The sequence below is a fragment of the Pinus tabuliformis genome, chromosome X (genome assembly GCF_031772625.1).
Source record: "Pinus tabuliformis cultivar Carrire ecotype Pingquan chromosome X, CPIR1, whole genome shotgun sequence".
NCBI classification, from domain to species: domain Eukaryota; kingdom Viridiplantae; phylum Streptophyta; class Pinopsida; order Pinales; family Pinaceae; genus Pinus; species Pinus tabuliformis.
The window spans coordinates 1,166,030,417-1,166,174,595 of NC_142308.1; the positions used below are offsets into that span (position 1 = coordinate 1,166,030,417).

Consider the following 144,179-nt stretch of genomic DNA (forward strand, 5'->3'; position numbering starts at 1 on the left):
GACTTTCACTTTTCTTTTATTATAAAAGTGAAATTACAAGATAGAATTATTTTGCACTTTTCCTAAGTAGTCACTAAAAAAATGTCTCAAACTACTTCCTGCATGTTCACATTGAACATGTGCAAGAAGTTCCTGCTCGAGCTACGTTTCTCAACAGGTATGTATAGATCTCCATAGACTCCATTGATCCTCCTAATCAACGTACCCTATTGGGTCTGCTGCCCCTTGCAAAAATACTATTGCATCCTAGCTGTCCTCGAGCAAACTCCAAGCGCTTCAACAGTTATCCAACTCATCCCATGCTATTTTGGGCTTGATGCCCACCTTTAGGTTGCACAATGCTTCTCTACTCAAGTAGGGTCTTCTCCAAGAAAGTGAGCGCTTCATGTGGCCACAACTAAGGGCATCCACTAAACTATCAAGAGAACTCCAACACCCAAGGGAAGAATACCAAGCCAGCACCTAACTGAGGTCAAGCAATCATTGAGCAAGTTGTCTCCACTGTGCAAATTCATCATGGACCATCTTCCATGTGCCAATACATCTCGAACCATCCAGGGGCTGAACATAGACCATGTAACCCTAACTTCGTAAAGCATCCCAAACATGATGTAAACACTTTTGGAATATCCCAAATTCTGTACTACTCATCTGGATTTGACTGCCTTCTGTCAGTGCGCTGGTCTCATAGAAAAGCTGGATTGGCTTTCAGTGATTTGTTTTTGAGGCATATCATCCTTGGGTCGCTCTTCATTGTGTCTTCTACTTGGCCCCCATTAAATGTCAAACCCCCTATTTCTCTTTTCTAAGTTTACTCCTTTCTTGATGTGGTTGTCCTCACAATGTAGTAGGACATGCTGCTTGCTGCTCACCTCTCCCCTTTTGCATACCCAACACGTCCTCTCAATTCTTCTTTTGGTTCTTACCATCACTGACCCTTTCTGAATGTCAACCCCCAATGGCTCTTTTCTAAGATTGCTTCCTTTCTTGATGCCATTGTCCTCACAATTTATTAGGCAATGTTACTTGGTCTCCACCTCTCCCTTTCTACATACTCAAAATGCCCTTTTCATTTCTTCTTTTGGTTCTTCCTATTGTCTTGTTTCACACCTTAGCCTGTGCCAGTTGGTTCTTATTTGAGCCAAAACCTCTTCTCTTCATGGGATGTTTAATTTCAAGTAGTCCTGCAATCTGATTACCCATTCTGGTTGAGTTATCCATACAGTGCTGTTGCTTCCTTACCATTTGCCTCCTCTGTAGCATTCACATATGTGGTTTTTCAGTTCCTTCCTATCTTCTAGGCAGCTTTCTTCTATTATGTCTCAGGTGCTGAGTCACTTCTTACATTGCAGGTCCCATGAGAGAGATTCGTACTGGAAGATCCTAAATTTGCATGCTGCAGGTCACATTTCCAGCATTTCCCATAACATTTATGAATAGAGCTATTTCATGGATTTTAGCAAAATGAAGTTTCTATTTACTAAGCAGAGGATATTTTTTTTGTCAAACCTGGTATTGAGCATTAACATGGAAAAGGTAAATCCCAAGAATGAACTCTACTGTATTGTAACTAAAGATCTTGATGTGGGTTAAAATATGGTTGCCTGTTTTGTCTACATTTAGATTCTGAAATTTAATATTGTTTTCTTAGAGACAAGATTATAAACTAAGTTTCTTCAATCCTCTGGATTTAAATGTTGTTTCCTTGCATTATACTCATGATGAATTAGTGAAAATTTATGCAACAGCCATTTGGGCTTGTGGTCTAGTGGTTGAAAGGCAGTTTTTAGTATGCTAATGACCCTGATTTAACCCGTGGTAGGTGTGGAGCCCTGGATTATAAAGTTAGCCGAGTTTGATGGGTTTCATATGAAGCATTAATTCAATAATATATATATATATATATATATATATATATATGCAACTACCTGAAATGAGGAAGCAAAGGTTAATCTTAGTAACCGTGCTTCAAGATTCTGCCCTGAGACAAATCTATGGAAATGTACTCAATGAAATGCACAGTTTCTTTGGAACTTGCATACGATATATTTGGAGAGACTGTTTTCCAGGCAATGGCGTGAGATAGGAAATGCTATGTAATGTGTTTAAGAACATCTTGCATGCATTACTGATTAAAATGTTCTGTTGCTTCTGTTTCTTTACTCAAGAAGTTGTTGTTGGCATAATTTTTCTTCAACTTATAAATTCCCTTTTGGTTGTTATCATACTGAAACGGAGAACTTTTGCTTTAAGTTTAATTCTGAGAATTTACTCCATTCATTTTGATTCTCCGTCTAGAACTGCTTATAGAACGTAGATTGACTTGAATTATCTTTTGAAGCAATTGCTTTCAATCTGTCTTGATTGAGTTACTAACATTAACAATTTTATGTACTATGAACTTTTGGTCCAGCCATCTCCAATAGAGCCACTTGATAACCAGTTTACTCTGGCTGACCTAGAGACTGTGAGTGTCATTGGAAAAGGAAGTGGTGGTGTTGTTCAACTGGTTCGTCATAAATGGACAGGGCAGTTTTTTGCTTTAAAGGTCAGTGTTGACTATACACAGTGAATTCTAATTTGGTGCTTTTTATGTATTATGATTTTTTCTGCTGTCAGTGATTGCACAATCAAGATCGCAGCTTGAACTAAACCCATGTAAATGATCCTTTAACATGCTACAAATGAAAAAATTTTGTTGGACATTCTAAAAGTAGGAAAATCACTGGAAAATATGGAATAAAGAAAGAAATGCACTATATTGATGCTTACATATGACGAAAAGTGGTATGTCGGCCTGAGAAGTACAACATGCCTCTCCAAGAGAATTGCAATATTTTAAAGAAAATATATAGCAAAGTGTGATGCAGCTATGAAGAATCAAAGTAGCAGTGGAATGGGTGCATTAGCTGTTATACACCTATTGGAAGAGTAATGGATATTATTCAAAATTATTTAAAAATTATGCAAAATACAAACAGCACTGGTACTCATACCCATAGCTGCTTCTCCAAGAGTTCTACTAGAATGATTTAAAGTTGTTTTGAAAGCTGTGGACACTAGAAACTGTAATGATCTTGGGTTTTCTATCGAACTGAAGTTCCAGAGCATTTACCATAGAAACATAGAGGACACTTGTGAGCTTATATCAAGAAGGGGTCAAAATACATTATGATTCTCCATCTAACAATCACCCATTCCCGATCTGTAGAAACTTGGTGTAATTTTGTCACTAAATGCTGAATCTGGGATTGCTCTTGCTGCAGTGCTCTTATTAAAAATTATGCAAAAATACAAACAGCACTAGTACTCAAATCCATAGCTACTTCTCCAAAAGTTCTACAAAGTTCAACTAGAATGATTTAAAGTTTTTTTTTGAAAGCCTTGAACATCAGGAACTGTAATGATCTTGGATTTTCTGTCGGAACTGAAGTTCCAGAGCGTTTACCATAGAAACATAGAGGACAATTGCAAGCTTATATCAAGAAGGGGTCAAAATACATTACGGTTCTCCATCTAGCACTCACCCATTCCTCGTCTGTAGAAACTTGATCTAATTTTATTGCTACATGATGAATCTGAAATTGCTTTTTGCTGCAGCGCTCTTATTATAATTTTCTTTACCATATTCTTTGCTATGTTTTTTTTGCTGCTCAATGCTGTGCATGCATGGGAACCTTCATAACCTGCATAGTGCATTTTGTTGACCCACACTCAATTAAATGCCTGCTAGATGTAGTAGTATGCAATAAAGGCATCTGTAGGAATTTATGTATACATTTTTGTACATATAATTATGACAAATCCAGATAAAAGTATATCACTTGGAATTGCTAAACTTGTACTAAATTCTAATAGCTTTATAATCGTAAATCTAACTAGTTTCATATTATCATGCAATGTTGTAACTTGCCACCATAACTTTATAACATTAACAAATAATGTAACAATATTAAAATCATGGTTATTGTTTCCCATTGCAATCGACAACAGAGTCAACAACTATTCAAATATTAGAACTTGTTAAGACTTAGGGTACAAATTTGTAGAAACCCTAACCATTGTTGACATTATTCAAATTGCAACGGATATTTGCTGCAAAACATTAGTATCTCTCTCTATTATAAAAATATTTACAACTATTTCCACAAAATATGAGTGGGGGCACTTGCACACCCATGGTTGGAATCAATGTTATCAGAACTGAACCACTGATCGAGCTGAAAAACCTTGTGGACCGGGAACTGGTAAAAAACTGGAAAAAAAATCAGTTTACCAAAAGCACAAAATATTCATATTTTAAAGAAAAACACACACACACACACACACACACATATATATATATATATGTGCATCCATATGAATCCAAACCATTTATACACAAATATGCAAAAGTTCTCATTTATATAGCATATAAGGGTGCACATAACCAAAATAGCATTGAGTGCAATCCATCCCTAAACCGAAAATACATCAACAAATAGGCTCTAGATGGCCTCTAGCATCCAAAAAAATTATGCTACAACAAATACCTACATATCATCAAAATCATTGCCTATATTGGGATCTTTGTCATCAATATAACCTTCTAAGCATTAAAATAAGATAGAAAAAATGTAGCATGTCAAGTCAAGATTTTGTTTGAGTGATGGGTACATTTTTAGTAGAGTCATGATTAGAGGAGTTTGACAACCAATGCCACTAACATCGAAGTGCATAGAGGGATTGGTGATCTTTATTAAATACTAGTTCCTTACCTTTGTACATGACAAAATCCCATGGAAATGTTGCAATCCCAACCCTGAAATCCTGAAAAATTGTTAAGTTTGCTGGATTTTGAGTGAAATCTAAAATTCTACTTTCTCCATATGAAATCCAATGAGGTTGGAACCACTCTCAAACATCTTGAGTCATTTCATGGTAATGTTAAAAATTTAAGTAAAATGATGGAAATGAAAGATTAAGGAGAATGTCACTTTTACTTTTAACATTACCATGAAATGCATAGCAGTACTAGGAACATAGGCTTGAATATTAGGTGGAGGGCCATAGGCTTGAATATTAGGTTGGCCTAGGGGAGAATTAGAAGTGGGCCAACCAAATGAAAAAACCAAAAAATAAAAAGAAGGCAAATTTTTTACGCTGCACGGGAAGGTACATTCTACAAAGTTCAAACTACATGGAACCAGCCCTGAACTGGCCTATTCTAGTTCGGTTGAGGATTAATGATTTTAAAAGCATCATTCTCAAGGTGAACACACTTCAAGACTTTTGTCACCAACAATTGAAGGAGAATCATTAAGGAGGAGCTAAAATAAATTATCCTCCTCTTGTCGAAGCACTTCTTTATCATCTTCTACTTTTTTTCTTTCCAAGGAAAACCTCGCATTATCTCCTTCTCTTCCATGGAATATCTGGATGGAGGGCAACCCAACTGCCAACCACAGTAGTGGTAGGAAGCTTCAAGGGACTCTTACCTGATTTTAACCTGTGGCCTATGGCCTTCATGCTAGCAACATGCCTTCGGTGTATGGTTCAACTAATTAATCTAACCCTTGGAGTTTATTATCTTCTACTTATTCGTGAGTGTCTTCAACTTCTCGTTCATAGTCTTCTCATCATCTTATTTTTTCATGAGTTTCTTCATCTTTTCCTTCTTTTTTTTCCTTTGTTGACTCTCTTTCTCCCCTTTTCTAATGCCTTTCGTTTCTATTGTATCACATTGTGTTTTTCCACACCCCTATATGGTTTTTCAAGAATCCTCCTTGATACATCTTGTTTTCCAATATGATTAGGAGTTTTCTGCCCAAATCCATAATGTTATATTTTTATGACTAAACTATTTGGCTGCAATTATATAAATCATGCTACAAAAAGTCCAAAATTTTACATGTCCAAAAAGATCACTATTGGTAGCTTTGAAAAGAAAAGGCTTCACCCAATCTGTATCATATGAGATGTTAGTAAAAATGCATACAACATTGGTAGAGAGTTTACACTAGGAAAATGAGAGAGAAAACCATTCAAATAGATTTGCATTAGTTCTCATTTTTTTTAGTATAAATAGATGTCTATTTGTACTCCAGTTAATTAGGAAAGAATTACAAGAATCATCCCTAGATATAAATGTCGAGCATCTACCACCTATCAAGAGATGGGATATGTCAAATTGTGTGGCTAACATCACTTTTGGCCTAACCTAGCAGCTATGACAACCCTGCTCTTTTCACAAGAAGAAACATACCACATTTTTGGGGGGGAATATCACCACCCACTCTTGCCAATAATTCAAGCCGCTAGTGGTTATTAAACATAATTACATGATATTTGAATGTCTAAGCTAATATAAGGTAATAACACATGGACTTTATTTTGACATGTACTTTCTAACTTAACTAACTGTTGTCACTTTGGTCTTTCCAAAGCACCCTTTGTTCCTTATCTCTTGCTTCATGTCTGATCCAAGTCTTGGACAACAAAAATTCTCCCTTTTTAACTAACAAATCTGGTTAAGTCTAAAATATGCTATAAGTTTAAAACTTAAATATAATGCAAACCCAATATAATACACTAGATTTTATAAAGTGCGAAAATCATAAAAAAATAATTTCTTTCTTCTCAAATAGAGCCCACATTAATATTGGCCCGGTCTGGGATAGTCTGGTGCTTTACAACTTGCAATGTCCACCCTAGTCTGGGGTAATTTGGGGTTCGAATGACTTTGTGACTTGCGAATTCAAAAAGTGCTAGATGCCCGGATTGGGTCCCAACTGAAAGGCCTCCACAATTTAGTTAATTCGCTGGTCCGAGGGTCTAAAAGGTCCATAATGGAAAAGCGTTATAAAACCTGGTTTTACCAATCTTCAGCTTAAGTCGTGACTTAATAATTCTTCGGCACTTACACTATATTTCAAAGGTTTTCTCGACTCTGTCAATAAACTAAGCTATGCTGTAATTGAAGCAAACGACTGGCCAACCCAACGAATTGACTTTAAAATCGATTTGAGACGGATCCTCGCTTTGTAATAATGATTTTAATCTACAACCATGACTAAGCCCAACAAATAAGATAAGATAATTTTATTAATGTCCTCGGGTGACCACAAGAATAGGTCAATGGGACTAAAAGATACATTTGGTGTAAATACAAGACATGTGGAGTGCAAATGCGACTCAATTGTAACTCCAAAGCTAAAAGACAAAAATATGACTAAAAATAAAACTAGAATGAGATAAAGGTACAATTAGAGAACGTATAAAATCGCATGAAATGATAAAAAATGAGAAACACAAAGTATGTCTGCTATTGGATTGTGTAACTCCAAAGAAGCAAAGGGGAGCTGAAGATGAGGTCAATGAGGTCAACATCTCAGATTTGATGACCGTTGGTGAAGGAGCCGAGCAAGACAATCTCTCCCTGCCTGGGTCCTCTGGGTGTTGAAATTTGGGTAGCTTGGAAGGTATTTCCAAGTGGAGAAAACCCACCAAAAGTAAGTTGGTTGGGCAAGTTACCCAAGTGGTTGGGGTTTTGACCCAAAGTTGTGGGTTTGGGACCTAAGTTAACTAATTTTATATTCTAATTATTTGTTAAATGGTTGAGTGGGTAAAACCCTAAAGGACCAAGGGTTCCCTAAATAACCTAAAGGAAAAATACACACTTGAGATGGACTTCATGTGTGGAGAACATTGTGCAAGTGATCATTCATGAAAGCTATTCATGAGTGAGAGAGAGATCTGTTTGAGATAGCTGTTGCAAGCAAGATCGTGGAAGGTCAGGCCATGTATGGTAGACCTAGGGTCGAATCCCTAAGAAGAAGCCAAAGAATTCGCCGTTACAGGAATTCGCAATGCGATTGCATGAATTCACAACGCGATTGCAGGAAAGCGTGATTATAGATTTGAGGAGTGCCGAGGAGATTTGGCCATAGAGGATCATATCTGTGAAGAAGAGGGTAAGATATTTGAGCTGAGGAGCAAATCTAACAGATCTATGAAGTCTATTTGGTAAAGGAGTTCTAAATAGCAAGGAGATTTGATTGCTGAAGTGATTGCAGAAGGATTGGTTGCAAAGGACTGCAAACAATCCAAGGATGATGGAGAGAGACAAACCTTCAAATGGAAATGAAGCTACTACCTTCTTTGCTCATGCTAAGAGAAAAAATAATGCTGGTCCAAGTAGACAAGGTCAAGGATTCAAGCAAGGATTGAAAGAAGGAAGGAAAGGAAGGTGCTACGGTTGTAACAGGTTTGGCCACTATGCTAGAGAGTGTCCTCACAAGAATAATTCTCCATGGGATGATGACAACAACAACAACAACAACTTCAAAGGCAATGACAATCAAAGGAACAACAAGTTCAACAATAAAGGAAAAAGAATGTTCTCGCTGCTCGATATGGAAATGGTCGACCTCCCAAAAGATCAAGAAATTCCAAGTATGAGGAAAGTAATGTTGTAGAAAAACAAAAGGAGTTTTATATTATTTCCGCTCTATCTACTGCCTCTCCTCCGGATACTTTGGATCATTGGTTGATTGATAGTGGAGCCTCAAGGCACTTCACTAGGTACAAAGAGGCCCTCTCAAATTTGATTGAAAAGAAGACTAATTTGGAGATCATACTTGGAGATAATGCCACCTACCCGTGAAAGGGATAGGTACTGTCACTCTTCACTTAAATCAAGGTCAAATCATTCATCTACAAGAAGTATTGTATGTGCCCGATTTGAAGAAGAACTTGGTGTCTATTTCTACGATGGAAGATAAAGGCTTCAAGGTAGCATTCATTGATGGAAAGGTATGTATTTGGCAAAGAAACCCTAAAGATGCATTCACACTTGGATTTAGGGTTGATGGTCTCTATCAAGTTGGAGGAAGTCCTTTGGGAGCCTTGACTTGCGATGCTTCACTTCAATTTGAGCTATGGCACCAAAGGTTCACCCACTTACATTGCAAAGCCTTACTTGGGGTAAGGAAGATGGTCACAGGTATGCCCGATTTCAACATGAATCATGAAGGAGTTTGTCTGCGTTGTGCAACTGGGAAACTTACAATGGGACCATTCCCTTCAAGTGAAAGCCAAACTACCGATATTCTTCAATTGGTCCATTTTGACTTGTCTGGTATGTTGCCCATAACATCATTACGAGGATACTTATACTATGCAATTTTTTTGGATGACTTCTCTCACAAAACATGGATCTATTTCTTGAAGAATTAGGATGAAGTGTTGAAATGGTTCCGTTCTTTCAAAGCCTTGGTGGAGAATCAAACAAGGAAGAAGATCAAAATATTGAAGACCGACAATGGAACTGAATATGAATCAAATGAATTCAATGACTTTTGCAGAGAGGTTGGCATTAAGGGGGAGACAATCGTTCCATACACTCCTGAGCAAAATGGAGTTGCTGAAAGGAAGAATCGGACAATTATGGAAGCCACCGATGCCATGCTCCATGATCAAGGTCTACCAAAGTTCTTATGGGGAGAAATTGCCAACACTGCTTTCATGTTCGAAATAGGAGCCTGCATCAAGCACTAGATTTCAAAACACCTGAATAAGTTTTCTCTGGTAAGAAACCCGATGTTTTTCATTTTAGAATTTTTGGTTGTCCTGTGTATTTTCATGTGCCTAAAGAGAAAAGAAACAAGTTGGAAGAATCTGGGAAGAAAGGTATATTTGTGGGATACAGTGAAAATTCAAAAGCATATAAAATCTATGTGCCTGGTCAAAGAGACGTGGAAATAAGCCATGATGTCACCTTCGATGAAGACACTGCCCTTGGGAAAGCCAGAGATCTCCCCATTCCAAGAAAGGATAATGATGATGTTGCAGAAAAATAGGATGAACCTCTAACAAATGAGCCTATGCTCGATGTTGAAGGCCTGATGGATCCCATTGATCCACCTCCTGGTGATCCCTCTACCTCAAGGAAAAGACCTTTGTGGCTCAAAGATACTTTGAAGATGCTGAAAGACATATTGCTCCAAGAGGGACATTTCGTGAAAGTAAGAAGCCGAACATGTATCAAGGGTACTTAGCTGCTATGAGTATTATTGTTCAAACTGAGCCATGTACATTTGAAGAAGCCGTAAAGCACCAAGTCTGGAAGGATGTGATGAATGAGGAATATGAATCTATCATGAAAAATGATGTCTGGGATGTGGTGCCTAGACCGAAGGACAAGTCCATAGTCACCTCAAAATGGCTATACAAAATCAAACATGGAGCAGATGGGAGTGCTGAGAAATACAAGGCTAGGTTCATTGCTCGAGGCTTCTCTCAAAAGGAAGGAGTGGACTATGACGAGATATTTGCACCGGTTGCCCGATATACCACTATCTGATCTATTATTGCTCTTGCTGCCACTCAAGGATGGAGCCTACATCAAATGGACGTTAAGACTGCTTTCTTGCATGGATCACTTAAGGAGGAAGTCTACTTGGAACAACCTCAGGGGTTCGAAGTACAAGATCGAAAGACACACGTATGCAAGTTGAAGAAATCCCTCTATGGGTTGAAGTAAGCCCCAAGGACTTAGTATGAGAGGATTGATAGCTATCTTATGAAGCTGAGATTTACGAGGAGCGATGCTGATCCTAATCTATACTTCAAGGTTGAAAAGGACGTGCTTCTCCTTTTGGTCCTTTATGTAGATGATCTCTTTCCTATAGGTACATACCCTGTCATTTATCAATGCAAGAGGGAGTTGGCTTCGGAGTTCGAGATGAAGGACCTAAGACTGATGCATTACTTCTAGGCCTGTAGGTCTGGCAAAAGCCAGGTGAGATTTTCCTTTCTTAAGGAAAATGCATTGTGAAACTACTCGAGAGATGTGGGATGGTGGATTGCAAGTCTGTGTCTAGTCCGATGAACTCAACTTCAAGAAGCTATGTGGTAGTGCAACTAGGCCCGAATTGTCAAACCCTTATGAATAGAGACAACTTGTGGGGGCCCTAATGTTCTTGGTAAACTCTTGTCTGAACATATGCTTCGTTGTGAATACGTTGAGTCAATTTATGGTCGAGCCTCATCACATACATTAGGTTGTTGTTAAGAATCTCTTGAGATATCTCCGTGGCACAATCAATTATGGACTGAGATACATTGTCGGGAATTTGAGGCTACATGGATATACTGATGTTGACTGCGCTGACAGTATGGTGGATCGAAAGATCACATCAGGATGTTGCTTCTCATCGGGGTCTGCTTCAATTTCGTGGATGGGCAGGAAGCAAAAATCAGTTGCTTTAAGCACTGCCAAGGCCGAATACATTGCAGCTAGTATGGCCTGTTGTGAAGTTGTTTGGTTGAGGAAGATCTTCAGTGAGCTATTTGAGCACGTGATGGAAACCACCATGATCTTTTGTGACAACCAGAGTAGGATTCACCTTTCAAAGAATCCTGTGTTCCTTGATTGCTCCAATCACATTGATATCAGGTACCACTTTGTCTGGGATATGGTACAACAGGGAGCAATAAGGCTCCAACACATTAGAACTAATGAGTAGGTCGCAAACATCCTCACGAAGCCCTTAGGGAAGGTCAAATTCTTAGCCTTCTGAGAGAGACTTGGAGTCGTGGAAAGACCCTCCCATGAGGGTCCCACTTGAGTTGGACATTGAGCTCTGGGAGCTCCTGGGGGCTTGGGGTACTTCTTGGAGCTATGAGCGACCATAGGGTGAGTGGTTCACCTTCCCCTATTGGTGTGCTGTGTACAAGGTGAGTGGTTCACCTTCCCCTGTGATACCCCATGATGGTTGACATGTGTGTAGGGTGAGTGGTTCACCTTCCCCTATGATTGATGACATGTGTGTAGGGTGAGTGGTTCACCTTCCCCTACGATTGACATATGCATAGGATGAGTGGTTCACCTTCTCCTATAGCATATGAGCATGATGAGTGGTTCATCTTCTCCTGTTTATGCCCCAACATACATCCTACCCATGTAATCTGGGACTCATGGGAAGTACCTCTCATCTAGCCAATGAGTTGGGAAAAGTGGATAGGGACCATAACACTACTGATGGACGCATTGTGTACTACCGTACTCCCTATGTCTAGGATGCATGGTGTTCAACAACTTGATCTGGGATCAAGTTTGATTGAGGTTCTACCTCTGGATTGACTTTTGTTAGTGGAGAGTGGTAAGGTCTTGTGACTCACTCTTGATCAATTCTTCTTCATTATTCATATCAATGTTCAACAAAGCAAAGATGAGATGAGATACAAAGATGGTACATGACGATAGGATGGCATGATGATCGATGATGATGGATGGATTGGCAGGTGGAATTCTCCCTACTTGAGAGGGAGTGTTAAAATTGACAACTAGGGCCAAATTCCAGTTTAGACAACTCATTTGATGGTGATGATGATTGCATTAAATTCCTCTTTTTGAGAGGGGACCAAAATCGACCTAAAATCATCAAATTTGGATAAGCAGAAATGTGTTTTTGAATTTATGCCCACACGTGTAAATTTTTCAGGTCGGCCACATCATCATGTAGGCTCATGAAGCCCAATAGACATGTCACTTCAACCTCAATGACTTGTATAAATACAAGTGACCTCTCGCCTCATTGGGCATCATCTCTCGTATTCTTTTCTCCTTCTCTCATTGGTTCGTACAAGTATTGGGCATTCTCTCTCTCACACGTGTGGCACAGGGAGGTCGAATTTCTGGACAAAATTGCAAGGTTGAAAATTTTAGGAGTTGACCAAGTTTGACCAGCGTTGACTAGGGACTCTTTGACCAATTTTGACTGTGATTTTTGGTGGATTATTTCTGTTTCTCTAGGCCGCATTATTGGGCACAAAAATTGAGACAATCTGGGCACTTTGACTGATGTTGACTTCAGGGTTGACTGCAACGTTGATTGCAGAAAATTACAATAGAATTTCTCTCTCTTCTGATTAAATTTGACTGGGTTTTACCGAGCTCTAAGTGGACTGTTTGACTGTTGCATTGACCATCTTTGACTTTCTGGTTAGGGCTAAGTTTGACTGTAGATTTGATAGGGTTGTTTTGAATTTATTTTGGCAAGTCAATTTTGACTTTTTGTATTGTCTCTCTGCTGAACATTTGATATAATAATAAGAAGAATTGATCAAAGGGTTTTTCCTTGGCATCTGCCAAATTTGGCGTCCTCTTGCCTTGGCTTGTCTTCTGCATTTTATTTTATGTTCTATCTACAATTACTGTCATTGTGATTTATGGTTAATGTGATTGTTGTTGGAAAACTAAATTGGAAATTGTCATTGGGCTGCTAAAATTACATTGAAGTAATTGTGCTAGGCATAAAACATACCATTGTTAACTAAAATTAACAAGATCTGTTGTAACAAGTGTCCTATTGTAGCTACAGACAGATTTAGGGCATTGAAGGAGGCCATAGCTTGTTTCCTAAGGTCCTATTGGATAGTGGCCTATTCTTGTGACAGGAAATAAGGCTTGCTACAAGTTTCCTCTTGGCAATGAGGTATGATGAAGAGGGTTCGGGAGGCAGCAAAAGCCTAGACTAGTGCAACAACAACACCAAGACAATCTCAGGTACTAGAATAGTGTAGATTTGTAGGAGTAGGTTGTACAAAGGATTGAAGATAGAGGCAAGGTCAGAGTTAGGGTATTAAAGCAATGGGTTTGGTTGATGTGATAACCCTTGTTGTGTTGGAGGATTGTGGATCTAAACTATATACTATACTGTTGCATTGGTTTCACGGGCATGAATTGTTGAATACATGATTATTCAATTTTATTGCATTTTGATATTGTCTCCGATTGTCAAATTGAAGGATATTATTGGAATACAAACTTGTCTAGTGCTCTTTCCTAACCCTAAGGGCAATTTTAACCTAAGGGATATTACAAAGATAAGCATGTAGACATGGAATATAGAGACCCTAGTAAGATACATTGCATTCATTAACCATAAAAGTTATTGAACAAGAAAAGTACTCACAAGATATCAACGAACAATCCTTCCTTATCCTAAAATGATGTCTCCACAAGGACAAGTCTCGAATAGTAAAAATCCACAAGATCACATCTCCACAAGAGTAGCGAGGTACAAGAGCTATGTTGAAATTCTCTAAGAAGCTAAAATAATCCATAAGTGATGATGAATGAATATGTGAGGTGGAATTTTATTTATATGAGGTCTACCTCACCTAATTTTAACTGAGAAGCCTCTAAACAAGTTTGATAATGAGTAAACACTAGTAAACCTTAGGTCACAGGCCAATCCACTAGCTCAAACATGAAATAATGCCAAAATAGACCCACACGTGTCAGCTGTAAGCCTCTAATATGATGACATCATGCACTTTTCAGTGCCAAATACTAAGTCACGGTTAAAGGAAGGCTAAAAGTGTCCAAGCATCATGATTATCCATCATTTGAGGAGCAATCCTCAAATCAACTCAAAGTAGCTCCATGGGTCTCTAATGGTCAATGTAATGCTTCTCTCTAGTGTTAGGGCTCCATCAGGTGCAACAAGCCCTCCTTAGTCATCTTATCAAAGATCATCCTCATCTGGGTTTTGAATCATGGCTTGCCCATTAGGTAGTGTCAAGGCTAGCTTGGGGGCATGCTAGGTTCAGTGGTGCAATCATCAAGAATTCTCTGTGCTAGACAAAAGAAGATCAATGTCCTAGGCCCCGAGGGTACTTTTGGATTTGTATCAGTTGCTCAAGTCATCATACTGCCCAATGCTTTGATACAAGTGGGAAGCACTACATTTGCTAAGTCATCAATCTCTTTGTAGGGCCTGGGTACCTATGGAGTGGGTGCTCTCAAGGCTTGTGCTATTGTGGGCAACCTAGCAAGACCAACTTCAACTCAAGTGAAAGCAACCATTTATTAGAGACTAAGATCATAAAGCATCTAAGTGCGCCAAACTTGTATGTTAAGGGCATACTAATACTTCAAATTGGGATCACCTTCCAATATCTAACTAGACCAAGTCCTGTAAAGGTGTTCCCTACCTTGGTAGGGGTGGCTAATAATCAACCCTATTAGGTGCTTCCAACCCTTAAGGGGAGGTGGCATTTCCAAGGTTAACCCTTCAATCAATAGGTGTTGGTGTAAATGAGTGGCAATGAAGGGGAAAGACTCCATGGCCAAGTGCCATTGTCAGGGGCTGGCTAATTGGAGTCCACACCTTGAGTGTATAGCTATAATGGAGGGAGAAAACATGGCGGCATGAGTTACCTTGCTTGGCCTGCTTTTTCCACCCCTCTAGTGTACCTTTTACTTATTTTTGATAATGCTTTGTATTATAGTGCATAAATCACGAATCAAAGCTTGCTCTTTACGATATAACATTTAATTTTACCCCTTAAGGTGAGGCGGTTTATCGCTCATCAGGGTTGGGACATGCAAGGGTTCCTTTTGGTGAGATAGAGCATCAAGTGCTCAGGAACCAGGTGATGGCTAATGAGGAAGGTAGAGCTCATGCTAGGCTTTTTCCCACGTGCTAACTTATGTCTCGACCATCTTTTGCATTTTAATTTTCTTTTTCTTTCACTGTGGCCACATTATGTTTTTCCATTCTTTTAGCTGCATCAACCTCCAGGGAAATGTTTTCCAATCCTATTCAAGGTGCCAAATCACAATGAACCAATGACAAGTTATACCCAAAGAATGGAAATGGTATATAGGGCTTATAATGTGACATGGAAAGTGTTAAGTATGGTGAAAGGGAGAATGAACATGCTACTTCAATCTAGGTTTTCGAAGTAGTGCCCCTTCTATAACCCCAAGGCCTCAAGGAGGTCCCATTGAACTAGGCTAAGGGTAACCCCCTTGCTATGGTGAGAGAACAAGATTATAGACAAGATTGGTCAATTATCTAGATCACCCCTTTATCTGTAATAAATGCCCAAAACATTAAGTATATGCACCTGATTGCAAAATGATCAAAGTACTTGTTAAGTAGCAGTGCACCTTCATCTAGGAGGAATGTCGGATGGTGAGAGGTGCATGGTTGAGGCAGATGGCAGATGCATATGAGGTGCATGGTTGACGCAGATGGTGGATGCATATGGCATATCATCATCAAGATGTGAATGTCAGGGGTTGCTGGTTAGCTAACTGTCAAATGTAGGAGAAATTTTTTCTCCTACGGGGTTATCCATTTAGGTGGGTAACAAGCCTTATTCCTTGAATTGCATCTGTGATTTCTATTTCTTCAAATGCATTTTGAGTTCTTCCTTCACTTTGGTTTTCTTCCACCAATCTTGTCTGTTATAGGTGTGTTAGGCCTTTCTTTCTTTTATGAATCCTTTGTGTTTTCTATTCAATAGACACATTTGCAATCGAGTCTATATATGGTCCTATCTTGTTAGGCTAGGCATGATTGTGTTCCTTGTCTTCATGTGTCTATTTGTGGTTTCAAGGTTCAAGCATAACCTCTCTTATGCATTGCATTGAGCTTGGTTTTTCCCTTGTAGGTTATTTCTTTTTTATGTAATTGTCCTTATGGGCTTATATTCTTTTTGAGCCGACAAACTTGATTCTTTCTCATTGATCATTTAGATGAACTCTTTTCTTAATGTTTATTATTAAAAACACGAGGTTGATATGGCTTTGATACCATGTTGAAGAATGGACTCCCAACATGCATAATATGTAGAATGTATGCTTTCTTTATTTTGGAATCAATTAATAGAACATGGTTGATCTCCTTTTATTTTAGGTGGTTTGCTACCTTATGAATGTAACTTCCTTTTAACTAATGGCATTAATCATTAGGGGAATGTTGAGGTTAAAACTGGGCTTTAAAACAAAAATTGTAATACAAAAATAAACTCTAAAAGAACCAATAGAATTTAAGATGATGATGCCAACCATAAAGGTAAATATTTTTGGAGGGAAAAGAAGAAAAGTTAAAACTATTTTTTTAATCATATTTTCAATTTATCTTCTTATAGGCTTACTCAAATTTTAAGTGTAGGCATTTGTTGGATGTGGAATTTGATGCAAGAAACATGTTTTTTCCATGTATTTCTAGTTTATCTGGTGATGGGTGTATAAAAAATATGCAGTGTACTTGTTGGATGCAGAATTTAATTTCGCGTCCAACGATTGCCTACACTCGAAGGAGATAAGTCAAAAATATGAATAAAAAATGTAAATTTCTTTCTTTTCCTTGAAAAGTCATCACTTTTTTTTATTAATTTCCTTAAGAGGCCCTTTTTAGACCTCAAATTTCCTCTAATGGAGTTAATTCCATTCTGTTAAAGTCACCATTACATTTATTAGCCTTGAGTTATTTTGGAGTGTGTTAAATCCCCTCTTAAGTCCCAACAATGATGGACTTCTTGTCGTCCCACTTTGAAGAAGGCCTGAAACCATTCTAATTTTTTTCCAATAAACTCTTGGCATACTTTGTTTGTGATACATACTATTGTTAGTTTGCTAAATTTGTCACCTAGGTAGTGATGAAAGAAGCCTAGATCAAACATGTCAAAGAACGAAAAAAATCAGATTGCACCCTTTAAATTGGATTTGCATTGTCTTTAATTGTTGTGATGATTATAAAGTAGTGTTGCATACATTTTGACTGACCAAAAATGATTGGGGGTCATGAACTCGGGCCATTGAATCAAAATTGACAAACTTTAAAGTGACAAAACATATTATTTTTTTAGAAATCAGCACATGGAAAATCTCAATTTATTGCTTTGGAGTACACATTGCAAAAATATTGTGACATTGCTAATAACTCGATGATGTTTGCGACACTGACATAAACCACTTCAATTACCCAATCACTACCTGTGCTTTAGACATAGATATATGAATCAAAGAGACTTCTGAACTAGACCCTGTAAGAAATTTGTCAAAAATTGTGTACAAAATTTTGGAGCCTATTTCAAACTATAACCATCTTTAATCAGCCCACACACCCAATGCTCCTTACTTGCAACCTAGAACCCTTGTGGTTAATACATAAGCACGTCCTCCTCCACATCATCATCATGGATTGTGCTCCTTACATTCATTTGGTAAATTTTCTAGCCAAAGAAGGTTGCCATAATTGTGACCAACCTATGTTGCGGGGGAGCGCCCCTTCGATCCCGCTCCCAATCTGCGCTCCGGGCGGGAGCGCGCTCTCTAAAAAAAATTTCGCTCCCTGCCTTTTCGGGAGCGTTTTTCCTTTTTTGCAATTTTTTTTTTGTAGTAATGTTTGAAATGCATTTTTTTTTTAAAGAAACAAATAATTTTTGAGTGGGGCAGCTTAATGATCAAGTCTAGGCCCTAGTATTGATATGCTATTCATGGTAATGTTAAATTCTTAAAGTAAAAGTAACATTCTCCTTAATATTCATTTTCATCCTTTTACTTAAATTTTTAACATTACCATGAAATGACTCAGGATGTTTGAGAGTGGTTCCGGCCTCATTGGATTTCATATGGAGAAAGTAGAATTTTAGATTTCATTCAAAATCCAGCAGACTTATCAGTTTTTCAGGATTGGGGGATTGCAATGTTTCCATTGAATTTTGTCATGTATTAGGGTATGGAACTCGTATTTAATCAAGAGCACCAATCCCTCTATGTACCTTGATGTTAGTGACATTGGTTGTCGAACTCCTCTATCATGACCCTCCTAAAAATGTACGCATCACTCAAACAAAATCTTGACTTGACATGCTATGCTTGTTCTATCTTATGTTAATGCTTAGAGGGTGATATTAATGACAAAGATCCCTATACAGATACAGAGGTAATGACAAAGATACCTCTGGATATTAATGCTTAGAGGGTGATATTAATGACAAAGATCCTGATTTTCCAACAAGACTAAAAAATTAGACATTTCTTGTGGTGGCAAGAGGCCCAAGCATAAGAAATAGATAATAGATTTACTTCTCTTTTCTAGTTTCTAGTAGCTTTTATAACTATTGTCTCTTTCATATTTATTATGATATTTTTTTAAACAATATATGACAATTTAAGTTTGAAGTTGGCAATTATAACTCATTAGTAATGAATTATGAATATGATGCTTCATGAAAGTTGAAAGTTGTTTCATTTCATTTCATTTTATAACATTTCATTTCATGTTAGATATTATTTGTTGTAATGGTTACGCTTAGCTTACAAGTACAACTTTGGTGATCAATGATGATAAATGTTATATATTGAATTTTGAAAGCTTGAAACTTTAATATTGATGAATCATGAGACTCAATATATTGTATGTTACTATGTTACTAACTTGTGGACGTTGTTGATGAAGATTATAACTTCTAGATGATTGTTGTTGTATGGTTCAATCTATGTTTTTTTATGTTTTTTATATCTAATTCATTATTCTACATGTTTTTGTTGACATATATGTATCAAAATATAAAAAATATATATATATATTATATAAAAAACGCTCTGGGATTCGCTCCCAAACTGGGAGCTTCTGAAAATGTCGCTCCCGCTCCCTGCTTTCGCTCCCGCTCCCAAGTAACATTGTGACCAACCTTGCCAAGTTGCGAATTTGCTAAGTCTGCCAGGCGAGTGCTTTTCATCACTTTCTAACTAGACTAGCTAAAGTAGTAGTTATGGCCATTACATGTACTTTATCACCCTCCTTTAATGGTGATTCTAGAGATTACCCCAGGCTTTCTCTAAAATACACAAACAGAGTTGCACTGATAGGCCTACCAAGTATATCTGCAGTCTCCCTCGAGTTGCTCAATATGAACTTTATTTTTTCATTCTCCATCAACTGTAAAATAAATTGACATTGCACTTCCACATGTTTTGTTCAATATTTGCCAACTTTAGGAAACCTTGATTATCATAGTGAAGTCTACAATTATTAACTTGTATGACATGTAAGTCAACAATTATCCTTCTCAACCAAATTGCATTAAAAGATGCAATCCCTGTTGTCCTATACTTTGGTTCATTGGAGCAAAGTGGCACTACATTCGACTGCTTACATACTCTTGAAATCGTACTTGTATCAACGTTGAAAAATTACATTAGAGTAAATTTCAGCCTAAAAGTGGTCTCCAAAGGAAAAATAATAAAATAATAGAAAAATAATAAAATAAAAATTATGAATTTTGGAGGGAAAAGAGTAAAACTACTTTTTTAATTGTATTTTTGGCTTATTTTTTTATAGGCTTACTCAAATTTCAAGTGTAGACACTCGTTGGATGCAGAATTAAATTTCTCATCCAACAAGTACTGATTATGCATACTTTTGAGAAGATCCACATTGATAAAAATTGAAGATATATTAAAAAAACATGCTCAACACGTTTTTAATGTATCTTCAATTTTGATCAATGTGGATCTTCTCAAAAGTTTGCATAATGGGTACTCATTGGATGTGAAATTTAATTCTGCATCCAACGAGTGTCTACCAATGTTGCACTAATCGTTATTGGGATTAATTCGGCGCGGGGAAAAAATCGTAACATGCAAAAATATTCATTTTTTTTCAATTTTTTTAATATCTAAAGTATCTACAACATAAAATAAATACATTGACACATAAATATGATAAAAGAACTAATATATAAGATGTTTAATATCATTTCTAGTGCCACATCACACATAACAGTGAATCATGTCCTGAATAGTAAGTCCTGACTCATGACTCCCAATTCAGCCGCAAAATATCAACAAAAAATATAATAATCTATCTCATATCATGAGTCATAATGTCATATACAATGAAATGAACCAAATAACTAAAGTCTAATACTACTGATTTCCTTTGCCCCTCTAGATGTAGAGGTCGGTGGAGTTGGCAGTAGACTCTGTTGTGCTCTAGAAGCTGAAGAACTAGGAGCTACAAGAGGTAGACCACGTCCTCTACTAGTGATAGGGGTAGCTTGGGACACCTCCTCCTCATTAAAAAAAAAAAATTATTTATTTTTTAAAAATCGCCGATTTTTTTTTTACAATTTAATCGGCCGATAATATCTCCGATTTGAAAAAATCGCGATTTTCCTATTTAATCGCGATTAATGCAACACTGGTGTCTACATTTGAAATTTGATTAAACCTATAAGTAGATAAGCCAAAAATACAATTAAAAAATGTGGGTTTTTTTATTTTCCCTCCAAAATATTTACATGCACCTCTTTTTGAATTTAAAGGATTTTGATTGGTTTACATATTATGTACATGAAAATTTCATAGGCACTTTTAGGCTAAAATTTCCTCTAATGACTTGTGGATGTTGAAAGAACATATTAACAATATGCATAAGATGTTGAATATATGATTTAAATATATTGAAGTCAATTAATACAATGAGATCTTGTTAACCTCCATATTTGCCTATGCAAATTGAGTGTTAATATCTAACCAACTTTCATTAGGCTGGTAGTCAGAGATGGCTCTCATAGAGATCAGAGACAAGTATTGAAGTCAATTAATACAATGAGGTCTTGTTAACCTCCATATTTGCCTATGCAAATGGAGGGTTAAGATCCAACCAACTTTCATTAGGCTGGTAGTCAGAGATGGCTCTCATAGAGATCAGAGACGAGTAATTTAGTGATTTTAGTTCGTTGCTGAGGCATTTCAGAGGCATATTCATCAGTGTTGGTGAAATTGCTATTTTTAGCAATTTTTCTATTTTTTGATAGCCAAAGTTTAAAGGTCCATAGGTCAGAGATGATTACATATTTGGGATCCTTGCGAATTCATGATGTCAATGAGCTTTTTCCTGGTCACATGTAAGGAACTACTATTTTTGGTAGTTAGGGTTTCAAGCCTCTTATGATTATTCTAGTTGCATATTTAGATTCCTTGCAAAAAATTGAATTCGGTGAGTTTGATTTCACTGACATGGGAGAAGTTGCTATTTTTAGCCATCTTTCATTATGGCCAACTTATGCTTTTTCATGCTTTTTGTTGCATCAACCTCCAGGGCAATGTTTTCTCTTCCAATCTAAGGATGTGGATAAGTGAGTGCCAAATCCCAATGAACTAATGACAATTAACCAAAGAATGGAGATGATATCAAGGAAATGATGTCACATGGAAAATGTGAAAATGGAAAAGGTAATGGACACACTACTTCAATCCAAGTTTCCCAAGTAGTGCCCCTCCTATGACACTAAGGCCTTAGGGGAAGTCCCAGTGGACTAGGGCTGAATATTAACCCCCTGGTAAGGTGAGTGAACAAGTTTACAATCAAGATTAATCAATCATCCAAATCACCCCTTTATCCATAATAAAATGCCCAAAACATTAAGTAAAAGCACTAGATTGCAAAATAGTCAAAGTACTTGTTTCGTGGTAGCCCACCTTCATTCATGAGGAATGCTTGATGGTGAGAGGTGTATGACAGGTGCAGATGGTGGAGGAAACAAGCATATCATCATAAACGAGTAGCAGGGTAGTTGTCCAAGATAGGAGAAAATGTTTTCATCTATGGGATTACCCTTTTTGGTGGGTAATAGTGACGTTGGTGACTAATCCCATTGTTGCTCTCAATCTTGAGTGCTTAGTGAGGCTTTGCACCAAGGTGTTAGATTTTGTAGTAACAACACTCACTTTTGAAGGATTTATAAATGCTTGAGTGGAGAAGTGTACATGGTTGAAGGACCTTTGGAGTTGGATGCTGCACATTGAAGCCCTTCTTTCCCTCATTTATGGAGGTGTCTCTCTCTTTTGGTGGGGGGGTTTTGGTGTAGATCATTGTACATGTGGATTTGAATAACCCATATTTTTTGTATTGTAGATTAACTAGTTAAAAGAAGAGGGATTTTTACCCCTCCATAGGCTAGATTAGGGGCTTTTTACTTCAATAAATTAATATTTTAATGTAAAGGAAGTTGAGCTTCTCCTATAAATAAAGATGCACCTTCTCATTATTTTTTGATGATTGGATTAAGAGATAAATCCCTTTGCACACTTAGAAATTTGTGAAATTTTTCGGTTTAGTTTTTTCGTCTTGAATTTGGTGCTATGGATGGAAGGTTAATGTGCCTCATTGAGGTGATAATTTGTGGATGAATCTGCAACTACTTTGATTTGTCATGGCTAGAATTTATGGATGAACAATGATTTATTGAGTAAATGGTATCTCTAAATCTTGTGGATTTATATGTTGAATTATTAAGTGCAAATGTACTTATCTAGTGGTGAGGTAGCATTCTCTTTATATAATTCTTGGATATATTCTTTCTTGTAAACCCTAAGAAGATTTTTAGTGGAGAATCTTCCCTTGAAGTCATATTGGAGCTTGTAAAAGTACTAGGTGGATTTAGTAGGCTTGGTAATGGACAACCCTATTCATCACCCTGGATCATTTCATAACTTCTCAAGGGAGATTTGGTTGACCCCATATGTTGATTTCTGGTAGCATCGAATGTGCTCTAAATCTCAAAATTTGCAGGGAGGCTTAGACACATGCATTCTCCAATACCCAGAAATCGTTTTGGCAAATTCCACCCGGAGGCAGTTTTATTAAAATAATTAATTATTTTTAATAGGTCCCTAAGTCTAAACTTAAGAAATTAAAATAATTAAAGGGTGTTAATCTAATTGTGGGTGAAACTTCTAGAAGAAGACAAGGATCAAGACAAAATGATTTGAGCCATTGATTAGAAGTTAATCGGGGCCGTTGGTTGTCCAATAGAAAGATATAAGAAGAGGCTTGAGGGGCACATGGAGAATATATTTAGTGATGTTGATTTCTGGTAGCATCGAATGTGCTCCAAGTCTCAAATTTTGCAGGGAGGCTTGGGCAAATGTATTCCAAAGAACCCAGAAAGCATTTTGGGAAATTCCACCTAAAGACAGTTTTATTAAAATAATTAATTATTTTTAATGGGACCTTAAGTCTAAACTTAGGAAATTAAAATAATTAATGGGTATTAGTCTAATTGTGGGTATAACTTGTAGAAGAAGACGAGGATCAAGCAGAAATGATCTTAGCCTTTGATTACCTTCTAATCTGGGCTGTTGAATGTCAACGAGAAAATTATTTAAGGAGGTTTGAGGGTCATTTGGAAGATACACAGAGAGTTTAGAAGATCAAATTTCTGAAGTAGAGCAGTTGCTGGAAGAGAAATTTGAAGTGGGCTTTTGCAGTGAGGGGCAGGGATAATATTTGAAGGGAAATCTTTCTTGGTCGGAGGATACTCAGCAGAGAAGGCAAAGGGAGATCCAGCAGTGGCAACGCTGAGCCAGAGGGGTTGACATAGAGCCACGCAAAGGCAGCTTAGAAGCCAAGAGGGAGTTCGAAATTTGCAGAGGGAATTCGAGTTTCAGAAGCCGGGAGCCGGGGTGTGAGACCGGGAGGCAGAAATCGAATCACCTGGGCAACAAATCAACCAACCAGAGGATTGACATTGTCCCCAGTGAGCTTGACGCTGGGTTGACGCAGACACTGCGCAGAGGCAGCCAGAAAAGCCGGGGGCAATCTTTTTGGGGCTAGATCAGCCAGGATTCCCAGTGATAGTGTGAGGTAATCTCACAAATCTCTCTGTCAGGATTATTCTTTGTAACTGGATTGTCGGGAAGGCTTCCAGAGATGTATTTAGATTTTACTACTGCATAATAATAAAACCCTCAGAGCTGTTGCACTGATTTTCCCGTATTGGGTTTTTTCGGGGATGTTTGTCCCAAATTAACTGTTTCATTTATGTGTATCTTTCTCTATTGTTTAGTTTCTTGTTTCGACATATTATTTTTGGGTGTAGGATGCAATGTATGTATTTCGATGTTTGCCGTAGGAAATTGCAAATAACTTGTTCATGTAAATCTAGCAAGTAGGAGAAATATCATCAGTCGCTGTAGTAGGAATTCCCGGGATTAAGGAATTTTCACAAGTGAGAGATCAGAGATCGATTTTCTTAAGAGAGCAACAACAACAGTTGTTGGAGAGGTCATCGAGGAGATTTCTTGCAGTGAGGGGCAGGTATAGTTTTCCGGTTTGAGAGTTTCCTGATCCGGGGATACATTGCAAAGGAGACAAAGAGAGATCCAAAAGAGGCAGCACAAAGCCACACTGCGCAGCGTAGAGCCATGCTAAGGCAGTGCAGAGCCTGGCAGGAGATTCAAAATTTGCTGGAGAGTCGAGTTTTAGAGCCAGAAGCTGGGGTGTGAGACCGAAAGGGCAGAAGAGTCGAAGTCCCAGAGGCAAATCAACCAGTAAGAAGGGTGACGCAGATTCTAGTAGCTGTGATGTTGGATTGCGTAGGCTGACGCAGAGGTAGTGTAGGGCTTGCCATCCAGAGCCTGGATCAATATTGAATCTCCAGTGATAGTGTGAGGTATTTCTCATTAATTTCTCTGCCAGTTAGATTCTCTGTATTGGATAGCCAGTAAGGCATCCAAAGATTGTATTAAAAAACTACTGCATAATAATACAAGCCCTCAGTTGCTGCACCGATTTTCCCATATTTGGTTTTTCCGGGGACATTTGTCCGAAAATAACGGTGTCAATTGTGTGTGTGGATATTTCTTCTTGCTCAGTTCTTGTTTCCACATTTTATTTAAATGGTGAAGGCTGCAGTGTATTCATTTCAGTGTTTACAGTAGGAAACAATAACTAATTTGGTTTAGTAATTAACAAATAGGAGAAACATAATTAGTTGCTGTAGTAGGAATTTGAGCATCCAAATTTTCACATGGTATCAGAGCTGAGGTGAAAACAAGAGAGCAGTGCTGGAAGAGCCCAATGTTGAAGGAAGAAGGGAAGTCGAAGTGCTGCATAGGCAACAAATCGAATCCCCAAAGGGATTGTGCAGTTCATGCCAAGAGGGCAAGATTTTCATGGTAAATCTCTCTCTGAGTGACTCGACAGAGAGGTAGTATTTTCAGATCGAAATCTTTCAGCGATAGAGGAAGCAACGCAACAATAGCTTCAACGAAGAGGGGTTTCTAGTGTGACGCAGTTTTCTGCAGGCAGTTGCTAGGCAGAAAAACGCCAGAAGGGAGAAAAGGGACAATTGAGGGAATTTCTTCCTCAGAGAATTCCTAGCCAGGGAATTCGAATTCTCGTTTGCTGAGTAGCAACAAGAGAGAGGAGTTCATTCGACTTTTTCAATTGGCAGAGATGGCAGCTAGTGGATTGAGAGATCAAGATTGGTTGGGTGGTGCATCCAACTATGTGATCTAGAAGGCAAGGATGTTGTGCCTTCTAGATGAGCATTTTCTCAAGATCTATGTCGACAACGTGGTAGTTGAGTCCGCAAATCCAAATCTGCTCAAGAAGTACAAGGGAGAAATGGCAAAGGCCAAGAGAATTATCCTCGATAGAGTGAAGGATCATATAGTCTGTCACATCGAGACACTGCCAAGGAGATGTGGGATGCTTTGTCGACGCTATATCAGGTATCTTTTGAGCAACGAAAGATGTACTTGGAGCAAAAGATGAGATCTATGCAGATGCATAAGGGGGAATGCATTGATTCATTCCTCACTAAACTTCAAGAGACCTGAGATGAACTAGCAGCTGTGGGGTCAACATCTCAAGGTTTCGAGATGGTAAGACTGGCCCTAATTCAGTATCCGAGGAGTGGCAAGTCTTTCTCCAGAGCATCCTGGGCAGGGCGGCTTTGCCAAAATGGGATGAAATGTGGGCAGATCTTAAACAAGAGGAGTCGAAGAGAGACTTGGTCAAGTGTAAACTTGACAGGAGCAACAACAATGGGTCGAAGCCCAAGGAGGAGGAAGAGAATGCAGCCCTCATATCCAAGGGGCTACAGGAGCAACGAAAGAAGAAGAAAGATGTTCTGAAGATCAAATGCTTCAGGTGTGGTGAATTTGGTCACTACGCAACACAGTGTCCTCTTAGGAAGAAGGACAAAGATGAGAAGCATGATCCGAAGGTTGCAGCTATGAAGATCGAGGTGAAGGAGTTCGCCATGACAACCCAGGCATCTCCAGGAGGGAGTTTGGCTGATTCAGAGCTGCAGTTCGAAAGGACTGCAGATGGGCATGATCCTTGAGGAGCCCACCTCTTGGATCAATTCCTTGCTACGGGAGCCCAGATTAGAAGTAGCAGGATGGGCTAGTGTCAGTTGGTGCAGAGGAGTACCAGAGTGACAATTCTAGAAGCGCCAGAGACTGAGCAGCACAAAGCTAGAGTTGGCAGCGATGCAGTTGGCACAGAGCAGAGGTCAACAATAGCGCAAAAGCTTCAGAGGGTCAGCATAGACACTAGCAGTAGTTAAACTCCAGCAACGAGATGCATCATACTGAACACCAGTTCAGTGATTTGGGATGCTTTTCTGTATTGGCAGTGGTAGTGCCAACAGCAACACGGATGCAGAATTGAGAGGGAGTTGCAGTAAAGATGCAATGTTGACAGTGGCAGGGTCAACAATAGTACAGGTGCAACATTTTCGCAGTAGTTGGTGGACAAGATGTCAGACATCAGCAGTGCAGAAGGAGATGTTACAGAACATAGTGATGCTTCAATAGGTTGCGTTGCTAGAGCACATTCCTCGCTAAGAGGGAGTGTTGATTTCTGGTAGCATTGAATGTGCTCTAAGTCTCAAAATTTGCAGGGAGGCTTAGACATATGCATTCTCCAATACCCATAAATTGTTTTGGGAAATTCCACCTGGAGACAGTTTTAATAAAATAATTAATTATTTTTAATCGGTTCCTAAGTCTAAACTTAGGAAATTAAAATAATTAAAGGGTATTAATCTAACTGTGGGTGAAACTTCTAGAAGAAGACAAGGATCAAGGCAAAATGATCTGAGCCATTGATTAGAAGTTAATCTGGGCTGTTGGTTGTCCAACATAAAGATATAAGAAAAGGCTTGAGGGGCACTTGGAGAACACATCGAGTGAGAGATCAGAGATCGATTTTCTCAAGAGAGCAACAACAACAGTTATTGGAGAGGTCATCGAGGAGATTTCTTGCAGTGAGGGAGAGGGATAGTTTTCCAGTTGGAGAGTTTCCTGATCCGGGGATACATTGCAGAGGAGGCAAAGAGAGATCCAGAAGAGGCAGCACAGAGCCACGCTAAGGTAGCACAAAGCTTGAGAGGAGATTCAAAATTTGCTTGCGAGTCGAGTTTTAAAGCCAGAAGCTGGGGTGCGAGATCGGAAGGGCAGAAGAGTCGAAGTTCCAGAGGTAAATCGACTAGCAAGAAGGGTGACGCAGAGCCTAGTAGCTGTGACGCTGCATTGCGTAGGCTGATGCAGAGGTAGCGCAGAGGCAGCGTAGGGTTTGCCATCCAAAGCCTGGATCAATGTTGAATATCCAGTGCTAGTGTGAGGTAATTCTCACTAATTTCTCTCCTAGTCAGATTCTCTGTATCAGATAGCCAGTGAGGCATCCAAAGATTGTATTTAGAAACCATTGCATAATAATACAAACCCTCAGCGGCTACACCAGTTTTCTCGCATTGGGTTTCTGAGGACATTTGTCCAAAAACAACGGTGTCAATTGTGTGTGTGGATATTTCTTCTTGCTCAGTTCTTGTTTCTGCATTTTATTTAAATGGTGAAGGCTGCAGTGTATTCGTTTCAGTGTTTACTGTAGGAAACATTAAATAATTTGGTTCAGTAATTAACAAATAGGAGAAACGTAATCAGTTGCTGCAGTAGGAATTTGGGCATCCAAATTTTCACACCATATGCCCAATGGAAGGACACTAGTCTTAGGTCCTCCCATCAAATTTCATATTCTAAAACTCTCTCAAAACCATGTTGCTATGTTTACTCTTCATATGAACTTGAAACTCATTACCTTAAATCTTAGCAATATTAACCTAGGGAAGGCCTCCTTGAGTTGGAGCAAAGTCGACGTGAAGTGAGATGACGGTTGGTGAGGTCACAATGGCCTCCCCCTTAGTTTCACTCATCTTGCACTTGAGTTTTGGGACTTTATCTCTGTAAGTGCAATTTTGTGTGATTTAACATCTGGAAGCTAGCTATTAGAATGTGACATGTCATATTGTGCGCACACATAATTTGGCAGTTAGAGTCTTAAATGTTTTGAATCTAGAATTCTGAATTTTCTATTTTTTCTTAAATATTTTGATTTAGTTTTTACATATAGAATTATCAAAATATATATTCATATAGAAAGTTATGGCGTTGCACCCCCAATTCCTATATTTGAGATGGCCACTACACCAACACCTTAACCTTTTGTCAGTGAGTGTAAAATGACTCGACGAGTACTCATTCAGTGGGCCGAGTATGGCCAAGTTGGCTATGAAATGAGTGACTCAGCCATACTCGTCCCCACAGACTCGCCACTCACGAAACCCAACAAACTTAAAAAAAAAATTCAAATTTGAGTGAGAAATTCACCACCATTTCCATGCAATAAGGGTTCAAAGTGTAAAAACCCATTATCACTAGTTTTTTTTCCATCTTTCTCCGACTTCCTCGTAATGTGAACCACCCGCCAAAAATAGGCACAAATTCTCTCCCGTCCCAACTATTGCGAACTTTGACGAGTGCATTCCTTTCCTTCTCAGGCTGCTAACTTGCTAGAACACTATTGTGTTTATTACTTTCCATCTCAACAACAAAGTTGATGATAAATTGCGATGGATAAGGGCAGAAGGTGTTTAATTTGTGAAGTTGCAATCGTGGTTGTTTTGCGTGCATGTGCATTTCGTCACCTGTTCGATAATGATTTTTAAATAGGTCGTGACTTTAATATCATGAGATAGGCACATGATAATATAACTTGTGTTAAATATTGTTATCATATGTGATAAACTTTTTTATATATTAATTATATAACGTACAGTTTTTATGTTATATAATATGTGTGAGGATAGTTATTAAGTTATATATTTAATGAATTAATATTTTTTGTTTGTTTGTCAAGTTGTCTGAGTTCTCCAAAGATTACATCAGGCTTGACCTGTGGCTTGAGAAACCATGACCTAGGGGCATCTAAGCCATCAAAATCACCCGGGGATTGCACCCGGCTTGGGCCACACCAACGCTTAACATGGCTGGATTTTTGCCCACAAAGTTTCGAACCGATGACTTTCACATCACAAAGTGTCTTAACAATGCACCCCATCACCGTCTATTCTATGCCTCGTGGCCATTTAATGAATTGATATTATATTAATAATATTTATATTATTAATTTATTAATATATAATTTTAAAATATTAAATTATTATTATTAACTATAGATGCTAAATTATTTCTTTATATTAATTATATATAAACTATTATAGGGTTTATATGTATATGTATGTATTCTCGATTTAATGACGAACCTTATTCTCTGAATGAATTTTTGACATGTAAATTTTGATCTGTTTGTGATTTATGTAATTCCAAAGTAATTGTCACGAGAGTAGCCCAATCCTCTGGGCATTTTGTTGTTAATGATACGATAAACATAGATATTGCTTAATAATTGTCTTGCCTACGGTCTAGTTTCTGTCAGTGGTATGGCCTACAGTAGAAGGTATGAAGTGCCTGTTGAGGAAAATGGAGGCCCCTACAGAAGCCTATAACTTGTATGCCTTGGAAATGCCATTAATTTATCTTTCATGCAAAAAAAAATGAGACATTTTTTAGTTCTTTTTGCTATTTGCTGTCTTTCCCGAGTCTTCCCGAGTCGGCGAGTGATATGCCAGCCAAGTATTTGGTGAGTATGAGTCGTGCAACATTGCTGTCAATTTCAATCATCCACAATTCATGTAAATGTGTGTGCAACTTTTTCCAGCATATTTACATTCACATTTGTGCTGTTTGTAAACATGATGTCCATTGTTCATTGAAGCTCTGTTCATTGTTTTAGTCTGTACCACATACAATTTTCTGTTAGTGCACAGATCTATCCAAAACATTGAAATATTTATTTTTTTACTGATTGTGGTTGCAGGCCATTCAAATGAGCATTCAAGAGAGTGTTCGTAAACAAATTGTGCAAGAGTTGAAAATAAATCAAGCTTCACAGTGCCCAAATGTTGTAGTTTGTTACCATGCTTTCTATAACAATGGTGTTATCTCTATAGTTTTGGAGTACATGGATTGTGGCTCTCTTGCAGATGTGATAAAAAAAGTCAAAACATTTACAGAGCCTTATCTTGCAGTTATTTGCAAGCAGGTAAGCCTGCGATATCTTAGTTGCATGGCTATAATTTCTAATCTAAAAGATTTCTTCCTCCTATGACAAGTTTTGATCTTTGTGCAGGTTCTCAAGGGATTGATATACTTGCATCGCGATAGACATATCATCCATAGAGATATCAAACCATCAAACTTGCTAGTCAATCACAAAGGTGAAGTGAAGATCACAGACTTTGGTGTTAGTGCAACGCTAGCAAATTCAATGGGCCAACGTGATACCTTCGTTGGTACCTACAATTATATGTCGGTATGTCTTGCAACATCACCCTTCACGAATATTCTCTCTAGATGTGTGCAAATATCATTTAATATCTATCTATATATATATATTATTAATTTTTTTGTTTTTGTTTTTGTTTTTGTTTCTCTGTCACTCAAGTTAGTCTTTTGCATTTAGACTTGAGATTCTAGAAATGCGTCATTTTACTGAATTCTGAGAAGATTATGTATTGTTTATCTTTGAAATTGCTAATAACAATTGCTGCAAAGTAACTATTCTTGTTGATATACATCAGCCAGAGCGGATAAGTGGAAGCACATATGGATTTAGCAGTGATATTTGGAGCTTGGGCCTGGTTGTGTTGGAGTGTGCTACTGGTCGTTTCACATACTTACCTCCTGGACAAGAAGAAGGGTGGCTCAATTTTTATGAGCTTCTGGAGACAATTGTTGAGCAACCAGCACCTTGTGCATCGCCAGATCAGTTTTCACCAGAATTTTGCTCCTTCATCTCTGCATGGTAGTGCAAGTTATTTTACCCCGTTAGTTCAAAAATATGATCAATTCTCTGTTGAAATATTTTCAGTGTTGATTATGGAGTCCTCATCCATGGAATTTCATATTACAGATTCCGAATGTGCATGAGACTACATTAACAAAAGCTTTTCTACCCATTTTGACAAAAAAGTTTTCTACCCATTTGATGAAGGTTCCCAACCATACACGTCTATGGAAAGCTTATAACTAAAGATGTGAGAATAATAGGTTTGAATTATTGGAATTATTGGTATGTACAAGTAGCCCTGGCCCATTCATATATATTATTACTGTATGTGTAATCATGGCTAAGACCATGCTTTATTCTTTTATTATATTACGTGGTTACGGTTGTCCTGTCAACTTTGATATGTAGTTTCAATAACTCTTGGGAGTGTTCCCTACTTATGTGGGCACATAACCTTTCTTGGGAGGGTGCAAGACTTCAGTCGTGTACCCTCTTGAGGTGTATTCACTACTTTTGTGGGCCCATAACCCCTTCTTGGAAGACACCCTAGTTGAGGTGTGTACAAATACCCAATTCAATCCTCATTTGAAAATCATCTTTTTGATCAAAAGCTAAGACTTACTAATATAAAGTGTTCTAGCCTACATGCACTCTACATCTTTGGCATTTCTTTGTGGTTGTAATATTTTATCTTTTATGTACATTTGTGCATCTCAAGTTTAGAGCAGTCATGCTTGGGTATCTTTCTCTCTAGTGCACTTTTGGTTCAGCCCACTGCACTTCTTTAGTGCTGTGTTTTTTAATATTATTTTAACCATTTACTGCAGATTTATGGGTTGGCATTTTGTTCCATTCAATCCTCTCTTTATGTTTGTGATCTCAACATGGTATTAGAGCGGGTGTGAACCTTCTCTACTCCACTTCACTGTTGTTTTTAAGGTTTATTCTTTTACAGTTTTACCCATGTACAAGGATTGCACTTCTCTTCTTGGGTTCCTTGGGTTACACTAAGCATTTTTACACTCTTTACAAGAGTAATGCTTCTTTCATAGGGGTTTTCCTCTTTAAAATACAGTTACTATCTTCTTGGTCAGTCAGTAATATTTATTAGGGCAATGTTTTTTCATTTTGGCTAATGTTTGTGTTGACTTAATACAGAAACATTACATTGCAGATTTCTGTTAGTGAGTGTACTTTTTACACATATGGCTTATTTGGGTGCTTTTCTGTTACAATGCCAGCACACAGTAGTTCTGTACAGCATTGATTTTCATGCTATATGGTGGATTCAAGATTGTAGATGATGGCGCAACATTAAAGAAGCTTGGAGGGTGCAGTACTATTTCTAGGCTTGCATCATTGAAAGTGCATGCATGTCATTGTGCACACATGTGGCTGACCTAGGTGTTTTTCTGTTATAGCAGCAGCACATACACCACCAAGGTTGCAGGAAGCACTCCCTCCCACTCCAGACCCCATAACCTTGCTCCGAGCAGGAGGGTTATAGGAGCACCCCTTGGAGCATGCTCTGGCCTCAAAAAAGACACTCTCTACTTGAATGGAACTGTGACTGTCCCATATGGGCTCCCACATACTAGAACCACTCTCCCTAAGCACTCCAGTCACACTCCCAAGACACTCCCCATGCACTCCTGAGGCCAGTTGGACGTTCTTGCATGGACTTGGAAAAAAACTTTTCCCCTAAAGTTTGATTTGATATGGGACTTGGGTGGGTTTAGGGTTCAGGGGAAAGTGAGGATGAGGTTGAAACACCTCTTCCCCCTCTGTTTTCCTCATTCTTTCATCTTATTTGCTTAAGCCTGAAAAAGAGAGCAAAGGGAGAGCAGATTTTTGAGGGATATTTGTAAGAGCTTGGAGGAGAGAGCAAAAAAGAGGTTGGAGAAGTGAAGAAAGTGTTGGAAATCGGGAGGATTTTAGTTTAAATTAGATTTCCCTTGTCTATGCTAACTGCTTGTGAAATTTATTGGCTTCTTATTAATTTATTTATGTTCTTTCATCAGACAGATATCAAATGTAAAACATGAAGATCACACTACACAAGATATAGGCTCCAAGCCAGGGCAAAACCCCTCCAAGGGGAAAACCCAAAAAATTCTCTTCTTATAGAATCAGATCAAAGTGAGATATCCAAGACCCATGACCACAGAAAAACTTCACCCTCTAGATGTGAAGTCAGACCTTCCTTTAGCATAGGAAATCCATCATCAAGATACCAACAACAAGAGATGTATCAAGGCAAAACTTTCACAAACTTTAAGCTCAAGAAGAAACTCCTCTCATACTTCAGCCCTCCTCTTCATTTCTGTCATTTCTGCGATATTTCAGACCAAAAACATCCAAGTGTGTGTGTCCAAATGAGCTCCATCTTCCCTCTATTTATACTGTCCAGAGGGGTGTGAATAGACATGTCTATTGGGGCAGGGCCGATTGTTGAAGAATCTAGGGCAGTTAGCATTAGTAAGATTCTTCTAGACTTGATAACAATTTGTGAAGCGCTTTGACAGTTTATCTTAGCTTGATCTTCTTCTTATTATTAGTGTGTGTGTTTACTTCATCAAACTGCTACCAAAAACAAGGAAACAAGAACACAAGATGTTGGCATTTTGCCAAGGCCAAAACCTCTCCCTCTTGGAGAGGAAAACCTGCACGGAATTCTTCTTATGGAGATTCAATTGACAAACACAAAGACCATAACCCTTGACCTACTAGGCCACTCCAAGACCAAGTCACCAATCCTATTCTTGCTGTTGAGGTCATCATCAACACTGCTGCTTCACTGAATTCTTCATTACTGCTGCACTATCAAGGTCATCGCTGAGATCACTAATGTTGCAACATTGCTGCATCTTCATAGAGATCATAACAACGAGATCTTATACTGAGACATGTACATATAAGAGTGTTGCATCTAGATGGTCTTCCATCAAGATCATGATTATATTTAGAAGTATGCCGAGATAGTAGATATCCTTGTCACAAATATACGAGACTTATGACAACATCTAGAAGTATGCCGAGAGAGTATCACTGAGATCCTCATCATAATAATTAAGTCAAGAACGTGATTGTGTTTTTCTTTCCTACACTGAGATCCTTATTGTTACAACGATGCTGAGACTATCACCACCGAGAAGGTTACACTGTAATCACCACCGAGATTTCAAAAGTATCCGAGATCATGTACTCACTGTACCCACTGAAAATTACAATGAATCTGAGTTCCTGCACCCTACTGTACCCATCCGAAATTCTTTACCTTTGTACTCATCTGAAGTTGCGGAGATGTCCAATTTTTTTTTCTGTGTTTTGCGGATACCCCAGCTGGGTATATATAGTGGTTATGTCTCCAGTTTGAGTCGACTTATCCAGGTGAACCGACATGTCATCCTTTAGTTATTTAATATATATTTGTAGGCCGACATGATGTCTTTTCATCGCTTTGTTTGCAGGGTTCTTCTTTGAAGGATGGTGCTTGTCTTGGAGGGTTGCTTGACACTAGGTTGACTCATGTTCATTACATAAATGCTCAAGAAGAGCTCTTCAATATCATTTTGACTCTTTGACTTTCCTAGACCTGTAGAATGAGCAAGAAACTCATTCATATAATTTATAAAAATAATAATTCTTTTTCTTGACAAGTACAAAGATCAAAATTACATTGACAAATATCGAACCTAGTTACCATTTTCTTCAACACTGACTTAATAGTTAGGCCGACTTGACATCTAGAGGGGTTTTTGACCCAAATTACATATTAAAAATTAATTTTCCTTTTTCTTTACAATAGGTCCAAATAGGACTTTGACTCTTTGACTCAAAAAAACCTAGAAGCATGAAGAACATGCTTATCTAAATAAAATAATAATTCTTGAGCATGAAACCCATGCTTGAAAAATAATATTTCTTTTTCTTCTTTTGCATTTTACATAAAATATATAATGACATAAGTACAATGACAATTATGAAGACCAAACCTAGTTACATTTTCCAACACTCCCTCTTAACTAGGGAGGTATTCATAATTCCATAATCGGTACAAGGATACTTCTCAAATTGAAATATTCTCATAAGAAGAGTTGGATCAACATCATAACCAACATATACTATTCCAGGGATCTAGATACCATCTAGGCTATTGCCAAGGTATCAACCCAAGATCTTTTAGGGATCTAGGTACCATCTAGGCTACTACCAAGGTACCAACCCAACATCTTTTAGGGATCTAGGTACCATCCAAGCTATTGCCAAGGTATCAACCCATAAACTTTCAGGGATTGTGGTGGTACCATCTAGGCTACTACCGAGGTACCGACACATCAACTTTCAAGGATCTAGGTACCATCTACGCTGCTACCAAGACACATCAACTTTCAAGGATCTAGGTACCATCTACGCTGCTACCAAGGTACCAACCCATATTACAGTGAACTAGGTACCATCTAGGCTACTGCCAAGGTACCAACCCATCTTACAGGGATCTAGGTACCATCTAGGCTACTGCCAAGGTACCAACCCTAAGTACCATCATACAGGCTATTCAACCTAAGGTACAACAACTAGTCACCATGATCTAGTTGGCGCCTCAACCTCATGGTATACATACTAGTATAGGTTTGCCATCACCAAGGTCAAACCTTCAGAAACATCCATGTTCCAACTATACAGGGTTGGCCAAACCCTAGAGGACATTCAACTCCTCACACCACAGGCTCAAAACCCTAAAGGATCCTCGCATTACAAGGTTGCCATTATCTTGGTCAAACCCTACATCACAAGCCTCCCTTTAGGCCAAAAGACTCACTTAACAAGTAACCCAGCCTGACAAAAGCCACCCACACTTATAGAGTGATTGGGCCAACATAGAAAGGCACCTACTCTTTTGAGTAACTAGGCCTTAAGGACCATTCCTCCTAAACTAGGAGAATGTCTGCCCTCAACAATAGTTTGGGCCATTCTTCCTAAATCTGGAGAATGTCTGCCCCTATTGTTATCTTCTTAATGCTCCCTCTTATTGAGATAACTAATCTTTAGTAAGTCCAAGCTTGTCCCTAAAGTACATGTAATTCATCCAAGATAGAGGCTTGTCAAAATCCTATCACAACTTTAGTCTTTAAAAGATAATAATTAAAGACATACCTTAAAACTTGAGAGTTGCACTGCTCCCTTTGAATCAAAGTTTCTTTCAAATTCATAGGTCTTTCTGGATCCAAAGCTCCCTTTGAATCCACAACCCTTTCAAGATTCAAAGCTCCCTCTGAATCTAGGACTTGTCGCATACTTTTGTTTTGATATTATAACTTCTTCTAGCCCAGATTGTTTTCAGCATGTACCTGCAATCCTAATTGGGGAAATCACAAAAGAATAGTTAGATCAAGCAAGAGACTAGATTTACTAAAGAAATCAATAATAGTACAAGAAGAGAGATAAAACACTTATCTTTTATGAACAACAACATTTCCCTCTTTACATCATGCTCATCATGCTTCCACCATTTTCATAGCCTTCATTATGTATCTGCAATTCTCACCAACAAGTACAACCAAGCAAAATATACAAGTACAAGAGCATGATGTCAATCCTGTCAATCTAGGGTTTCTATGATTATTCAAAAGTGTAATTCTAGGGTTCTAGCTACAAACCCTAGAAATTCCTTGACATAACCCCTATTCGGGTTTTTACTTTCAACGAGTCCTAGGGTTTTGACTTCAAGCCCTAGGTTTGTCTTAATCGAACTTTTGCAAGGGTTTATATATACTGTAGAGTCTTACTCTCAAAACTCTTTTATGTTAGGGTTTCGAGATACTTTGCAAACCTTATAATCCATTTCCCAAAAACTAGGGATTCCTTTAGAGGGAACAAACAATTAGGGTTAGGTTTTTTGCTCCTAGAGTTGATTCAATATTGGGTATATAAACCCTAAGATTCTAAATCCTAACAATTATATAGTCGATAAGACTTGCCACAAATGAAATAGCAAAACCCTACAAACATATTTTAAAACCCTAACTATTGTAAAGATTATGCATCATAATCATAGTATCATTGCTTATCATAGATTGTAAAGTATACATACCTTTTACAAGTTTTACTTGCCCAACTTGCAGAGATTTGGTCCTGAACAATTCCCTTTAAAAGAGACATCATTATTTCTTCAAACTCCAGGTTGACTTCGTTAATGAAGTAACTCCAAACACAACCATATACATCCTCTACACAGAGCAATTTAGCAACGACGAGTTGTCTGCCTACAAACCACTGGCCAATGGATATTTGCATAAATGAGACCCTGTGTAGAAAATAGAGAGTGCGTGATCCGTGGGTTTTTTGTAAAAGTTTATTGCAATTCAATGTGATGCCGCTAGTGTAACGCTTCATCATAATACAAAAATACGACGAGTGCGAGGAACGAGCCACAAGTATCGGGTAATACGAATTAGAATGTGAGATTTTGTTATTGTAAGCCACTAGATATTAAATTTAGCGAGCTAGAGAGTTGATTTGTGATGTGATGACACTGTGCAGGTTACTGTGAACTATTATGTGCCACGAACCATATTTGGAATAATGCAATTCATGGAAACAAAGGTTTCATGCCACCATACAAAACATGCTATTCCAAATTATTAAGGAGTATGCGATTCCATGCTACTATCTAGAACAAAGTTTGGTAATTAATTATACACATTATTAAATGCGAGGCACCACCACGTGGCAAAGTTTAGAGATGTGTTTCATAGATTGATCGAGCCATATAGTGAATCAATTGATGCTAAAGCGAGAGTCAAAACATAGTGCCAACGAGGGAATTTCATCACTGTGCGAGGTTTTGTATTGATCTGTCTGATACTGCTATTATCCATAGATCTGAATGTAATTATAAAATGATGCCACCGTTATGTAAAGTAATGCCACAAGAATGCAATGTCATGAGCCATAGAGAAAATAATATATGCGAACTTCATGTTGAGCAACTGAGAAACAGATCCAAGCTTATTATAAAGCATCTTTCTCCAAATCACTTGCTAGAGAACAAAACGAATTAAGCCAAATGCCAACAGAGTGATCTTCAGGCCTCCATTTTCAAACTACCCTAGCTCTGATACATGTTGGAAATCGGGAGGATTTGAGTTCAAATTAGATTTCCCTTGTCTATGATAACTGCTTGTGAAATTTATTGGCTTCTTATTAATTTATTTATGTTCTTTCATCAAACAGTTATCAAATGTAAAACATGAAGATCATAGTACACTAGATTTAGGCTCCAAGCCAGGATAAAACCCCTCCAAGGGGAAAACCCAAAAAATTCTCTTCTTATAGAATCAGATCAAAGTGAGATATCTAAGATCCATGAACACAAAAAAACTTCACCCTCTAGATGCCAAGTTAGACCTTCCTTTAGCACAACAAATCCATCATCAAGATACCAACAACAAGAGATGTATCAAGGCAAAACTTCCACAAACTTTAAGCTCAAGAAGAAACTCGTCCTCTCATACTTCAAACCTCTTCATTTCTGTCCTTTCTGCGATATTTCAAACCAAAAACATTGAAGTGTGCGTGTCCAAACGAGCTCCATCTTCCCTCTATTTCTACTGTTCAGAGGGGTGTGAATAGACATGTCATTGGGGCGGGGCTAACTTGACAGGTAGGCCAACATCTAGAGGGGTTTTTGACCCAAATTACATATTAAAAATTATTTTTCCTTTTTCTTTACAATAGGTCCAAATAGGACTTTGATTCTTTAACTCAACAAAGCCTAAAGCATGAAGAACATGCTTATCTAAATAAAATAATAATTATTGAGCAAGAAACCCATGCTTGAGAAATAATATTTCTTTTTCTTCTTTTGCATTTTACATAAAATATATAATGACATAAATAAAATGACAATTATGATGACCGAACCTAGTTACATTTTCCAACAAAAACAGGAGCTTGGAGGAGCTAACAAAGGCTGCCATCTATTTCAACTTTTCAAAAGCTAAAGAGATAACTGCAAACCCCAACTGCCTTCTTTCCTTGTATTCTTTGTTTGTAGTTTTTTTCTCTTCTCCTATTCTTTCCCACTCCTCCTCTCTCATTTTTTATTGCAGATTGTCAATCTAAGATTTGATAAAAATGGTGTTCTTGTGATTTATCATTCCATTTTTTGTTTTCATGGTGTTGGTGGGGGGTGTTCGTTGACCACTACGTGTCAATGACCCATAGCAGTACACCCCCTTTTTCGATTTTGGGATTGTGCCTGATTGATGTGTTCCTGCCATCTAGCTATCATCATCAGCTTGATTATCATGTTATAATGGAAGCCCATTCTGCATATATGTGATGTAAATAATCTCAGCAGATCTATGTCATGTATGTAATTGCCTAGGTAAACCTATTTTTCTGGTAACGATCTACATTCTGGGAGGTTTTTTGTCTCACCGATCCATTCTCGAATGGTAGGCAGAGTTTTCCTTCAGCCTTACCCAAAGCCGGAATGAATTTTGTCACTAGGATCTTAGGCAAGTCCTAGTGTTATAGATCGAGTCTGTGTAAAAGTGATTTGGGAATAATCCTAACTATTTGGTTAAGGTATTTTATTACAAGTTGTTTAGTCTGCTGGATTATATTTGTGTCGCAGAAATGGGTAGTTTGTGAAGGTCTTTTTCAAATGCGTTTTCCCCCTTGAGATGTAAAAAATGTAAAAAATCATGATGTAAAGTGTCTTGAGGGTTAGAAAAATAATTTATCTCCTCATAGGTCCTAGGTCCTAGGTAAATTTAAATTTTCCAGAGGTAAAATTCGTGGGTCCTTTAAAAAATTAAATCTTAACAGGTCCAGGGACTAAGGTTAATTGATTATTTTGCTAAATTTTATGCTTTGGGTCCCTGGGGTTAAGTCAAAGTCAAAATTTTGAGGAAATTAATTCAAAATTTTAATTTTTGAATTTATTAAAATGCATTTAATTGAAAAATTCGAAATTTCCTCAGTAATTTAACATTTCGACGGATGAGATTAAAAGAAATTTTGATCCTCATCAACGGTCAAGATTGCTTTGACAAGGATCACTCGAACTAGATGTTGGAGGATTTATCTTTAAATAGGAGGTCATTTGTCAGTCAGTGTCATCTGATCTTTTGATCGTGTACTAAGCGAAAAGCTCTTTTGTAATCTTTTTATGAGCAATAAAAAAAGACTTTGGGGTTAATTTCTGCTGGTGTTACTCTTCATGGAAATGTTGTAAGATGTATTATTTTCGTGCGCAATTTTTTTTTGCCATTAATAATAGCTTTTGAAGAGCGATTTGAGTACATGTATCTTGCTTAGTCGTTGGGGTTTGAATGATAATTTAAGTTTTGAATATAATAGCAGGTATCTCTATTAGATTTGAATTTTATTATTGTTTTCTCACTCTATGTTGATGGCTGAATTGAGTTTTGCAGGAAAATCCTTGATTATTAGATCATCGGGCGTTCGGGGAAGTTCTCAGCTGAACCAGCCAACTCCCGATCCGCGTTTTCTGAAGAGCCCAGTTTGAATTTGATCCTGGGCTTATCATAAGATATTTTTATGGGTGATGCATGAGGGTTTTGAGCTCAGTACCTCTTTTAAAAATTCAAAAAAAAAAACTTAATTTTTTTTGTGCTAAATCGTTAGATCTCGCTGTTGAGAGCCTCAGATCATCAGATCTGGGAGCGGAGTCGGACTCACACTCTCTAGATCTGATAGATCTACCATTTATGTACATAGATCTATAATTAATTTTAGTTTTCTGACTTTGGTTTTTAGGGTTTTAGTGCTTTTTGGGTCATTGTGTATATCGTTTGGGTGTTTACTTTTGTTGTATTGCAGCTACAGATCTGACGCTGAAAGTTGTGTAGAGTCCAGATCTAGGCCCTAGAGGGTAAGATCTGGATTTCTGGTTTTCATCAGCATCATTTTGGTAGGGATTATGTCCAGTTTTTGCAGTCCAAAAGTTTAAATTTAGTTTCAGATTTGGAAATTTAATGAGGGTTTCATTAAGCAATCTGAAGCAGAAGGATTTAAAATTTTTAATTAAATCTGGAAAATTTCAATAAGGGTTTCATTGATAAATTTTAAGCTGAAGTATAAGATCTTAGTCTGGAAATTTCTCCTCGGTTCTTGGGCTGCAGTTTCTCTGCTGCCTGGGGTTTCCTAAGAACAAGATTTCGAAATTGTTTTCTCTGTTGTTTCTTGGAAAAATTCGAAATTATTTTTGGGCTTTGAATTTTTTTAAAAGATCTGGAGAAATCTGAGTTTCTGCCTGAGTTTTGTCTGCTGCCTAACCTTCACGCGTCTCTCATCCTCACCCATTTCTGCAGCTCACCATACGCTGCCATAGAAGCTTCTTCCTCCATCACCAAACCTTTACCTTCCGCGTGCTGCCATCCCTCCTACGTTGCTGTAGCTCCCTAACTTGTAGCTCTTTTGGTCAACTTGCGTACTTTCCTCCCCACGCTGCTCCATACGTTGTTGCTCTAGCTGCAAATGCTCACAACAAACCTCGCGTCCATCCCTCAGCTCCGTCGAGCTGCCAAACCTGCCATCGCACTTCCTTTCTGCCTTCGTCGTTCTCTGCGATTTTCCTCCTGTCTGCAGCCATTGCTTTCAAACCTGCAGCCTCCTCTAAACTTGCGTGCTAACCCTCCAGCGCTTCACCTCTTGTTGCTCACGTCTCTTCCTTCCACCGTCCGGACTTGCAAACAACAAGCAAATCCAAGCATCGACTTTTCATTACGCGTTTTCTTTTATTTCATTGTATGCATGCGGACTAGGGTTAGATTGGGTTTTATATACATTCAATTTTCTTTCATGTACATTGGGTTAGGTTAGATAATCTTAGGTTCTTTTTTGTTTATTAATGGTTTAGGTTTTAGTTAGATTCACTTTTTTTTTTATTATTTGTTGTTTTGACTTTTATTTTTAACTTTTTGATTTTCATTTAAAAACCATCTAAAAATCCTATTTTTTTAGAACCCTTTAAAAAAAAAAAAAAAATCGATTTTGTTTTCTTTTGATTTCATTTTATTTCATTTTTTTTTTAAATTATAAAAGTCTTAATAAACATTAAAAAAGTTTAAAAAATCCAAAAAACATTTAAAACATATAAAATTAGAAAAATTTTAAAACATTATAAATTTCAAAAAAGATTTTGTGACTGAGAATAAACAAAATTAAGGGGTTTTTTCGCTTAAACTTTAGAACTATGGCCCATTAAAAATTTGATTCATTAACCCTTTGATTTATTTTTCATCTTTCACATTAAAGCGTTCTTCAATGAATAATTGAAATGCTAGTTTTAAATTCCTTGGTGTTTCTGATGTTAAACGCTAAATCTTACATTCTCATGATTCTTCTATAGTCTAGTGCGAAAAATGTTTTAAGTTATATTGGCGATAAGAGAAAATTAGTTAATTCTAGATTTTTGGCAGTTAATGAAAATCATTTAAAATCTAGAATATCTTGCGTGATAAAGTGTTTGGCATTTATATGGATTATTTATGATTGTCACTTTTCGTCACATATTGAAAATCGTTTTGGGTAATTTGTTTTATTGATGGTTAATTCAAATATCGAAGGCCCTGGTCTGTAATTGTTTTTATCTTGTGGTCGTGTCTTTTTACGTTGGTGTTTAATCTATCAGCCTAATTTAATCAAGATTCATTCATCAAGTTGTCCATCATTAAAATCTCCTAGAGCCTGTGTTCTACAGGCTATCCTCATCCATTTACCTAGGGACTACCTTCCTTGACTTACCTAGGAGAGAGTCTAAACAATCCATTTACCTAGGGACTACCCCCCTTGACTTGCCTAGGAGAGAGTCTAAACAGAGTGAGTAAGGATTAAGAGTGACAACCCTTACTCTGAGCGTTGTTGCATTGCCTAGACACTTTGTGCGACAACATCGGGTAGGCATCAAAGGGAAGAAATGGAAAAAGAGGATAGTGGTCACATTCACAGTGACCCAAGGATGATGATGAGGAAGGGTTTGAAGGGCAAGTGGCTGAAGAGGTTAATGAAAGACAAGGTGGGATAGGTTCATTAACACCCTTGTGGAGATATGTGACAAAACTTGAGGGGGTGAGAGGTGGTGGAACCATTAAATTTCTATACCCTCATGATTGTCATCAAGGAAAACCTTATATCAGTTCATATACGAGTGTGAGGAAGCATCTTTGTGGTGTAATGGAGAGTGATGGCAGTAAGGGTGCCATAGGTATCTCAATTTTCCCAAGGTATCAATGGAAGAAAGTCAAAATACATCAAAATAGAGGATGTTGCTCAAAAAAACATGGTAAGAAACAAAAACTCAATTTAATGCAACATTTAGATTTGGTGGCCACACATCTTCATCTCCTCATGGATATTCTGGAACCCCAAGAACAATACCAAATTTTCTTAGTATTGGGGAGAGGGATGAGGTGGATGCAAAAGTGGTACGGTTTCTTTGTGCTTGCGGTATAACATTCAATGTGCTTTGCTCCCCTTATTGGCATGATTTGGTTAAGGCCATGAACAAAGCCCTTAGAGGATACAAGAATCCCAACTATGAGAAAGCTAAAACTTTGTTATTAGACTGAGAAAAAACAAAAAATCAAAGAACTTTAACATGGTTTACAGATGAGTTGGGGGGGATTCGGGGTAAGCGTTATATTAGATGGTTGGACAAATTTTAGAAACCAATGTTTGATAAATGTTCTTGGTGTTTCTACTAGTGGTGCAATATTTCTTATAGTGTGTGGCTCCTTAATCGCTGCATCTTCTCAAAACATTGTAGATCTCCTATTGAAAACAATTAACGATGTACAAATGAGTGGGGGGGATTCAGGGTAAGCATTATATTAGATGGTTGGACAAATTTTAGAAACCAATGTTTGATAAATGTTCTTAGTGTTTCTACTAGCGGTGCAATATTTCTTATAGTGTATGTGTTAAAATTGGCAACTAGGGCCAAACTCCATGTGGGTCATCTTATTTATGGACGCTGATATTTTTCTTGGATCCATCCCATTGAGAGGTGTAGGATTGATTTAAAGATCATCCGATTCCGATAAGTATTCATGGAGTTATGAATTTGTTTGTGTTATAAGACAACTCGTCAAGGTCGGCCAACAACCAAATAAACCCCACATGTGCTCAACGTTTTAGTATAAAAGGAGATGACTTGAGAGTCATTTCTAACACACACTTCTATCTTGATTTCTCTCTCCACTTGTCTTGGGTTTTAGTGGAAGAGAAATCTAGGAGTGGAAGCCCTAGATGTTGGAGGAAAAGAGGTAGCCCTAGACGCAGATGGAAGGCAGCGCTAGACGCAGATGGAAGGCAGCCCTAGACGCAGACTAAAGGGTGCCCTAACACAGACGTAAAGGCTGCCCTAAACGTTGGTCTAATCCATTCCTAAACGCTAATCTAATTAAGCCCTAACGCAATCAAGTTTATGGGCCGCAATGAGGGTTTGCTGTAGGTGACAGCATGGTAAGTAAGGGCTGTTCCAAGTGCATAATGCTGGGCAGATTAGGCCGAGGAACAACTGTGTGGACAACAGAGTTATAGCCGCAATATAAGGAGTCAAAGGAACAACGTGGAGGCTGCCCTAGACAACGTAAAGGGGCTGAAGGGACAGTGTGACCTTAGCCGCAATTTGAAGGACCAGAAGGACAGCGTGAAGGCTGCCCTAGACAGTGTGAAGGAGCTGAAGGGACAGCGTGGCCTTAACCACAGTTAAACAAGGCCTAAAGAAATAGCGTAGGTATGGAGGGTTATTCCCTTGCTTAACCGCAGTCTTTAGAAGGCTGCCTTGCTGATTTGTATGGAAGATAAGGGTTGTAGGGTGATGCCCTATCCAGTGATGTAGTGTAGTAGTGCAGCGTGGTGAAACAACACATGGCAACAAGGGTACATGGTGCTGCTCAACAAGCAAGGCGACTAGTACAACAGTGCTAAGGTTACATGGTGCTGCAAACTAGTGCAACAAAGTAAATAGACAGCTGGGCTACATGGTGCTGCCAAGATGCATGGACAAGCAGGCTACATAGTGCTGCAAAGTCACATAGGACAGCAGCAAGGTATAGCAACTATGTTGGGACAACAACTATGATGGGACAACCCTATGACATAGGACAATAGACATTGTACAACAGCTGTGATATGACATGGCAGCAAAGTGGGACAACAGCTGTGATATGACATGGCAGCAAAGTGGGACAATAGCAAGCGTGGTGCAACATGGAAAGTGTGGACAACATGGGCATGGTGCTGCAAGCACATGAGTCATGCAGTATGACAACATGATTCAACCATGGCACATGGGACTGCAGTGCAACATTAGGTGTAGCAGTCTTGAGGTCCAACATTGTGATGATGGGTGCAACATAGTGCAACACAGTGAGGTGCAACATGATGACGAGATGCAACACGATGATAGGTGAAGGAGTCACCTTGGAGAATCAGTTGAAGCAACATGTCTTCAACTGATCTCATCTTCTTAGAGATGATCTATGTTCTTATCTAGATAAGTCAAAGTGTTGCCTTTTGTTGTAAATGTACTATCTCTCTTTCTCTCTGTTGAACTATTGAAGAACATATAAGAAAAATTGATCAAGGGTTTCCCCACATTGGGGTTTGTCCCTGGGTAGCGCCACATCTTGTGTCCTCTTGTCTTGGCTTGTCTTCTGCGATTTATGTTTATGTCCTATCTGTAGTTTACTTTAATGCTTGATGTGATTGCTAATCTGGAAAAGATATTGAGCTAACTATGAAAATTGAAATAAATTGCTCCAAGCATAGAACATACCTAAAATTAACAATATGACTCCTTAATCGCTGCATCTTCTCAAAGCATTGTAGATCTCCTTTGAAAACAATTAATGATGTTGGTACTGCTAATGTGGTTCAAGTAATCATTGAAATGTGACAAATTGTAAGGGAGCACAAAAATTATTGAGTGGAGTTATCCACACATCTTTTGGTCTGGGTGTTTGGTGCACACATTGAATCTTTTGATGTATGATATTGTCATGCATAAAAAATGTGGATGGATCTGTTACCCACCACTTGTGGGTGGAACACATAGGAGAAAATTTCTCCTAGATTGTCTTCAGCAAGCAGCCAACAACCCCTTGCAGCGCCCCAGATAGCTCGATGTGCCACCATCTTCGCCACTTGAGCCCACTGTTATGTACCCTCGCTCATCTATTAAGATCGTGTGTTTGAAGGTGGGCTTTCCAACCCCGAAGGTATGGCTTTCATTATGTAGTTGGGTATCTTTGCTTACTTATCATGGACACTTCTGGGCATAGATTAGGGTTTCGATGGAAAGAATGGGCTTGGTTTTTATTCTTGTCCCCTTTGTCCAACTTGGTGGTTGACCTTGTATCCTAGTCCTGTGGGATCTCCTTTATTGGTTGTTGGCTTTAGGAGTGGCACTACATGGGAAATCCCAATTTTGGTTGTGGTTCAGTTTCCTGACACCACATACATCACTCCCCTCCGCTCATTATAACCCCTTTCCACATATTTCCCATCTAGGTCCACATTTGTCCATTGTGTCCACAACGAGTCAGCCTCCCCCTCCCATTGTCCACACTTTTGGGTCGGGCCTAGAATGATGCCCCAGAGGTTGATGTAGCTAAATGAAAGGTTAAAAGCATAATTTGGCCACCCTCAACAGGGAATGTACCATAAAATGCAAAAGATGGCTGGGACATACAAATTTAGTATGTGTGCAAAAGCTAAACATGAGTTCTACCCCCTATCATTATAACTATCACCCTGGTTCCTAGGGCCCCCACATTGGCCCCTTTAAGGAACCCATGATTGTCCCAACACCTGGTGGGCGATGAACTGCCCAACCTTAAGGGGGTATTCATTGCTATATCATTCACATCATGCTCTCATCCCTTGGAGTCCTGAGCAGTTATAAAAGAAAAATCAATAAAAAAGCAAAAGGCATATGAAGAAGGGTGGAAAAACAAAGGTCGGGGTAACTCATGTACCACGATTTCCCCTCCTACATCTCTACACCCAAGTGTGGGGTTCCCTCATCATAGCTACCCTTATACCATGGCATGTGGCTTGGAGCCTTCCCATGATGCCCCATACTGTTCCATCATTATATCACATGACACTTGCCATATGACGGGCGTACCATGGACCTTTCACTCGTTGAGAGGTTGAAACCCCCTGATAGGGTCCTTGATTAACCTCCTCCTTGAACCTGGAGAAACATGTATGTTGAAGAATGTAACTAGGTTCGGTCTTCATAAATTGTACTTAAGTAAAAATTAAATTATATTTGTTAAAAGAAAGCAAAAGAAATTTTTATTATTAATTGAGTTGACTTGTTAATGCATGGGTTTCATGCTTGGGTCAATTATCATAGGTCAAGCCTCCATTGTAGGCTTTAGGATTTTTATCTAAGTCAAAAAATCAACTTTGTTTGGTCCAAATCTTCCTCCATCAAGTCTCCATGCAAGTCGGCCCCCAAACTAATAATCAACAAGTCGGCTTCAGTGATTGGACTCATGTCGACTCATTACAGAAGCAAACAACTATATATAGGCCTGTAAGCTTCAATCAAATGGTAGAGATGTGGGTTCGGTGCAAATTTCGGAGAATAATTCATATATTGTAGAGATGAATTTCGGTGTGCCTTAGAGACATGGTTTCGGTAATTTCAGAGAGAAGAGTTCAGATCATTTCTGTGATCAAGTTTAGTTAGTTACAAGCAGAAGAGAGACACAAGTTCGGTGCAATAGGATGGAAGAAAATCATTATTGAAGTCAAAGATTGGGCCTTCATCATAGGACCGAGGACTGAAACTAGTGCTGTCATCACAGGACCGAGACATGACAATATTGCAGTGGTTGTCATCATTACTGGACCAAAAGTGGGTTATCTCCACAGTACTGAGGACTGAATCTCATTTGGAACATCACTGAACTGAAGTATTGAAGCTTGTTTGGAACTATCATGCCACAGAATTGAAACATTATGTGTCAAGGTTGACTTGATGGATGGAAGTAGTTTTTGGTCTAGGTTGTGAGAGTCTTGGTCGTCTCATCTTGTTTTGAATCTACTAAAGAAAGAATTCTTGACCGAGTTTTCCCCTAGAGTGGGGTTTTGCCCTGGTTACGTGCCTACATCTCGTGTCCTCTTCTATTTGTTGTTTGGCATTAGTCTTGATGATAAGGAAAAGATAAATCGAAAGAAAGAATAATAATAATGAAACATCACAAGATAATGTCATAATAAGAGAAATCAATTAACTTGCCACCCTATTGGATTTCTCAACGTGGAATCAGAGCTATGGTAAAAGAAGGTTGAAAATCACCTTATTGGCAATAAGATTTTGGAATTGGAGCAAAGTCATTGGCTGAGATCGAATTCATTGTCAAGAGTAGATCGAAGCATCCAAGACGAACAAAGGTCTAAAGCCTCCTTAGTTAAGATATATAATTTGAAGGAACCTTCACTACAGGCAGAAGTTCATCATTTAAGGGCTGAGTTGGAGTTCATCATTATCACCAACATGCTACTAGAACAGTAGCAGTCCTCCCACACTTGAAGAACAAATTGAAGTCCAAATTACTTTTATGAAGTGATCCAAGTCTGGTCTAAAAATTTTGAGCACTATTGTGAGCTTAATATGAGATCTAAAGCATTCATTTGAGGACTGTGAAAGGAATTTGAAGTCTGTCCTGTGGAGAAAGAAATACAAGCCTTACTCTTTGAGGATCTGAATTGATAGTCCGAGCACAAGGAACTAGCTCAAAGAAATCAAGCAAGTATTGTCACTGTTCCCTACTTAACAAGATGCATATTCAACAAGTCTTATGGGCTATCAAATCAAAGGTATGTAAACACAAGGTGCGTATATTCATGAGCTTTTAGATTTTTTCAATATATCTAATCTTAAATGGTTCATATAATCCTTGTTTATAGTTAGTCTAGGGTAAAGATTATAATCCCTAGATAACATACGTCTCATATTAGAACCTTAATCCTTATCTTCTAGGGTTTACAAGTAATCTAGGATGTCAAGCAAAGTCCTAGTGTTGATTGGAAGAAGGAATAACTTGATCTTCAATATGATAGGATTCCATCCTCCATTGTTACATAGAAAAGCTAGATTGAGAAATTAAAATCATGTTCTTGGTATCACATGCTTTGCTTGAAAGTATTTATTAGAGGTACAAAATACCATGACTTAATAAAAGGAGAATGCTTCGAGGAATCCTTACAAGGTTTGTCAAGGAACATCCCTAGGTATGTCTTAGACTATACACTATAAAATTCTCTTAATATAAAAGGCTCGTTCATCATATTTTGAATTTTGCGTTACATTACTAACATCGTTGTGTCTAGCTCTCTTGAATCATGAAGATTCTTGATTGGGTGATTCATCATTAGATAAATCTACCCTCCTCATATCTTTGATTACTCTTGTGGAACCCTAGAAAGGTTTGTTGTGAAAAACCCTAACTTAAGGGTATATCGATGATAATGTGTGAAACCCTAGCATACTTAGCGCTATTGTTGAAGTCAAAAGAAAATTTCTAACGCTTTGATGATGTCATGTTTGGGGTCCTTGTTTATAGTTAGTCTAGGGTAAAGATTGTAATCCCTAGATAACATATGTCTCATATTAGAACCTTAATCCTTATCTTCTAGGGTTTACAAGTAATCTAGGATGTCAAGCAAAGTCCTAGTGTTGATTGGAAGGAGTAACTTGATCTTCAATATGATAGGATTGCATCCTCCATTGTTACATAGAAAAGCTAGATTGAGAAATTAAAATCATGTTCTTGGTATCACATGCTTTGCTTGAAAGTATTTATTAGAGGTACAAAATACCATGACTTAATAAAAGGAGAATGCTTTGAGGAATCCTTACAAGGTTTGTCAAGGAACATCCCTAGGTATGTCTTAGACTATACACTTTATAAAATTCTCTTAATATAAAAGGCACGTTCATCATATTTTGAAATTTGCGTTACTTTACTAACATCGTTGTGTCTAGCTCTCTTGAATCATGAAGATTCTTGATTGGGTGATTCATCATTAGATAAATCTACCCTCATATCTTTGATTACTCTTGTGGAACCCTAGAAAGGTTCGTTGTGAATAACCCTAACTTAAGGGCATGTAGATGATAATGTGTGAAACCCTAGCCTACTTAGGGCTATTGTTGAAGTCAAAAGAAAATATCTGATGCTTTGATGATGTCATGTTTGGGGTTTTGGTATGGTTATGGAAACCCTAACTTGTTAAGGTTGAATGGTAATGTTTGAAATCCCAAACCTTTGAAGCATTGGTAATTTAGAGTTTGCTATGTTTTTTATTGAAACCCTAGATCATTAGGGTTTGGTAGGATGAATAAGCAATATCCTTATAATGTTTCGGAAATGAAATCCTTGGCATGTGTGTGTTTGTCCAATCAAGCCCTAGTTTGATCAAGTTTGTTATGTCTAACTTTTATTGATATTTGTGTCTTTGGGTTTGACTAACTAGTAACACATGTTATGATATGCTTATGCATGACGATGATATCCTAGATATGCATATGTGTTGACCTGATTGTTGATGGTCATGTGTCCTAGGGTTTGGAACTAAGCCCTAGTCGAAGTTTGATTCTCTAGGATGATTGTATTTGTGAATTGTAGGGTTTTGTAACTAAACCTTATTAGAAGTTAAAAGCTCTGATATATGATGACAATGTGATATTCTGGGATTTATGAAAAGTTGATAAAATCTAAAATTGTATTGTGGTTGTTGAAATCTAGGGTTTACAACAAACTCTAGTGGAAGCTAGTCATGTTGTCACTTTGCATTGAGCTGTGACTGCTTTTGATTGTTAAAAGCTCATGTATGAAATCTAGGATTTCACACTAAATCCTAGTAGGAAGTCTAACATATGAATTCTGAAAGTTGTAAGATGCATTGTAGATCTATATTCATTTGAAATTGCTTCTAGGGTTTGCAATATTTTGTAGTAAGGTATGTCATACCTCTGGAAGAAACACTGAAACCCTAGATGTAATGAAGGTTGTTATGAAACATATAGTCTACGATTTATGACAAAAACCCTGGCAAGAATTTGAAGAGTATGTGTCTCTTCTTTGTAACAAAGTTTGGGTATCGATGTATAAAGTTGAATGCTTCCATTATTACATGATTTTGTTATGGTTAACTTCATGCTTCTATAGATTTGTTTGTAATTGCTATCTAAGTAGTGCAGGTACATAATCTTCAAGATGGTGAAGATGCTCGTAAAGTAAAAGCATGATGAAGAAAGTTATAATGGTCATGATAACTGTGATGAAAAGAATGGAAGCCATGAAAGATTCTCTGATGTCGTAGAAAAGAAGTAGAACTCCCTAAGTTGAGAGGGAGCTTGGATGAAAGTTGATCTCCCTAGGTTAAGAGGGAGTAGGAATGATTAGATCCTCTCTGATTAAGATGGAGTGATGGATATGGTTCTCTACTTCATGTCCATGTTAAGATTAGGTATGTTCTATGCCAGAGCAATTTATTTAAATTTTCACAGTTAGCAATCACATCAGCATTACGATAAACTGCAGATAGAACATAAATATAAAACACAGAAGACAAGCCAAGGCAAGAGGACACAAGATATGGCGCGAGCCAGGGACAAACCCCACAATGCGTGGGGAAACCCTTTGATCAAATCTTCTTTTATCTTCAAAGTTCAGCAGAGAAAGAGAGAGAGAGAGAGTACAATTACAACAGAAGTCAACACTTTGACTTTTGATATCTGCAAGAGATCAGTTGAAGACATATTGCTTCTACTGATTCTTCAAAGTGACTGCTTCACTTTACATAGTGTTGCAGCTCGTACTCATGTTGCACCCGTCATTGTGCTACACTTGGTCACTGAGCTGCTCCCATCAAACACTATGTTGTTCCTTACTAACATGCCCATCATCGTTTATCATCATGTTGTCTCATTCATCATCATGCTGTTGGGATCATCATCCTTGCTGCACCTCTGAGATACCTGTCCATATCAAGAATACTAGATCTGAATACTGTGATGACCATTGCCATTGTATGTCTTCTTTTACAGGTATGCCGAGAAGCTCTTGATCAATACTGAAACATCATTGAAGTTATGCCGAGGCAGTAACATATACATCTGTGAGACTGAGATGATACCCAACGTAATTTTCATTGTGCAATCTGAGTGAAATAGTCGCAAGTCTTAGTGAAGGCCATGAGTGAGAGAAGAAAAGTGGAGAATGTATTTTGAGGGGCTGCTGAGATAAGAAAAACAGGATCTATTTGTAGAATATGTTGCTGCATGGAAAGTAGGAAAGGAAGTTGTAGGGTTGAGGAATCTTCTGTCAAGATTCATTGGGAAAGCGCCAAGTCCTAGTATGAAAAGTTGAGAAGCAACATCAAGATGTCTAAAAGACCCCAGAGGTTTGTATTTATGTACATTTGAAAGTTTGTTACTGATTGGGGTTGTGTTTGTACAGGTAAATCTCTCGAAAGTTTGATAGCATGTTTTGTATGCATAATGTTGTCGATCAATTTGATTGGAGAGATTTGACACCGATCTGTTTCTCGGGGAGGATTTGTTACCAATTGGAATAATCGGAAGTGTTGAGGCTTTGTGTGTAAGACACATTGCCTAGGAGGACATATGGCCGACACTTTGTGTTGATGTCTAGTTCCCGAAGTAGGGAGGGTGGCGTTGGTCATGGAGCTCTGACCTCAGATACACACCTAGATCCCTGGGTTGATGGTTAGCAAGTAAGCCTGATGGTACCTAGAGAGGCTGAAAGCTTTAGTCCATCTTAGTCCCACCTGGATAGATTGCCTTGGTTAGGAATCTAGTCCATGGCATTGCGGTGCCTAAATTCTTCATAGATTATGTGTTTTGAGATCTCCCATGTACCTCTATAGATATATATGTAAGTATGAATACCTCCCTAGTTAAGAGGGAATGTTGAAGAATGTAACTAGGTTCAATCTCCATAAATTGTGCTTAAGTCAAAAATGAAATATATTTGTTAAAATAAAGCAAAATAATTTTTTATTATTAATTGAATTGACTTGTTAAAGAATGGGTTTCATGCTTCGGTCAATTATCATAGGTCAAGCCTCCATTGTAGGCTTTAGGATTTTTATTGAAGTCAAAAAATTTTGTTTGGTCAAAATCTCCCTCCATCAAGTCTCCTTGCAAGTCGGCCTCCAAACTAACAGTCAACAAGTCAGCGTCAGTAATTGGACTCATGTTAGCTCATTACAGCGGGAAACAACTATATATAGGTGTGTGAGCTTGGGTCAAATGACAAAGATGTGAGTTCGGCGCAAATTTCAAAGAAGAATTCGAAGATTGTAGAGATGAAGTTCGGTGTGCCTCAGAGACATGGTTTTGGTAATTTCAGAGAGAATAGTATGGATCATTTCTGTGATCAAGTTCGGTTAGCTACAAGCAGAAGAGAGACACAAGTTCGGTGCAATATGATGGAAGAAAATTTGGTGTATCTCAGTGGAAGGAATTCAGACAAGAAGGTTAAATGACTACAGGCCTAAACTGAAGTCTGGAATCATTATAGAAGTCAAAGATTGGACCTTCATCAAAGGGTCGAGGACTGAAACTAGTGCCATAACCACATGACTGAGACATGACAATGTTGTAGTGTTTGCTATCATTGCTAGACTGAAAGTGGGTTATCTCCACAGTACCGAGGACTGAATCTCATTTGGAACATCACGAAACCGAAGTATTGAAGCTTGTTTGGAATTATCACGCCACAAAATTGAAACATGATGTGTTAAGGTTGACTTGATGGATGGAAGTAGTTTTTGGTCTAGGTTGTGAAAGTCTTAGCTGTCTCATCTTGTTTTGAATCTACTAAAGAAATAATTCTTGATCGGGTTTTTCCCTAGAGTGGGGTTTTGCCTTGGCTGCGTGCCTACATCTAAAGTCCTCTTCTATTTGTTGTTTGGCATTAGCCTCGATGATAAGGAAAAGATAAATCGAAAGAAAGAATAATAATAATGAAACATCACAAGATAATGTCATAATAAGAGAAATCAATTAACTTTCTCAACACTATACACTCTAAAGCCCATTATGGAAGGGGATGCCATTTTGAAGTGCTCATGCCATTTTGAAGTGCTCACTTGGTTCCATGATTTGTAAGCTCATTTGCTCAATTGCACTAATGAATTGTTGTATTGGAAGGTGAGGAGACTCATTGGATCTATTACACAATTGCAGGTGGGTCTTCACCTTGGTGTTTGGTTTCCCTATACGGGGTCCAAGCCCCCCTTAGAGGGTCATATTGGCATTTGTAGGGTGTGCGTTGAGAGCCGTGGGCCTCCACCATAACAGAGAGAAGATATCCATAACCTGGGATCCTTCAACACCATTTATTGCTAGCTCGTGTCCCACTTATTTGATGATGATGATGCACTTGGACCACCTTGCCTAGCCGGCTACACTTGCACCACACACTTGGTAGTTGATCTAGGGTCCAAATGGGGTTTTGTCTCACCATGGGAGATAAGGGAGGGCTTGCATCATTGTTCCAACCCTTGGAGATTGGATACATGCTTGTTTGATCCAGTTGGGGACCCATGAGGATGCTTTTGTGCCCCCACATCCACTTGGGAGCACCACAAATCACTTGCTTGGAGATCAAGGGGCGACCCCCTTCATCACTATTATTGGAGCCCTTCTACTCATTTTGGCACATGAGGGACTTCATTTGGCCTTTTAAAAGCCCTCCTAGCTACTTGTATATCATTTCGGCCCTCTTGAGAGGCTAATTATTCTTATTATGGAGCTATTTGGTGGGCTTGTCACCAAAAGTTAGAGTTATTTGCACATTATTTTATGAGAGGGGCATTATTAGGCGAAATTTAGCCATTCGAATCCCTTAGAGGATCGTATAAATGTAAAAGAGGATCATTTGATCTTGCATCATCAATTGGATTAGATTTTCTTCTCAAAAAGAAGTCAGACTTGCACTTTGGATGAATTTTTGAGTTCTTAATGCACTTTGATGATTGGAATAATTTCACATTTTTCTCTTGGAGCTTCTTTGGCATGGTTTTGCGTGGATATATATTCTTGTCAATTTGTAAGTGCTTTTGATGCTATTTGTTTCCTATGCAAAATGTCTAATGTATGGAATATCTTTCTATGTCTTGAAATGTGCCCTAATTAATGTGAGTTTGTTACTAGCACTTAGATTATGAAAATATTGCATGCGTTACTCATTGTTGATAAGAATGATTGTTCCTAGTGTTAGTGTCAGTCAATTCAGCCTGTCACCAGTGATCAAATATGCTCTTACAAGGTGTTGTTAGGGTGTCAAGTCAAAATTTTGTCATTTCAGTGAATCTTCAAATAAAAATTTGGTCATTCGCTGTTGATGTCTAGGTCATTGCTGCTCCCTTTAGTTACTCATGGTCCTCATCACTCAACATGGTCATTGTCTTCTTCGAGGTATCATATCTTCATTTAAGTGTCTTGGGTCATGAAATAGTTAAATTCCTCATTTTAGGTCATGGTCTAGGGTTTCATTCCATGTGTCGTCATGATACCGTATGTCAAAACAAAAACATGTCAATCATGTGAGCCAGTGGATAAAGGTAGTTAGCAGCTTAGGGAAAGAAAAATAAAGGTAAAAGTAATGTTTTATTTCAAATAAGACAATGCTGCAGTACACTACCTTGTCTCATCATTTCTCAAAGGGACATATGATGTCATGCCACTACCAAAGCAAAAATCAACTTTCAAGCTACAAAGGACCATCCAAAGCATCAAAAGGGTTTCATTTCATCATTCACAAGTTTAAGCATCTCCTTGGCAAGTAAATAAACATTTGGCACCTCTTATGCATCCTTCATTTTGAAGAACTCAGTGAAAATCCCTCTCTTAGGGTTTCGCTGTGCTTTTGGTCTCCAAATGCTTTTGCTTCATTGCGGTGAGAAAAATCCTAGTTTTTATGTTCCATAACCCCCAAAAATACCTTATATACCCCTCCCAACCATTTCCCATACCCATTCCCTTCATTTCCCCTCATTTTCCCTAAACCCTAGCTCAATGCTGTGTTTTTGCAAATTTCTAGGTTAGGACTGTGTTTTGGACTTTTCCACACCTTTCCCTCACTCTTTTCAAGAAATTCCACCTCCTTACACTCCGTAACATCTATCCTTACCACCCAAAATTTTCCCAAGAATTTAGAAATCCCCTAACCCCTTCATTCCCCTCCATCTACAAGACTGTCTCAAAATCCCCTGTTTTCCTAAAACTAAACCCTAATTCTTCCTCCTAGTGAGCTAGGGTTTCACCTTGGAAGCAGAGGCCACACACACTGACAAGAAGAAGTACAATAATGGAGGACATGTCTGAAGAGTTGAGCCATCTAACATCAAAGAGATCAGTGCCTCACAAACTCATCAAGAGGTCATTTGCGGCACATAGGGACGGTTTTTCTTCAAAGTGTGTTTCTGACCAAATGGAGATGAAATTGACAAAAGTGGAAGAGGTTTTTGTCAATCATATACCAAGGGACAAAAACCTCCTTCATTTTTTACACAGGTATCATAGATTGGGAGATATGAAACTTTCTTGGAGACCTATGTCAGAAAATAAAAAAATTTCAAGTTAATTTCCTGTTTTAGTCATGATTTTGTGGCACGGATTACAAGCAAATGAAAATGAATTTTCAGAAACTGAGAGAGGTTTTTATTCACAACATCCTTATCTACAAAAACCTCTCTCAGTTTTCCAAAAATCCTTATGGTTAGAGAGATATCACTCCATCTTTGAGCCATATTTTTGCAGAAAAACCCAAAATTTTGACCTTGCCAAAGCGATGCGCTTTTTCCTCAGGCCTCCATTTGAGGAAAGGTCTACATTTTTGGAAAGCTCTTGCCATCCTATAAAAATCCATTTGCTCAGATTTTGCAGAGGTGGCTTAGTTTTGGAGAAAAATGCAAAAAGGTGGCAAAAAACTAGCATTCTGGACCCTTTTTTGACAGGCGCTGCGCTTCTGGAGCGACCTTGGGAGAATGGAGTTTTGAAGGCTTCCCATGGTCCAAATTCAAAAATTCAAACTGTTCTGGAAACTAGACTTGAAGGGCTAGATGACCATTCTCTCAATTTTTCATTTTGACCCTTGGAAGGCACCTGAAAATCAGTTCAAAGTCGGCGCTACGCTTCTGCACTTTCCTGTGTTTTAACTTGTAAATTTCACTGTGTAAAAATTCTAGTTTCTAGTTTGACTTAGTCAAAGTCAAACCTATTTATGTAATGGCACTAGTTTCAAGGCTAGGTGATGTAGGTATGAATAAATGTACATAGGTTGTTTTTGATGTTTATTAGGCCTCATAAAGGAAGAAAACTCCTAAACAAACTCTCCAAGAAGTGTTTGAGTTTCACCTTCTCACTCTCACCTGTTGGTTGAGAGAATCTTGGAGTCAGTTCCTCCACCAAGGAATTCGACTCCTGAAGGTGGGCAAGTGGTCTAGAAGAGTCTATATGTATCATTTCTCTTTCAGAGAGAAAGGTTGAACTTTTTGTGAACAAAGCTTGCATGTAATCATCTTTTCAGCTAATACAGAGACAGGTTGTAGCTATTTTCAAGGAACTCTAGCTCAGTGAGTTCATGGTGGTTGTACTTCATTCTTTTTGTTTTCTAATGGTCTAAACATATTTATCTACATTATATCTCTTCTTTCTATGGATGCCTTAGAGTAAAATACCCATAATTCTTGTTTTTCAAGCTCTGTTATCTGGTTTTCATAGTTATGTGTATGTCTTCCTAAGCTAATGGAATCATGTTTATTTATGCTCATTAGTTTCTTCCACACTATATCCTCTATACTACACTGACAATATTCAAAATACACCATGGCTTTTGATATCTAGCTCCTTCTCATATTTTCCCCTGCACTCCTACAACCTAGACCTATTTGTGGCTCCAAACCCTAAGTTCAACAAACCCTAAAAAGCCAAACTTTCACAAACAAACAAACAAATATACACATCTAGCCTAAAATTCATTTGCGTTAAATTCATATCACTATTAATTGACTTAGAGAGATCCCTCTCATGCTCAGTAGGGCTAGCTACTGAGCTGAAGTGGTTTGAGGTTACCCTTGTCGATTCCCTTTTTAGCTGAGGAGATTGTAAGGACTAACACCTAGGGGGTTACTATGTGTATTGTTCCCTTAAAACTCCATCAAGCATTGTAAATAAGTATAAACATCTAAAGCAACCTTCAAACCTCTTCATTAGGGTTTGCAAAGTTGGGATAAGACTCCTTGAGATAGTGAAGTTTGAAAAACCAAGACCATTTAGACTCCAATTCTCCCAAAAGGTGTAGGCACTGGCCTAATCCTAGGTGATCGCTTTAAACCTTTCTTTTCCTACCTTTTCTTTTGAATCCTACCCTAACCTTAGTAGGTCTCCTAGGGCATCAAGTGAATTGCTTTTTAGCCATCCAATTTTGGAGTGAGTGGGTAGGTAGCTGCACTGGTGTGTCCTTTGAAGGTCCTCCAAGTTTGAGGTCATTCTCACGGTTGGATTGGGATATACACCAAGCCCTAGCCATAAGACTATACTTGTCTAGGTTCCTCCTAGGTTAAGGTAGATATCAAGGGTTTCATTGTTAGAAAAACTCAAAGGAAATTCATCATTCCTGAGACCCTTCTCATCCTCCTTGTTTGGCCTTGTATGACCATTGAAAACTAGATAAAAATCGTAAACCCTAGGTCTAGTTTGGAGTGTTTAACAAGTTATCTTAGTAGGGCTAGTACCCTTGCATAGTGTCAAAACTTGAAATCCCTCAAGGTTATAGTGGTCTCTTATAGGATCCCTTAGGTCTAGGAAAGGTCATCATAGTGAAGCACATCTTCATTTTCCTAGGTCTAAGTGTTCTCATAGGTCTTTCTTGAGGAGCCATTTAGCTTCTTTTGAAGCAATTGTAACAATTATTGAGCCTCCTCTTGAATAGAACTAGGAAGTCACCCTTGAGTTTAGCATATCATTTTTCATTCCTAGTGACTTCCTCAGTACTAGGTCTCCTCCCATCCGTGAAAGTGTGCAAAGAGTAGGGAGCCTTAGCTGAGGTGACAGTGGGCTATTGCTCCATCATTGTCACTTGGCCTAGTAGTTTCCTTGTAGGAACCCCTGCTACGACCCCTGCTAGATTGAGTGATAACAAGATCAATTAGTTATACAAGAGAGGGAAGCAATTGATCAAATTTGTCATAGGGCATACATGGGTCAATTACTTTTATGCCATTTACTCTAGGTTGCAATTGCTTAAGATTGCAAAAACTAGCTATTAGTATTGCCTTACCTTTAGGTGCTTATTGAAGTTGAGACAAATTTTGGGTGATATGGGGATGAATGGTACATGGATGACATGAGCGTTTATAGCAATGTTGTGAAAAGTGCGAGCGGGATTAAATCGGCGCGGGGAACGAATCGGAAAAAATCGGAAAAATCGGGAAAAAAGCGGAAAAAAGCGAGAAAAAAGCGTTTGGTACAAAAATATTCATTGTTTTCAATTTTTTTCAATTTTTTTAATATCTAAACCATCTACAACATAAAATAAATACATTGACACATAAATATGATAAAAAAACTAATATATAAGATGTTTAATATCATTTCTAGCGCTAAAATCACACATAACATTGAATCATGTCCTGAATAGTAAGTCCTGACTCCTGAGGACCTGAGTCCCAACTCAGCCTCAAAATATCAACAAAAAATATGATAATGTATCTCATCATGTCATAATGTCATATACAATAAAATGAAAGTCTAATCCTATTGATTTCCTCTGCCCCTCTTGCGAGAAAATGTCACAGCTTTCCCTTTCCCTCTAGATGTAGATGCTGGTGCCTGTGCTGGTGGAAATGGCAGTGGAGTCTGATGTGCTCTAGAAGCTGAAGAACTAGAAGTAGGAGCTACAGGAGGTAGACGGAGACCACGTCCTCTACTGGTGGCAGTGGTAGCCCGGGTAGGCGGTGTCACCTCCTCCTCCTCCTGCTCCTCCTCCTCTACCTGCTCCTCCTCTTCCTCCTCCTCCCCCTCATCCTGCACTAACCAATCATCAGTAGAATCCATGAGAGGCCTCTCGGCCTCAACCCTCCATGCAGCAGTGGTGTTAATCCCATCCAATGAGATGGCATCCACATCAGGTGTCCTCTCAAGTTGCCTCACCCACAATCGAAGATTGTAGTAGACGTAGACCATGTCATTAAGTCGCTGGGACTCCAACCTGTACAAAGATCATGAAATAATAATTAATAATTAATATTATAAAAAAAATATTGTTTAATGAATTCAAAAATTTATTTGGAAATTTGCAATATTTTAAATGTTTAAGTGTTAACCTTTTGTGCTTCTTGTTGTGAAAATACACTCCAGTTGCGCTCACATCCTGAGGAGCTGCATGTTTGGCTGAGGATGCGTACGGCAAGCTTTTGCAAAAGGGGTACTCTGCCACCATACATTTTCCACCATGCATCTACAACAAAATTACAAATAAAATTTTAAATAAACATAAGAAAAAAATGGAATTTGAAGAGACAATGAAATTTGAAACAAAGTTACAAACTAAAAAATACCTGGCATTTTAATCGTCTTATCAGTGATAGCCATCTCAAAGCCAAATGTGCCACCTGCCATCTTATATGTCTCAATTTGTTTAGAGATCTCTATACGTTGTTCTGGAGATCGCACCATCTTCTGGACACAGGATAAGAATCCATCCATGATCTCAGCATCAAAATCAAACCCACATGCATAAGAAAATGCAGGGTTCAGGAAAAGCCCAGCAGCATGAATGGGACGATGGAGTGTGTTGTTCCATCGCTCATCAATCACTCCCCATAGAAGGAGTTGTTTCTGAAACCCATCATCTCCCTTATCATCATAGTAGGCCCGAATGGCTTCTTTGGCCCTGTCCATGGCTTCACACAAATAGCCCATTGCGGGCTTCTCACCATCAACCAACCGAAGAACCTTTACCAAAGGTTCAATAACGGCGCACACCTCTTGCACTCCTGCCCAGAAGTCTTCCTGGTATGAAACTAGTCTGCGTACAGCCTCTCCTTCTGGTTTGCGGCTCATTGACAAAGCACGCCACTCCTCTGAAAGAAACATTCTCTTCACATCCCACATAGAATTCAAGAGGGATTGAAGAGATATGAAACTCGTGGCAAACCGTGTAATGGCGGGGCGCACCAACTCTTTGTTGTTGGTGAATCTTCTCATCAAGCTAAGCACAGATGTATGATTATATATAAATTTTGTGATGCTTTTTGATAAGTCAACAATATCTTTGACAAAGGGAATTTTCCCTATGTCCTCTAACATCAAATCAATACAATGGGCAGCACAAGGTGTCCAAAATAAAGTAGGATGCCTGTCCATAAGCATTCTACCAGCAGCAACATAATTTGCAGCATTGTCCGTTATTACTTGGACAACATGTTGTTCACCCACCTCCAAAATAAACACATCCAGCAAATCACATAAAGTTCTTGCATCTTTGATTTGATGAGATGCATCAACAGATTTGATAAACATAGTCCCCTTGGGACAACTAACCAAGAAGTTTATAAGGGTTCTCCCCTTTTGGTCAGTCCAACCATCTGACATAACAGTGCATCCTGTTTGTGCCCATGATGCCCTAAAATCCTCCAATCTTTGGGTGCAGTCACGCTTTTCATCTTGAAGAATCCGGCCTCTGAAATCATGATAAGAAGGGATTTTGTACCCCGAGCCAACACTGGCAATAGCATCAACAGTAGGTTGGAAAAATGGATTATTCCTTACAATGCTGAAAGGAATATCACTCCAGAGGAGAAATTTTGCCATCAACCTGTCAGCTTGTTCTTTTTCAGTTCTTTTTAGCATTGAACCGATAGATGGTTGTGAACCAGGTGTGGTTCGAGGAACAAAAAATGATGATGCAGCTACCGGATTGACTGATGCTGCAGTAGAACCAGTGCCACTTGGCCCACTTCCTTCAGTTGACCTTTTTAGTTGCCTTTTGAGTTCTTCTTTGGCCTCTCTAGTGTGCTCTAATTCTCCCAATGCTCTCATGGTTCTTTGGATAAGTTCAGGATTTGTATTTATACAGGGCCCCACATCATGTCCAGGGATTTGTGCAAGGTGAAACTTCAACCTGTACACCCCCCCACGTATCTCCTTTCCACACAACTTGCAATTCAAGTTTTGTCTATCATTCGGAGCTTTAGGTTCACCATATTCCCAGAAAGGATCCAATTTCCTTGGCATGTTTGTTTTTGAATTTTGAATTTGCAAACCTATGGGAAAATAAGGATTAGGAAATAGGAATTTAGGATTACAATTTAGCATTTACAAAATTACAAGTTACAAATTTCCAGAATCCAAAGTTCCAAACCCAAGTTACCCAACCAAATGGCAAATGCCAAAAACAATGAAAAAACATAAACAATGTTTAAAAAAAATGAAAAAAAAAAAAAAAATTGGTTCCCATAGTCATACCAAGTTACCCATCCCAAATCAATGAAAAAATACAAAAAATTCTTTAAAAACAATGAAAACAAAAGGAAAATGGTGCCCATATGAAGTTTCCCAACCAAAAACAATGAAAAACAATGTTTTTAAACAAGGAAAACAAAAAAAAATTAATCCACATACCGTTTCTATGGAGAAATTGGTGGTCTCCTCTTGAATTTGTCCTATAAGCACTTAGATTTGGTCACAAACCCTCCAGCTGCTCTCTCCAAGACTTCCTCCTCCTTCTGCGCGCGCCCACTGTCCAAATGACCAAAAAAAATCCAAAATCTCATTATAAAACCTGTTGCCCCGACACCCTGAGCTTTTTTGCGAAAAAAGTGCGATTTTTTCGAAACCGGCAAAAAAATATAGCGCTTTTTTGGTATAAAACGCGCGATTAAATCGGCATTAGGAAAAAAGCGCGATTTTTTGAAAAAAGCGCGATTTAATCGCGCTTTTCACAACACTGGTTTATAGAGATGGTGCTAATGTAGTGAAGAAGACTGTTTAACATTCATTTTTGGTCACAAACTAGATATGTTTTGCAATTCACCAAGATAATTTATCACGTGATGAAGTTTTAGATTCAGATTGACCAATAGTTGGGGAAGTGTATGAGCAGACAGATAGCTTGTTGGGACAGATTAAAGACATTATTGAGCCTAGAGATGTCAACTTGTATAATTATAGTCATGTAGAGTTGGAAAAATGAAGAGAAATGCTAATCATTCCACTACATGCATTAGCATATGTTTGTACAAGTATTATCACATATCATGGCTTTCATAACAAATAACTAGTCGGGGGACTAAGAGAAAACCATACCAAGATCCAAAGGTTTAGGTTGGTTATATGAAAGCGTTAAACAAATTGGTCCTTGATGAGGAGTATGACACATACGGAGACAATTGAACCACTACATTGTTTACAATTGTGCCTTTGGGACTAACCTTGCAGTGAAAAATTGAGTGAATTTGTCTTTAGTCGAGTGGTTGGACCTACAAGGCAGTGCTACCCCACAGTTACAATGTTTGGTATTGTGGGTGCTGTCATAGGTAATGAACACTTCTTTTGCAAAGAGGTGTTGGAGAACTAAAATTTCGTCCATAATGTCAAAAGAAACAAAATGTAAACTGGCAGAGAGCTTGGGTTATGCCCATCACAACTTGCAATCGTTGTTCCATTATTGTGAAGAGGCAAAGGCAAATAATGAATTGATGGTTTGGGAGTGTTACCCACCAAAATGGCCAACCCCATAGGAGAAAATTTTCTCCTATTCTTGACAACCACCTGGTCAACTACACAGCCAGTAGCCCTTGACAACCACCACTAGCTGATGATATACCATAATACCACTATATCTCTGCCACTTGCATCAACCATTTGCTTCTCACCCATTTGGCATGAGCACATGGACGAAGGTGGGCTTCCACTCAAAAGGTCCTTTGGTCATTTTGCAGTCGGGTGCTTATACTTGTTTGTTTTTGAGCACTTGATATGGATTATGGGGTGATATGGAAGAATGATGGGCTTTGATCACGATTTTGTTCTCTCTAATGGGGGGTTAATTTTTGATCCTAGTCGAGTGGGACCTCTCATAATGGCCCATTGAGTATAGGAGGTGCACTACTTGGGAAGCCCTTATTGAGATAGTGTAGTTCCATCTATCCTTATGTCATACTTAACACTTTCCATCTCACATTATAATCCCTTATCTCACCTCCATTCTCATGTTCAACTTGTCATGACTTCTTTGGGGTTTGGCACACATATGTTCACATACCTGGGTAGGGCACGTAAACTTTGCTCTAGGAGATTGATGCAACTAAAAGAAATAGAAAGAGCATATCATGGCAACGATAAAATTAAAGAGAGAAAAATCAAAATGCAAAAGATGGATAGGTGTTAGTTTTTGTAGCATCGGATGGTCTTATAGTCTCAAACTTTATGGAGAGGCTAAAACACATGAGATCTCCAAAACCAAAAATCGTTTCTGGAAATTCCACATAGACATAGCTCAGTTAAATTAACTGACCGTCATTGAATTTTTTCTTAAGTTTAACTTAGGAAAACTGGTTAATTAATAGGAATTAATTGAGAAAGGTGAGAATTCTCTAGAAACTCACATGGATCGACTTAGAGATGATCTCAACCATCGATTAAGATTTAATCTTGGTTGTTGAAGACTCAACTGGAGATTATAAGAGGAGGTCGATGGGGTTGGAGAAGGAGACACTTGGAGAGCAAATTCCTTGGCAGATGTCAAGTTTCCCAGTTGTAGTGATTCAACAGAGAGAAGTTTGAGCTAGAGAGGGGACACAGAGACAATGAGGGGATGCAGAGACAATGAGTCGAGGAAAGTTTTGCAGTTCCGGTGAGCAGCAACAAGTGACAGAGTATTTCACAGAGAGGCTGCATAAAGGTCTGCGTAGGCAGCTTCATAGGCAATTCGATTTAGCTGTGGGGAAGATCAATTCAGAATCCAGAGGCCAGGCAGATCTTCCAGAGTGCCAGAGAGTCACTTCCAGTAGCAGAGACAGGCAGGACGACTTGTGAGGGTGTTTCTAACCACACATGTGTGGGACCTGCGCAAAAGAAACTCAAAAGGGGCTGCACAGAAGTTGGATGGCTAGCCTTTAGAGGGAGCCAATAGCTGAGATTGTCAATGGAGAGAGAGAAATTCTCTCTAATATTTTTGTCAAATTTCTTGCTGTGGATTGCTAGTGTTTCAGCATCCAGATTATACTCAAAATTTCTCGCTACATAATAATAAAACCCTCTAGCTGCTGTTAAATTTTCTTAGGGCTATATTGTTCTTTGCTTTAGATAATTGCATTTCTTCGTTTACATATTGAATTCACCCCACAATATCATAACATTATTCAAATTTACCACAATATTTCAACAACATATGCAATTATATAGAAAGAACAACATCATCATCAATGCAGCGGAACATAAAGGAACAATAGAAGAAAAACATTCACACAGAGACACCAGGATTGGTCGGAGACCAGGGCAAAACCCACTACAGGGAAAACCCTTTCAAATTTTTCTTCTTATTAGATTTTCATTGAATGATTAAGCAAGAGAGAGAGTATAGTTATCCATATCTTCTACCATAAACCTATCCAGCAAAATCAACTAAACAATATCCATGAGATGAACCCAACAATGCTAATAATCAAAACCCTAATTTAGAAGCCTATGATCAACTGTCACTGTCTGCGGTCAATTGGTGAAAACTTCAGTCAACTGAAAAATTTAAACCCTAGGTCTCAACCGCATGGAGAGAGTGTTATGCGTGCTGTTGAAACCCTTCAACCACACATAAAGGCTTGCATGCCTGTTGTTATAATTGAAATCTATCTATGATAAGCCTGCATTCGGAAACTAAAAACCCTAAAACACGTGCGAGCTTCGGACCCTGTAATCTTAGACTTGTACGAACCAAATTTCCATGAACTGCCTTAGACCTATGCGAGCCAAAACCAAAGAAGAGAATAGAATAATGCTTCATGATCATGTCCAAATGAGGTTGAGGTCACTTGTATTTATAGCCTTCCAAGGGTATCCAATTTTCTTTAGGGCTGACCTGATCAAATGTGCACATGTGGGCTTTAATTCAAAAATACACTTTCCCTTGTCCAAATTGAGTGCTTCAATAGTAAAAAATGGTCCTCTTGAAAAGAGGAATCTATTCCCATGATTGAAATTTGTCACTGACCTGCCAAAAATTAACACTCCCTTTCTTGGTTCATCTTTGCTTATCCTTGCTCATCTCTTGCTTGTCTCTGCTCATATGCTAAACGTTCTCGAATCTAAAAGAAGAATAATTTGACATCGGAGGGGAGCTCAATCTACCACCCTCTATCCATCGGGGAGCCAATGCGATCACTCAGAATTACTGCCAGCGGGGAGCCAATGCTATAACTCGGGAAACTCTGCCAATGGGGAGCCTAATGCTACCACCCGAGAAACTCTGCCAGCGAGGAGCCAATGCTACGACCTGGGAAACTCTCCCAGCGAGGAGCAATGCTATGACCTGAGAAACTCTGCGAGCAGGGAGCCAATGCTACAATTCGGGAAACGGCTGCCAACGGGGAGCCAATGCTATGACCCAAGAAACTTTTCCAGCGGGGAGCTAATGCTATGACCTAGGAAACTCTACCAGTGGGGAGCCAATGCTACAACCCAGAAACTCTGCAAGCGGGGAGCCCGGTGCTACGACTCGAAAAACTTTTCTAGCGGGGAGCCAATGCTACAACCCAGAAACTCTGCAAGCGGGGAGTCCAATGCTATGACCCAGAAAGCTTTTCCAGCGGGGAGCCCAATGCTACAATTGGGAAACTTTGCCAGCGGGGAGCCAATGCTACAACCCAAAAAACTCTGCTGATCTTCCCAACATGACCTTTAAGAGTTAGTGGTGAAACACCTGCATCTCTAGCTTGAGTGGGAGACCACTTACCATAAATAGTAATGATTGCGCCTAACTCAAGTAGCTAGCACCCGTTAGCCAGATGTGTGGGAAAGACAGATGCCGGCTGGGGTACACTCTGCATAAACCAAGATAGGTGAGTCACATCTCGGACCCTATGGGTGACAGATAGGGTGATACCCTATTGTACAGAGATCCCTCAACCCCAGGAGCCCTACATCTCAATTCCTCACCTTGGGAGCTCAAACACGGGGAAGAGCCGACTCAGTGTCCTCGATCAGCATAGACCCTTACTTTACGAGGGTCACATCCATCAATCCATGCTGCTCTCTATAGATTAGAAACATATCAACGCACTCACATCTAGTACCAACTTTACCAAATCATTGAAGAGTTGCCTCAAATATCACCAAGAGCAACAATCCTCTGTTTTCCTGTCCATGCGGGACATCAAAATCAAACATTATGTTAGAGCAAAAATATGTCACACAAAGGATAGCTTATTCATCCTCCCTCTCGCAGAGGCAACAACCGCAAGCCTAATCTTGTCTCATACAACAACATTGTCTCGTGTCTTTGTTCCAACTACATATGAGATTCTTTGCCAAACAAATCCCACTCTTGTTTATCGCAATATATCACTGTCATATCCTTAACCAAATTGTCCCATAGCTAGCCATGCTAGCAACAATGTACACAATGTGCTCTTCCAATTATCAGTGTATCCATGTAGACTCATCTCTCTGAAAGATCTTTCATCTTGAACTTAGTGGCCAACTCTCTCTTACGCTTGATCATCATAGGCTCACTGCCTATCAAGAATAGCTCGTCAACATATAAAACCAAAATCAAAGGCATACCTTGGACCAACTTAGAGGAATGGATTGGAACTGCTTCCAAGCTTCAATAGCTATCTATCCATACAATGTTTTCTTAGAAACTTCACTTCTCATAGAACACTTCCATCATCTGCTCCAAGTTTGTAGGTCTATCATACTCCTGATCTCATGCATAAGACTTCAGTTTTTGTGATCTACAGGCACAGTTGCACCCAGAGGCCTTCTTCCGTGTAGTTGTGAGGCCTATAACCGCATTCTCAAGTCTTTCTCCCAACGGTTGTGGCTTGGACTAGGAGAAGCCTTCTCTGCTCAGATCAGAACTTGCCAAAAACTTCTTCACCAACATCAAATGGTTATTGATGTCCATAATCCTTCCTTTCAAACAATACTCGATGATAAAACCTCATGAAGTGTTTCTCCCTTTGAATGAGAAGCCTCTTCAATCATCACTGTCAACTTGACTATCATAATGCTACAAAAAAACTGTTAGATCACAAACTATATCAGGTTCTCAGACATATATCATAACAAGTCATCAAACATTCATCAAGGGTTAGTGTCATGTAAGAGTATCTTCTTACTTCAAGAATCATAATAATCAAGTCAGGGCATCCATTTCTACCACATGTTAGATTTACTAAACCTTACCAATGCCAATAAGAGAATCAATCTTATTGTCACTCTTTCATCATGCTTATCTGAAGCATTAACAACAACATCAAGCTACCATATATCAAAGGCAATGTGCTAGCCTTCTTTATGAAATCCATTATGTCTAAAATGAAAGATGCTTGCCAAATATCAAGAGCACCAATATATATCGCATGTACCATAAATCAAGCTTACTTTCAAATTCTTGTGATACCAAAGGGCTTACCTTGCCATCCAATAATGCAGCTAACATACCTTGTAGTATTCATGTACCTTTGCAACATGTAACACAATTGTAGCTCTTCTCTTCCTTGCAATAGCTATCTTTTCCTGCACCTCAAATGATCCTCAAAAAGGATCCACTTATCACATTTCATCAGGAGGTTAGAAGTAACCACATACTCAAACATTTATGCAGGGAGTAATAATCAAATCAATAATCATAAACAAGAATAGAATCACAAAGAGGTAACATAAATCTAAAAGGTACTTATCTTTAACGAGAGGAGATCAACTCCCTCTTGAGCCAACCTTCAAGAGTCATTACTATCCATTGTCCATATCAATGTTGCCTTTCATATTTCCATCGACTTCATCAACAACCAAGGCCATCAATCCTTGAAACAAAGCTAAAACATCTTCATACTGATCATGCTAGGGTTTCTAGATTGCATATCTCAAACCTTTGTTATAATCCAGGTTTTCTTCCAAACCCTAACCTCATAATATACATCAAACCTTAATAACTCGATTCCTTAGGGTTCCTTCAAACCCTAGTATTCTTTTAGGTCTCGTCCATCTTCTCTTGCTCCCATCAAAGGTGTCTCCATAGGGGTGATCTTCAATGACTTTTCTTCAGCCCAACTCTGATCCCATGTTAAATTTTCTTAGGGCTATAATGTTCTTTGCTTTAGATAATTGCATTTCTTCATTTACATATTGAATTCACCCCACAACATCATAACATTATTTAGATTTACCACATTATTCAACAACACATGCAATTATATAGAAAGAACATCATCATCAATGCAACGGAACATAATGGAACAATAGGAGAAAAGCATTCCCACATAGAGACACCATGATTGGTCGGAGACGAGGGCAAAACCCACTACTGGGAAAACCCTTTCAAGTTCTTATTCTTATTAGATTGTTATTGAATGATTCAACAAGAGAGGGAGTACAATGATCCATATCTTCTACCATAAAACAATCCAACAAAATCAACTAAACGATATCCATGAGATGAACCCAACAATGCTAATAATAAAAACCCTAATTCAAAAGCCTATGACCAATTGTCACTGTTTGTGGTCAACTGCCAAACTCTGCGGTCAACGGTGAAAACTTCGCTGAAAAATTCAAACCCTAGGTCTTAGACGCATGGAGAGAGTGTTGTGTGTGCGGCTAAAACCCTTTAACCACACACATAGGCTTGCAGGTATAGCTGAAATCTACTTGTGACAAGCCTGCAGTCAGAAACCAAAAACCCTAAAACATGTGCGAGCTTCGAATCCTGTAATATCATACCTGTACGAACCAAATTTCTGCGCATTGCCTCATACATGTGCGAGCTAAAACCAATGAAGAGAATAGAATAATGCTTCATGATCATGTCCAAATGAGGTCGAAGTCACTTGTATTTATAGCCTTCCAAGGGTGTCCAATTTGTTTAAGGTCCAACCTAATCAAATGTGCATACGTGGACTTTAATTCAAAAATACACTTTCCCTTGTCCAAATTGAGTGATTCAATAGTAAAAAATGGTCCTCTCGAAAAGAGGACTTTAGTCCCATGATTGGAATTTGTCACTGAGTTGCTAAAAATTAACAGCTGCTGCACCAGTTTTCCCACATTGGGTTTTCTCGGGACATTTGGCCAAAAATAATTGTGTCAAAATGATTGTGTGTGCTAGCATATTTCTCAATTTCCAACATTTTATTTTCCACAGTCTTTTTATGGTGAAAAATTGCAGTGTGATTTATTCGATATTTGTTGTAGCAAATAAATTGCATAATTAATTTACAGTTAGAAGAATAAATTTCCAATTGCTGCAATTAGACTTGTAAATTTTCATATGGTATCAGAGCTTAGTTGATGGACAAGAAGCTCAAAGATGAAGAAGGAGAATTTCGTGGCTCAGAGGGATAGCAATACAAATTTGCTAGGGGCTGCGCAGTGCTTAGCCAAGCAGTGCGAATTGTTGGACAAGGGGTCGAATTGCCAGTTGCTGAGTGCAGGAAGGGTCAATTTGTCTAGAAAGTGATTCCAGCAGGCAGCAGGTGAGCAACTCAAAATTTTCGCAGAGAAGATTACTTGTCTAGGCACAATAAGGTTTTGTAGCAAGTTGCAACAACAAAACTATTGCCAGGTGGAAGAGAAATTAACACACAGAGGGAGTTTCTCTCAGAGGGTTTCTAGTTTCAAAAATCCAATAGTTCTAGTCGCAACAGGTAGTAGCAACATGCAAATTTTCTCACTCCTAGAAGGAGTGTGAGTAGCTGTGCTAGCAGCCAAGCAGGTGAAAGAGGGAGATTTCCATCCCAGGTCAAGTTTTTTGCAATGATGGCTTTAGCAGGACTCCGAGATCAGGATAGATTAGAGGGTGCATCGAACTATTGTATCTGGAAGGCCAGGATGGCATTCCTGCTAGACGAGTATGGTTTGAGGACATACACATAACGAGTTGTAGCTGTGTCTACAAATGCAGACCAACTAGCTAATTAAAATAAGGAGATGCCAAGGCGAAGCAGTTGATTCTCGATGGAGTTCGAGATCATATTGTTTCACACATTATGGCCAAGAATACGACGAAATAAATGTGGTATGCTCTCGCATCACTCTACCAGAATCCTTTCGAGCAACGAAAGATGTTCCTGGAGGAAAAGCTGAGGAATGCTTGAATGCAGAAGGGTAAGGGTATCAACCCCTATCTCACCAAAATTCAGGGTATCCGAGATGAGTGCGCAGTTGTAGGAGAGTCATCCACACCCACACAACTTGTGCGTTTGGCCCTCAACAGTGTCACTGAGGAATGGGAGACCTTCGTCCAAGGCATTCTAGGACGAGATCAGTTGCTTGGGTGGGACCGGATATGGGCAGATCTCACACAAGAGGAGATGAGGCGAGCTCTAGTAAGGATCTCCATTAGCGGCCGTAGTAGCAAAGGATCGTAGGGCTAAGTTGTAGGAAACGTTGGAGAAGGGTCCGTTTCCGGCTGGAAACGAGGAAACTCGTACCGTACGGCCTGGAAACACGTTTCCGGCCGTACTGGCCCGTTTCTCGAGGAGGAAACGTGGCCAGTACGGCTGGAAACGTGTTTCCAGGTCGTATGACAGAGTTTCCTCTTCTAAATTGACTTTTCTTGTATTTTTTTTTAATTTTTCGCTTCTAATTTTTTATTGGGCGACTAAAATATCTTTTGGATGCCTCTCAAGTTATAAAAAAGAGGATTTTTTGAGTGGGGCAGCCTAATGTTCAAGCCTATGGCCCTAGTGTTGATATGCAGTTCATGGTAATGTTAAATTCTTAAAGTAAAAGTGACATTCTCCTTTATTTTTCATTTTCATCCTTTTACTTAAATTTTTAACATTACCATGAAATGACTCAGGATGTTTGAGAGTGGTTTCGCCCTCATTGGATTTCATATGGAGAAAGTAGAATTTTAGATCTCACTCAAAATCCAGCAGACTTATCTGTTTTTCAGGATTTCAGGATTGGGGGGATTGCAATGTTTCCATTGGATTTTGTCATGTACTAGGGTATGGAACTTGTATTTAATCAAGAAAACCAAGCCCTCTATGCAGGGGAGACTCCCAATAATCAAGAGCACGTAGGATACTAGGGTATGGAACTTGTATTTAATCAAGAGCACTAAGGTCGTTCGACTATGTAGGAGACTCCCAATCAAGCACGAGACAAGAAATTAGAAATTTCTCGTCGCTGATTTTGGATATTGTTATTTTCATTATGTGATCATTCATGAGTAAATGTGATGTAAATTTAGAGACTTGTAGTTTATGCATTGACAATTTAATCATAATGTAATAAAAGAGAATGTATCATATATGCTTTATGATTGCACATATTTCTTAAATGTCCTAATATATATATATATATATATATATATATATATATATATATATATTGCGTTTCCCTGTTTCCAAAATTTGGGGGGGGGGGTCACGTTTCATACCCATCCGTGTTTCAGAAACTCGTACCCGTTTCCCCATTTCGTGCAACTTAGTCGCAGGGTGTTAAGTAGGAAGAAAATGTAGCCCTTGCATCGAAAGGGAAAGCAAAAGGTCCCAGTTAGGGACAAGCCTTGTAGGGAGAGAAGAAGAAGAAGAAGGGGAGAGAAGAAGAAGAAGAAGGATCTGTCCAAGATCAATTGGTTTGGGTGTGGCAAGTTTGGTCACTACAGTACCCAGTGTCCTTAGAGGAAGAAGGACAAGGAGAAGCAGGATTAGGTGGGAACATCCACAGAGATAGGTCAGCTGCCCTCCAAGTTGGAGGACCAATTCGCTTTGTATGCAACTATACCTCCAGGTGAGAGGTGGGGAGACATCGAGTTCTAAGCTTTAGAGTTGTGCAAAGATGGCAGGGTCGATAGAGGAGCAGCAGTTGCAGTTTACTCCTCACATGGATCATTACCCTTGCTACTGAGGCCCACAATATTCATTAGCAAGAGGATCAATGCCAGTTGGTGCAATCAGTTCCAGAGTGACAGTTGCAGACTAGTTGCAGTCAGATGTCGAGAAGCGCAAAGCAGTGTTTATAGCAGTGCAGGGGGCATAGTGCAAAGTCAACAACAATGCAAATTTCCCAGTAGACATTGTAGAGGCTAGTATAAGTCAAAGACTCAGGAGACAGTTGCAGCACAAAGACAATTGATTCAATATTCAGTATCTTGGATGCTTCTTAGTTGCAATAGTATCCTTTAATTCGTATCCTCTAGAGTCTCTTGACTTCCCACATATATGCTCCATAATCTCAATCTTAATTACTTGAGTGATTGTATACAGGTGTAGAGAATGGTTCTTGCTTCTCCTAGCTTCAGATCTTCAGTACTTATGACAATGGTCTAGAAATAAGACTTATGCTGAGAACTCCTTTAACAAAAACAATCTTGGACTAATTATTTGCATAGTTGAGAATTTTGATGCTTCTTCTAGGGCTCACAAGTGATATGTATGAACAAAACCATATCATAGAAATTTCGGATCATGTACAGAAGATTTGTCTCCCCCCTAGGGTTGATATGGTTGCCAATGGGAAGACCTTGAATGCCTTGCCAAAACTAGAACTGTCCCTTCACAAAACTTTGGTAAATTCACTAATCAACAATGACTATAATGTACATACTAGAGTTGTGAAGTTGCTTCATAAATTCGGTGATTTGGATGAAAGATGCAGACCTGGTGGTCTCCTTTTTAACCTTCGCTCCAATGTCAAGAGGTGCGGCCTCTCTTATGTTGCTAGATAAGTCCTTTAACCCTTCACAATTATGCTCCTTATGCCTTCGCTTTGCTAAAGTAGGTTTGTGGCCTTGATGCAGAGATTAGGGCTAGATAATGGTGTCCAAAAGGCTTCGATTTGCTTGCCAATGAGTGTGGTCTGGAGAGGGCTATTAAGTTAGCCTTTAGGTTTCCTTGAATAGGGCTGAATTGACCTCAAAGTGCTCTTGCTAGCCTTACAATGCTTGCGACCTTACTTCTGCAATTAGGGCTGATAATTATGCCCAAAACTTTGATCTATTTGACTCCATAAATTTGGTCCATGTTAGATGATTTCCTTGAGATGATGTAACACCAATCCGATCTTTTTTCTGCCCTCTGTTCAAAGCCTTAGCTCTGATACCATGTTGAGAAATCTAGGGCATATAGTTAGGGTATTTATTAAATTGATTTCTTTGCAATTCTTGACATTTTCTTGTGAGCTATATTAGAGCATTAGCATTATTATTTAGTTCTGTTCATCATCAAGACAAATGCCAATAAGAAGATCACAATGCAAACATAAGAACACTAGATGTAGGCTACTAGCCAGGGCCAAAACCTCTCCTAGAGAGGAAAACCCACGAAAATCTCTTCTTATAGAATTCAATGAAGACTTCCAAGACCTTGACCTTGACCTTGACCAAACCCCAAGTGATGAGCCAGCCAAAACCTTAAAGAATATCTTTGCACAACAAAACTGAGGAAACCCTAGTTCCTCCTTCAAAAACTCGCACGTGTGAGCAAACAGATCTTGAAATTGCTTCCTTTCTTCTTTCGCTGGCTTCAACAGAAATTCTCTCCTTCTTCCCTTCCTCACTGGATCGAATCTCCTCTCATTCTTTGGCTAGATCAGAGATATATTTCGTATTGGATGTGTGTCCAAATGAGAGCGAGTTCCTTTATATAGGCTTTGCTTGAGGATGAATTGGGCCACCTTGGCAGACTTGAAGAAGGTTGGCTGACTCATCACTTTGAGGCTTCTAGAAAATGTAATTTACATTATTATTTTCTTTTCTTGATACATGAGCCTTCCAAGAGCTAGTACGTCATGACCTCGACCTTTTGACTTGTTAACAAGACCCCTAGAGCACTCAATGGGTGCTTTGACCTAGGACCACAATATGACGGGCAAGAAACCCATTTCAATAATAATGATTTTCTTTTACAAATAAATTTTCTTTTTCTTTTTCTTTTGACAAGTACATCGATGATTATGTAAGTCATGACTTAAGTACAAATTATGAAGACTGACACTAGTTACATTTCAACGCCCTGTATAGTGGAGATGTGTATGCGTAATGTATGGCAACATGTTTTAAATGTTGGTTTTATTACATACAAAAGAATATATACAAAGAAAGAAAAAACCAGACCCAATTACACTCAATCACCCATTACAATCATTCCCCAGCGGAATTTGACCTTCTACTTACTGTTTTGTATTTTATTTTGCGGTTCTTCTTGTGCAACGCCTATATGTATCTTTGCAATCATGTCGATTGGTGAATTGGTGACATGAGTATGTTCATTATGGCTTTCACTGTGGCTCATTTTCTTTTCTTTTTACCATTGGACCGAAATATTACCTTTTAGTAAAATCTTGGGATTACCAGTTCAGAGAATGGCCACAGGAGCCGATTCGCTCAGCTATACAGAGAAATGCCAGATGTTATTCCTAGGTGTAAAAGCTTGAGCTGCATTTAACCAAAACCTACCAAATGCTTTACAAAATAAAATGTGTTAAGCTTTGTTGACACCTAATCATTGGGATTGGATGAATAGCCGTAAAATAGTGTAAATAGAAAATAAAGAGAGTTGGAATATGAAGAGACACTGGGAGATGAAGCCCAAGAGTCTCTCCCTCCATGTATATATCTATGATTAGCCTTAATGCAAAATCACAATTCATTTTGAGGAGTTACCTCTTGGCCTGACATGGTATCAGAGCCAACTCCATTTTTGGCATCTCTTTCTCCATGTAACTCCCTTCTGCCATTTTTTTTGTTGTCTGTCCTCTGACCCTCTCTTTTGACAAAAAATATGTCTTGCCATTTCCCTGCCATGAATAAACGTGGTGTCCCAAATCTTTGCGTGAAAGCTGTGAAGGATTAAACGCTAGTGCATTGAAGCTGAAGGCGCTGTCTAGTATATTTGTTGGTATTCTGTCGAGCTCGTTGATATATCAAGGTGAATGGTATGCCAACTCCTCTTTTTTAGACTGTGCATTGTGTCGTTGGCAGCACTATGTTGTTAGCATGACTATGTGTTGGTTCATGGTTATGTGTATTGTGTTACACTGCCCATATTGGCCGACTCCACACCATATTGCTGGTCCAGTCAATACACTCCGCTCCCACGCACGTTTTTAATAGCTGCGATTTTTTTTAAATATACTACTGTGTTTTAAACTATGGTGTAACCATGACATATCCTCCCTCCGTTGAATAATATCGCTGGTATACAACACCACTCCTCCTTCCCTCTACATGCTCGTGGCTTCGCATATTGTCTGCGGCATCAACCATACCACCTCCCCTCACTGTTGGTTAACACCTATTTGACAATCATACCTCTGCATACAACTATTTGTACCTAGTCCACGAGTTAGTTGCTCTCTGATTTGAATACGTTCATTTGTAGTTGATTGTAGCAGGGTTTGAGCATCTATATTTATGGCATAAAATTAAACTCCCTGGAGTCCAACTCGAATCATTCGATTGATGACATTGTTTCCTCCTCTACCAATTCCCACGACTTTGATTCAAGCAGAGTCCATTGCAATCAGTTGTGAATTCGAATTTACACAAACACTTGTCCTTCTTCTTCTTTTACTTCTTGTCCATTGTATTGAATTGGGGAATGGAAGAGATAAGGAAAAATTGGTAAGAAAGCCATGGCGGCCAAAAACTTCATGTGCGAGAGGGGCATGAGAGCAATACCGCGTCATCACTCACTGCTTAACAATACTGCCTCCTTCCCACGCGTTATGTAATACTGTGTTGTAATACCGCCCCTTCACCTGTTTGGTTAACACCTCTCCCATTTATAAGCCCGCCCCATATAACCGCTCCATACAACTCCTCCCCCATATACGCCCTTCCCCATTTACCCCCTCCCCCATACACTACCTCCCCTATATAACAACTCTATCATATATATATACCAAAAATACATTTCTTTTACACAATTTACCACCAGAAGTGCTTTTTTTTGCCACCATGAGTGCAATTTTTTTAACAGTATATTGCCAGCATGTACATTTTTTACACAGCACCAAATTTTGTAATGCATTCATTGATATCTATTGTTGGAGTAGTTCTCTTGGGAAAAGAGAACTATCCTAAATGGTCAAGGAAGATAAAACACACTCTCATTTTCAATGAGTTGTGGAAATGAGTTTGTGTAGGAGAAGGAGATAATGAACCTGCAAAGCCCACCTCAGATAAGGAGATTGCTATTTGGGAAAACAAGAAGAACAAGGCCTATGCCTTAATTTCAACATTTGTAAATGAAGAGGTGAGTTGCCATATATCACCATTTTCAAATGCTTTTGAAGCCTTACAGAAGTTGAAGGAACTCTATGACTCACTCTGAACTTGAAGTTGTCCAATTGATGATTAAATTGTTCAGTCTTGAATTGAAAAATGACGATCCTCTTGCTTTAGCATCAGAAGTAAGATCTATTATGCATGATATCAAAACCACTGGTGTTCAAATAGACATTCCTCTCATAGCTTATGTCAAGGCAGTGTATCCTACTTATTCAAATTTTCTTGAGTCATTGCAAGCAAGTGGAAACCTCAAGGAAATTACCTTTGACTCCCTTGAGAAGAGGTTTGCTGAGAGAGAGAAGGCTTTTGGGAAGAAGACAACTCCTCAGTTTTCTGAAGAAGCTGTGTGTCTTGCACATAAAGAGAAGAATCATGCACAAGATTCTTCTAGAGGAAGAGGTGGCCGAAGAGGTAGAGGAAGAAGGAATTTTAGAGGCAGGGTGGCAGACAATTCCAAGGAGAAAACTCTGATTTTCATTGCATACGTTGCAATAGAGATGGACATGATGCGTCTACATGTAAGTTGCCTTGGGACAGAATTGAGCAGGAAAGAAATGAAGGCAAAGGTAAAACCAATGACAAAGGGAAAGGTAAAGCACCTGAATCTGCTCACTATGTTGTGGCACATTGGAATATTGGAGTAATTGAAGATTTGTTTAATGCTTCACTTGCTTCTTGGAAAAATGATTGGTTGCTTGATTCAAGGGCAACTTGCCACATGACTTTTAGAAGAGATTCTTTTGAAGAATTTACTGACAATGTTGATGGAGCATTATACTTTGCAGATAAGTCAAAACCAGTGTTGCATTAATCCCGATTTAATCGTGATTTTTTCAAATCGGAGATATTATCGGCCAATTAAATCGCAAATTTTTTTATTTTTATTTTTATTTATTTATATATATTTATTTATTTTTTATTTTTATTTTTTTTTCGACGCGATTTTTTGGGAAAAAATCGCTGAAAAAAATAAAAAAATAAAAATAAAAATAAATAAATTTTCTTTTTTAGGAGGAGGTGACCCAAGCTACCCCTGTCACCAGTAGAGGACGTGGTCTACCTCTTATAGCTTCTAGTTCTTCAGCGTCTAGAGCACAACAGAGTCTACTGCCAACTCCACCGGCCTCTACATCTAGAGGGGCAAAGGAAATCAGTAGTATTAGACTTTAGTTATTTGGTTCATTTCATTGTATATGACATTATGACTCATGATATGAGATACATTACTATATTTTTTGTTGATGTTTTGAGGCTGAGTTGGGAGTCATGAGTCAGGACTTACTATTCAGGACATGATTCACTGTTATGTGTGATGTGGCACTAGAAATGATATTAAACATCTTATATATTAGTTCTTTTATCATATTTATGTGTCAATGTATTTATTTTATGTTGTAGATGCTTTAGATATTAAAAAAATTGAAAAAAAAGAATATTTTTGTATTTTACAATTTTTTCCCGATTTTTACAATTTTTTTTCGATTTTTTCCCCGCGCCAAATTAATCCCGATAACGATTAGTGCAACATTGGTCAAAACTCAAGCCATTAGGGCTTGGCACAATCAGGCTCAAACTGCTTGGTTTTATAGACTTTCTTTTGCATGATGGTTTATATCTCTTGGACCTGAGGAGAAACTTGTTGTCTTTGGTCCACATCCCGCCAACAAAGACACTCCATTCATATGTTTGATCGCAAGGTTGAGGTTAGAAAAGCATCAGATTGCTCACTTGTCATGATGGGGATAGAAGAAGAAAGACTTCTGAAGCTGCAAGGTACCTTTGCTCATGCACAAAACTTTTCATACAGTTCTCATTATGATGAAGGTACATTTCCATCAAGTGTTTTATGGCATGCTAGATTTGGACACTTGAATTATGAAAACCTTCGTATGTTGAAGAAAAGTGGTGTTACTGGCTTGCCTACAATTCCTAGGAAACTTAAGCAATGTGATGCTTGTATCTTAGGAAAGCACAACAAATAGTGTTTTCATGATTCACATTCCAGAGCACATAGAAAAAGTGAACTTATTCATTCAGAGTTATGTGGCCCAATCCCTGTTCCTTCTGCAAATGGAAATAAATATATGATGAAATATATTGATGACTACACTAGAATGTGTTGGGTTTATTTATTGAAGAACAAATTTGATGCTTTTCAAACATTCAAGAACTTTCATGCATTGATTGAAAATGATGCCTAATCTCATATTGGTTCTATTCGTATTGATAATGGAAAAGAATACACTTCAAATGAATTTGAAAACTATCTTCACTAGCATGGGATCAAACATCAAATCACTGTGCCTTGTAATCCCCAACATAATGGAGTAGCTGAAAGAATGAACAAGACAAACCTTAAATATGGTACGTTCGATGATATTTTTCAAGAATGTAAAATTGATGTTTTGGGCTGATGCAGTTCTATGTGCTGTGTATGTAAAGGATAGGTGTCCATCTAATGCTATTAGAAACAAGACTCCTTATGAAATCTGGTATGGCCACATTCCTTCGGTAAAGCATCTCAGGGTCTTTGGTTCCACCTGTTATGCCTTGATGCCTTGATACCTAAGGAACAAAGAAACAAACTTGGTGCAAAGAGTAGTAAGTGTATCTTCTTGGGGTATTCAAATACCTCCAAAGCATACCGTCTTTATGATGAAGTTAATAAGAAGTTTGTAGTGTCTAGAGATGTGATCTTTCTTGAATCTTCCAAGGCTGACAATGTTGTTGAGTGGAAACTTGATCGCTTGGATAGATTCAGACATGCCAAGTCCTTTCAAGAATTTGATAATGAGATTCCACATCTTGAAGGGGGGATTCCTATACTGGATCAATTTGTGGAATCTTCTTCTGAAGCACTCTCTCCCCCACATGAAGCTCCAACCACTGATGACACTTTGAGTGATGTGATTGACAGAATTGGGAGACTCAATCTTGATTTAGCCCCAACTCAGTCAATTGAGCAACCCAGGCCATCTTAGAAAAGTCCTCCAAAATGGATGACAAAGACACTTGAAAGTGTTCATCCTAATGAGGTTGGAAAGACAGGAACAAGAAATTCAACCAAGAAAAATGGAGGTGATGTAGACGATTCTGATTCACCTGTTGATATGGATGTTTCTTATGATTGTGAATCTGAACTTGTCTTCAGATTTTGAACCAACTTCCTTCAAAGAACTCGCTTCTTATGATGAATGGAAAGAAGCGATGCAAAAGGAGTATGATGCCTTGATGAATAATGGCACTTGGAAGCTGGTTGATCCCCCACTGGGAACCAAACCAATAGGCTGCAAGTGGGTCTACAACAAGAAGTATAAAGTTGATGGCTCACTTGACAAGCACAAAGCCAGGCTTGCGGCAAAAGGTTTTTCACGGAAGGAAGGGGTTGATTATGAGTAAACTTTTGCCCCCACAACAAAATGGGCTACCATCCAGACTCTTTTTGCAGCGCAGAATGGTTGGAAAGTCCATCAAATGGATGTAAAAATTTCTTTCTTGAATGGAGATCTAAAAGAGTGTTTTTATGTCCCAGATGGAAGGATTTGTTGTGAAGGGTCAAGAACATAAAGTAAACAAGCTTGTAAAATCCTTGTATGGCCTCAAGCAAGCATCTCGAGCTTGGTACATGAAGTTAATGGAGCATCTTCTAAAACTCAACTTCAAACATTATGGTGTATGTACTATGTAGATGATCTTTTGATGACAGGGAACAATGAGAGCTATATTGCATCCATAAAGAAGGAATTGAGGAAAGGTTTTGAAATGATAGACTTGTGGGGTGTTCACTACTATCTTGGTATTGAAGTAACTCAACATCTGAAGTTTATATTCCTCTCTCAGAATAAGTACATTGGGGATTTGTTGAATAATTTTGGCATGGCTGAGTGCAATCCTTTGACTACTCCAATGGAATAGAACTTAAAGCTCAAATCCACTGAAGGAAAAGAATTTGAGGATGCGACAAATTACAGACAACTTGTAGGAAGTCTCAAGTACTTGACTACTACCAGACCAAACATTTCATTTGCTATTGGAATCCTTTCCAGGTTTATGCAAAGCCTTGTGAAGGATATTGGTCTGCTGCAAAAAGAGTTCTAAAGTACTTGAAGGGAACTCAAGACTTTGGACTTAAGTATACACAAGTGGGTGACTTCAGCTTGATTTGATACTTTGATTCAGACTTCGATAGAGATAAAGAAATTGGGGTGTCTACTTCAGGTTATGTTATGAGTCTTGGATCAAGAGCTATCTCTTGGAGGTCACACAAACAATCAGTTCCAGTAGATTCCACAACAGAGGCAAAATATGTGGCAGCAGTTGAAACAAAAAAGGAAATTGTGTGGCTCATGAAAAGTCTGGAAGATTTGCAAGTGAAACAAATGCATTCAACTCCACTCATGATTGAAAACACTTCTGCAGTAATGTTGGCCAAGAGCCCAAAGTTGCATGATCGAACGAAGCACATCAATACAAAATACCATCTGATTCAACATCATGTTGAGGCCAAGACAATCCATCTACGCTATTGTTCCACAAATGAGTAGTTTGCAGACATCTTCACCAAAGCACTTGGAAGAGAAAAGTTTGAAAAGTTCAGAATGATGCTTGGACTCACCAACATCCCTTCAGATTAAGGGGGGGAATGTTGACACCTAATCATTGGGATTGGGTGAATAAATGTAAAATAGTGTAAATAGAAAATAAGGAGCGCTGAAATATGAAGAGAAACTGGGAGATGAAGCCCAAGAGTCTCTCCCTCCATGTATATATCTATGATCAGTCTTAATGCAAAATCACAACTCATTTTGAGGAGTTACCTCCTGGCCTTGCAAGATTTTTTTGCTCTTATAATACTCTGCATCCAATAATATTTGATTAATATCAATCAATAGTTGCTTATATAATTCTATATTGATCTTAATTCAACCGTTGAAATTTGTATTTAGGATTTATAGAACCATTATTAACAGACTTATCAAGCTTCGTCGTAATGAACATAAATTTTTTCCATAAATGTCAATGACTGGCCAAAGTTCACATCTAATCTTCTAGGAATGCTTGTTGGGGTCCATCTCTCCTCATCCTATAGTTATGTTTTTCAAGTCTCCCTCGGTCAGGCATATTTCTCAAACACTAAATCTAATATTTAGACAATATCAGAATGGTATAAAAATAATACAAACTCGTTTAGATTCAAAAGAATATTTCGATATCAAAATAGAGATCATTACTAAAATTCTGAAATAAAACCAAAATAAAAGACAATATCAGAATGGTATAAAAATAATACAAACTCGTTTAGATTCAAAAAGAATATTTCGATATCAAAATAGAGATCATTACTAAAATTCTGAAATAAAACCAAAATAAAAGAGGTCTAATAAAATTGTTCTGAAACGTAATATATATTCAAAATGGTATTGAAAGAATGCTACCAGAGTGACTAATTAAGTATTTATGATCTTAAATGTTCAGTAACTTATTTATGTTCAGTGCTGTAAAGAAATTTTTTTTCCCACGAGTTGCGAGATATATATTTTGCTATTGGTGATTTCAACAAGAATTCAGTTTTTGCCTTGTTGCCTTCTTAAGAGGTACGTCTGGTATACTGCAGTGTTCAAAAGGATCCGAAAGACAGAATGTCGGCCACAGATCTTTTGGTAATAACCTTACTGGCTTATCCAGTAACGTTTTAGTAGCAGTTTACATTCATGGTCTATTATGCTTGGAGTACGGTTTCTTATTTTTGTAGTTTAACTTTGATTGTACACTGTTGATATTACTCTCAGACGATTTGATGGGATTGTTTGCAGAATCATGCCTTTATCAGGAAATATGAAGACCAAAATGTTGATCTCGCAGCTTTGCTCAACAGCTCGTCATCACCTGTGTAATCATAATAGAAATTCAAGTGATGACACCCTATGGTAAAACAATGGTTTCCAGATTCCATGATTGGAATTTAGTTCTGTATAAGTCATAGCTTATCTCAAACTGCGTAAATGAGTAAAACCAAATGGGCATTAATATATGCTAGAATTAAGCTGTTGATGTAGTATTATTGCTTAACTGGCAATGGGGAGTGAATCTCCACTCAATTATGTGATGTCCTTTATTTAAGAAACCCTAGTGATAAAACATCTGTCGTGCTCTATTTAGTCTAAAATATGGTTCCATGACTATTATATCCATTTAGAGGCGAATAAACTTGACAGTCTGAGGGATTTTTTGAGCCTTGGCAGATATTTGATAGTTAAGTTTAGACAAATCCGTCGTCTTTGTTTCGAAAGAAACCCCGCTGATCCAAATTCCATCGTGCAACTTCAATATTTATCATTGTTGGGTCCCAATCCTGGCACTCTGGTTTGATAATTTATCTAATGTTCTGCAAAGACTAAGTTTAGTTTGAGCTTTGTTTGGACGTTGAACCAATGGGGCTGTGCTTTGTTAGTGTGATGTTTAATGTAAGCACATACTGGCATGGAAGATTATGCCAGCTTCTGAGTGTTGCTCGAGTTCAAGTGGATAAAAAGCATACATGGTATACAGTGTCAGCATGTGTTAAATTCTATCGTAGTTATCTTTTTTCAATAGACGAATCGGGTCCATCGGCTGCTGTTGGGGAAGCCCAGCTATCAAGGTTTATCAAGGGTTTCACTGCCTCACTGCAAGCAACAATGGGTTTATATTGGTTTCTTCAGAAAATGAACAAATTAGCTAATCTGCTACCAAATATGGACCAATTCAACCAACACAAGCTTTTTCTTGTCACTCTGCGCGACAAATTTCAGGTGATGCTTTTCATCTCTGAAAGCTAATTAGTGAAGTTATGAGTGTCCTTATTTTCTATCACCTGAAAATCATACCATGGTTGATATTTAATAGTGTCTTTTTATATTCCATGCAAGAGCTATACAGAAAAGCATTTTCCATTGAAACTTACGATTAGATGGATATGGGCTGACATGCCCTGGTAAATGTTAAACATAGGATTATGGATTTTATGTGTGGCAGAGTTTGAAATTGGTTTATTATTCTGGTGACGCTTTGTCTCTTAAATAGGAATATGATATATCATTACCAACGTGACAGTAACCAAATTTAAAGGAAATTTTGATTAATAGATGTTGTGAGAACAATTGGACAGGAATTTGATACTAAGATTTGTGGCTTGGACATTGGTGTATGATTTGAATACATCGATACGTTTAAATGGAATTCGTGATTTTGTGATAATAGGTGGACCAGCATATGATATGATTTAAATTAACTCAATGAACTCGTGCATTAATTTAAAATTGGAATTGGCGATTTTGTGATAATACGTGTAACAGCATATGATATGATTTAAATTAACTCAATGAACTCGTGCATTAATTTAAAATTTAGAAAATATTTAAGTTGGTTTAATTATTAATTATTATTTTTATATTATATTATATTATATTTTTATGTTTATTAATTATTATTTTTATTTTATATTATATTATATTTTATTTTTATGTAATTTGAGACTCAAAATGTTTCATTAATAATTTTTATTTTTTGGTGCTCTCTAATTCAGTATATGGGGAGATGTGTTGGTGTAAATGTTTGTAAAATTTTACATTTAACATAAACATTTAATAAAAGAAATAATGTTATGTTGGCTGAATTAAAAAATAAAAACATATTGATTATGGAGTTGTCTCAATTAAAAAATAAAAACTGTTTTTTTCACTGCATATATGGATTCAACACTTTGAAAAACCCCTAGGGCTAGTTAAACTTATGATTTCAATGAATCCTTGTTGGATTCTAGACAAATTAGATCAGAAAATAAACCAGATTCTAGACAAATTATTAATGCATTAAGTGAACTATTTTATAATATATTGATACTCTTGATTTTCAAATCAATTTATTCATTGTTGGGTTCAAGAATATGCATGAGATGTTCCAATAATTATTGATCGTAATCACTATTATTGCATACTCACATAAACTACTATAAGTTATATGAACTATTTCTATAATTTGTTAGACATACTTTAATCTTGAATCCAATTGCAGTCCTTTTCCCTCTTCCTTCTTCATCTTGCTCTTGATCGGGAGAAGGATCTATATTACGCCTTGATTGAGATAGATTATTTTTATTTCACTGTTTGCATCCTAGATTAAGTTTGCATTTCCATTTCAGTAATTTTTAGTAAAGTCTCCTTATGCAGGAGCAAATCCCAGTGTGGCTTTGTTGAGCCCTTGTTTCAACTAACTAAAAGGATTATCTTCTTCAAGCGGCTACAAGAAGATAAATCCTTCTCTTTTCTCTATTGATAACAACACGCAACAAGATATATTAGCAGATAGAAGGTTGTATATATATTTTTATACATATAGATTAGTTTAGATTAGATTAACGTTCAGTTTAGGCTAGTTTTAGGATAAGAGTAACTTGACCCATTTAACTAGTCAGAACCACCATCCCAAACAGAAAAGAGTTTGATTTGGGGCTCTGACCGGGTGGTCTCCCTATTGAGAAACCAAGATGTAGATATATTAGGGTTGATTTCTCTTTCATGATAATTACTTGTGAGTGTTTGTTGGCTTTTTATTATTATGTTATGTTCTTCTTCATCAAACAATTACCAAAATGTACATGAAGATCACAAAGAAACAAAATAACACAAAATGTAGGGTCTCCAAGCCAGGGACAAAACCCCACAAAGAGGAAAACCTAGAAAATTCTTCTTATAGAATCAAATCAAAGTGAGATATCCAAGGCCCAAGACCAAGACCAAAACCTCAACAAATGCCCCAAGTTAGCGCTCCTTCAATCCTTCTTGTTGTTGATCAAAGTCAACAAAGTCAATGCTGGTCAAATGTCTGAATTATGGCTAATCTGTAAAATTTCGACCTCCTTGAAATCTCGACCCTGTAATTTTAGGCCTGTAATACCACAAGCTGCCTCAGATATTCGCATGTATGGACATAAAAACTAGGGAAGAAAAATGAACTTTCTCTGCTTTTACTTCTCTCTTTCTCTACTTTTACTTCGTTGAAATTCTCCTTCTGCACAAAAATCAAAGAGTGTGATGGATGATCAAATGAGGTCGAAGTACCTTGTATATATAGATGTCCAGATGGTTGAATGGGTGCCTCTTTTAGTCCGAGATGTTTTGGAGCGCTGACTTGGTCTTGTGGGGACAATTTGACTTTTTTGACTCGAACAAATCTTTTTCTTTTTCTTACAAAGATTCCAAATGGACTTTAACTCAATTACATCTTGTTCTTGACTTAAATAACCCTAAGAGCATGAAGAACATGCTTTGACTAGGAAGGTATTCATAATTATACAACATGATACAATGATACTCTCAAATTGAAATATTCTCATAAGAAGAGTTTGGATTGATAAACATCGTCAAACACCATAATCATAACCAACATTTTCAATTACAAAATAGAAGGGCCTTGATTGACAAGTTCTAACTCTCCACTAGTTTAGAGCACAATGTTGGGAGTCATACATTTATAAACCACCACAACCGCCTCTCAAGGAACATACCCCATCTGAATGTTCACCAGGTATGTCCTTACATGACTTACCTTAGATTCCCAATACTCAAAGAATATCGATCCTCCTCGGGACTACTCTTGTTTGTGATACCCTACACCATCCTCAAAGAGTGTTTGTCCTCGGGACTACTCTTATCTTTGATTCCCAATCCTTAAGGAGTATCGGTCCCAAATGCTTATCCAATCCTCCATTCTCCCTACCAATTCCTTCACTAGAGTTACATTTGTTAGACCTAGCCTAGTGCATGAGATATGGAGAATACGGTGTCCACCATCACTCCCTGTCAACCAGGGAGGAGATCCTTACTCCCTCTCAACAAGGGAGACATAACCATAAGCTTCAACTTGTCTCATTCATTAACTAGTTATTCTTTTGTGGAGATCCTAATAGTAGCTTGGAGGGTTTCTCAACTCCTAATAGCATCACATCATATTGAACTTCGACCTTCTTGGATCTTGACAATCTTCATGCAACTTTGTCATCAAATGGTTCATTTACCATCTTTAGAGTGCCAAACTTCCTCACAACTACTGGCACATGCCTTTTTCCTTACATAACAAAAATTTGCCTTCATGCTCTTCCAAGCCATCATTAGTGTTGTTCATTCAATCCATGTGCTCTCAAATCGAACTAAACCATTGCTAGTACAATACCACTAAACAAGTTATCTCAATTGCCATCCTTTTAGCTACTTCTGCAATATGTCCTTAAGGAAGCCAAACCATATCCCATCATTATCAAAGTTACCAAATCACAATAGCTTCTAGTCAAGGTGTGGGATTCTTCAAATTCTTGTTGCTTGCTCCCTCTGAGGTCAACATTCCTTTGCATGGTCTATATTCATATTGCAAGAGTTTTGCTTCATGCTCTTCAACTTTCAATCATCAGCCAATGTGTTCCTTGGATCAATTATCAACCCTTTTAGTCACAAGCTTCTTTGGTCTTTCTGCCAAGCTTCAATTAATATCGTGTCCATCAAGATATTTAGAGCGCACTCTTTTCATCTAAGTGAACTTCTTGCCATCTAATTGACTTCTTTGATGCATGCTTCAAACTGCTCCCTTCTTCTTCATCTTCATGCTTTGCCACGTTCTTCTACTTCTTCCTTATGTTAGTCAAGTTTTTAGATAAATCTTGTCTTGACCTGCAACCTTTATTAGAAGACCATGAAAGAACAAAAAGGACAAGGCACAAAGATAATAAACAAGGATATATAAATTACTAATCTTTTGAGATGGATTAGTTCCCTCTTAATCTTGGACCTATTCACTTTGTTCTCACATTAAACATCAAGGGTTAGTTCTATTTTTTAATAGTGGACAATATTAGACAGGGTTTTCCTCTTAGGGCTCTTCTTGATCCAAGCTATGTTATGGTTCAAAGACCTTAAAAGCCAAATGTCTTCAAGACCTCACAAACTGCAAGTTCTACAAACCCTAGATTTTTAAGGTCTTCAAGATCTTGGTATGTTTGAAATTGCAAATTCTACAAGCATGAAAAATGATTAGATGCAAAAGCCTAGAGACACTATTTCATTTCTTGAAATCAAGACCTAGTTTATATGCAACAAAAATACTTGTAGTGTTACCATATCAACAAACTCTTATATGTCACTCTCTCTAATCGATATCTATGCATACCCTTTCACTACCTTTCAAATGACCATCACCATGATCTAGTGAACTTGGTACAAATCATGAAATGCACATAGAAATTATACATACCTCTATAACCTTACCTTTTTCTTTACAAGGATTTGGTCCTATGGCTTGTCTTCAAATGTCAAGAGTCAATTTTCTTCAACAAAGATGCCTGATCTTTTTCAACCATGGAAATTTCATCGAGTTTCTTTCTGTCTTGATTATCTTCAAAAAGAGGTTGGCTTTACTAATGTGATTAGTCCTCCTTCTAGATATATGATTGCTTCATATATTTGTGCTTCAGATATGTGCTTCAAAGACTTCATAGTCCCTGATGTTTCATGTATTACTATTATAGGAATAAGCTTCGAATGTATAGAGCTCCCAACGTTTTGATCTTAAAATTAGGAAATTTCTTGGAGCTGCCTAATGAATTTGAATTTCTCAATTCTTCAAGTACTATTTGCTTCAGAGATGTATACTTTATACTTCAACATAATACTAGTCTTAACGCTTCAGATATTTTAATTCTTCCTTTGAGAATGAATCATTTCTTTGTAATGTTTATTGACTTTGCAAATTTGATCATCAAATTATAGAGAGATTCATATGTCAATTGATGTTTTACCACAATAATTCGACCTCTTCCCATTGCTGAGTTGCATCTCCAAAGTATACTTTTTACTGTGTAAATTACTTCGAATTTCGTTGTTTATCTTAAACAAGGGGCCTTATCGAATTTCCTTTGTCACATCCTTCAAATCTTCTCACAAAACTTTGTATCTCTAGACTTTGTATATAAAAATAGTGTCCTATTTCCATAGAATGGATTGTTAAGGGATTCAGTGTCTTACTAGTGATCTTGAATTATTCAGGTCTCGAATGACAATAATAATACTAATTCCGGGATTTTATAGAGAATGAGCATACTTTGGATCTTCACATAGTACTCCATTTAAGATGTCTCTATAAACTTCGATCATAGTAGTCCACTTTTGCATCTCTGAGATTTGCACAAAGAGTCATGCCACAGGGACTCAGATGCCACATAGTTTAGAACTTGTATGCCATAGTGTTAAAAGGATTTGAATGCCACCATAGGATACCTATTTCAGATATATATTTCTTCACATAGGAAGCCTTTAATATTTAGAGTTCAGATGTCACAATAAACCACTGAGAGATGATATATATGTTTTTATAAATTTGGATGCTAAGTTGTAGAGAGAACTTGAATAACCCTAATAATTTGTATATGATATATCATAAGGTCTTGGTTTTACAAAGAAGCATGGTCTCACATTTTTAGAATATATTATCTTCAATAACATAGTAGATATGACAATTTAGATCTATAGAAGAATGTTGCTATAGGAGCTTAGATTTCTTTTGTCACTAGTTCAGATCTTTCCTTGAAATTGAACTCCAAAGTGATGATAACAAAGTACAAGCTTCGATCCTACTATAGAAATGTCCCGAAGAGTGTTGATCTAGATGGGGAATATTGTTGGGTGAGTGGGTGAGAACTTGATGATGATGAGTGAGAGCAAGAGCCTTCAATGATGTCTTTGAGAGAGAGAGAAAGAGTTGCTTCCTTTTGGAGAGATGATTGTTGTAGTATTTTCTACAAATAAGCCAAGTGGAAGTGATCTTCAAACTGTCCTTCCTTCAACCTTAGCTTTGAAACCATGTTGAGAAACCAAAATGTAGGTATATTAGGGTTGAATTCTATTTCATGATAATTACTTGCGAGTGTTTGTTGGCTTTTTATTATTATGCTATGTTCTTCTTCATCAATAAATTACCAACACGTACATGAAGATCACAAAGAAACAAAATAACACAAGATGTAGGCTCTCCAAGCCAAGGCCAAAACCCCCCAAAGGGAAAACCCATAAAATTCCTCTTCTTATAGAATTAGATCAAAGTGAGATATCCAAGATCCAAGACCAAGATCAAAACGTCCACAAATGCTCCAAGTCAACCCTCCTTCAATCCTTCCTCTTGTTGGTCAAGGTCAACAAAGAAAATGCTGGTCAAATATCTGAATTTTGGCCAATGCCTAAAATTTCGGCCTCCCTAAAATCTTGGCCCTGTAATTTCGGGCTTGTAATACCACATAAGATGCCTCAAAAACTCGCATGTGCATACAAAAAAACTAGGGCAGAAATATGAACTTTCTCTCTCCTTTGACTTCTCTCTTTCTCTCCTTTGACTTTGTTGAAATTCTTCTTCTTCTGCATAGAAATCAAAGTGGATGATGGATGATCAAATGAGGTCAAAGTATCTTGTATATATAGTTATCCAAATGGCCAAATGGGTGCCTCTTTTAGGCCAACATGTCTTGGAAGGCCGACTTGGTCTTGTGGGGACAATTTGACTCTTTTGACTCAACAATTTTTCTTTCTTTCTTTTTCTTACAAAGAGTCCAAATGGACTTTAACTCAATTACATTTTATTCTTGACTCAAATGACCCTAAGAGCATGAAGAACATGCTTTGACTAGGAAATAATAATCAAAATAATAATTTTTCTTTTTCTTCTATTTTTTTTCATGAAATACATAATGATACAAGTACAATGATAATTATGAAGACCAAACCTAGTTACATTTTTCAACACTCTCTAAATTTGTTGAGGTCATTTTTGACCATCGATATTTTTGGCGCTAGGAGGAGGGCTACTGATGAGTAGTCTTTTTTGAGTCTTGTTTTCAAAAGTTCATTTATTTACAATGACTCCTTCCAATATTCCTATTTAGAGTTGCATTTCTGGATGTGCACCTTCTACCACTCCAATCAAGGTAGTTAAACATTTGTCAACAAAACAAATTAATGGTAAGGGAAATGTTTTTTCTTATGATCATGTTCTTCAATTTATTTTAAATTGTAATGATTATGGCATTAATGAAAGTGTGATTTGCGGGATCTTTACTTTTACCTTGACAATCCTAGCCAAACACTGGTGTCGATCACTGCCAATTGCCTCTTTACACACTTGTGAAGAGTTTACAAGGATGTTCCTACACACTTTTCAAGACTATGACTATGGCAAGGTTTGTTTTCAACTTGAGAATCTTCGTAGATTTGAAGGTGAGTCTTTTGATGATTTTCTTATTTGATTTAAATTAAGTTGTTTGCAATTTCAATCTCAAGATTTACCTCCTCAAATTGAATTAATGGGATAGGTGAAACATGTCTTTTCTCTCCCTTGTACTTCTAATAATCTTAACGAATCTAAAAACATAATTTGTCTAAGCACATTTGCTACTATTGATGATTCCTTTGAAGCAACTAATGATATGATTGCACCCCTTTCATATGATAATTTAGACAATGTTCATGAACAATTTCAGGAAAATGTTAGATCATCTAATTCAATTTATGATCTCGTTGAAAATATTCTAGATCATAATGAAACTGTTAATTGTCATGAAAAGAATAACCATGAATTAGTTAGCAAAGATGTTGAAAGTTATTATTTTAAAGGCGTTTCTAATGAGTTTTTTGATTTTGATATTATTTAGCCTCAAGTTTTAAATCTACTAAATTTTATGTTAAAATTGGCAACCAAGGCAAAACTTCATGTGGGTCATCTTATTCATGGCTAATAATATTTTTATTAGATTCCTCTCGTCGAGAGGTGTAGGATTGATATAAAGATCATCCAATTCCGATAAGTATTCATGGAGATATGAATTTATTTTGATTATGGAATTATTATCAAGCCGACCTACAACTCATGTAGGCTCAGAAGCCCAACAGTCGCATCTATTCACCCACCAACGTTGTGTATAAATATAAGAGGACTTTTCCTCATTTGGACTCACTCATCTGATCACATCTCTCTCTCTCTACTGCGCAGATATGAGTCTCTTCTCTACTGCGCTGAAATGGGTCTCTCTCTCTCACACATGTGAAGCCGGAAGCTGTTGAATTTGAAGCTGCAACTGCAGAAGTAAAGATTGACTTGCGTGGCCTAGAAGATCTCCTCTTTGGAATTGCGCTGTAGGTTCATATGAACCTCCTTTGAAAGCCGCAACTTTTGGTGGTGGAATGAAGTCAATCCGACGAACGGTTTGCAAGATATCGACTGCCCTAGTTTGAAGCCGGAAACTGCTGAAACTGAAGCTGCAACTGCAGAAGTAAAGATTGACTTGCATGGCCTAGAAGATCTCCTCATCTGAACTGCGCTGTAGGTTCATCTGAACCTCCTCTGGAAGCCGAAACTTTTGGTGGTGGAATGAAGTCAATCCGATTGTCGGTTTGTGAGATATGGTCTGCCCTAGTTTGATAATGAAGTCGTTAATGCTGATGCTACTGATCTAGGGTTTGCTACTGCTGACATGAATCAGATTTATTGTACTATTTCTCTCTGCTGAATTATTGAAGATAAAAGAAGATTTGATCAAAGGGTTTCCCCACACATTGTGGGGTTTGTCCCTGGCTAGCCGCCACATCTTGTGTCTCTTGTCTTGGCTTGTTTTCTGTCGATCGTTTAATGTTCTATTTGCACTTTACTTTATGTACATGTGATTGCTAATCGATGGAATATAATAAGAAAAAGAAGTAAACTGTTATAAGCATAGAACATACCATAACTTAACATTTTAGTCCTCAAGAATACACAACTATAAGTAATCAAATAGATCACCATCCTAAATATTTTTCTAATGCTAGTAAATCTGATATAATTGCTGCAGAAAACAATGAAGAAATAATATTAGAAACTCAAAAGTCGTTTTTTATTATTATTTTAAATGATCAATCTCTAAGTAGAGAAACATTCAGGTTTATTTGTCCTGATAGTTATCTCTCTTTATATCCTAATTTATTTGATAATAATAATTTGTTTGTTGATCATTTAAATGTTCCTCTTTACAATGATACCATATTACAAGACAAAGGAACCATGGTAAACCAAACAAGTTATGAACATAATGATCGAAATAATAAATTCACAAATGATAACTTTCTCATTCTTCCTTTTGATTATGTTTTCATTTCCAATTCATCATTTAAAATGGAAGAGAGAAATGATAAGAATTGTGAAGTCATTCATGATGATGACTTGAAGATTGAGAATACTGAGAAAAGCCCTAATTTAAAATTTGTTCCAATAAATTCTCATTTTTAAACTTCCAATCATTTTAATGATCTCAATGTTCGAGAATCCATTCCAATTTATGATCCTTATGATGATTAAGTTTCCAATTTTAGTCATGATCTTGAACTTCTTATACAAGTGGATGCTAATACTAATCTGGATCATATTACCTCAGCTGATGGTTGTGAAAAGAAATTTCTTGTAAATAAATCTTTAAAAAACTCTAACGTCAGTGTAAATAGTATTCATTCTCCATTTTAGGATACTAACAATTTTCTAGAGGCCACAATATGTAAAAACAGATCATTCAAACTTATCCTGTCACCCTCTGTTAAAATTGGCAACTAGGGCCAAAATTCATGTGAGTCATTTTATTCATGGCTGATAATATGTTCATTAGATTCCTCTCATTGAGAGGTGTAGGATTGATCTAAAGATCATCCGATTCCGATAAGTGTTCATGGAGATATGAATTTATTTTGATTATGGAATTATTATCACGCCGACCTACAACTCATATAGGCTCAGAAACCCAATAATCGCATCTATTCAAACATCAACAATTGTGTATAAATACAGGAGGACTTTTCTTCATTTGCACTCACTAACCTCATCACATCTCTCTCTCTATTGCGTAGAAAAGAGTCTCTTCTCTATTGCACAGAAAAGGGTCTCTTTCTCACACATGTGAAGCCGGAAGCTGTTGAAACTGAAGCTGCAACTGCAGATCCAAATTTTGACATGCGTGGACCAGAAGATCTCCTCTTCTAATCTGCGTTGTAGGTTCATCTGAACCTCCTCTGAAGGTTGCAACTTTTGGTGGTGGTATCAAGTCGATCCGACGGACGGTTTGCGAGATATCGACTGCCCTAGTTTGAAGGAAGCTGTTGAAACTAAAGCTGCAACTACAGAAGTGAAGTTTGACCTGTGTGGACCAGAAGATCTCCTCATTTGAACTGCGCTGTAGGTTCATCTGAACCTCCTCTGAAGGCTGCAACTTTTGGTGGTGGAATCAAGCCGATCCGATGGTCGGTTTGTGAGATATCAATTGCCCTAGTTTTGATGATGAAGCCGCTAATGCTGATGCTACTGATCTAGGGTTTGCTACTGCTGATATAAATCAGATTTATTGTACTATTTCTCTCTACTGAATTATTGAAGATAAAATAAGATTTGATCAAAGGGTTTCCCCACACATTGCGGGGTTTGTCCCTGGCTAGCCGCCACATCTTGTGTCTCTTGTCTTGGCTTGTTTTCTGTCGATCGTTTAATGTTCTATCTGCACTTGACTTTATGTACATGTGATTGCTAATCTATGGAATATAATAAGAAAAAGAAGTAAACTGTTATAAGCATAGAACATACCATAACTTAACATGGTATCAGAGCTGAGGTGAAGACAAATGACCAGTTATTAACAAATGACCATCCTTATTTCCATGATTCATTTAAAATATGCTTCGAGAAAACTTTTAAAGAGAGAATTCTTGTAAATAAACCTCTTTTCATAAATTTATTTGAAATAGATGTATATAATAGGTGCAAGTTATATTTTATTAGTTTAGTAGTAATTTTATTTTTGTTACTAATTTTTGATGTACATATATGTCCAGAGCTTAAACTAATGGAATGGCTTCATTAGAAGTATGATTTTACTTAGTTTTACTATGCCTTATTACCTTAACTTAGAGTAGAAGTAGTTTAGTAGATTGTTTTTTTTCTCGTTTTCTTTTAATATTGTAGTTTTGGAATAAGCAAGTAATGAGTACTAAAATGTTTCCTTGGTACTCACTCCAGTTTTTGGGAAAGAGTGCTTTAGAGTGTATCAACTTAATCAAGCTATCTATCGAATATATTCAGTAGAATATGCTTGCGTAAGATTGCACTTGTGAATTGATCATACATGCTTATCCAAAATCAAGTTTGTTAAGGCACTATATTATTTTGCTTTGCAAACTTCAACACGTTGTCGAAACTTCTTTTAAAGCATTTAGTAAGGAAAATTAGAAATGGTAAGGATCCAAAAATTTCCGCAGCTAAGAATTGTTGAAATTTTTTGAAAATGCCAATGTTACAACATGCAAACTTTTAATGAAGAATTTCCTATTAGCGTGACAAAATTCATGATCCTCGTAGCACATTTCCAAATGATGGTTTTTACCATTCTTGTTCTTCAGTGTGAAAGTGAATGAAAATTGATGGCTCATTACTTAACATTTAACTTAGATTGAATAATTGGATGATATTGAACATATGCAAATTTTAAGGAAAATGCATTTTTCCTTGCCTATTTTGTATATCCTCCATGGGAGAATGTTAAGATCTAGAAGGTAAACTTGCAGTTAAATTCTTCCAGGTATGCTCACATATGTTTATCTTCATCTACTCATAGTTTTCATTCTCTCTTTTAATCACATTTTGTTTCTTAATTTTGTTATTCTTCTTCTTGCTAATCTTCATTGGCTTAATTCGAAGACTTGAATTTACTAGCAAATTAGATTAGCACTAGAATAAAGTGGTTGTGAATTTTTTTAGGAGAAATCATCAAGATGTATTTAAGGAAGTTTCCTTTTCCTTGTGAAGTTTTTCATATTATCTTTTTTATAGTCTTTCAAAACTTATTGTAAGTCTTATATCCAGAAAGCTGATCATAGAGACTTGTAAATTTGGTTTTAGAGAGATTTTCGAAAGAAAGTAAACCCTTGCTAAAGCTCTCATTTGCAAATTTTAATCACAATTATGCTTTAGATTGGAGAGCTTGTTTTGAATAAAATTCCTGAATAACAAACCCACCAAGAAAGACAACATTTTGATATGATTGACATAATGCAAATAACATAAGAAGATCTGAGCATGTCCCTAATTCGTCATGAAATTCGTAGAATTCAATATTCTCTGGATCGACTGTTATCAGTGGCATTCAGAAAACATCTTGAGCTCACTCAATTAATCATCACTGATGTTGTGGCGGATCTTAAAGCGGATAGAGAAGGATATGGGGTTCGTGAAAAACAAGAAAAGAAAATTAATAATCTTGAAAATCGTATGATTGGTTGGAAAAGGGTGGAGATTAATCAATGCCCAAATATAAATAATACCTCGGTGTTGGAAATAATACTGAGAGGGGGGGGGGGAGGGGAGGGTGAATCAGTGTTAGTCAAATCAATAATCTTTTTCTTTTCATACTAAAATTCATATACGCTACTTCAGTGAAGGTAACTTGTGTGTACACGCAGCTGTGTTTAAGACAACCAACGTATATGAAGCAAACTTATGATTCAGTTAATTCATCATATGTTGATATTTAATTAGTGCATCAATACTTCATTAACCATATAAACAGTAACCATGTGCAGTAATATCAGAACAAACCATCACACATAAGAAACACACATGAACACCAAGATATAAGGTGGAAACCCAATGCAGGAGAAAAACCACCTACTGCTGTCTTATTTTTAATATAAGAAAAACCTATTTACAATATTGTACTGGTGTAGACTCATACTAGTACCCAGGCACCCACTTGCAAAAGGCTACAACCTTCTCTCGTTCTCTAGCTTCTACTGGAAGGGAGCTACAACCCCTTGGCTCTTGTACTAGTCGATATATTTACTAGTACGTACGCGCTGGCCTACTGAAGGCTACGACCTTCTCTCTTCCTCCAGGGACCATGTTTCATAAATTTTCAGACTGGATACTCCTGGAACACAACACCATAATTTGAAGGCCACGTTTCATCCAATTTTCATACTGGACCCATCAACAACATTGAAGCTCAAAATCAATCATCACTGCAATACAACCATTGCATTAACCAATCATTGAATACTCAATCATCAATCTCTGAATCACCCAAGAAAGAGAAATGGCACCTTGTTTCTTGCAAGCCCATGTAATAGGTCCTGAACCAAGAGTGAACACATAACTTGCAGTAGACTTCCGATCATCAGGGTCACCAGCCCAATCGGAATCAGTGAAACCAACCAATAGAGGAGATGCTTCGGCACTGTAATGAATCCCAAATTGAACTGTACCTCGAACATAACGAAGTATTCTTTTAGCTGCTTTCCAATGACTTTCACGTGGGTTTTGCATAAACCGAGCAACAAGGCCAACAACAAAGGAAAGGTCAGGACGAGTGTGGGTTAGATACAAAAGTTTTCCTACAAGTTGACGGTATAAGGTAGCATCAACTTCAGGAGAAGTACAAGTGACTGAAAGTTTGACTCCAGACTGAAAGGGAGAAGGGGCTGGCTTACAGTCTTCCATGTGAAAGTGGCGTAGAATATCACAGGCATACTTGGACTGAGAAAGGGAAATACCTTCCTTGGATTGCAAGACTTGAAGACCGAGAAAATAATGTAAGTGTCCTAAGTCCGTCATTTCAAACTTCTTTTTAAGGCTAGACTTCACATGGTTTATAAGGTTGGGATCACTACCAGTCAGGATAAGATCATCAACATAAAGAACAAGAATGATAAGAGACTTGCCCACTTTCTTGGTGTAGACAGTATTGTCAGAATGACACCTAGAGAAGCCAGATTCTAAAAGAAAGTTATCCATTTTGGCATACCAAGCTCGAGGAGCTTGCTTGAGACCATAAAGGGATTTCTTAAGCTGACATACAAGGCTGGAGTCTGTTTGTATAAAGCCAATAGGTTGTTCCATATAGATTTCTTCATGCAAGTCCCCATGCAAGAAGGCGGATTTAACATCCATCTGATGGACTTCCCATTTGAAAGAAGCAGCAAGGGAAAGAACAAGGCGAATAGAGTTCATTTTGGCAACAGGGGAGAAGGTTTCAGTGTAGTTAATGCCTTCAACTTGTGAAAAACCATTAGCTACAAGACGAGCTTTATGTTTATCAACTTTCCCATCTGGTCTATACTTGGTTCTATAAACCCATTTGCATCTAAAAAGTTTTCGTCCCTTTGGTAGAGGAACAAGATCCCATGTATCATTTACCAATAATGAATGATATTCTTCATTCATAGCTGCTTCCCAATCTGGATGGCCTGAAGCTTCTGCAAAGGTGTCAGGATCATAATTCACTGAAGCTTGAGCCAGTAAAGAAGAGGCTCTCTCGAACTGAGAACGTGTACGTCGTTGATTTGTAGGATCACCGGCAAGATCAACTGCTGCATCCCAAGTAGCACGGACCCATTTTGGAAGCTGAGGAGCTGAAGGAGGATCCTAAGAAGGTGGGGGAGGATTTTCATCCTCGCTTTCATCATCTGAAGAAGAAATATTTTCAAAAGTAGAAGAGATAGGGAGAGGTGGCACATCCGCCAAACTAGGCTCGCAGGCCGATATATTTTCATCAAACTTTACATCTCTTCTAATGATAACATTTTTGGACTTAAGTGGAATAAGTCTATATCCTTTGACATCTTCAGAATATCCAACAAAAATACATTTTTCACTCTTTGGTTCTAAAGCTTTATGTTTCTCATCTGGAATATGGGCCCATGCTTCACTTCCAAAAACACGAAAGTGACTTACATCTAGTTTGATTGAGCTCCATGCTTCTTTTGGAGTGATATTCTTCAAAACCTTAGTAGGAGTGCGATTTATTATGTAATTTGCACAGTTAATTGCTTCTACCCAATAATTAAGACTAAGTCCTTTAGATTGAAGCATACAATTAGCCATTTCCTTTAAGGTGCGATTCTTCCTTTCAGCTACACCATTTTGTTGTGGAGTATATGGAACAATATGTTGCATTTGAATTCCATTCTCAGTGCAAAAGTTGATGAATGTGTTTTTAACATATTCTCCGCCATTATCAGATCTTAGCTTAAGAATTTGATGTCCAGATTGTTTTTCAACAAAGGCCTTAAAGGCCAAGAACATGTTAAATACTTCACTCTTGAGTTTTAAGAAGTATACCCAAGTGCGTCTGGGGAAATCATCAATGAAAGTTAAGAAATACTTGTAGCCAGAGAATGAAGCAACTGGAAGTGGACCACATAAATCACTATGCACGAGCTGTAAAGGGGCTAAGGCGTGCCAAGAGGAACGTTTTTCAAAACTGTCCCGATGATGTTTTCCGAGTACACATCCGGAACAAACACCATCTCTGCAAGATACCATGGGAAGACCTGTCACCATATTTTCTTTACATAGATTCTGAAGAGAGTGATAGTTTAAGTGACCAAATCGCTCATGCCAAAGTTTGCTCACTTCATCATTATGAGCAACAAATACTGAGGGAAGATTTGATGACCCAAAGTTGTGAAACTTATACAACCTTGTAGAATCATCAGCAATGCCAGTAGCTAAAATCTGTCTAGCATCTCTTAGGTCCTTAATTACAACATCGTGGGGTGAAAATTCAACGATTTTACCTTTACCTGAATGGGTTATCTGATATACAGATAGAAGGTTGCAGGATAAGGTTGGAACACATAATACATCATTAAACTGACCATTGTCTAGATGAACAGTTCCAGTCCCTACAACACTAAGAGATCTATCATCACCAACATATATATTTTTGGTGTTACAATCATTTAAAGAAGAAAACATGGCTTTGTTTTTGGCCATGTGATAAGAAGCTCCAGAATCAATGAGCCACTCATGAGAATGAGAAGAAGAAGATACATTTAGTGCATAGCCAGACCGAGATGCTTGACAACCACATGCAGAAAGTGCCATTCCTGAAGATGAAGTTGAAGTTGAAGAGTGCTCCATGTAGTGCCCACTCTAGTTTCCTGACCTTAATATGACATTATCTTAGGCACGTTATTCTTTGAGGACCTCAGATTGAGGATCTGGACACATGACACTATTATTAGCGATTGAGATATTCATGGTTGTGATGTTTATGAATGCTTTCCATTGATATTATGATAGCATGAATGGTTATGTATCGTATCTATCAGTATTCTGATGATTGCAACATTAAATAGTTAAGTTGGTCTCTATTTGAATTTATGATGAAGGTAGTAAAGAATAAGTATGCGCTCTACTAAAAGCATAATGATGATAAATTTGATGGATAAGTATATTTCTACGATGTTACGATGTTGATAGCTTAATGAATATGTATGTTTCCATTGATGATTATTGATGATAGCCATGAGGGATGTGTTCCCTATGTTACCTACTTCCTTTAGTTCAGACTTACAATGGACAATGATGTGAATGACCAGGAATTGTTAATGATGCTACTATGATAATGACTAACATTGAGAAACCTTGTTACTGATGATTATCGAGTATGGCAGGAAACCATCAGAGGCACTCGCATATGACATGTCGATGACACCTGGTTTGATGAAAATTCATATTATTTTATCTTTTAAAGTCTAAGTAGATCTTGAAATCTGCCATATATGTTTAACTATACTCTGAGGATATGTTAATGGTTGCAGGCACAGATTAGTTGCTTGGCCAAATGACCCACATATGGGTGATGGGGTTGTACAGGTGGATGAAACTACATGGGAGGGGTGGGACAGAGTCCCTGATCTCACCCACTAGCACTACCACCGTGACTTGGGCTGGAAGGGTTGAAACACCTTCGCCTTGAAGATCACGATGCCATGAGGGCAGGTCCCAAAGTTGGGTCGCTCATGAGGAGATTACTGGGGGGCGCGCATCAAGGCGGATTCCTTGATCCCCAGCACCATTAGTCTCACTATAGCAGGCAACATAAGAGATGATAGTGGTCTATGACGTTGCACTATACTTTCCCCTCGTAGTCACTGGATGCTTGAAGGGAAAGTGGTGTGGCACCCTTGGAACTTCAGGGAAATTCTTGAAGGGCACGACCAACTTGGCACCCTTGGCATCACAATTAAACTATTAGGTGTGGCACCCTTGGAACTTCTAGGGAAGTTCTTGAAGGGCACAACCAAACTTGGCACCCTTGGCATCACAATTAAACTATTAGGTGTGGCACCCTTGGAACTTCTAGGGAAGTTCTTGAAGGGCACAACCAAGCTTGGCACCCTTGGAATCAGTAAAAATAAATAATAATAAATAAATATAAGTAAGGAATGAAAACTAGGTAAAGTTACATCAAGGGTAAATGATGATTAGAAACCAAGGTAATTAAATCAAAAATAAAACTTGGAATAAGGAGGATCATAGGAAGAAATAAAATAGAGTACCTTAAAAACTCTACCCTTTCCATGTTGGAAAATACTAAGAAGATTATGTGGTTTAATTAGGTAAAAAGGGGAAAGAGGGACATAATTGTAAGGATAAAGATTAATCCTAAACTAATTAAACCTAATTAAGAAAAGAGGAAGGTGAATTAAAATAAGAATAATAAATTAAATTTAGAGAAATGTAAAGAACCTCCATGTGGCAACAAACAACATAAGAGTATCCATCTAAGAGATAACCTGAGTTAAATTAGGGAGTAAATAGGGGATCAAATTTTGACTCATTAATTGACTTTAAGTAATGAACACAAATTAAGGAATAAAAAGGGGGAATAAAGAGACAACTAGGAGAAGAAATAGGAATCTTGTTGAGGTGAGGAAAATATTGGTTTTAAATAAAAATTTAAGTAAATAATTTTGGGAGACCCTTGATGTGAGAATGACACATGGGTGGGTGAATAATCAAGCTATTGAATTATAAAAAAAATAATTAATTATGCATGACATGACAAGTGTCACCTATGATGACTCCTATAAAAGAAGGGGCAAGCCATGGGAGAAGGGACTTTTTGGGAACCCTATGGTTGGATGGATGAGATGATGTCAGAGCAGTGATTACGAAGCTATAGTGAGTTTGGTGAGGTAGAGGATTTTAGAGAGGGGACTCTGGAGCCAAGGTGTGCTCTCCTCTACCAGCTAGTGCTTTCCTCCATTGTACAACCCCATTGCAGCTCGGGGGTCCGCGGGGAAGAAGAGTACCCAAGGAGTAGGTTGGGAGGTTAACCGGTGGGTCTTCGCATTCGGATCAAGTGCGTCATCATTCACTCGCGGAGGTGACCAGCTACAAGGGAATACCAGTAACAGCAGAGCAAGCGGAGTCTCGCCTTCTGGTGAACGGTACATATGTATTTCATTACTATTGATCTTAGTTAACAGTATGTAAATGTTATGATATGTTTTCCTGAAATGAGTGGCAAGAATGTGTGCTAAATAAATTTGAAATTTCAATGCGTTTCTTTTCTGGTTGTATTTGCTGTTAAAAAAAAATAATAAAAAAAAAATAAAAATAAAAAATGTATATAGCAAATCTAGGTCCTTACACTCCAAATGGATGTTATGCTTCTTCATTGCTGCTTCCAAGGCTTCCATCCTCTTAAAGCATTTGGATTCTAGGTGGCCATCTCGATTACAAAAGTTGCAATGTCTATCAGTCTTCTTCCCTTTGTTTTTATTTGTCTTATCATTTTGTTGAAATGATTTTTCATTTTGAGGCTGAAATTGCTTAGGACCCTTGTTTGGTTTAGGACCATTCTTTTTAGGATACAACTTCTTAGGATTCTTTGGATTTGGTTGCTGCTGGGCGGCTAATGCTTTCTTAGAAGAGTTTCCAAGATGAAGAAGACTAAGGTGTAAGAGTTTTTCTTGTTTTCTTATTAAAGAATCACAAAAGGAATCAAAGGAAGGGGACTTGTAGGTTTGTCCTTGAGAAATGAAGACTTCTCTTGTAGAATGGAAGGTGGAAACAAACACAGAATAGGCTGGTCCCAACTTAGTAAGAATGGAGTAGATAAGGCTACTATCTTCTTTCTTAACCTTAACACCTTCCAAGAGAAGTCTAAGGGTCTTGAACTTGGGCAAAAAATCTTCAATGCAAGAAAAATTATTGGAGTCCAATGTAAGCAATTCATTTTCAAGTTGATGGGCTTTAAGTTCATTTTTAATTCCAAAGACTTTAGTAATTTGTTGCAGTGCTTCATCAGGAGTATCAAGTTCTGCAATATAGAATCTAAGATATGGAGAAATAGACATCCCTATCAACCCACATGCTTGGTCTTGCCTATTTTCCCATTTAGCTGCCTTATCTTCATCTTTCGGTTTGGTCTCTTGGCCTATGGCTATTCTGTAAAGACCTTTACTTCTAAGTAAATCCACAATATAGGACCACCATTGGAAGTAGTTAGTGCTATCAAGAATGACTTGGCATGGACTTTCCATTTTTAATAGAAACTGAAGCTGTAGATGCTGAAACTAAGTGTACCAATGGAAAGATCTCGAAAAATTAGGCCGTTTAAAAAAAAACGGTTCTGAAAACGGCTTCCAGATGAAGAAGTTATGGCTTTTTGAAAAAAAATTGATGAAGTCGCCGACGAAGTGCGGGAATGTTGATGCTTTGGGTTGCGTGCTTGCTTTGAGAAGGCTCTTTTTCCCTACAAAACAAAAAACACAAAACCCAACACAGACATACAAAAAAAAACGAACCTTGCGGCTCGAAGTTAGCTTTAGCCGGAAACTAAATATTTTCAAAAACGAACCTTGCGGCTCGAAGTTAGCTTTAGCCGGAAACTAAATTTTTTTCTCAAGTTTCTGATTTTCCGAGATCACACTAAGGCGCAGCGGAAAAGAGCATACGCATGAGAAAAATCCTTCCTTTCTGTTTCTGATTTGCCCAGATCGCACAGAGTTGCAGGGCAAAGAGCATATGCAGAAATGAAAGGTATAGATCTGGTAATAAAAAAAGCTAAATAAATCGAAACCGAAATAAACAGAGAGAAAATAACTGTAAACTGCAAATAAACACTGTATACCTCCAGATCTTAAAAATGACGCAGCTAGGGCTACCAGAAACCTTTTCGCGTGAAACGAAAGGGGTTCCTCACTGGAACAGATGCTCCCAACACAACAGAGCAGTCCTCTTGGCCCGAAAGCAGTCAGAAACAGTAGATCTAGGAAACGACAGTCGGATGCAGTTCTACCGGCTTCAGATTTGGATCACCAACGGACGCGGCCCTCAAATAGCTCTGATACCATGTAGGAATTTACAGGGTAAGTTCCTCAGACAGAACACCAAAGGACACCGCTCACAAATAGATCATAGATCAATACACCAGTATTTTGACGTGGTTAAAACCCTCAAAGAGGGAAACAGTCCACGGCCTGAGCCAACGCGGCCACTTCAGGCAATTTATTAATAAAAGAATGAAAATTTACATATGCTTCTCTCATAGACGGATTACCCTACAAATGACCCTCCATGCGCTTTAAATAGAAATCATGGACCAATCGGGTGTTAAGCCACGGATCAAGTGTCGGTAATACCGAGGAGAGAATGAACCGTCGGATCACTACATATCGTGACCGTCGGATTGTAAGTTACAAAATGTACAAGGTAAAGAAACACACTTTACCTAACTCTATACCTAACTCTATACTAGACCAAGTTGTACTTAACTATTTCCTATGTCAGAATATCCTAACAAGGCCTGTCATCAAAACACAGTCACTAGAACACAGAGCAGAACCCAGAACTCTGCAACAACCACTAGAACCAACTGCAAATTCAGATATCATATTTCATAATGTATAAGCTACTCCGATGAACCTAACCAATGTGTATACACGCTTTTACCAAAGCGAACCCACGTACAGATCTGCAAATACTAACTTAAAAACTTCACAGCTATTTCAGAATTCAGTCATACCCAGATCATAACATTTTCAGAATAAAACATGTGTCAGTATTCAGATCTAGTCTATCCATGATCAAACCACATAATGATAATACATTCCAAGCCTTAAGATTTTGATCCATCATCCATCATCATCCACATAGGTGCATCCTTAGTTTAGATCAAGCAAAGCATCACAAACCCATAACCTGCATACTAGATCTCACACTTCATCAAATATTCAATACTTGCATGCTTTGGCCTAATGATCTTCTCCTCCTTTTATAGTTTTAGGCCTTTCTCAATACCATGGACCAAAACCATTTAGGACCAATACCTTGGATCAAATACCTAGGGTCAATACCTCGGACCAGATACCTTGGACCAATACCATGGATCAAAATACCATGGACCAAATACCTTGGACCAAAACTTAGTTTTCCAAGATATACGTGCTTTTCCTTCCGCGAAAGTGCGTGTGTACGTTATACGCTCCTTTTGGTCTGTTAACCTGTGTGTATACGATCCTTTGTTAAGGTGACCCTGTGTATACTTCTCTTTATTCATTCTTTGTGGTCTGATCATTAATTCTTTGCTATTGACCTGTTGCACTATGATCTTTCATCTAGGTGAGTTGCCATCAAGGACAACACCTGTATCATAATGCCAACAATCCCCCCCTTTGGACTTGATGGCAACAACAACACCAAGTCACTCTCCCCCTTTGACATCAAGGGAAAAGGGTGGACCAAGATATTCTATCCCTTTGATATACATTATGTTGTCCATACTCCCCTTGAGTACATGCTGAAATCTATAATTGAGCTCCCTCTTTGTACATGTTGAGATGCACTAAATCATCCATGCTCCCCCTGAGCACATGCAGAGTCTGCAAAAATATTTTTCAAAAAAATAATATGACTCTACAGCTCAACTAAGTGAGTATGACCTTCCTATCACCAATGACTTATACATGCATCAATCTCCCAACCAAGTGGAGATACACCATTTTTGACTCATCCACCCAACCAAGTGGGGATATACCAAATGTTTATACATGATTGAAATAGAAATTATTACATTATCCTTCCCATGCAAAGTGGGGTTACAAATTAGGTCTTTGCATGACCTTTACATCAAATGATATACATGACTTTTATAACAAATACCAGCAATCTAAACAAGACCATGATAGTCATCAGAAACTATCATACACCATATATGATATGCACCATAAGCATCTATCAACAACATCCAGACCTGTAACCTGCAATACCATTCTCTTGGCCAACCAACAATAATATGCCACTTAAGTGATCATCCAAGAATCTGATCTTAATACCAACAATGTGACCCCAAGTATCATCTGAGATAGCAAGATGTATTATTTAGCCACATAAGCATCATCACCAAAGGCTTCTAACCATAATGCCAACAATGCATTATTCGAAGCATATGCTCACCCTGAACCTGTTCCATTTGTTCACTGTCAGATCTGATCATGCATGTATCAGGAAGAAGTATCGAGGCATCATCATCAATCAGATATAGATCAAGTTAACTTGTGAGGATCAAAAGCACTTCTAAATAACATCTTATGAGTACCAACACATTTCCACACATCATCAACAGATTGTAACCATCATCAAACAAAGCAAATAATTGACTGAACCATATCAGACCCTTTTTCTTGAGTCTATCCCACTGCTTTTCCTCAAACCAACATATACACGACTGTGTAGCTTCGAACTTGTGTATATATGCGACTTGTCTTCATGAAACTTGCGTATGAGATTTAGAACATTGAAGTTACACACTTTTAGCTCCCTCAGAGTCTTTCATGTCTGTATACTCTGCTATGCCACATCTTTCTGACTGTACTTCCTTCTTCTTTCATATCTTCGAGTGTGATGATGTTTTATCCTTTTGGTATGGTGCTCATACTTTGTTCCTGCATTCCTTTGCTATATGTCCAAACTTGTTACATGCATAACATCTTACATGTTTCATATTCTTTCTGTAGTAGTCAATAACTTTGTGACCAAACATATTGCAAGAATAACAATATCCCTTAAACTACCTGGAACATGATGATCTTTATCTGCAACGGTCTTGAACCATTCTACTTCTGCATATTGCTGCAACATGTCCAAGATTATGACATACATAACACTCAACATTATTCATCTGAGAACTTCCATAGTTTGGAGTAAAAGATTTTTTTTGAAGGATTTCTTTCCTTGGTTGTTGATGGGGTTGACCTCTTATCCCCTTGTTGAGCATTTCAGGTTTTGCATTAGAGTTCCTTGCCTCACTCTGTGAGCTAGATTCACCTTCAACAGATTCATAAAAACCAAGGCCAGTTTTGATAGCAGGAGATCTTTGACTACTAAGAATATCATCCAAAATCTTAGTACTGACTTGAAATCGTAACAGATTATCTTTTTCTTCTAATTTACTTTTTAAGATTTTACCTCAACCTGATGTTGTTCTTCCTTTTCCAGACGTTGCTTCTTCAAGATTTCTTCAACCTTTCTTCCTTCTACCACTTGTTGCTTTAATTTGAGAATCTCATTTTCTTGTTCTTTATATGCTTGAGGTAGTTCTTCATTCTGCTTATTTTTTAATGATATCACTTCATCCTGCAGCATTTGACGTACTTTGAAGTTACACTCCAGCTGAGCTTTTAATTTGGTAACTTCTTCTTTGAGGGCACACTCCCTTTTGTTAAATAGATCTTGTTGATCTATGATTTTATCTGATGCTTCATTTGCTTGTTCATATTGAGGTGATTTGGAATCTGAATCCTTGCTTCCATCTAATGGCCAATTGTCTCTCCTACTGTCACCGTTCCTTTGAGTTGTGTTCTTCTTCTTAGGTGCTTTCTTCTTTAGCTTCTTTCCCATTGTTTCTACAAATCTCCTTCAAGCAATCAAGCTTCTACCAAAGGACCTTCTCTGATACCAATTGTTGGAAATAATACTGAGGGGGGGGGGGTGAATCAGTATTAGTCAAATCAATAATATTTTTCTTTTCATACTAAAATTCATATACGCTACTTCAGTGAAGGTAACTTGCGTGTACACGCAGCTGTGTTTAAGGCAACCAGCGTATATCAAGCAAACTTATGATTCAGTTAATTCATCATATGTTGATCTTTAATCAGTGCATCAATACTTCATTAACCATATAAACAGTAACCATGTGCAGTAATATCAAAACAAATCATCACACATAAGAAACACACATGAACACCAAGATATAAGGTGGAAAACCAATGCGGGACAAAAACCACCTACTGTTGTCTTATTTTTAATATAAGAAAAACCTATTTACAATATTGTACTAGTGCAGACTCATACCAGTACCCAGGCACCCACTTGCAGAAGGCTACAATCTTCTTTCGTTCTCCAGCTTCTACTGGAAAGGAGCTACAACCCCCTGGCTCTTATACTAGTTGATATATTTACTAGTATGTAGGCACTGGCCCACTGAAGGCTACGACCTTCTCTTTTCCTCCAGGGACCATGTTTCATAAATTTTCAGACTGGATACTCCTGGAACACAACACCATAATCTGAAGGCCACGTTTCATCCAATTTTCATACTGGACCCATCAACAACATTGAAGCTCAAAATCAATCACCACTGCAATACAACCATTGCATTAACCAATCATTGAATACTCAATCATCAATCTCTGAATCACCCACAACTGAATCACTGAAGGCCTGTCATCAAAACACAGTCACCAGAACACAGAGCAGAACCCAGAACTCTGCAACAACCACTAGAACCAACTGCAAATTCAGATATCATATTTCATAATGTATACGCTACTCTGATGAACCAAACCAACGTGTATACGCGCTTTTACCAAAGAGAACTTGCGTACAGATCTGCAAATACTAACTTAAAAACTTCACAGCTATTTCATAATTCAGTCATACCCAGATCATAACATTTGCAGAATAAAACATGCGTCAGTATTCAGATCTAGTCTATCCATTATCAAACCACATAATGATAATACATTCCAAGCCTTAAGATCCCGATCCATCATCCATCATCATCCACATAGGTGCATCCTTAGTTCAGATCAAGCAAAGCATCACAAACCCATAACCTGGATACTGGATCTCACACTTCATCAGATATTCAATACTTGCATGCTTTGGCTTAATGATCTTCTCCTCCTTTTATAGTTTTAGTCCTTTCTCAATACCATGGACCAAAACCATTTAGAACCAATACATTGGACCAAATACCTAGGGTCAATACCTCGGACCATATACCTTGGACCAATACCATGGATCAAAATACCATGGACCAAATACCTTGGACCAAAACTTAGTTTTCCAAGATATACACGCTTTTCCTTCTGTGAAAGTGCGTGTGTATGTTATACGCTCCTTTTGGTCTGTTAACCTGCGTGTATACGCTCCTTTGTCAAGGTGAACCTGCGTATACCTCTCTTTATTCATTCTTTGTAGTCTGATCATTAATTCTTTGCTATTGACCTGCTGCACTATGATTTGTCATCTGAGTGAGTTGCCATCAAGGACAACACCTGTATCATAATGCCAACACTCGGAAATTAACAATACATCATATTTTAGAGAAAATTCTAGTAAGAATCATATATCTTATTTTTAGAATAAAAAATGTTTTCTCTTCATAATAATATCTCCTTTAATTCATTTTTGGGTTATCTGGTCAGCTTTTTCTCATTTCTTATCCTCCATTCCATATTTATTACCCCTCAACCTTGCTCTTCTTTGTGGATTTTTCCTAACGATGAGTCTTGTTATAGACTTGAAATGTCAACACAAAAATGACTACTGTGGTTAATAATCCGACTATGCAATATACTTAAGATTCTCACCACATAAATATTCAAACACTCATTAGTACCTTGTACGGAAGGGACATATGGATTGAGGTTAGTACTCTTGAAAAGGTTAGGGTAAAAATTCAGAGAAGAGCGGCTAATCTATTCTTCCTAAAGCACTGTCGAGATTTTAACCTTATCCCTATCTTCGCCTACATAAAACATAGACTGTGCAACCACCATTACACCAAGGCATTTAACTTACTGAGCATGTACCTAATTTGTCATGAAATTCATAGAATTCAATGTTCCCTCGATCGACTATCATCGATGGCATTTAGAAAACATCTTGAGCTCACTCATTTAATCATAATTGATGTTACAATGGCTCTCAAAGTGAATAGAGAAGGACGTAGAATTTGTGATAAAAAATAAAAGAAAATTAATAAACTTGAAAATCGTATGATTGGTTGGCAAAGGGCAAAGATTAAGCAATGCCCAGATGTTAATAATACCTCATAAATTAACAATACATCAGACTTTAGAGAAAATTCCAGTAAGGATCATATAAGTGATTGTCAAGGATCTAGGAGCGTGGATAACTCATAAAACTAGCGGATCGACCTCGTTTTTAGAATATAATTTTTTTTCTCTTCATAATAATCTCTCCTTTTATGAATTTTTGGGTTATCTGGTTGACTCTTTCTCATTTATTAACCCTCCATTCCATATTTATTACCCTTTAACCTTTCTCTTCTCTGTGGATTTGTCCTGATAATGAGTCTTGTTATAGACTTGAAACATTGACACAAATATGGCTATTGTGGTTAATAATCAGAATATGCAATATATTCAAGATTCTCACCACAAAAATATTCAAACACTCACAAGATCTCGATTCTCTATGTCAAGATGCTTCTTCTTTCTTGTTTGACTTGGGCTTGTTTATCTCATGGTTTGTAGTTGTTTTTCTTTTTTGAGTGATTTTTGTTTTGATTAGTTTTTCTTCACTCTCAGTTTTGGATTTGATTTCATGGAATTTCCAAATTTTGTATGGCGGGGAGGCGGGGGGCGGGGAGGGGGGGGGGGGGGGGGTGGGGGGCGTGGGGAATCTATATTTAGCATCACAATTAGTTTACATGGGGAAATGTTTACTCTATCTTTACCATAGGATTTCATTTTTCTAAAGGTATTCCTTGCTAATTTTCAATTTCTCGTACATCAACCATGACCATGGGGAACATTTAGACATGAATCAAATCTTAAAATTCAAATTTATAAAGGATTGAATTATTTACAGTGTTTTCTTTGAATCCTTTCCACATCCTCCACATTTGAAACCTATACATTGGTAGATAAAGAAAAGGCTAGCGGGGTCAAACTTAACTAGTAATGCATCTATTTCTTAAAATAGGAAGCCTCTTGTACCACCGCACTCTCTTCACCTAATTGCTAAAAGAAATTCTTCAAATATGCTAATCAAAATGGTGGTGCACAAGAGAGTTGAAAATACATATGTGTGGGAAGTGTATGTAAACCCGTCGAGGTATTGAACAGACTCGCTGGCAGCATGTAAATGCATACATGGTATCGAAACATCTTCCTCGGGGTAACATACAAACCTGCTAGTAGCGAAACAATGTTAGGAAAAAAAAGTAATTTTATATTTTATAGATGCATACTAATATTAAATAACCTCCTAGTTATTTTTACTATCCAATAGTAGAGAGGTAATTAAAAGTTTCTCATATTTGGAGTCATTGTTTAGAACTGGGCATTCTAGTACTTTTTGTTAAACACACGAGAATAGTGGACAAGAGATATAAAAGATAAAACTTTGAATTACATTTCTATTCACATTGATGTACATTTATAAATTTTACATGATTGTTGGATTCATCTTCCAAGGTCTCTTGGACTCCAATGATTTTTTAAATTCGATACCATAACCCTTAACGGATTAGGTGTCCAACATTCCCCCCATTAATCTGAAGGGGTATATATGAGTCGAAGAAGAGAGTTGTAATAAAAAAGTGGAAACCAATGGTTGAATGTGCTCTCTGAAAAGATGGCATTATATTGGAAAACTCAATGTATCAATTAATAATGGTTTAAGGATGACCATCAACACTGGAACGCTTAGTGCAATTCCTGTAACTCTTCCAAATCTGGCAAGACGCGGAAGTCTTATGCTAGTGGAAGTTCTCCCTATTGTCTTGAGAAGGGAGACCATTGGGGTCTCAACTTGGAACACTTAGTGTAGTTCTTGCAACTCTTCCAAATTTGGCTAGAAGTTGGCTAGAGGAAGTGATCCTTAATGTTTTGGAGAGGGAGACCGTCGACTTGGAAAAGGGAGGTGTTTAACCTGTGGGATACTGATTATATTCCACCTTACTTGTTAAATTACTTGAACAAGTTACTTGCAGTTTTCTACGAAAAATACTGAAATATACATTGCAGCCTACAAAAAATAAAATAATGTGGATAACTAAACATTGCACTGGAGAGAAATAAACACACACATGACATAGTTGTTTTTGGACAATGTCCCCGGAAAAACCCACCTTGGGAAAACCAGTGTAGCAGCGGAGGGTTTTAATTATTATGCAGTAGTAAATATGAGTACAAATCATTGGATGCCCAAACTGGCTATCTGATATAGATAAATACTGGTGAAAAGTTAGTGAGAAAATATCACACTAATTCGGGAGATCTGACTCTGATTAGGGACTGGTTGACTGGCCCCACGTTGCCTCTATGCAGCCTCTACATCAATCCTACGTAGATCTGCATCACACTAGATGGGCTCTGTGTCAATCCCTCTGCTGACCTCATGCTGTCTGGAAATTCGATCTCTTAGCCCTCCGGTCTCACACCTTGGCTTCTGGCACTGAATCTCATCTCTCCCAGTTGGAATTCAAACTCCCTCTGAAGCTCTACACCGCCTCTGAGTGGAACTGCATTGCCTCACTAAATTTCTCTCTACCTTCTCTGCCTTGCACTCCCTGTTGAAGAATCAAGTGCACTTATAGTTAATGTGATTCTTCTTAGCTCGATAACTATTTGTGAGGAGTTTTAACTTTTCTTCTTAACATAGTCTTCACTTGTTATTATTAGAGTGTGTCTTCTTAGTTCATCAAATAGCTACCAAAATAAAAGAGATAAGAACATGCGATGTTGGCTTTCTTCCAGGGCCAAAACCTCTCTCTCTTGGAGAGGAAAACCCACACAAAATTCTTCTTATAGAGATTCCAATTGACGAATACCAAGACCTTGACCCTTGACCTACTAGGCCACTCCAAGACCAAGACACCAATCCTCCTATTCTGCTGAGATCATCATCATCACTACTGCTTTATTGAGATCATCATTGCTACACCATGTCTGCTCCATCAAGATCTTCATCATTGTTGCACCAATGCTACACCTTTACCAAGAACTAGATCATTGCTGTACTATTACTGAGATCACTACCATGTCAATGAGGTTTCTTCTTCAGGATTATGACTGAGACCATAGGTGTCATTATGCTAAGGGCTTGTGACTGCCTTTTCTTCCTGCATAGAGGCCTTCATGATACTATCTAGTATATTGAGACAGAGTGTTCCATTCTTGGATTGAGACCCTCATCATTATTTCGAGACTATAATCATTTCAGTTACACCTATCCGAGATTACAGTGATGCTGTCCATCCTTACTATCATTCAAAGACATTTGACTGAAATTATGTGTCTCCTACACCCATCCGAGATTACAATGTCTGAAATTCTATGTCTCCTGCACCCATATGAGATTCTAGTGTACAAAATTCTATGTCCCCTGCACCTACTGTGTCATCCGAAGTTTCAGAGAAATGTGAAAAAATACTGACTGTAATTTTGAACCTTAACACCTATTTATAGTGGTTCTACCTTCATAAATAAGCCGACATGACAAAGTGAAGGATTGTGTCTCCTCTTGTGAGCCAGCTTGTCATTTATATTCGTTTGTAGGTTGACATGATTGTGTTTCACATTGTTTTGCTGGAAAACTTCTTCTTGTGCATGCCTTGGAGGATTGTGCTTGTCTTGGAGGGATTTTTAGACTAGTATTCATTTACAAATAGGCTCAAGAAGAGATCCTTATACATAACTTTGACTTTTGATTTTCCTCGACCTATGAAATGAGCAAGAAACTCATTCTTATAATTTACAAAAAATAATATTTCTTTTTATTGACAAGAACAAAGATCAAAATTACATTTGTAAATATCGAACCTAGTTACACTTTGTTCAAAACTCCCTCTTAACGATGGAGGTATTTATAATGGTACTTGGTCATTCTCAATCTGAAGAATTTCTCATAAGAATAATCGGTTTGGTAACCCATTTGTATAGCATGATAGTAACCAACATTGTTTCCATAGCAAGGCCTTGACTAACAGCTCTATCTCTCATCAGACCAGAACACAATGTTTGTGAGACAAATGACTATAGACACATTTATCATTGTCTTTCAAGGTACATACCCACCCGGGTGTTCACTGAGTATGACCTTTTAGGACTATTCTTATCTTAGGTTCCCAACCCTCAAAGAATATCGGTCCTCTTGCCTACTCTTGTCTTGGATTCCCTACACATCCTCAAAGAGAACCATATGCCAGATGATTACCCAATCCTCCATTCTTTCTTCCAAAGTGAAGACAAGAATGTTGTGTCTATCTCTCCCTCTCAACTAGGGAGGATATCATGTGTCTTCATTTCTCTTCATGGCCTTGACCTAGACTTACGACTGTTAGTCTTGGTCTAGTGCATGACACATGAAATAGAAAAACACAACTGTCACTTCTTTTTAATCAGGGGTGATCCAATCCAAACTCCATCTCGATCAAGGACTTGTCAGAGCTACCTCTTAGCTAGGGACTCTTCTATACATCAACAACTTCTTTCTTCGTGGGTCCTTCATCTGCTTGATCAACTTCTCTCCTTGATGTCATGAAATTTAGTCGAGCTTCTTCCTTGTATGGCAACAACCATAGATCACTTTCCTCCTTGGTTCATCACACCATTCCCTTCTTCATGGAAAGTGGCTTTATTCATACTTGGAACCTTTGTTATATGACTACTTCTTTCTCATCATGCTTCTTCCATCTATCACATGAATGCTAGTTGTACTTGTATTTACAACTCTTGTTTAAGTAGCCCTGAATTATCTAGATATTATTCAATAAATCAAAACATCATATTAAATTAAAGCATACCTTACAAGATGGCTCTTCATCATGAAATCTTCTTGTAGGTATCAACATCCTGCACACATATTGACACATCTCCCAAATAAATCCATTGTCAAGGGTCTTCATCTTTTTTCAGACTTTCATTAGAGCCTTCATTTCTTTCCGAGAGATTTCCCAGTCAAATCTTCTTGGTCTTTTGGATGTTAATTTCCTTCATCATGGTTTCATATCTTACAATCTCTTCCTTCCTCACACATTCCATTCCCAATAGCTTTCAATCAAAGTTTCTTCATTGTAGTCAACCACCTCATACTTCATATGAGGACATATTATGCTGATTTCATCTAGTGTGACTTATGTATTCCTGCATCCTTTCTGAGGTGGAGATCCTTTTTCTCTTGATCATGCTTCTTAATATAGAAGCAATGATCCATGTTACCTGAAACCATATGACATGAAGTTATAATATTAAACAAAAGCATACATACCTTATTTTACCTTCAAGTCATCCAGGCTTCTTCTAGCAGCTTCCTTGATTGAAAAGTTCTTCCATCCCTTTGATCAACTTCATGTCATCTCATCATCATCTCATGGATTCCATAAGTTGGAGTTCTTGTTGAAACACTTGCCTCCTTTCTAGATTAGTGAACCCTATGATGAGGATTCTATCAGAGAATTTTGAGGATTTTGTATATCCCCAACTGACAGATGTTTCCTTTTTGACTTGATGTATGATGAGCCTTGTCCTAGATGACTTCTTCCTTTCCTTCAATGTCCACTAAGGTTCCCAAGAGCTATATCCTTCATGTTTTGTCTGTCATGGATTTTTGTCCTTCATGATTCCCATGGTGATGTCACGAGCCCTTGTTTCTAATGCTTCCATGATGCTATGATGCATCTTATCATCATTGTCATATCTTATAGAAGCTTATGATAGGACCCTTTTGTGAGGGATATTATCCCAATCATAGAGATCTGTTACTCCCTCTTTCCTTGGCCCTTTTCTTTAGCTTCCTCCATCTATCTGGTGATATGAGCTTCCATAATTTTAGCTATACCTATTCTGCCTTGTTTGAGGACCAAACTTCCCTTTTCTTTTTGCACATGATTTAGTCCTTTACCCTTAAATACTTTTTCCATCGACTTGTCTTTCTCTCTTAACATAGATAACATAAGTTGTCGAATGAGGTAACCTTCTTATCCCATGGATATTTGTTACCTTGATTATCTGTTAATGCATTATGGTTATCTTCCTTTCTAGGTCTTGTTGATGGAAGATATCCTAAATCCTTTGATACACTTTAATTTCATGTAGCTTAGATTTGATGTGACCTTATTCATTACATCTTTAGAGAATGAGTTTATCATATACATTACTTTTATGTCTCAAATATTGCTATGTGAGGGGATCTTTCATAAGCATCCCTTTCCATAAATTCAGAGGAGACCTATTGATATGTTTAATGACTTCAACTTCTTAGAGGACTATGACTATCCTCCTCCTTCATGCAAGGAATCTTGATAACCCATCCAATTCATAGATGTCCTTGCAATCATGAAGTCATTTTAACCAAACTTGAATATAGAATGAAAAGATACTTACTTTTCATGTGAAGATGAAATTTTCACCTTGATGCTTTCTTGAATGATCTCCTTCAATGAGATTCTTGCTTGAGTTGCATGGTACAATTGAGTTCCAAGACTTTTCTTGAGACTTCCTTGCCTTGTTCAACACTAAGCACTACTGATTTTATAAAATGTTGAGATTACTTGATTCCTTGTGAGGGTATGAAATCGAAATCAAGAATTTTAAAGTATTGTCTTGATGCCCATCCGAGACGTGGCATTATGTTATCCAACTGAAGTGATGTTGCTAAAATGTATGTTGTGATTGTATGTCCTTGTAACGTTGTTGTAGTGCTCCTTGCTGGAGTAGAACCTTGCTTGAGTTGACTAACATGGGAAAATATTTTTGAGGCCTATGAGCATTGTTCAATACTAATCATTGAAATTGCTTCAGACTTAAGTTATTGATATATTTGTGGTATGAAATAGATTGTTATGACACTCAATATGGGGCTAGCACTGAAACTGTGAGAGGTACTTCTTTTGACTGTGATCCAAATTCTGAGCAATGGTATCTGATCCTTAAGTGTCTATTTTTGCTACCCTTTCCTTGACTTTAGTACCTGTTGACACGATGAATTTTTGCTATGCCAACAAGGGGAACTAACCCGATCGCAGGCCCTGATTAGATCTGCTTTCGTTTGGAGTGGCTAGTTCCAATGGGTTTTAAAGGATCCCGTAAACTGTTATAGGTGTTGAAAGATTGCTCTCCGGAGGAAGACTTCAGTTAAATCAACAAAAGAAACAACTAACCTATATGTATTAAGTCCTATCTATACTAATTCTACCCACTTATACTAATCTTAACTATTCTAAACTATCCTGCAGGAGCATAATAAAAGAGATTAAACATCATACATAGATTCCAAGTCCAAATGAATCAATCACTGAATTCACAGATGAACAAGGCTGTATTAAAGCTTAATTTCAATCTAATTATTCATACAAGAATGCACATTCTTGTTCCTACAAATAAACTTGCAACTGATGTTTAATATAGTTTCGAATCGAGATTACTCATGAGTTAACCATGACAAAGAATTACATTCAAATAACCAAGACTAGTCATAAGCTATATCATTATCCATCTGCACAAAACAAAACACATGTATATTTATGCCAGTGACAACACCCTGATTCTAAACACATGAAAGAAGAGGAAAATAAATCTGAAAAAGGCTCCTTCTTGACCCAAACAGTCTTCTTTATTAGCACAATAAATCAAAAGATGTTCTGCCCAAAAAAAGTCCTCCACCCATCTTCGGAGGTAATACTTATGCAGAAAAGACCGACCCTACCTCTTCCCCCCAACTTTCCACCTTCCTGCTCTTTTCCATATAAACATCAAAATACACAGACGTAGAATCGATCGGTGAAACGGCTGACACGTAGAGGGCCTATCCGCTGGAGCACTTAATTTCCTGGGGAAATGAATAGATGTTGATTAAAAGAGAATGACTGCGTGTCATCTCTTTGCACCTGTATTGAGCGGACATTATTCCCTATTATTTCCTGAAGGAAACTGAAGACACTGCGCTCAACATCCCACATCTGGCATGATTGAAGGTGTGTTTGGAGGTAATAAAATCTTGATGGATCAGCGCTGTCATGAGTGCCTCCTATTGACATAGAGCGTTCCTCCATTATGCACTATGGCAGCTCGTATCCCTTTCTTGCAGAGTATGTCTTTGCAATATCGACATCGGTGGTGTATAGGTGCCGTCTTGATATAAATCACATTTATTCGTTACCAAGTCCACTCGAACTCGCCTTTCTTCTCTTGGTCCTCGCCTGTAGAAATAGTTCATATTAGCTATGATTATGAGAAATACGACAAACATGCCCACAAACAAACCTTGCATTCAGTCATGGTTTCTATTTACTCTCGCAACGCATAGCAACTATAATTATTAAACCACTGAACCTGTTGTAACATGTATTCAGAAGCGGACCATTCACTCTATCGGATTTTCTTTCAAAAAAACCCGGACCACAACACTTTATCCGAACATATAGGAATATACGGGAAAACCCGCAGCTGAACCATAAGGTCGAACTTCAAATACCATACACCCGGATCTATAATCATCGTTGGGTCCACTCATCGCCCCTTCGCATATCACATGTCGCTTCACTTTCTCTGACTGCCGATTGCAATTTGCAATTAGTCGGACCCGAAAATATATAAGTTGCGTTTAATAGTCCAGGTGGGTCCACCATATCGCATTGTGCCTTATGTATAAGCCTTGGGCTCCGCCGATTGCAATTTGCCATAGGCCGGACCTGAAAGTATATCCACTATGGTTAACAATTCCGGCAGGTCTGCCATATGGCATCGCGCGTTATGTATAAACACTGAACTCAGCTGATTGCGATTGGGGAAGTAGACCTGAAAAATATATGTGTTATGTTAAATAATCCCAGCGGGTCCGGTGTGTCGCACTGCACCTTATGTATCAGCGTTGAAAGTGCCGATTGCGATATCCGATGCGATTGGAGACTTGATAACATTGCGGTAACTCATGGGAGATAGACCTTAGCCCTTTACCAATGCGAAAACTGATATGCGATGGAGGAGTGGTCAAGCGATTGCGATAAGCGATGAAGGCATGCATCAAGAGATGTGTAGAGACTGAGGAAGCGCGAAAAGGGTAAGTTATGCATATTTGTATAGTATTTATATTATCAAAGCATTGAGGATGCGATAGAAGGTTTTAAGGGTTGAGTCCATATACACCCATAGTAAAGAGTGGGGGTTGCTTATATGTGTGGGCATAGAGCACCATGAAGGTTTATGAGGATTGGAAAAGTCTCGATGAAGGATATGAATGAAGGGCTAGACTGGGTTATAAATGAATCATGCCACAAAGACTTATTCAGGGAGGTCTTAATCATTAAGAATTGAATATTTGATGTGATAGAGAGTTAAAATCCCTGGGATAAAAACATATCATTCAGAGAGTTATCATTTGGAGAAATGAAAGATCAAATTTCTAGGGGACCCATTCAAATTTGCTACTAGAACAGGTTTTAATAGGGTGGTGGTTATGGCCACAACAAATGGCGAACCGCTGGGCGAACTAGTTATCTCTGTTACCAAATAAACTTTGGATCAATAGAACATCAGGGTGTTAAGATAAACTTGAAATGAAAACTGTATAGATGGATAGGCATGGGTTCCACTTTAGCATTAATAGCTTTAGGCGGGGTAAAGACAAATAACTTCTACTTACTGATAGGTTTTTGACAGGCATTCTCTAGTGGTCATATTATGGGATTTATTGACCTTCCTTTACCTGTTTTCTACTTTCAACATCCTTTCGGGGCCATCACCGGTTTGTCAATACCTGTTTAGGTGTGTACCTCAGCTCTTTATCGCTCATCAAACTTGATGTAGATATGTTTATCTGCACTTTATGTAAGAATTTTAGTGCTATACTTTCGTATGATTGAATGGGGTGCAGTCATGGATCATGCCATACTTTTAAACTGCTTAAGCAAGGTTGGGCTTACTGTGTCAACCGGTACTCTGAGTCCAGCAACAGTCCCTATTCCAACCGGCTTCCCAAACAACCTGTTCTTCCAGATTGGCACAAAGACTCAACATTTCATTTTCTTTTACATAAGTCCTTCCAGTTTTAGGCACAAGGACTAGAGCATAATTAAATTTTACATAGGATATACGACAACGAGCTTAGCCCATGAGAGGAGGTTTACTTGTAGATGACTGATATTGGAAATTTTAGTGTGGTGGATGGAACCAATGGAGAATGATTGCAAACCTTATAGACAAGTATAGGTTAGGTCTGGATGGGATTTTAAAAATGCAATGTTACGCCATGCCAGTCTAGGTGTGGTTACACATTTTTTGTTTTATAAAGATGCCCCTACATGTTCCGGGTATCCAAGTTATTAATAGATCTTACCTAGTTCCCAACAGATGCCAATGAGTGACTTTGATTTGAAGTTCACCGCTGATTTTCCAGTTCTCATAGGCTCATTGAAAGTTTGCTTGATTTGCAAGGTAACGATGAATTTAGGATTGGAAGACTCATCAGCAGGTTACTGAGGGACAAAAAGATGAAGGTGGGGAATGAGGGCAATTTGAAGAGAGTTATAAAGGTGAAAACAAGACTGAAGGACCGGAATCAATTTGCTGAAAAGGACTGAAATTCAAAATAGAAGGAAAATAGACTTTGCGAAAAAACAAGAACAGAGAGGAAGAAAATATAACTTAAGCTAACAGAAAGGATAAAATGAATCCTAACCTATTCAAGAGGTAACCACCATGTGGTGGCTACTGGAAGTATCTCTTAAGATGTTGGCCATTAACAGGGAGTTTTTCAGTTTCTCCCTGTAAAGTTTTCAATCTGTAAGTTCCCTAACCAATTTTTTCCTCAACTTGGAACGGGCCCAACCATAAGTGTTGGAATTTTGTGTGCTTACCTTTCGGCTCACTCAACTTGTCCCATTTCAAGACTAGCTCTCCTACTTGGTAATCTTTATCTCCTGCTAGATGGTGATCAAACCATCTCTTCACAATCATTTGGTGATTTCTAAATTTATTTCTGGCTTTATCTCTCAATTCCTCCAACCTCACCAGTTGGTTGATCCTTTTTTGAAGTAAGGCTGAAGGGGTCCCTCTTGAAGCTTGGGAGAGCTATAAAGAGGGAAGGGTAACGTTAGGAGGCAAGATGGCTTCCTGTCCATAGACGAGGAAGTATGGGGAGTTTCCTAATGCTACTTTTGGGGTGACCCTATCGGCCCAAAGGGCGTTTGTTAGAGCGTTGTGCCAATTCCTCTGGTTGTCGGCGACAGATTTACGAATTATGCAGATGAGGTTTTTATTTGAGGACTTTGCAACTCCATTTCCCTGGGAGTAATAGTTTGATGCATACCTCATGCGAATTGATTTATCGATAACAAATTCAGTCAATTTTAGTGATGAAAAGTAAGAAGCATTATCAAATATGAGAGCGTCAGGGATGCCAAACCTGTTGACAATAAATTTCTCAATAATAGATATTACCTCGTCTTCGTTAACCTTCCGAAGCGGGATGGATTCAATCCATCTGGTGAAGTAGTCGATTGCCGTGAGTTCAGAGTGATCTCACTTATGACATCTAGGCCCCATTGCTAGAATGGGTGATAAATCATAACGGGCCCGAGGGGAACGACTGGCTTTCTTTCTTGTCTTGCGGCAGTTTGACATACCTTGCATTTCTGAGTGTAGGCATGTGAGTCTCTGAACACTGTGGGCCAATAATATCCAGCTCTTAATATTTTGTGAGCAGTGGTATCTCCTCCATAGTGACCACCTGATGGGCCGTCGTGCATTTCTTTCAAGACATGATCGGCATCATCCTTTTCCAAACACCTCAGCGAAACTCCATCATAATTTTTCCTGTATAATGTGTCATTGGCCAAGTGATACTGATTATATTTCAAGCTAAGCACTCTCCTTCATGATGCATCCATGTGCTTAGGACATTATCCCCATGTTAAATAAAAGCGTATGTCATAATACCACAACTTAGGGTCCAAAGGGACTTCTGACGTTTCGCGCTCACACATCAGCCTCTCATTAATCCATAGGGGTTCCTCCCTGAATTCTACTTGTGCATTCTGTATGTTCTGCACTTCTGGTTCTTTGGATGCCCCTTCTTTATCCACCAAGGCTTCTGCCATGAGCTCACACAATCCCCACCCTCAAACTATCTTCGTTGGCTTAATCTCGAGGTCGTATTCTTGAAGGGCAGTTATCTAATTCCCCCTCCGTTCACCCATTTCTTTATGCATGAAGAGGGCTCTTACAGCAGGTTGGGGAACGATTACTTTAGTCCTGGCCTTTAATAAATAAGGGAAGAAATGTTTTACGGCTTTAAAAACTGCAAAACCTTGTTTCTCCACATCTGGGTAGTTTAGTTCTACTCCTTGAAGATTAGAGCTCATATAAGAAATAGGGACTTCGTTTCCATCATCATTTTTTTGGGTGAGAATTGCGGCATATAAAACATCAGAAGCGAAAGTTTACAAGAAGAATTCCTTGTCGAAATTGGGGCTAACCAACGCAGGAGCTTCTGCGATGGCCTCCTTAATTCATTGAAACGATTTCTTAGCTTCATCACTCCACCTATACACAATGTCTTTCTTCATCATTAGCTGCATGGGACGCACTATTTCTGCGAAACCTGAAATGAATTTCCTAACAAAATTAATTTTCCCAAAGAAAGATGGCATTGCCCTTTTATTTGCAGGGGGTTGTATTCTCATGATGGTCTCTATTCTTTCAGGATCAATAACAATGGCTTCTTTAGAGAGGATATGACCCAGTAGTTTGCCTTCTGTGACTATGAAGACACTCTTCTTGGGATTCAATGATATTCCGTATCTTCGGCATCTTTCAAAAATCTATTTCAAGTGATAAATATGATCCCTTTTGCGATACGAATGCACATTAATGTCATCCATGTACACTACCACTGATATGTTAATCAATCCTCAGAAAGCTATGTCCATATCTCTCTGAAATGTGGCGTCCGCATTAATAAGTCCAAACGAAATTTTACAGTATGCCTAAGTGTCCCATTTAGTTTGAAGGTTGTCTTAAGCTGATCTCCATTCGATACCAACACTTGATATATCCTGAAAAACCATTCAATAGGGACAACATTTCAGACCCAGAAACACACTGAAGAATGTGTTCCATAGAAGGGATAGGATATGTTAAGCTATGGTATGTTCTATGCTTAGAGCAGTTTACTTCTTTTATTATTATTATCCACAGATTAGCAATCACATGTACATTAAGTAAAGTGCAAATAGAACATTAAACGATCGATAGAAAAACAAGCCAAGACAAGAGACACAAGATGTGGCCGCTAGCCAGGGACAAACCCCAATATGGGGAAACCCTTTGATCAAATATTCTTTTATCTTCAATAATTCAGCAGAGAGAGATAGTACATAAATCTGATTTACATTAGCAGCAACAAACCCTAGATCAACTCTCAACTAGGGCAGACAATATCTTGCAAACCGACCGTCGGATTGGCTTGATTCCTTCACCAAAAAATGAGGCCTTCTAAGGAGAGTCAGTTCCACCTAAAGCTTAGTTCTGAGAGAGAGAAAGATGGTCAACGCTTGTCAAACTTCTGATCTGCAGTTGCAGCCCTAAATCTGTGTCCTTCCTTCCACATGTGTGAGAGAAGAGTGCCTTTCTGCGCAGTGGGGGAAGAGCCTCTTTTCTGCGCAAGAGAGAGTGGGATGTGATGAGATGAGATGTCCAAATGAGGAAAAGACCTCTTGTATCTATATGCAAATGTCCAAATGATTGAATAGATGCGACTGTTGGGCTTCTGAGTCTACATGAGTTGCTGGTCGGCTTGATAATTATTCCATAATCAAAATAAATTCATATCTCCATAAATACTTATCATAATCAGATGATCTTTAGATCAATCCTACACCTCTCAACGAGAGGAATCTAATAAAAATATTATCAGCCATGAATAAGATGATCCACATGGAGTTTGGCTCTATTTTCCAATTTTAACACTCCCTCTCAACTAGGGAGAACTCCATTTGCAATTTGTCTGTCAGTCACTACTACTCATTCATCAAATGCACTGCCCTGTACAGCTTGACCCCTGCTCTGCTCTGCTCTGTTCTGTTTTTCCCTGTTCTGATCTGCTCTTCTCTACTCTGTTCTGATCTACTCTGCTTTGTTCGAATTATGAAGAAGAAGAAATGATCGAGGATGTATCATACCATCCTCCACTGACTCAAAGTCAATCTCAAAGTGTGTACCACTGGTCCCAGACTAGTCCTCAACTGACCCGAAGTCAGTGTCATAGTGGGTACAACTCCTACCACTGGTCCTAGACCAATATCATCCTCCACTGACTCAAAGTCAGTCTCAGAGTGTGTACCACTAGTCCCAGACCAGTCCTCAACCGACCTGAAGTCCGTGTCATAGTGGGTACAACTCCTACCACTGGTCCCAGACCAATATCATTGATCCCAGATCAATGAAGGTCATCCAAGCATAGGGAGTATGGTAGAAATAGTGATGCGTCCATTGGTTCTACTATGGTCCCTATCCTCATTTCCCTGCTTATTGATCAGATGAGAGGTACTTCCCATGAGTCCCAGACTGCATGGGTAGGATGCCTCGATAGGAGAATAATCAATCCTGTCCACAGGGGAGCGAATCATCCTATCCCACAAGAGAGTGAATCATATTGTCTACAGGAGAGCGAATCATCCTGTCCATAGGAGAGTGAATCATCCTGTCCCACAAGAGAGCGAATCATCCTGTCCACAGGAGAGCAAATCATCCTATCCCACAAGAGAGTGAATCATCTTGTCCATAATCGCCATGGAGAACACATCATCCAGGCCTCATAGGAGAACTAATCATCCTGCTACACAATCGTCATGGAGAATACATCATCCAGACCTCACAGGAGAACTTATCATCCTGCTACACAATCATCATGGAGAATACATCATCCAGACCTCACACGAGAACTAATCATCTTGCTACATAATCGTCATGGAGAATACATCATCCAGACCTCACAGGAGAACTAATCATCCTGCTACATAATCCTCATGGAGAATCCATCATCCAAACCTCACAGGAGAACTAATCATCCTGCTACATAGTCGCCACGGGGTGTCACAGGGAGAGTTTTGATTCTTTTACCCTGTACATGTACACCACCAGGGGATGGTGAGTCACCCTGTGGTCATATGTCACTCCAAGAAGTACCCCGCGCCCCCCCGGAGCTCCCATACCTCAATACATCATACAAGACCCTCATCAGATGGTTTTTGAATGACATCAAGTCATTCTCAGAAATTATAAAATTTGACCTTTCCTAGGGGCTTTGTCAGAATGTCGATGACCTGCTCTTCTGTACCGATATGTTGGAGCCTTATAGCTCCCTGTTGCACCATATCTCGAATATAGTGATGCCTGATATCAGTATGCTTGGAGCGATCATGAAGTACAGGATTCTCTGATAAACGAGTCCCACTCTGGTTATCACACAGGATCACAGTGGTATCCAATGTACATCCAAACAACTCACTGAAGAGTTTTCGTAACCAGATTGCCTCACAGGTGGCCATGCTAGCAGCAATATACTCTACCTCGGCGGTGCTCAAAGCCACCGACTTTTGCTTCCTGCTCATCTAGGATATTGAAGTAGATCCCAAGGAGAAACAACACCTAGAAGTGCTCTTATGATTCACCACACTGCCTGCCCAATCAACATCAGTGTATCCAACTAGTCTCACATATCCGGCAGGTCCAGCAGTGCTACTGCTTAACTTCTTAAAGTCAAGCTCCATCGAGGTAGTTACAAGCTTGCAGTCCACCATACCAAATCTTTCCAATATCTTCACCACATATTTTCCTTTTGATAGGAAAATTCCTTTGGCTTTTGCTAGACTTGAAGTCCTAGGAAATAGTGCATTAGTCCTAGGTCCTTCATTTCGAATTCAGAAGCCAACTCCCTCTTAAATTTGTGAATGAGAGGGTTTGCACCTGTTAGAAAGAAGTCATCCACATACAACACCTGTATGAGAGGTTTGGATCGTCTTCACTCCTAGTGAATCCCAGCTTCATCAAGTAGCTATCAATCCTCTCATACCGTGCTCGGGGTGCTTGCTTCAGCCCATAGAGAGCCTTCTTCAACCTGCATACATGAGATTTTTGATCATAAATCTCAAATCCTTTGGGTTGCTCCACATAGACCTCTTCTTTAATCGAACCATGCAAGAATGTGGTCTTGACATCCATATGATATAGGTTCCATCCTTATGAAGCCGTAAGGGCTATGATCGAGCGGATGGTGGTATGTATGGAAACAGGTGCAAATATCTCATCATAGTCTATACCTTCCTTCTGGGAGAAGCCACGAGCGACAAAACAAGCCTTATAATTTTCCGTACTTCCATCTGCTACATGCTTTATCTTGTAAAGCCATTTAGAAGTGACAGCTGTCTTGTCATGGGGACTGGGAACTACTTCCTAGACATCATTCTTCATAATAGACTCATATTCTTTCGTCATAGCATCCTTCCACGCTTGATGCTTGACGGCATCTGAGAATGATGAAGGCTCATTTTGTATGATCATGCTCATGATGGTCAGGTATCCCTGATACCTGTTAGGTTTCTTACTTTCACGGAAGGTTCCTCGAGGTGCAGTGTGTCCTTTAGCATCATCGAGTAGCCCGCTAAGCCAAGAGGGCCTCTTCCTAGAAGGTGGATCAATAGGATCCATGGGTTCATCCACATCGGGCATTGTTACATCATATTTTTCTTTTGGTTCCCTGGTGTCAGCTTCTTGAGAGCTCCTCAAAGTAGGAAGATTGTCCACCTTGCTGAGAGCCATATCTTCATTAAAGGTGACATCATGACTAATCACGACTTCCCTTTGACTGACTACATAGATTCTATAGCCCTTAGTATTTTCACCATAGCCCATGAAGATTCCTTTCTTTCCAGATGCACCCAATTTATTCCTTTTCTCTTTGGGAACATGAAAATATACAGGGCTTCCAAAAATTCTAAAATGAGATATGTCAGGTTTCTTACCGGTGAACATTTCTTCAGGAGTCTTGGAACCCAATGCTGAATGAGGGCATCAGTTTTGTACATATATGATGGTGTTTACAGCTTCGGCCCATAGAAAAGTCGGAAGTCTTTGATCATGGAGCATGGCATGGACAACTTCCACAATCGTACGATTCTTCCTTTCCACCACACCATTCTGTTCAGGAGTATATGGTGTAGTAGTCTCCCTCTTAGTGCCAGCCGCTTTACAAAAGTCATGAAACTCGTTAGATTCATATTTAGTTCCATTATCAGTCCTTAAGATCTTGATCTTATTTTCAGTTTGATTCTCGATCAAGGCTTGAGATGTGTCACAAGACATGACACCTAGCGGACTTCCTCCAACCTGATATAATGAATTAGCTCGAAACCCAAGAGTGAAGGCATCTTAAATATTGTTTTTCCATGCATGTACCTTGCCATCGATGAAAGCCACCTTGTAGCCTTTGTCTTCCATTGCCGAAATGGACACCAGGTTCTTTTTGAGGTCAGGTAAATATAATACATCCTGTAGGTGGATCGTATTACCTTGATTCAATTTAAGAGAGACATTGCCTACACCTTTCATGGGATATTTCATATTATCTCCAAGGACAATTTCCAGGTTAGTTTCTTTCTCTATCAGATTATGGAGAACTTCTTTGTAACCAGTGAAGTGCCTTGAGGCACCACTATCAATACTCCAATTTCCCAGCGAGTCCGAAGGAGCAGTGGTAGATAGAGCAACTGGTAGATAATATTCATCCTGTTTATTGTCAACAGTGTTAGATTCATACTTAGAATTTCTAGCCTTCTTGAATGGTTGTCCTCTTCCTTGATTTCCAGCACTCCTTTTATCTTTGCTATTATATTTTCCATTCCTTTGATTGCCATGAGAGGGGTTTTGATCGTCGTCCAGGTGTGAGTCCCTTCTATCAGGGCACTCCCTTGCATAGTGACTTGCTTTATCGCAAATGTAACATCGTCCTTTTCTTCCACCCTTAGGTCCAGTCTTTCTTTTTGATTTAGTCTCGGAATTATTTCTCTTCTTAGCATGAGAAGAAAAGGCAGCAGGAGGACCTTTAGGCATGGTCATTTCTTGCTCTTCTATCCTTGTTTCTTCTTGAATGCATCTTGCCATTAATTCCTTGAATCTAGGAATTATGTTATTGTTGAGAAGAGTAGTCCTGAACACGTACCATTCGGATGGTAATCCTCCAAGAGTCGTGAGTGCCATTTCCCTATCAGTAATAATCTCCCCAACACATAGGAGATCGTTCTTGATCTCGGTGATTCTTAAGAAGTATGCGTGCATACTCTCATCTTTCCCCTTCTTAATTTCCTTCAGCTTATTTCTAAGAAACAAAACTTGATTTGCATCTTTAACTTTAAATAAACTCACCATTCTATCGTAGATTTCCTTGGAGGTGTTCAGCTCAGAAACATAGGTCACCAAGCGCTTGTCGATAGAGTCCCAGATGATCTTCTTTGTTTTTACTTCACCAGTTTTCCATTTGATCCTAGCAGCAGCGGGTACATTTGATGGAGGCTCAACAATATTGCCTCTCACATGGTCCAACGCTCCTTGATCTTCTAAGGTTAGATCGAGAGACATCTTCCATCCGTGATAGTCAACTTTCTCATGGAGCTTGTCTTCGGCAGGGAAGAGTGTTGAGGACCCCATAGTTCTTTTAGGATAGCCTTGCCAATCTTTTCTTTGGTGATTTCTCTTGCTCTTGCTCGGGTTTTGTCTTCACCTCAACTCTGATACCATGTTAAGTTATGGTATGTTCTATTCTTAGAGAAGTTTACTTCTTTTCTTATTATTATCCACAGATTAGCAATCACATGTACATTAAGTAAAGTGCAGATAGAACATTAAACGATCGACAAAAAAACAAGCCAAGACAAGAGACACAAGATGTAATGGCTAGCCAGGGACAAACCCCAATATGGGGAAACCCTTTGATCAAATCTTCTTTTATCTTCAATAATTCAGCAGAGAGAAATAGTACATAAATCTGATTCACATCAGTAGCAGCAAACCCTCGATTAGCCCTCAACTAGGGCAGACAATATCTTGCAGACCAACTGTCAGATCGGCTTGATTCCTTCACCAAAAAATGCAGCCTTCTGAGGAGAGTCAGTTCCACCTATAGTGCAGTTCTGAGAGAGAGAAAGATGGTCAACGCTGGTCAAACTTCCGATCTGCAGTTGCAGCCCTAAATTTGCGTCCTTCCTTCCACATGTGTGAGAGAAGAGTGCCTTTCTGCACAGTAGGAGAAGAGCCTCTTTTCTGCGTATGAGAGAGAGAGAGATGTGATGAGATGAGATGTCCAAATGAGGAAAAGATGTCCTGTATTTATATACAAATGTTGATGATTGAGTAGATGCGACTGTTGGGCTTATGAGCCTACATGAGTTGCTGGTCGGCTTGATAATTATTCCATAATAAAAATAAACTCATATATCCATAAATACTTATCGGAATCGGATGATCTTTAGATCAATCCTACATCTCTCAATGATAGGAATCTAATAAAAATATTATCATCCATGAATAAGATGATCCACATGGAGTTTGGCCCTAGTTGCCAATTTTAACAGGATAGTTATCTTTCTGCAACGCTTTGTTCAAGTTTCTAAAATCGATACATAACCTAATGTCTCCATTTTTCTTTCTTATTGGCACGAGATTGGCTACCCAGTGGGTGTGCCTAATAGGAAAAATGATTTTGGCGTCCAACATTTTGTTTAATTCTTTCTTCACCAATGGTTCCAGGCTTGGATGCATCTTGCAAAGCTTTTGTTGGGATGGCTTAGCATCTTTCTCCAATGGAATCACATGTTGCATAATGCTGGTATCGAAGGTTTTTAAGTCACCATATGTCCATGCAAAGACGTCCTTGTACTCTTTAAACAACTTAACAAATGCAACCTTTTCTTGTGGAGAGCATCCCAAGCCCAAATTAACAATTTTTGGGTCTTCTTTGGTTCCAAGGTTGACCGATTCATACTTCATGGATGAGCTATGCGTTTTGTAGTTAGTTGGCTTCTTAAATTTATCATGCAGGTCATACAAGTGCTCCATCTTGACAACTGACTTGGGAATTATATTGAGCTGCTCCTTTTCCTCATCTTTGCTCCCGTTCATAAGCTTGTCATGCTCTTTTTCATCAATGACTATGTTTTTGAATGTTTTTTCGCCATGCAGGAACTCAAGTATTTTCTCATCACCTTTGAACACCTGCCAATTCGAGATGTTATCAGGCACGGATGGTCTAAAAATAAATTCAATGTAACATTTATTCTTGTTTAGTCTAAGATCAGGAAAAAGTTTCGTAGCCATACTAGCCATCAGATCGACATCTTGGTTTTACCCTTGAGGTATGTATGTGATATTAAAAGAATAAAAATTGTCAATTAAGCTCCATACCTCATGTTGGTATCTTACCAGGTGTGGCGAATTGCAGTGTATCCTTTTCCTTACCTGGTCCACAATTATTTGTGAGTCACCAAAAACTTTAAGATTTTTTACCTTCATATCAATGGGCTTTTTCAAGCCCTACAATAGGCCTTCGTATTCTTCCATGTTGTTGGTGCACGCAAACTCCAACTAGCTGGCCATCAGATGTTGGTTCCCTTGCGGGTCAATGAGAATGCTCCAAGCACCTGCACCTTCAAGGCAGTTAGAGCCATCAAAGTAGAGTGTCCAGAAAGTAGAATCTAATGTTACATTAAATGAACTGCTTCCTATGAAAGTGGTTCTATCATCTACTATATTACAGGGTGGCTCATCAGTTGGACTACGGGGGAGAGCTTCCAACTGTGTGTTTGTCATAGTTTCTTCAACTATCTCTGCATGGAATTCTCCAAAACAGGTTTCGATGGTACAAACGTCGAAACTGTAATTCCCAAGGATAGAATTGGTAAACATTACAGGTTCATTGGGGCCATTTAGTTCCATCACCGCGTACTTCATGTATCTTTCTCGATCAACTCTCAGCATATCACCTTTTCCCTTCTGAGGCAGCAAGAGATGGGACCAATCAGTTGAGAAATATCCATTCAGTTTTGCTAACCAGTCCCTTCTAAGCAGCATTCCATAAGCCTTGAGTATGTCGACTACCACTATGTCAATGACTTGTGTGTACTGTGGTTTAGCAGCCATCCGAATCAGCACATCTTTCAATTCTCCAATTACTTTTACATTTGTTCTATTCAGTTGCATAATTCGAGTTCCAGTTTTCTTGGGTATTGCATGAAGTCTTTTAGCAATAGCGTAAGGCATAATAGTGGACGAAGCACTAGAATCTACCAAGCAATTTTATACATTCATGTTGAAGATTTCAAATGTGATAAGGAAAGGTGGAGTCATGGATTTTGATTTCCTTCCTATCATGGCTGCACTGACATCTTGGGGGGTTCGATTCATTTTTCATAGAGTGGCTTCCATGGTCGATGGCATTGGGCTGTACTGGGGGTACTAACAGATTTGGATGCCGACTTCTTGAGTTGGCTACTCAGGTTGGTGGGAGATTTGAAATTTCGTTCATTCATAGCTTTCAAAAGCAGATCTCTTTGTTGCGTTAACTTTAACAAATCGAAGTATGTGATATTAGCTCGAGATTTCTTAAGATCATCCACAATGTTGTAAAAAATGTTATAAACAGGGTAGGGCAGAGTAAACATACCTGCTTTTCCATTCTTAGGTGGGAGTTTACCATTTTGAGTCCCCTTAATTGCATTTGGAGATGTATTATCTTTATGTGGATAGTTCACAACTGGAGTACTCTTGGAATCACCACTAGGTCTACCCTTCTCAACAGGAACTTTAGGGGTGGACGCCTTCGAAGGGTGAACATCTTTCTTTGTCTGGTCTACAGGCTTCATCACGTCTGCAAGTGGACCTTTACTTCGTGTGTGGATTTCTGCTGTACTATATTCTTTGTCGTCATCATTCCCATTTGTATAGAAATCCCATAGTACATTGACTTGAGATGCCTCGTCCAAGGGCTCTTCTTCTTGGTACTCTTCCTCATCTTCTTGTTCTAGCTCCAGCTCTACTATAGGTTCTTCTTTGGTAAGAAGCGATCCGATAAGAGCCAGCTCTTCCATATTTAAATTCCCTTCATTGGGTGGAGCAGGCAACACAAGTTGACCATGACCACCTTCTGTCTTCTTACTATAGAAAGGTTTGAAGGGTTTTCTGTTGTTATAATCTCCTCCATTCCCACTTGTACTCTCTTTAGAATTCCTTTTCATATCGATGACTGTTTTCGTCAATTTCTTAATGATCCGATGCAAACCTTCCACATCTGTGGTATCCTTTTCCTTGATCTCAACCACTTTGTTATCACTCCCATTATTCTTCTTGGATCACTGAGAGGCTTTCTTTCCTTTGGCCTTATGATGACATGTTGTAAGACTGATCATTTCGTTTTCGACTTTTATTGCTTCATCGATAACACCCTGTAAGGTTTGTGCGTTACTCCTTTTAACCCACATTGTGGTAGGGATAGGGAGAGAAGTGATGTATAATTCCATGAGCACCTCCTCAATAGGTCTAGCATTAGCCCGGATTCTGTTGAACAAAGTGCTGAACCGGATGTTAAAATCCTTGACCTTATCTTTGGTTTCCATTTTCAAACGGGATAGTTCTAAGACTAAGGCCGTAGGTGTTTTGTCATCGCCAAACTTGTCTAAAAAGGCCTGTTGAAAGGCACCCCATGAGGTGATCGATCCTATTCTCAAGCTAAAGTACCATGTGGAGGTCACACCAATCAGAGTAAAAGGGAATAAGCAATATACTACATCTTCATCGGCTACTCCCAACATGCGCACGACTAATAAGAAAGAGTGAATATGGTTATCAACAGTGTCTCCCCACTCGGGGACGAATTTAGGCAATACTCTTTCTGCATTCTTGGGTAAGGCATGCTGCTGCCCAGGTACCACTATGGCTTCCTGAGCAAGCCAGGGAGGGAGTGCTCCCGGAGGAGTTGGGGGTTTCTTCCCACCCGAAGGAGGTGGTAGACGCAAATTCCCACCTGGAGGGGGAACGTTAGCCATATTATGGATAGGAAGGTTCTGGTTAAATGTTTCTTCGAGGCATCCTTTGTTAGGATTTTCCAAATCAAGCCAGGGATTACCTTTAGAGGGGGAATCCTCAGGAATTTCTTCCCAAGGAGTGTTGATACTTTGCAAGGACTCTAGCACAATATCTTCAAGATAAGGGGTTGTAGATGTCTCTTTGCTTATAGGAAAGACCCTTGGCTTTCTTTTAGTTGTCAGAGGTAAAGAGTGAACTATGAGGAGCTGAGAGAGGGAACGAGCGTAAGCCCAACTAAGTACTCTGACCGGTTGTTCCTGAGTGGCGGGATACTCCCACAGTCTCTCTTCTTTGGGTGACCCGAACACGGGACTTAGAGGGATCTTTGCTTCTTCGAAATGAGGCTCTTCCAAATGGGCAGAATGATATTTTCGACCTTTACGATCCATACATTAATATTTTCGAATCCATGTGCGAAATTTATAGATGAAATCATGAAAAGATGTGGACGACGGTTCAGGCCCTCCTTCTAGCACCAATTTGTTGACGCGATGAATTTTCGCTATGCCAACAAGGGGAACTAACCCGATTGCAGGCCCCGATTAGATCTGCTTTCGTTTGGAGTGGCTAGTTCCAACGGGTTTTAAAGGATCTCGTAAACTGTTATAGGTGTTGAAAGATTGCTCCCCAGAGGAAGACTTCAATTAAATCAACAAAAGAAACAGCTAACCTATATGTATTAAGTTCTATCTATACTAATTCTACCCACTTATACTAATCTTAACTATTCTAAACTATCCTGTAGGAGCATAATAAAAAAGATTAAACATCATACATAGATTCAAAGTCCAAATGAATAAATAACTGAATTCACAAATGAACAAGGCTGTATTAAAGCTTAATTGCAATCTAATTATTCATACAAGAATGCACATTCCTGTTCCTACAGATAAAATTGCAATTGATGTTTAATATAGTTTCGAATTGGGACCACTCATGAGTTAACCATGATAAAGAATTACATTCAAATAACCAAGACTAGTCATAAGCTGTATCGTTATCCATTTGCACAAAACAAAACACATGTATATTTATGCCAGTGACAACACCCTGATTCTAAACACATGAAAGAAGAGGAAAATAAATCTGAAAAAGGCTCGTTCTTGACCCAAACAGTCTTCTTTATTAGCATAGTAAATCAAAAGCTGTTTTGCCCAAAAAAAAGTCCTCCACCCATCTTCGGAGGTAATAATTATTCAAAAAATACTGACCCTCCGTCTTCCCCCCAACTTTCCACCTTCCTGCTCTTTTCCATATACACATCAAAATATACAGACATAAAATCGATTAGTAAAACGACTGACACTTAGAGGGCCTATATGCTAGAGTGCTTAATTTCCTGGGGAAATGAATAGATGTTGATTAAAAGAGAATGATTGTGTGTCATCTCTTCGCACTTGTATTGAGCGGACGTTATTCCCTATTATTTCCTGAAGGAAACTGAAGACAGTGCACTCATCATCCCACATCTGGCATGATTGAAGGTGTGTTTGGAGGTAATAACATCTTGATGGATCAACGCTGTCATGAGTGCTTTCTATTGATGTAGAGAGTGCCTCCATTATGCACTATGGCGGTTCGTATCCCTTTCTTGCAGAGTATGTCTTTGCAATATCGGCATTGGTGGTGCAGAGGTGCCGTCTTGATATAAATCGCATTTATCCGTTACCGGGTCCACTCGAACTCGCCTTTCTTCTCTTGTTCCTCGCCTACAGAAATAGTTCATATTAGCTATGATTATGAGAAACATGACATACATGCCCACAAACAAACCTTTCATTCAGTCACAGTTTCTATTTACTCTCGCAACACGTAGCAACTATAATTATTAAACCACTAAACTTGTTGTAACATGTATTCTCGTTGCCCATAATATTCATTTTTATTCAATAATCACTTGACAATGCTTCAAAAGCGGACCATTCACTCTATCAGATTTTCTTTTAAAAAAACCTGGACCACAACAATTTATCGGAACACATAGGAATATATGGGAAAACCCGCAGCCAAACCATAAGGCTGAACTTCAAATACCATACACCTGGATCTATAATCATTGTCGGGTCCACTCATCGGCCCTTCGCATATCGCACGTCGCTTCACTTTCTCCGGTTGTCGATTGCAATTTGCGATTAGCCAGACCTGAAAATACATAAGTTGTGTTTAATAGTCCCGACGGGTCCGCCATATCACATCGCGCCTTATGTATAAGCCTTGGGCTCCGCCAATTGCGATTTGCGATAGGCCAGACCCGAAAATATATGTATTGCGGTTAACAATTTTGGTGGGTCCACCATATCACATCGCGCGTTATGTATAAACACTGAACTCTATTGATTGCAATTTGTGATTGGGGAAGCAGACTCGAAAAATATATGTGTTATGTTAAATAATCCCGATGTGTCCGGTGTATCGCAGTGCACCTTATGTATCAACGTTGAAAGTGCCGATTATGATATCCGATGCGATTGGAGACTTGATAACATTGCAGTAACTCACGGGAGATAGACCTTGGCCCTTTACCAATGCGAAAAGTGATATGCGATGGAGGAGTGGTCAAGCGATTGCAATAAGCGATGAAGGCATGCATCGAGAGATGTGTAAAGACCGAGGAAGTGCGAAAAGGGTAAGTTATGCATATTTGTATAGTATTTCTATTATCAAAGTATTGATATAGAAATAAGGACGCGATAGAAGGTTTTGAGGATTGAGTCCATATACACCCATAGTAAAGAGTGGGGGTTGCTTATATGTGTGGGCATAGAGCACCATGAAGGTTTATGAGGATTGGAAAAGTCTCGATGAAGGATATGAACGAAGGGCTAGACTGGGTTATAAATGAATCATGCCGCAGAGACTTATTCAGGGGGGTCTTAATCATTAAGAATTGAAGATTTGACTCGATAGAGAGTTAAAATCCCTGGGATAAAAACAGATGATTCGGAGAAATGAAAGATCAAATTTCTAGGGGACCCATTCAAATTTTCTACCAGAGCAGGTTTTAATAGGGTGGTGGTTGTGGCCACAACAATACCTTAGCTCCAATACCATGTTGATCAAGGGAACTTATAGTTAATGTTATTCTTCTTAGCTTGATAACTATTTGTGAGGAGTTTTAACTTTTCTTCTTAACATAGTCTCCACTTGTTATTATTAGAGTGTGTCTTTTGAGTTCATCAAATAGCTACCAAAATAAAAGAGAAACGAACATGCGATGTTGGCTTTCTGCCAGGGCCAAAAAATCTTCGTCTTGGAGAGGAAAACCCACACAAAAATATTCTTATAGAGATTATAATTGACGAATGCCAAGTAGGCCACTCCAAGACCAAGACACCAATCCTCCTATTATACTAAGATCATCATCATCACTACTGCTTTATTGAGATCATCATTACTACACCATGTTTGCTCCTTCATCGAGATCTTCATCATTGTTGCACCCATGCTACACCTTCACTGAGAACTAGATCACTGTTGTACTATTACTGAGATCACTACCATGTCAACAAGGTTTCTTCATAAGTATTATGACCGAGACCATAGGTGTCATTATGCTGAGGGCTTGTGACTGCTTTTTCTTCCTGCATAGAGGCCTTCATGATATTGTCTAGTATATTGAGACAAAGTGTTCCCTTCTTGTATTGAGACCCTCATCATTATGCCGAGACTGTAATCATTTTAGTGACACCTATCTAAGATTACAATGATGTTGTCCATCCTTACTGTCATGCGAAGACACTTGACCGAAATTCTGTGTCTTATGCACCCATCTGAGATTACAGTGTACAGAATTCTATGTCCCCTACACCTACTGTGTCATCCAAATTTTCAGAGAGATGTGAAAAAATCCTGACTGTAATTTTGAACCTTAACACCTATTTATAGTGGTTCTTCCTTCATAAATAAGACGAAATGATAGAGTGAAGGGTTTTGTCTCCTTTTGTGAGCTGACTTGTCATTTATATTTGTTTGTAGGCTGACATAACTGTGTTTCACATTGTTTTGCTGGCAGACTTCTTCTTGTGCATGTCTTGGAGGATTGTGCTTGTCTTGGAGGGATTTTTAGACTAGTATTAATTTATACATAGGCTCAAGAAGAGCTCCTTATAAATAACTTTGACTCTTTGATTTTCCTAGACCTATGAAATGATCAAGAAACTCATTCTTATAATTTACAAAAAATAATATTTCTTTTTCTTAACAAGTACAAAGATCAAATTTACATTTGTAAATACTGAACCTAGTTACACAGTTGGAAATATAGAGAGGGGGGGGTGAATCAATATTTCTTTTCAATTGTTATTTTTTTACCAATTAGATCACATTAGAACACAAAATGAACAATGATAAGAATAAATTATTTTATTAATTGAATTAAGTACAAATGAATGTGTACAATATTTTTTTCCAAGCTCCAACTTGGACTTTAGTGAGGCTCTAACCTCTAGGGCTTCGACCCTATCTATCCAAGGCACCAACCTTGAGTTTAGAAACACCAGCTCCAAGGAAACCAATCCTATGGCTTCACTTTGTTAAGATATATTTGGTTGTACTTCATGGCTCCCAAAAACATCTTCACCAAGCCCTTGTCAATCTTCAACTATCCATTCACTTAATCGTCGCATCATCAAAGACAATCTTGTCATATAGAAAGTGTCACCATTGCTCTTTATAATACCCAATCAATCTCCTCAAGTTACCTCATCATGACATCAACATTGCATTATGATCTTCAATACAACACTTCAATGTGACTTCAATGAACTGCACTAAGTTTTGCTTCTAAGGTGATCAAGTGTGCTTGAGAATTACTCAAGGGACAATTCCAAGATTTATTCAAGATTACTTTCAAATAGGCTACTTCAACAAACTCTCAGTCAAACTTCTCCAAAGATAAACATCCTCCAAAGAACTTCTTCCAAGTGTGAGTAGGCCACTTGCTTATACATGAGATATACATGAGGTATCCATTTTATCCATGAGGTCACCTTGTCAATTCACCACTGTTGTAGTCCATAGTCCTTGCTGTCCTTATTATGCCCACAATTTAATGAATAGAACAATAGAAGAGGACATACAAGCCAAGGTAACAGTGTACAACAAAAATGCAGTTAAGGACACTTGTCCGCAGTCTTGTTAAGGTAGCATTGTCAAGGATTTTCATCACACTAGGCTACACTTATGCTGTTGTTACTAGCCTCCAATCAACACTGTAACAAGTCTCCAATAATGCTATCACAACCCTTTAGATAACACTGTCACTAGTCTGCAATAAACACTCTCACAAGCCCACAAATAAACGTTGTCACAAGCCCACAAATTTTTGCTACAACTTAGCCCTAAACCGCACTCCTGTTGCTACAAAGCTTTTAACTAGAAGTCTGCAATCTCTATTGTGGGTAAGCTCCATCCTCCACTGTCCTTTTCTCCTCGTACTGCCCTTAACCTTGGTGCAAGTTCACACGATGTGAAATTTCTGTCCTTGTTCTTTTCCAGAGTCCGAAATTGCTAGAGTGATCAAAATGCTGAGCTTTTTGTGCATATATAGTGTAGAAACAAATGGATGTGTCCCTAAATGAGGCTGACATGTCCTTTATGGATAAGGTTGGCTCACTGACCAAAATTATACCATTAACTTGTAAAATAAATAAGTTTTAAACCGCTTGGAGTTTTAGGTTGAGTAATAGCGTGTTGGAAAGGAAAAATTATGCTCTTCAAGATGGTGTAGGTGTCATAAAGGAATTTTGCCTCTACAGTAGCAAAAAATATTTTTAATGTGACTGATTATTTATTAGTGCAGAAATGAAGGTAAGGCATAATTCCTTTGAGTGTTGGGCTTCTTCATGGTTTGATTTCTTCATTGATTGTCTTCATAATCATTTACTTTCCTTCTTCAACATAGAATCACCATCATCATGTCCTTGGTTTCCTTCTTCATCACCTTATCTTCTTCAACATAGGGTCACTATCATTATGTAGTCTTCATTATTAGGATCACTGGAGGTAAGGACATCAAAATTTAGATCATTGGAGGTTTGCCATCAAAGAATCAAGGGTGGTCCATAGAAGACATCATGTAGTCTTTTATCATAGACATGTCATGATAGTCCAGTCATCTAGTGCATGTCTTCTAGACCTTCATCAAGTACAGTGATATGGTAGTATTTCATTATGATCATCAAGATACATGATTGAAACTTCATTTGTGTCTTGAAAACTTAAACAAGATTTGTAGTCATCCATTAGCATCTTCAAGAATATTTGTCATCCCAACCATTGCCATATCAGGCATCTTCAAGAATATTTTCCATCCTATCCATTGCCATGATTGACATCAAATATTGACATCAATGACAAACTAGATTAACATACACTTTCTTCAACACTCCCCAGATTTGGAAAACTTCCTCCAGTATACTTTCCCTGCCCCTCTCTCATTGTTTCGACTTTACTGAATCACTTCCGTTAACTCACAGATGCTACTCAGGAAATCGATTCTCTAGCAAAATCGAACTGCTCAAGTGTATTTCTCCAACCACATCGAACTCCTTATAATCTCTCATTGGAGCTCCAACAATCATGATTAAAACATAATCGATGGCTAAGATTAACTTGGAGTTGATACTTATCTTCTTCTAGAAGATTCACACATGATTTAATTAATACACTTTAGTTAACCAGATTTCCTAATTTTAGACTTAGGGAATCATTTAAAAAAGTTAATTATTTTAATTAAACCATCTCTAGGTGGAATTTCCAGAAACGATTTATGGGTTTTGGAGAATGCATGTGTCTTAGCCTCCCTGCAAAGTTTCAAGGCTAGAGCACTTACGATGCTACAAAAATCAACACTCCCTCTTCGTGAGGAAAATGCTCTAGTGCTGCAACTCACTGAAGCATCACTCTGACTCTACAACACCTCCTGCCGCCCTATTGATGTCTGGATCTACTACCCACCAAATACTACGTAACTCTGATATGAGTTGCATCTATGCTGTTGATGACCTTACTGTCAACTACTGCATCTGCACTGCAACTCTCTCTCCATCTGCTGTTGCTGCAACTGTAATGGAAAAATATCCAAAATACTGAACTAACTATTTTCAATATGATGCATCTGTCGTCCGAGTTTTGACTACTGCTAGCCTTTGCGCTGCCACCGAAGCCTATGTCTTGTTGCTAACTCTTCTTTGTGCCGACTACACCACTGCCAACTCTAGCTCTTTGTTGCTTAGTATCTGACCGCTACTAGCCACTGCATCTATCACTCTGGCACCTGACTACACCAACTGACACTGGTCCATCCTACTATTGCTGACTATGGGCTCCTGTAGAAAGGTCTTGATCCAAGAGGTGGACTCCTCAAGGATCCTACCCATCTTGTAGCTCTCTGAGGCTACAACTCTAGATCACCCCACCTCACCCTTGGAGGCATCTTGGTAATCATGGAAAACTCTTCCTCCAACCTAGAGGAAATCCTGTCAATATCAGCGGATGCAGCTTGTTGATCCCGCTTCTCCTCCTTGTCCCTCTTTCTAAGAGGACACTGAGTGTTGTAGTGGCCCATCTCACCACACGTGAATCACTTGATCTTTGAAACATCCTTCCTCCCGTATTACTCCTGCTGCCCCTTTGATGCAAGGGCCACATCCTCTTCTTCCTTCACTAATTTCATCTCACTGCTACTACTGCCACTGATTGTGGCCTTCACCATATCACGCCTCATCTCCTCGTACTGCAGATCAACCCATACACATTCCCAATATGGCAGGTGTTCTCTACCCAGGATGCTCTAGACGAATACTTGTTAATCTTCAGAAACATTATTCAACGCTAATAAAAAAAACTCTATAGGTTGAGACCTTGACCCTACAGAAGCTAGCTAATCTCGGACTTCCTGAAGCCTCTTAAGGAAGGGGTCTATTCGCTCCCCTTTCTGCATCCCCGTGTAACTCAAATTCTATTCTAAGTACATCTTCCACTGGTCAGAAGGGCCTTCATATAGCATGGCTAAGGCTTCCCACATCTGTCAGGCAGTGTCCTTGCCAACTATATGTGATACTAAATGATATTGAACTCCATCGAGAATGATCCTCTTAGTCTTCACCATCTCATCCTTGTACTTCTTGAATGGATTTGCATCAGCGAGCACAACTACCACACTATTGACATACATCTTGAGATCATGCTCATTTAGAAGGCAGGAGATCCTAACCTTCTAGATCACGTAATTGGAGGCTACGTCCAATCGATCTTGATCTCTCAATCCTGCTGCTTCCATCTCTCCTGGAAAAAAGGTCGAATTTCATCCTCTTATCCTTTGTGCAGCTATTGCCCAACTAGTTGCATTCCCTTATGGAATGAGAAATCTCGCACACAACTACTGCTGCTCTGCTAGAAAAATTTGGAATTCTTGGCTGGAAGTCCTCTGAGGAAGAAATTCCCTCAGTATGTGCTCTTCCTCCCTAAGATGCTATTTTGCCATTAATTGCTACAAAATATCTGCGTCCCAACTGAAGATTTGATCTAAAAGAAAATTGCGCTGCTCCCTTCTGCCTTTGGAAAGCTTCGATATGGAGAATCGAATTTCTCTATCGAATCACTCAGAGAAATCGATCTTACTCCAAAACTTCGACCTCTTAGCCCACAGACTGAGCTTTCTTCTGGGGTTTTGAATTGCTGCCTCTGTAGTAATTTCGAACTCCCTCTTCCTTTATGCTCTGAGCTCTCCTACTCATGATATGTGCTCTGATACCATGTGAAAAATCAGTTACCCGATTCCTGCTGCAACAAACTAACTATATTTCACCTACTTGTTAGATTACTTGAACAAGTTACTTCAATTTTCTACGGAAAATATTGAAATACATACACTGTAGCCTGCACAAAATAAAATAGTATGCAAAAATAAACACTGCAATGGAGAGAAATAAGCACACACATCAACATATTTGTTTTTGGACAACATCCCGGAAAAACCCAACTTGGGAAAACTAGTGCAACAACTAAGGGTTTGAATTATTATACGGTAGTAAATCTTGGTATAAATCATTGGATGCCCATATTGGCTATCCGATATAGAGAAATACTAGCAGAAAGTCAGTGAGAAATTATCACACTGATTTGGTAGATTCGACTCTGATTAGGGGCTAATTGACTGGCCCCACGCTGTCTCTGTGCAACCTCTGCATCAGTCCTACGCATATTTGTATTACACTGGCTAGGCTCTGCGTCAATCCATCTGTTGACCTCATGCTGTCTAGAAATTCGACCTCCTGGCTCTCCAGTATGACACCCCTGCTTATGGCACTGAATCTCACCTCTTCCAGATAGAATTCAAACTCCCTCTGAAGCTTTGTGCTGCCTCGGCGTGGCATTGCACTGCCTCACTGAATTTCTCTCTGCCTTCTTTTCCCTACACTCCTCGGATCTAGAAAAATTACTCCGATCTACTATCCTTGCCTCTCTTTCACTGCTTCAAATTTACTGAATCACTTCTAGAAACTCACAACTACTACTCAGGAAATCGATTCTCTAGCAAAATCGAACTGCTTAAGTGTATTTCTCCAACCACATTGAACTCCTTA

At 38.4% G+C, this 144,179-nt stretch overlaps 1 protein-coding gene across 1 annotated transcript; it reads left to right on the forward strand.

The window, feature by feature from the left end:
- Positions 1–2,374: 2,374 nt before the first annotated feature.
- LOC149144049 (mitogen-activated protein kinase kinase 6-like) lies at positions 2,375–84,488 on the forward strand. The gene is made up of 6 exons (XM_089446184.1): positions 2,375–2,548; positions 30,804–31,028; positions 31,116–31,298; positions 31,567–31,790; positions 83,949–83,994; positions 84,148–84,488. The coding sequence occupies exons 1-6, from the start codon at positions 2,390–2,392 to the stop codon at positions 84,226–84,228; spliced, it is 918 nt and encodes a 305-aa protein (XP_089302310.1). The 5' UTR covers positions 2,375–2,389; the 3' UTR covers positions 84,229–84,488.
- Positions 84,489–144,179: the final 59,691 nt, after the last annotated feature.

Coding starts and splice junctions, on each gene's coding strand:
- LOC149144049 (XM_089446184.1), top strand. CDS start 2,390: ATGTACTATGAACTTTTGGTCCAGCCATCTCCAATAGAGCCACTTGAT. Junction 31,299..31,566: donor GTACCTACAATTATATGTCG/GTATGTCTTGCA, acceptor GATATACATCAG/CCAGAGCGGATAAGTGGAAG. Junction 83,995..84,147: donor TGTCGGCCACAGATCTTTTG/GTAATAACCTTA, acceptor GATTGTTTGCAG/AATCATGCCTTTATCAGGAA.